The 144179-nt window shown below is 39.5% G+C and overlaps 3 protein-coding genes across 3 annotated transcripts; 2 read left to right on the forward strand and 1 right to left on the reverse strand.

Moving 5' to 3' along the window:
- The first annotated feature begins 4675 nt into the window (after positions 1 to 4675).
- Positions 4676 to 17948, forward strand: LOC124281191 (retina and anterior neural fold homeobox protein 2-like). The gene is made up of 5 exons (XM_046717217.1): positions 4676 to 4783; positions 13792 to 13912; positions 14822 to 14945; positions 16218 to 16290; positions 17186 to 17948. The coding sequence occupies exons 1-5, from the start codon at positions 4732 to 4734 to the stop codon at positions 17464 to 17466; spliced, it is 651 nt and encodes a 216-aa protein (XP_046573173.1). The 5' UTR covers positions 4676 to 4731; the 3' UTR covers positions 17467 to 17948.
- A 3298-nt stretch (positions 17949 to 21246) lies between these two features.
- LOC124281127 lies at positions 21247 to 32167 on the reverse strand. The gene is made up of 4 exons (XM_046717144.1): positions 31946 to 32167; positions 28619 to 29533; positions 24676 to 24783; positions 21247 to 23728 (listed from the first exon to the last, which is right to left on the reverse strand). Exons 1-4 carry the CDS (start codon positions 32024 to 32026, stop codon positions 23192 to 23194), a joined length of 1641 nt encoding a protein of 546 aa, XP_046573100.1. The 5' UTR covers positions 32027 to 32167; the 3' UTR covers positions 21247 to 23191.
- Positions 32168 to 33006: 839 nt separating this feature from the next.
- Positions 33007 to 77868, forward strand: LOC124281128 (dynein assembly factor with WDR repeat domains 1-like). The gene is made up of 13 exons (XM_046717145.1): positions 33007 to 33079; positions 34953 to 35025; positions 36906 to 36997; positions 38034 to 38086; positions 39414 to 39472; positions 44445 to 44567; positions 46760 to 46859; positions 48265 to 48372; positions 58268 to 58374; positions 61928 to 62049; positions 70151 to 70323; positions 71660 to 71822; positions 74103 to 77868. Exons 1-13 carry the CDS (start codon positions 33040 to 33042, stop codon positions 74135 to 74137), a joined length of 1248 nt encoding a protein of 415 aa, XP_046573101.1. The 5' UTR covers positions 33007 to 33039; the 3' UTR covers positions 74138 to 77868.
- Positions 77869 to 144179: the final 66311 nt, after the last annotated feature.

Consider the following 144179-nt stretch of genomic DNA (forward strand, 5'->3'; position numbering starts at 1 on the left):
ATATATTTTAAAGTATACATCAAATACAACTATTCTCTAAGTAGTCATAATTAGAGAGTTACAGTTGTGTGTGTCTAACAAGCTATTGTAGGAATATAAATCAATCATGAGAAGGTTGTTGAGTTAATTTAAGTATTTTCCTGAGAAAATTTGAAGCGTTGTTTACACAAGGTTTACACAAGAAGTAAATTTTTTCGTTTCCGTTCAAAATGGTATCCAGGTTATAACGGGTAGTGCCGGGTAAAAAGGATTTGGCATAAGAGGCAGTTCGACTGTAAACATGTATTTCAGAGTTATTTCTTAAACAATATCTTGTAGTTTCAGAGACGGATGTAAATCTGAGTAGGTAAATTAATTTCTCTTTCAATGATCACGAAGTTACCTACACAAAGTGTATGTGAATCAATTTATCTTATAAAGTTTCATTAAGACTTCCACAAGATTCAGTTACATAGCAAATCAGTAATTAGCTAGGGTTAATCCATCCTATCAGACAGGGGAGTGTGGTGTGTTTTCTTTGTTAATTACCTACTCCACTGTCTCATAACTGGGAGTCTCACAATTGGGAGTTCTCACAAATGGGAGTAGACCTTTTCTTACCTTCCTTGATTATCGTATGCAGATGTCACGATGTATGCTATTTCGCCACAGCCGTAGTCGTGGCTCAGTATCTCTCGTGTTTGACGATTTTGTCGCCAGGAGATTTGTTTGTCTACTTTAAAACCTTTGCCTTTGACGAGTAGGGAGGCTGTAATCTTTCATGGAGTTAACAGCGATAAGTACTGCATGACTCGTGGCAGTACGTTCTGTTTGTTTGTTTGTTGTTTAACGCCGCTATCAGCAACATTCAAGCTATATGGCGGCAGTATGTAACAAATCGAGTCTGGACCAGACAATCAGGTGATCAACATCATGAGCATCGATCTACGCGATCTAACTCAGATCTTCTCGGGTAGCGGTTAAAGTGGTTAAAACGTTCGATAGTCAAGTCCAAGCCCCGGGTTCAATTCCCTACATTGGTGCAAAGCAATTGGGATACGATGACGTGTGCCAGCCAGGTCAGCGAGCCTGACCACCCGATCCATTTAGTCGCCTCTTACGACAACCATGTGTTGCTAAAGACCAATTAAAATATTCTAACCCGGATCTTCACGGGTAGTTGATTGTTGTTTTTCTTTAATCTTTGCTTTCATTGGGGTGGGATGGAGTGTCTTACAAAACATAATATTTGTCACAAATTCCCACGAATATGAAGTTGCAATAAAAATAACCACCGAACGCGTCGTGTACATACACTATGGGAACTTCACCATGCTTCGGTTTGGAAGTGTATCTGCAAAATACCAACATGTTAGAGGCCAGTTGCTTTATCCCACGTTGATGACTCATTGAAAATTACCCCCAGCTTATGGCAGACAAGTGTGGGTCAATACCACGGCAGGTTGGTCAACTACACAGACAACGACAGCCTGCCCGGGGGTGGGGCTAATTCGAAAACATAAAAATGCTGTATTATGGATACTTACGGAAGCCTATTCGTGCCACAGTCAAAGACACGTTTATCATCTGCGTAGGTACTAATCTACGTTAGGGCATCATTTTTATGTGTTTTACGTAGCCACCAAATTTTGAACATGGGTCGGGCGATCGGGAAAAACAAAATCAAACAAAAAAGTAATAAAGACAGAATTATCTGAATAATGTTCTTGATTCTCGTTTATTGCAATTCTTATTACAAATTTCTCGCGTTCTTTGGGGTCAGCGACTGATTATAAGATAAACATTTTATATGACAAGGCGGTACGTTTTAGGTTCGAGTCGGCGGTGTTGGAATGAGAAAAAAACGTTTTCGGGGGGCCGGCAATAAAGTTAGAAGGGTCGGTCGGGCGCTGCGAAACACAGTAAAAAAATACTGCCCTTATTGATACTTTCGTCTGCATGGAAGACACTTTTATCTCGGTAGAAAATCCTTTCATTTTTGGGTTTATATTGTTTTGTTTATTTTACGCCGCAATCAGCAATATTCTGAAACTATTCTCATCAGTCACGTTTGTGTCGTAATTCAAACCACATGGTCCATAAAAAGTTGAAAGAGTACATTTAGGTCACATATCCAGAGTGTTACATCTCTGTCGATCTCATTTTGAATAACTTGCATCAATACAAAGCTAATGGGCGTAGTACATTAATATCACAGGAGTTAAATACATTTTCGAAAATAATTGTACCATTATATATCTAATATACACTGACTGACTGACTGAGTTTGGTTTTACGCCGCTTTTAGCAATATTCCAGCAACATCACGGCGGGGGACACCAGAAATGGGCTTCACACATTGTGCCCATGTGGGGATTCGAACCCGGGTCTTGGGTGTGACGAGCCAACGCTTTAACCATTAGGCTACCCCACCGCCCCTCTAATATACACAAAACTGGTATTAAATAACATTTGTATTAGATACAATGCCCATTTGACTTTATTCTAGCTATATGGCGGCGGTCTGTAAATAATCGAGTCTGGACCAGGCAATCCAGTGATCAACATCAAGAGCATTGGTCACGAAATGGATACAATGGTACGAGTTAACTAAGTCAGTGTGCCTGGCCAACGGTTAGTCGCCTCTCACAATCATGGGTTCCTGAAGACCAGTTCTAACCCGGATCTTCAAGGGTACCATATATAATATTTTATCATGCGTATCGTTACCCACACCGCGATATTGTCTTGTGAAGTTGCGAACATCGTTGCATAGAGTTCGTAAAAATAGATGAATATAGTTTATACAAACACCTGAATAATTTATTTAAATTCAGGCAGCACGCTGGTATTCTATTTTGGGGCGTTTTACGTATTTTCACAACTTCATGAAATCATTTGAAATTTTAAAACTATCAGCAATAAAACAAAAGTACTAAGATATCCCCAAAAAATTCCGACATGTTTACATGAAGGGTTATAATTACTTTATGTATTAGTCAGATAATCAAAAAATATAACCAATGGGTCATTATGAAGCCGGCTTTTATATAAAAGTGACCCAAAACTATTGTCAGTTACTCGAAAATATTGTGACAACAGTCACGAATTCGATAGGCGATTAATCTTTCTTCTAGATAGATTATAATCTTACATTTGTAGATGGAAGTCTCATATAGGAAGACGATATAAAATTTTAAACTCTGGCACGAAAATGTTTCCGTAGAAACTTAAAAAATCACCAAACAATGTGACATGCGCGGAAAAGTGACAAGAATAGCATCACCTGATTCATTCGAGAGAGAAATCGAAATAGAGTGTAACCACATTAACTCGAACTTCAGTAGCCCTTTATATCGTTGCAGCCCGATTCGTTATTCTGGAATCACGATAGGGAAAGTTCGTTAAAAGTTACTGATCATTAGTTTGTCCCTAAAGCCTCATTCTTTCGGGAGAGTGATTTGGGCAATCTTAACCAAAAAAATCCTTAAGTCGAAGTTAACGCAAATGTCATGAATTCGAGATAAATGATTCAACTGGGGTCACTTATGACTAGAACAAACATTCCGTTTGTCCCGAACTGCATATGACTCATATAGCTTCGATTGATCCCAGGAATTCGAGTTAAAGAGGGTTTAATAAGTGCCAAATGAACAGTAATTGTTCATGGGGATCCGAGGAGTATTTTTAAAATGAAAAAAAAAGAAATTAAAAGATTCCTATATTAATTATTTTTAGGACGCATCCACTATGGTAATAAGTCCAGTAATGAACAAGAGACGGAGCACAAGTTTTACCCCCAACAGGGTTTGATTTCATGAATAAATTTCACAACAAAAATAGACTGAGAAATTGTTTAATCCAACAATTGCGAATTCAAATGTGCCTTATCCGAGGTGTTTTATGAGGCTAAGGGCTTGTAAATGAACATTCAAATCAAAATTAATGTGCTCTCATTAAGTCGGTCCTCACTGTGCTATGCGGGTAACTTAAATGACAGCACAAACAAGGCGGCAAATCGTTAGAACTTGACTTCTGTGATCAGCTGTAGTTTGGTGTTATCACACAAATTATCATTGTCCAGTTGAAGTGGTTAATTTCAATAGGATGTGCCACACACTTGAGCCAGCCGTCAATCATCGAGTTACAAGGTCGTGGAGCATGTCAAAGGTTGTTCGTTTCTATCATTAGTCATTTGCAGATGGGAAATTTGTTGAGGGACATTTTGACCGGTTAAATGACTCCGATCTTTAAATACCCAGAGACGAGTCAAAAACATGGCTCGCGTGCCCCTTGCTCGACCCAGTGACGTCAGGGCGCGATCTGCGCGTGCAGCCCCTGTGTGCCAACTACCACCTGACCAGCATGACGCAAACCACTCTCGCTAGGACAATCAGGGTTCTATTTTAATCTTTATTTGTAGAATTCAAATAGTTATGACGTCGGTATTTATTTAAGCCAGCACGTCAAACACCGAGAGAGCCTCGCTCTGATATTGCAGACCCCACTTCCGTCGTGACGAAATTGTAATTGAGCACTTTAGACCAATTAATATCTATTGTCATTCTTCGTGCGACTGGCTTCAATTGCGCTAATAGACGTTTATTACAGCCAATGATTTCTCCCCTGCTATTACAGTGATGTATAAATGGTAAGGTGGACAGTTGATGAAACTTCCTAGTTGTTGTCTATTGCAGGGAGGCTCCGGAGTTTACAGTGCTGGTAGCAGCACAGTAGCTTGTTAATTTCAATATGGACATGACATCCACTGACACTCAAACGTTTAAAGACGACTCCCACGCAGGTAAGTCATTTTTTTAATAGTTTTATCAAAGTTCTAAAAAATTGAAATATAATTGCAGACCACTTTATTTAATTTTTATCAGTTACAAGATATGTGAATCTAATTAGCTCATTCCACTTTATGTCAATTAATTATCATCAATCGTTACTTTCGTAATTAATGAAATAATTCAGTTATTATTCTTGCATTTCTCAAAATCATTCTGACAATTAGCCGAATATTTGTACGCAATAATGATTTTTCGGTATTTCTTAAGATATATTTGTGTAATTGTTTAATAATTAAATATCAATTTATTTAGTGTTTACACACATATATCAATAGAATCAATTTTGATATCAATGTCAAGAAACGAATCTGCCATTTATGTCAGAAATTCAATTATTTGAATATAAATAGTTTGTTATCGGAGTAATAAGTAAGAATTATATTGTTTACGTATAAATTACGTGTTTGTTTCCTTGTTTATTGTCCATCAACACAACATATGTACGTCAATGCTACAGTTGACCCCCCTTAATCCGGATATATGTTCCTTTGTGAACTACGTGAGTATTTAAAGAGACACAAGTGTGTTTCAATGTATAGGTGTTAGTTACGTACAGCAGGGTTGACAATAATTGCGTTTCCTTTAACACCGTCATCAATATTATTCTGTGTCTATAATTTTACAACAATGCAAAGACAATATTAATTTTAGCACCAAACACGTGTTCTACCATCGTATCGTGATATATTAGATAGGTAATTAAATTGTGGAAACTGTGAAATGAAGACACCTCTCTCACCTTACACCTACCTCGAGGACCACGGTAAATTGAATGTGTCTGCATGCACGGGTCGCCCCATTCCAGAAACAAACCTGCTACATCCAAGCACTGAAAGAGGTTTTCAGTAAAGAAAAGGATACAACTTTATGACCAAGCAAAATTAGTTGGGCATCTTTCAATGTTTTGGTAGAAAATAATGACATTGCACTTCCGTTAGATTTATTTAAAATTAAAAAATATGTTCTCTCTCTCTCTCTCTCTCTCTCTCTCTCTCTCTCTCTCTCTCTCTCTCTCTCTCTCTCTCTCTCTCTCTCTCTCTCTCTCTCTCTCTCTCTCTCTCTCTCTCTCTCTCTCTCTCTCTCTCTCTCTCTCTGTTATACCGATCTTTCATTTCGTTGAAGTCTGAATTTGGTCAATGTGTGTTCCTTCGTTGTTTTATAAAGTTACATTTAAACCAATTTACACAATCCCCTTAAATAATTCGTTGTATTGTGTTAATTGCCCATCCAACAGCATGTCAATTAGGACCACATACATTATTATATATTAATCACTTTTCGTTTAGGTTCTGCCCGAATAACATAATATTAATGCAATGAACGAAGGACCGCAAAGATCGTGGATATTTACAAGACATTTTTTAAAATAAAATTCACATAAAATTCCCCGAAAATGTTCCTGGTCCTCAACTTTTATTGTTCAGAATATTGCCATCGACAATAACCCCTATATTAAAATTTAAAATACAATCTACGCCGATCGTTACGTTGAATAAACAGGCATTAATAGGAGTGTAAATATCATATTTCATTTACGATTATTAATTATGACGTAATTACTGTTTATATGCGGGAGCAAATATCAAGTGAACCAATTGTTGACTTTTTGTCGCACAAAATTTACATGTATTGTATTGCATTTAATATTAACAATTATCCACACGCATTCCCGCAAATGAAGATGTCAGCTATATTTGCATGGCCACACAATACAAATAATCAGAAGTAATTGAAACCCAGGAAGGGCGCATTCCATACGCTAGCTGATATCTGATTGTGATATTGTGATATACAAAAGAGTTCGTTTTTATTGTTCACCAAAAATCTATATTAAACACTAACACGTTTTTTTTATATTTCTCACAGGCACCTGTTGTTGTACAACGCATGCACTAATGTTGTAGAAACATATCTATCTTTACATATCTATAGCAGGCCTTCAGGAACCCATGCTTGTCGTGAGAGGCGACTCATGCACACTGACTTAGTTAACACGTCATCGTATCCACACTGCGTATATATCGATGCTCATATTATTGATCACTGGATTGTCTAGTCAAGGCTCGTTAATTTACAGACTGCCGCCATATGACTGGAATACATGTATATGCGGAAGGTTACGCAGGTCTAATAAAACCATTTAATCAGCTAAAGCGTTGAACGTAAAAAGACAGCTTTTAAGCGCTAAACCTACCTGTATACCACGTGCATGTAAGGGATAAATTGAGGATCAGGTGCCCAGTGGACACACAATACGCTGACAGATAATAATTCAAACAATAAGAATGGGGATCATTAATACCTTGGGCACAAAACTACCACAAAAGTATTGTCGATCCTTAAAGTTTTGTTCAGTATAGTTTATTCTACTCAAAAGATTATCGGAAATGTTCATATTGCTAAAGTTATTCTGTATGGTTTGACAGATATACTAACGTAATATATAAGAATCGAATCCACTCTTACATATTTTGAGTAGTATAAACTATTCAGTAATGTATCTACATTCTCACGTCGTTACCACTGTCGCCACATTAACGTTTAAAGCAGTTTAGCAGATGGTCAAAACGAAGCCCTAAACTTCTACATCATAATTTACATACCTGCATAAGAGCTTGACTAAACACTTATTTGAAGATTCCAGCTGAGTGTTGGTAATTACGATATTTTATTGCTCTGATTTGTCGGACATAAAAGCTGTCAAAAGGACCAAGATAGTGGCCACATTCGGTTGACATTTAGACCTTCAGTCACGCCCCTTTTCAGCCCCTGTCCCGCCCCTATCACCTGCCCTGCGGACAAAGCCGGACAGCTGTCTGTTCAACTGGCTGTGTAAACACGCACGGCAATCACGTGCGCCGCGTGTGGCAAGCGCTCGACTAATGATGTTCACTTGACAAGTGACAAGGCTGTGCAATCGACAAGGGTTGTTAATATCATGCGGGTACTCCGGTCCTGTTCTCGTAATTATGTTGTAATAAAAGCACAATGCGATAGGAAGGACATTCGCCCCTGTTGTATGTATAAAAACGTATGCTTTTGTTTATTAGATGACTTCATCCTTTAAAAATGTGTCATGTTAAGTTAAGGCGTTGACTACCAAATGCACTAAACTCGCGTCGGAAGAAGGTCTGAGGTCGTACAGTTCAAAATCGTTATTTTCTAAGTTTGCGGGTCGAGGAATTCACGTCTGAAAACTTGCTTTTAGACCAAATCAAGCTCAAGTCAATATACAACAGCTCGTATCATCATATGTTGCCTGGAATGAACGGCGTTATTCATTGTCAAACTGAGTTTTTTTCGGAGTTGATAGTCTGCTAAAGCCATAAATAAAACAAGTCTAGATTTCCTCAGGGTCTGAATATCTGGTCTCCCCGGGGCTCCTTTTCAATTTAAATGGTCTTGTTTGTTACTATCAAAATTATATATATTCAGAGACTAGCGTTAGTCTACCCTAAATGAGGCAAGTCTAGATTTAATCTCCCATCTAACTGGGGCTACTGTTCAATTTAAGGGGAATTATTTGTTTCTATGAAAATAACGTTATAGACCAAGAGACAAATTAAGCGGTAGTCAACGGAGCGGAGTGTGTCTCTTATTTTAGGAATTCAGTTTTAACAATAACATGACAACATGCGTATGGTGCATAAGAATACATTGTATTTTGCAAACAAGAAATATCTGTAAACAAAAACTATCACCGGAGTATACAATGTTGTTTCGTTTTTTCAAACGCTATGTACACTGTTAACATCTGTACTTGAGAACTGTAACACGAATTAAACCTGAAAAGTAAACACTGTATCATCCGTCTTTGCAACTGTGCCGCCTTTACCAATGGAGTCGGTTTAATCGTCACTTTTTGACACTTTACTGCATTTACCCTTTTTTCAAGGACGTTTTTGCAAATGCAGTAAATGCATCTGGAATTAACTTATCGCGAATAATGATTATTGCCTTTTGGTGAAAGGTGTCTGTAAACATCATGCGTGAATGTTACGTGCCACGTGGTCTTGGCTAATCTGTTTCAGACTAAAACAAAGAATGGTTATTGCCCTTTAGGGACCGTTCATAATTTATGGCTAGCGGGGTGATGGTGATTTTATGGAGAAGCATATACAATGTGAATGATGCCCCTCCCTCCCTTAAAAATGTACAGAGCAAGTCTCTCCCCCCCCCCCCTTCCTACGTGTTATGTACAAAATCAATGGCCCACCTACCCCCCTACCAGTATATATGGAAGCGTGGCTCACATTAATATTAAAGAAATTGTATCTATACAACTCTCCTCGTTGTTCATCACACCAACTTCTAAATGCCACTCAAACAAGTTGTGAGTATATGTGTTCAAAATTGATGACCCCACCCTACCTCCCCAGAACAAAATGGGTGACCTTTACTTAGAATCATCATCACCCCCCTAGCCACAAATTATGAACTGTCCGTAGATGATTATACGAGATAGATCGAGTACAGGGCAGATAGTATGCTTTACACTTTATGTGTACTTATGATACATAGGTGGATAATTTTGTTCCTTTATTAATCATAGTTGGGAGTCTATATACAGATTCTCAGAACAGACTCTGTTATTTTAATACCCGTGAAGATCAGGATTAGAATTGATCTTCAATAACCCATGCATGTCGTAAGAGCAGACTAAAGGGATCGGGTGGTCAGGCTCACTGATTTGGTTGACACATGTTATCATATCCCAGTTGCGTAGATCGATGCTCATACTGTTGATCACTGGATTGTGTGGTCAAGACTCGATTACTTACAGACCGCCGCCATGTAGCTGGAATATTGCTTGAGTGCGGCGTAAAACCAAACTCACTCACTACAACTACTACTACTACTACTACTACTACTACTACTACTATTACTACTACTACTACTGATAATAATACCCACGTCACAACATTCCAAGGTTTTCCATGTCACATCCTAAGAGTGGTGTACAAGATTGACATAAGCAGTCAACGAAATTAAAAAGCTCTCGACATAATGGCAATACTACTAAGTGCGGCAACTTCTGTAGTTTCAAAAACATCAGATCAAATTTTCTCTTAGAACACGTACGATGTTTTACTAAGTTACTACTCAGTTTTTAAATTGTCATAAAGTTATTTGGCGCTTCCAATAATGTTACTGTAATATATCATGATATATTTCTATTTATGGGACGCTTTGTAACTGTAACAAACACAGATGACTTAACTTGTTTTAAACGTTTAAATCAATAAACTGGTATAAATATAGTATAAATAGATAATTTTAGAAGCTTGTGAAGATGATTCATGCGATTATTTTACGAGGAGGTTGTATCAGAAATAATAGTAATATGAAAATGCTTATTAATACTAATACCATGTTATGTTTGGACTGACTGACTGACTGAATTTGGTTTTACGCCGCTTTTAGCAATATTCCAGCAATATCACGGCGGGGGGACACCAGAAATGGGCATCACACATTGTACCCATGATGGGATTCGAACCCGGGTCTTCGGCGTGACGAGCCAACGCTTTAATCACTAGGCTACCCCACCGCCCTGTTATGTTTGGAAAGGAGAGAGGAAATAATTATCAATAACGATGAATTGCCTGTAATTACCATTGTCTGTATTACATCATACTAGATGTACACATTTAAGTGTATTTAAATTACAAAGAATGAGCATCCGTATGGAGGGGCGATGGGGGTAATCTAGTGGTTAAAGCGTTCGCTCGTCACGCCAAAGACCCGGGTTCGATTCCCCTCATGGGTGCAATATATGAAGCCTATTTCTGGTGTCCCCCCGCCGCGATAGTGCTGGAATGTTGCTAGAAATGGCGTAAAACTAAATTCACTCGCCCAAGCATCCGTATGTAACCTTCCTTCAGTTAATAAAACATATAGTGCGTTTCTGCTTAATTCTTTATAAATTAACCGAAACGCTATAAGAAGTTACGGTTCTGTGATTACACATTACCATTTAGATAGCTGTCATGTAAGCATGAAATCTCGTTTATTTCGTGTGCAGCTATGTGAGTCGATTTCACTCATTACCAGGCGTACGCCGTCCAACAAAACATGTTGAGAAATTTAGCTTAGTAACAATGTTGCAATTTGCTTTTCTTGAAAGTTTTTTTTTTTTATAACGTACTCAGCAATATTCCAGCTATATGGCGGTGATCTGTAAATAACCATGCATGGACCAGACCATCCAGTGGTTGACAGAATGAGTATCGATCTACGCAATTGGGATACGGTGACGCACATCAACCAAATCAACCGCATATCGCCTCTTACAGCAAGCATGGGATGCTGAAGATCAATTCTAACTCGGATCTTCGTGGGTCTTCTTGAAAGTAAACCTCGGGAAACTTCTGTTCCGATTTAAGGGACCCATGAAGATCCGGGTTAGCATTGCTCTTCACTAACCCATGCTTGTCGTAAGAGGCGACTAACGGGATCGGGTGGTCAGGCTCGCTGACTTGGCTGACACATGTCATCGTATCCCAATTGCGAAGAACGATGTTTATGACGTTGATCACTTGATTGTCTGGTCCAGACTTGATTGTTTACAGACCGCCGCCATACAGCTGAAATATTGCCAAAGTGCCAACTAAACTCACTCACTCACTCTGATTTAAGGCCAGTTCCATACCTAGCTGTGGATATGTCTCTCTTTTAAATTCATATGCCGTCCAGTCACGAATGCCTTTCAGTAATTTGCAATTATCACCCCATTCATCATTCTATAATGACACTGTTTATGCACTATACTTTCGCTGACATTTCAATTTCAACTTCACCAAGATAATTTCAGCTCATCGCTCCGTCTGCGGAATGATATAATGAAAATGTTAATCATAGCCCCCGAAGCTCTTTGAATGTCAAGGGATAATCTTTTCAAACTTATGAAAAAAATGCAAACATTGAACAATTAACCCTGAAAATGGCAGTGATTTGCTGCATTAAAAACGTGTGAATGTCCCGTGTGCTTGGTGCTTCGTTCTTGTCAATTTCAAACCCTTCAATCATGAAATGAAATTGGCATTTATTATCCAATAGACAATAAGCATTGCTCGGTGACTCATCGGCAAATACAATGAGATCTAAATACGAATCGTGAAATTATTTATGATTGGGTTATTTGAATAATAAATATATCTCTGTTTGTTGAAAATGAATTTTAATGATCCTAACTTGAGCAATTTTCTCTAAAATTAGCTGTGCACATACCACGGGTTATGCGAATTAGCTGTATCATTTGGGAAGAGTACTGTCATAAAGACAGACGTTTATGACCGCTAATATCAATACGTAGGCAGTATATAATTGTTGGAAGTCATTTAGGAATAGTTCGTACAGCTAGTTATTTATCCATTATTTTTTTTTATTTATGTCCTGTAATGATGCACCCCAGTGAGGACTGATATATATTATCATTCTCAGCATTCGTAACTTTCACTGCGTTTATCAGTTTATCTCTTTATAAGTATTTCGTATATACATGGTTATCCTGGTTTATGTTATCGTTGTTTAAGTTTTGTTGGATATTAATAATGACAATATAAGTAGTAATATTTTCCCATGAGTTAAAGTTTACCACTTTTTTTTACATGTCATTATTTTTCTTTTATGATCTATCGAAACGTACACTGCGTTGGGTCGAGGATTTAATAATCACAATCATAATCATTATTATCGATTTGTTAAGCTTATATCCAAATTATTTGTTGGAGCAACTATTATTGCGTTCACTACTAGAGTTGGTGATCCGGCAATGTCTTTCTACCAGACCCGAGGAGTGAGTGAGTGAGTTTAGTTTTACGCCGTTTTTAGCAATATTCCAGCAATATCACGACAGGGAACACCAGGTCCCTGTTCCTCAAAGCGATCGTAGCGCTACGATAGTCGTAAGTCTATGTTAAAGTATGGGAGTTGACTTCACACATTGTTCCCATGCGGGGAATCGAACCCCGGACTTCGGCGTGACGAGTGACCCACCACCCAAGACCCAAGGAAATAAAATGAATAAGGAGTTCAAGTCAAGAATGATTTAGCATGTCTAGATGGCATCAGCTTTAGGCCTGAAATTGAAAATTGTTCTGGTCTCCCTATGGGGTTATATTTTATTTTCTTATTGATATATAGTTTTAAATAAGTCAAAATTATTTCTTGGATTAAAATAATATACAATGTGTGAAAATAGACAGTTTGAACTATTCCTAACCGGTGACATGTCTTTGATGGAGTTATTTTCATGGGATCTGGATATTGTGTAGGTTTAAACTGACGATTAACATTTTTTCAGTAAAAGTGGCTATAGTCTGTTTGTAGCGAAAACGTACCGATGAATTTCACTTTAATTAAAACAGTAAATCAAATAAAGTGAAAATTTAGATTGCGAATCCTCATAATTTTACCTTGCCAATTGAACATTTAAATCTCAAAATTGTATTCAAATTAGGATAAAAGTTGTTTAACAAACGATCATAGATTCAAATCGCTTTTACTGGTTTGTATTACAAGGGGGTAAGCGCAGTAGTTGGAACAGTGAAACAAATGCACGTGCGGTACGTGAAGAGCGTTAACTTATAACAACCCTTGTCGTTTTCAGTGTTTCATTTGATGTGCATATCCCCTCGTAATACAAACCAATAATAGCCATGTGAAACTATGATCGTTTGTTAAACATTTTTTATCCTAAGTCGAATACAATTCTGAGATTTAAATGTTCAATTGGCAAGGTAAAATCATGAGGATTCGCAGTCTTAATTTTACTTTATTTGTTTTACTTTTTGGTTTAAAGTGACATTCATCGGTACGTTTTCACTGCAGACAGACTATAGTGATAGATGTAAAAGTACAATAATCTGTGTCCCACGTGTCTTCCTCGAGTGTTCAGAAATGTGTCCAGTTGTTGAGATATGTGTGTAAAATGTTCTGATCTTGGTTGCTGTTTCAGGCGGAAAGAGTTTTCTTGTCATGCGCACATGGGAGGATTCGAATGATGACGTCAGACAAGACACAGAGGAAAATAGTAACGATAAAAATCACAACCAAACACCCAAAAAGCCTCGTCACAGGTATCATCATCATCATCATCTCTAGAAATGAAAAGAAACAGTAACATATTTGCAAATATTGGTCATTCTCATGAAATTCAGTCCGTATTTTGATTAAATGTTTTACGGCCCCGCAACTCATTGTGCAGATTTGCGTCCCCTTGTTACGCCAGGATACACATCATGGTTTGGGATCCAGCTTCTCCCCACTTAGGATCGTAACTGTTTCGTCATAATTAACCTGCTGTGTGTATCTTTACCTATACGATCGGCTGTGACTCTCTTGTCTCACAGTACCCGAACCAAATCATTTAGCTTCTTCCCAGCCCCTTCTGCAATACTCAAACCCTAAAAAAAGCAAGTCTAGATTTCGTTATGTTCTGAATGAATTTTTATCAAAAGTATAATATTTTTATTATAAATTCAAAGACTTAGTCTGGATGATGACCAGCACCACTTTGATTCTTTTGTTTTCATATTAGATGGCGACCGCCTCCGTGGTGTAGTGGTTAGAGCGTCCGCCCGGAGAGCGGAAGGTCGCGGGTTCGATCCCCGACCGCGTCATACCAAAAAAGACGTTAAAATATGGTACTTGTTGGTCCCTGTCTGGCGCTCGGCATTGATGGGTACAACAAGGACTGGTCGGCTCGGAGTCAGTATAATGTGTCTGAGTGGGGTATTCATGCTTCACTGCGGCATGGTATCTCAGTGGGCTAGCACTATAAAACCAGCTTAAGTCTGGGCTAGTACAAGCAGCCGCACATACACATACACACGCATGCACGTCGTCATATGAGCGAAATATTCTCAAGCACGACGTAAAACCCAATTTCACCTCACCTCACCTCATATTAGATGGCACGCCCTCATCAAAATTATGTTTCTAAGTGGCTTCAAACTCTTTCTCATCAACACTGTCTTGTTCTCCAGGACAACCTTCACACCGTATCAACTGGAGGAGATGGAGAAGGCGTTCCGCCGAGCTCCTTACCCGGATGTTGTGACACGAGAAGAACTCGCTCAGAGACTGGGGCTTCACGAGACACGCGTGCAGGTAAGTCTGTTCAGAGAGTCCTCATGAACCGACCTCGCACCTGATTGGCTGATTAGAGAGTCCCCATGACTTCTTTGATTGTCATTTTAGAAGTTGGAAAGTACAATATAGAACAAACTTTATGGATAACAACTTCTTATATTTGTGAGTGGGACGTTTCGATACAGATGTCATGCTTGACAACGGTACAGGAATCTGTATCGAAACGTCGCACTGACAAATATACGAAATTGTTATCCATAAAGTTTGTTCTATATTGAGTCCTCATGAAACGACCTCGTACCTGATTGGTTGATCAGAGAGTCATTGAGTGGTAATATATTCCCTGTAAACGTTGTCAAGTGTGTATGTCTTGTGAACATAATCGATAAGTCCAATTTCGCAAGATATGTTAAAACATTCTATAATTGTACCTTACGCACTACCCACCATAAGGCCAAACTTTGCCAACGATAGCGTATCTAAAAAGTATAATTTAAACCTGAAGTAGTGTTGGAAATTGGTTGAAATCTCACAATTGATGATTGGTTCAATACCAACGACCAATCATTGAAACAAATTGGTTAGCGTCATTTTTCAGATTTTCCTATTCAGGTTGTAGTTGCAGATAAGTATAAAGAAAAAAAACATTTGATTCTCTGTTGTTTATTGAAACTGCACAAATTACATTTGCAGATTTCACATCCAGTGTAAAATGATTCAGTTCCAGTGTAACATAAACTTCCCAGATTCTTCAAGAAATATTCAGTCGTGACTTTTCAGAAAGTGAAGTGAGTGTTCTTAGAAATAAACACGTTTAAAACCGCCCTGACAACGTCCTAGATATGTTCCATCAAAGTATTTCAAACTCTATTACAGCGGTTCCAAAATCGTTTTTGTTCGATTATGAGAAAATGTGATCGATTGCTTGGTCGTTTGGCCACTGCGACCAATCTTCGATTATTTCAATTAATCGGACCACCACTAACCTGAAGGTTTATCTTTATAAAGTTTCATTATAAAGAATTGTAAAATACGTTTCTGCTGATTTACAACCACAGGGGTTCAAATCACTGTTCAAATTTGAAACATTTGTTAATCATAACATATAGAAACAATATATGATTGCAAAAGTCTAGATTTTGATTTTTAAAAATTATTGTCCAAACAGTGATTCGATCCCCTGTGCCTAAAACCAAAGCTATCCAAAATTCAGCACATGTGTTGGCAACTACATATATATTTATGGTAAACTGCAACAATTGAGAATGCTATATTTTTGGTGCTTTGCAGGTGTGGTTCCAGAACAGAAGAGCAAAATGGAGGAAAGGGGTTGCTCCTAAAGTCAGTGTGTCTCAATCGGAAGGTAAATGATTTTTTTGAAAATGTAGTTTACGGAAAGTCGTTGAAGTGACCACACGCCCTTAAGAGCAGATTAGGGGCGGTGGGGTAGCCCAGTGGTTAAAGCGTTCGCTCGTCACGCCGAAGACCAGTGTTCGATTCCCCACATGGGTACAATGTGTGAAGCCCATTTCTGGTGTCTCCCGCCGTGATATTGCTGGAATATTGCTTAAGGCGGCGAAAACCCCAACTCACTCACTCACTAGGAGCAGATTATGATCCCAGGATCCCATGCTTGAAGTGAGAGTTGACCGAAATGAGGATCTTGTGGTCACAACGTCTGGTTCACCCTCCGATCTGTATGGCCCAGTGGTTGGTTGTTGTTTAACGCCGCACTCAGAAATATTTCCGCCATATGGTCTGTAAACATCGAGTGTGAACTAGACAATCCAGTGATCATCATCATGGGCATCGATCTACGCAAATAGGATATGATGACAAGTCAGCGAGCCTGTCCACCCGATCCCGTTAGTCGCCTCTCACGACAAGTATGGGTTACTGAAGACCAATTCTAACAGACCGCCTCCCATGTAGCTGTAATATTGCTGAGTGCGGTGTTAAACAACAACCCAAACCAACCAATTATTCATACTGGTGTCCCTGGGGAGCATGCAACTGAAGTTTTCTGCCTCGGATAACAGTCCTTACGTCTCATCCTACCGGGTACCCTCTCATTGGTGGGTGAACAGAGGCATGTTTCGAACAGTCACGTTCTTGAGGTGCCGCCACTTCTCACAGTCGTTGCTTAACTTAATCTTACCATTGACCTAGGCTCCATGAAAAGGACCACGAGCCATCAGGTTTCTCCATAAGTTATTCGTATCAAATGGAATCATAATATTCAGGCGTTGCCATTTCAGTGAATGAAGAAAGAAAATCAATGCCAGTCCCAGTGTCCGACATCCCACCCCTGAGGGACCAGCCCCCATCGTCCTCCCCCTGGAGTCCCTGGACACTGCCCGGGGGGTACATCTGGTATGCAGGCTGGATGCCGGGGTCCCCGTCCTGCTCATGGTCTCCGCCACCAGGATGTGCTTTACCGGAGTCACGTGGTCCCTGTCACATGACCGACCTTCGCGGGGGTCTCAAACTGCCCAGAACGAGGCCAGAAGGTCGGAATCCTCTCGCTTACGTCACGTAGACATTTTTATTTTGTTTTGTATATAATAACTTATTAAGCTATGGGACAGTGGAATATGATATAAAGTGCCTTGGTCGTCGATCTTCGGAACTTCGTACGAATTTTGTAAATTTGTATATATAATGATTTAAATAGATATGCTAGTGTTGAATGGTGTCTCACAGCAGTTACATCGTGACACTTGTGCATCACCGTCTGTGCCTTCAACGTGCCTTACTTGTATTTGTCTGTGCATACATTGTATATACATTGTACACTAATTGTATAGTTGCAATATGGATCCACACCAGCAATATGATTCATATATTATGCCACACTCACAGCTCAAATGCAGATGTTCAGTGAAGTTTTACACACACAGTTACATAGATTTAAATCATAACTGAAACGACTGTCAGTTTCCTTTGTTAGCTAGGGGCGGTGGGGTAGTCTAATGATTAAAGCGTTTGTTCGTCACGCCGAATATCCGGGTTCGATTCCCCACTGGGTACAATGTGTGAAGCCAATTTCTGGTGTCCCCCGCCGTGATACTGCTGGAATATTGCTAAAAACGGCGTAAAACTAAACTCACTCACATTGTTAGCTTCTTACAAGACAAGTTACGAGAGTGAATGAGTTGATTTTAATCCGCTTTGAAAAGTATTCACGTTAAATCACAGCATCTGAGCCTAATTAATGTTAAACGAATGCCCAAACTGACGTAGGTCTCAGACATGGGCCGTTTTTTTTTAAATTTACGAGCACGGGTATTTTGTTGACAAGCCTAAAAACAAAACTCTGTCGAACAGGGATTCGAATCTGTTGTCATAGTTTTCCGCACGGGCCCCTTTTACGATTGGCCCCTTTTACGATTTTAATTTTGGAAAACAGATTTGTCCAGAATCTCTCCGCGCTGTCTCTACCCTCAGACAAAGATATTTACAAAGATACCGTCAAGGTCCCTGTTCATCGTACCAAGTTTGCGAAACAGTTTCTAAATTTTGCTAGCCAGTGGGGCTTGCTATGCCTGAAAGTTACTAACCCACTACACAATTCACTAGTCCGAAATATGAATGCAGACACGGGTTTCATCATTAAGCTGCTAATATGATGAACATTTTTATCAGACCATAACCTTGCATGATTTGAAAGTGTGTTATAGCTTAAGTCGGAGAGAGTGATATATTTACAAAAACACCCCATGAATATTCACTAGCTAGTCGGGCCATTGACAGTGGAGATTTACTGGTCCGCCTGAATTTTTACTAGCCACGGGCTAGCGGGACGGTGACTATTTCGCACACTGATCGTACCGACTTAAGCACTCAGGGGATCGTAAAGCCCACACTTTATCACAGGCCTGCGGTCGCCGTAGCACTAACATGGCTCTGGGGAACGGCCTGGGCCCCGTTTCAAAAAGCTCTCGTAAGCCTAAGATCTTGTAACTTTTCTCGTAGCATTCGTACTTCCTATGTTAGTTTATAGGAGGTGTGAATGCTACGAGAAAGGTTACGAGATCTTAGGCTTACGAGAGCTTTGTGAATCGGGGCCCTGGTCCCTGTTCCACATCTTAGTCATTGGATGAGCCTATGTATGGGAGTTCACCTTAGAGCTAAGCTCGTTTTGTGGAACGATGATCGTAAATTCTCATTGTTATTGGGAATTATGATGTTCGGATTGCCAGAAATCTAAGCTCGTGGTTTCTAACCTCGTTTTATATTCCCACGTTTTTCAGGAGTATATCTGTGCTCATAGGTTCTCGTAATTTTTTATTATACCTGGTAGCTCGTTCCCCCCTTCACTCACTCACTTACTCACTCCTTCACTCACTCACCCATTCATCGCCTCATCCACACAACTGCCAGAAACCTGTGATCGTTGGTCACGGTGGGTGCTTGATTCCATATATGTGTTCCATACCATTACCTGCTGCTTAAGTAGTAAACATTTTAGATCTGAACCACTTCAGAATTCCCCATCAGACTGACACAACAATCATGTTCAGGTATGATGCACAACTATTATTCAGTCACCCGTCGCGATGACATAATGTGTCTCAACACAACCCACAACCACACACATCACACCCAACTTATTCTCTTTCCCAGATAACGGGATCGGGTGGTCAGGCTCGCTGGCTTGGTTGACACATGCCATCGGTTCCCAATTGCGCAGATCGATGCACATGTTGTTGATCACTGGATTGTCTTGTACAGACTCGATTATTTACACACCGCCGCCATAAGGCTGGAATATTGCTGAGTGCGGCGTAAAACTAAACTCACTCACTCACTCACTCACTCTCTCCCAGAAGGGATAACTAGAAAGTAGTAAAAATTGAAGTCTAGAATAAAGTCAAGAACTGCTCTGGGCTCCTTTATTTCTATTGTATTTTTTGTGGATATATATTTTTGATTAGGATAATATATATAATCTACTCCCGACCCACCCTGGAAAATACACAATATGTTATCAGTGTCTTATGTGTTTAGTATTCAATGTGTGTTTTTGTAATGGAAATGAACTCCCGCTTTATCGTTAGAAAGTGAGATCAGTGGATTCAATCGTGCCAAACCCGCAGTGTGGCGGACAGTGAAGTGTCTTAATGATTTGTAATAAAGATTTTATATACAACCCACCCCGTGTTGTTAGTGGTTGTTGGCTTGTGATAGATGTAGTGGTATTGTGTTCTAAGGGCGACAATTTCATGGAACATAAAAAGATTTGACCAATGTCCGACCCAGTCCTTGTAACAACATCACTGAAGTGTTGAACACATTTAGGAATCATAAATATATTGCAGGATATTTATTGTGCCAGTGGTCTAAACATTCTCTCCTGGCTACATTATCACTCTTTTGTCTCCGAAACTATTGCACTGAGAAATGTACTGTTTAGCACTATTATATTTTGATCTTTATGGTGTGTGTGTGTCTGTGTGTGTCTGTGTGTGTCGATGACCAATGTTAGAAAAGGTTCCATTTCATTATGAAGTAATCATTAGCAAAGCCATATCCAATATTGCACATATGTGGGTAATATGGTTAACGAGATATTAGTCATCACAACACATTGGGGTAAAATATTTCTTTAAACATTGCAGAAAGTGAAAAACGATTTGTCATTTTGTACCTCTTGGATAATGGTATGCCCTCAGATAATATCATATAAAATATGTTAGGTATAGTATTGGATGACTGCCCGTCATAATCAACATTCAAACATTTGGATTGCTCGATTTATATTTAGATGGGGGCTGTTTTTAAAGGACACCCCCATTTTAACTGTGTGTGTCCATGCGTGCACGCGTGCTCGATCGTACATGCATGATATGAGTGCATGTGTGTTCCAATTACAAACAATAAAAGCCTAAGATTGAATACAGGTTCAGTTTGATAAGAATCCACCCTTGTTATTCTTATGTTCGTTTTGTGACATTGTCGTCATTATATACTCATGGAAACAAATTAGGGAACATATGATAGCAAAAGTGTTCCTACATTCAGATTTCTTCGCATGCTTTGTATTGCACTGTGGGTGAAAAGCCGGAAAAGTATAAAGGAACACGTGTCATTTCATGTGTTCCTTTATTTGTTTATATGATTATATGAAAGGAATGAATGTCTCACGGAAAAAAAATGTTTTCAGCAATATCACTTGAAAGGCAGAGTTTCCTGACATTGGAAGTATAGATTTGTATTAGGCGGGTCTCCCACTATAGTAGCGGACAGTATTCGTTCTCATTGTTCAAGGCGTTGACAATGTCAACGATGAGATAGTCACAAGTTGTGAACGACAACGTCTACACAAATAGTTTATTTCATTATTTACCTTTTCCATAATAGTGTACAGAGACATGAATTCAACAAAAAAGCACGTCATTCATATCCACTAGGCATAACACAGTTTATATCTTCATCTATGTACAAGGAGATATTAATGTTGATATCGATCAATTATTGCTCACGAAATCATGCATGGAATTTAGTTAAATGCATACAAGTCATCCTCGTCACAATCCAACATAATGTTGAAGGTATCCGTCAACAGTTTTGGCGGTATAAAGGTATACATGGAAAACATACTGACACACAAAAGAAAGTATACATCTGGTTCTTTGGAATCCCGCCGTGATGTTGCTGGAATATTGCTTAAAGCGGCGTAAAACCAAACTCAGTCAGTCAGTCAGTCTTCGGAATCGCATTTAAAAAATCAACGTAAATATTTTGTAAATAATGTTTTGATTGCGACTTACGAGTCCTAAACACATAGTTCTTGCAACTTGTATATAATGTCTGTGTCATGCAAGTCACAATCAAAATACTTTTCAAAATGTTTACGTTGTCTTTTTATTAAGAAATTACCAAAACTCTGGGTATGTATGTTCTTTTGTATATACGTCATCGATACCTCCACTCATTGATTATCCAATCATCAACACACAATAAACAACAATATGAACCATTGACATCGCTTAGCACAATAATGAAAAAAAACAAACAAGTCCCTGGTGTTGTGCGCAAGGAAGGGATTTGTGACGCATTTAGGTCACATGATACTTGAGATCATCCGGTCTTTGGGCCTCACTCGATAACTTCCTTTAACTCAACATGAGCGGGTTTTACCGTATTTATCTATGTTGTCGTCATATATTTTATATTATAATCCAAAAGATGGGCATGTGAGCACGGACTGTTGCTGACAAAACAAGAATCCTAACCAGTGAGTCTGACTAACGAGAATCCCAATATGGTAAGGGACGCAACTCTCTATGAAAACTGCAATATGACCACAAAGCCAAGCTACAATACGAAAACACATTCGTTTCAAACGAATCTCCAAAAAAAATCTGTCCTAAAGGATATTATTGCGTCGTCAAATATCTAAGGTTACGCATATGGCAGACAAGCATGTTTATCCTAACTATGTAAGATTTTGTTTAGATTTCCAGAATCAAAATGACACTTGAAAATTGGATCAACACAAAACTTCCGAACATGATCAAAACACTGCCAGCGTAAGGTTCAGCGGACAACCATGGAAGCCTTATCAAATATATCACCATCGAATAAACGTTGGTTTTTTTTGTTACGTGTTTAGCTATCTATAATATGGGTGCATTCTTTCTTTGTCCGGTAGTTAAGTGGTTAAGTGTTATGTTTAAAGCTATGGACAGGTTCTTGATGGGGTATGACTTAAAGATGTTTCTGATTTGTCCATTTGGCATGTCTTTGTGCTAGATATTTACATAACGTATTTCGACCAATACATTGATAAATAACTCTAAATACATTGATACATTACAATATATACATCTTCAATATCGAATATTTTGCTGAAACATCGACACTTACGTATGGATACTTTTTTTATTAATAATTTATCATATTTAATGTACAAATACCTGACTCGATGTTGCTGAAACACTTCAAATACATCGATATCTCTTATTCGGCTACAATTTTGTGCAGATGTCACGTAGATAAAATAAGTTTCAGTTATGAAACACTTCCTTAAGTGAAGCAGCAACTTAAGACGAGACACCTTCGTGTTGCTGTGGTCGATTTAAATCGACAAAATGGCCAGACCCAACGATGACGTTATAACGAGGTTCAACTGCATGTACGTGTAACAAACTATGACACATGTAACATGGGACAGGGATATCTTGGAAGCTGGTTTTCCATCTCTGTCGGTTTTGGGAGAGATCCGAAGATCATAGATAGGGAACCAATTTTGAACGTTTTTATAATTCTTTTGGTAACAAATTACAGACTTTAAGGAACCGTCTAACATCACGGCCGTCAAAATATGATGTCACAATGTCATGTGCGGCGTAATGATCAATATCATAATTGTGCCACGAAGCCAGGAGGAGGTTGATGGCCGACTCGTCGTATCTGTGACAGTCGGCGTACTTTTTGGACTTGGGATAGAGGTTGAGGTTGCACTTCCTCTTTGACCCTGGAGGTGCCATGCAGTATTCTTCCAGGGCACACTGCACCAGCCATCTGGTGAAAAAATGTTTCAGATGATTCGAGTTGTGCATGATCATCATATTGATCTCCACGTGTTGCAATCGGAGCAACTTACGGACGTCTACTGCAAGGTAGTAATACATCTCGGGGTTCGTCACAACGGCACTAGAGTAGCTCTTCAGGGTTCCGAACATGGCTGCACCGCCCTTACGTGACAATGCATAGTGACCTCGAAGGTCAACGCCGTTCTTAATGAACCTCATTGGCTCCACGAAGACAAAATGGCCGAATCTGTTCAGTGCAATCTGAAATATTAAACGAAATTATTTAATTAGTAAACTATATTTGCGGTGCATTCTTATGTAGATTATTGTGACTATAGTCGATCAGATAAGCCCCTGTTTCATAAAGAGATCCTAAATTATGTACTACCACACCGCCCCTATGGTAAACGCGAGATTTTCTATCGAGCTAAAGGGACAAAACATGTGACGAATAATCCCCGTATCGATGAGTTAGTGTTTAACGTTTAAGTGAAGATCTAGGAGCATTACGAGCACAGTTCTAACCCGTTAGCCTTCAAAGCCAGCTTCCGAACGATGTTGTCTAAAACCGTTAGCCCTGAAAATTTTATGCCATCTCAGCTCAGTTTTGCTCAGGGAGGAAAACCCGAAATAACAATTACCAATTTGGTGAAACCCACAAGACGAGTACGATGCTGACAATCCTGAAAGATAGCCAGGAAAAAACAGGATTCGAACCCACGACCAAAGGTCGTTTAGAAATAAGAGAAACATATTTGCCTTATTTTTTCTATAACCAACCGTCGAGACAAACATTCTGTATGCTACTTCGCACAGAAAATATTGACTTGTTGTTTAAGGTAGCCCTTGTGTTGTACCACATACTTATGTTGAGAGAAAAAATGTAAATTGTGAATGGGTGTTTATGGATTTATTGATGTTCCTATAACTCGCGTATTTACAGGTTGCGCATAAATGTACTGTTATTATTGTACACTTGTACTATTGGCCTCAGGGCCACATATACAAATAAATATGTCTATATCTAACAAAGGTTTCTGGGTCCCAATCCACAAAGCGTTCGTAACGTTACGACCCATCGTAACTCTATACCTTATCATAGGCTTACGAATGGCATAGTGCTACGAACGTTTTGTGGATCAACCTTGGAGTTCCCGAGTTGTGAGGTTCATGTATCAATATTGTACTTATATAAATAACCAACTTACATCCAAGATGACAGGCCTCCAGAACTTTTCATCCTGTTTCTCTTGCACATGATCTGGATATAGCGGCAACATGTTTGGCAGCAGCTCCACGCTGCAGAGCTCTCTAATCTGGAGAACAAAAAAAGCAAATATGTCCCATAAAAGTTGAGTCAACAAAGAAGGTACCCACAATGTCCGGGTGCTTAAATGTCTGTCCTACTATCACTTACGTCATATCTTAGCCCGTCGCTGTGAAGACTTGATTCTCCACATAAGTACAATAGCGTGTGTCATTGTTGTGTCCCCTGCCGTGAAATCGTAGGTGAGGTGAAATTGGGTTTAACGTCGTTCTTGAGAATATTTCGCTCATATGACGACGTGCATGCGTGTGTATGTGTAGGTGCGGCTGTTTGTACTAGCCCAGACTGAAGCTTTTTTTTTTTTATAATGCTAGCCCACTGAGATGCCATGCCTCAGTGAAGCATGAATACCCCACTCAGACACATTATACTGACTCCGAGCCGACCAGTCCTTGATGTACCCATTAATGCCGAGCGCCAGGCAGGGACCAACAAGTACCATATTTTAACGTCTTTTGGTATGACGCGGTCGGGGATCGAACCCGCGACCTTCCGCTCTCCGGGCAGATGCTCTAACCATGGATGCGGTCATATCGTAGGTACATAAAATAGGTATCATATTGCAGATGTGTAACCTGTCCGAAACTTAAGACACCTGATGTCTACCTGTCCGGATGTTAACACAGGTGTTCTACCTGTCCGGATGTTAACACATTGTGCGAATAGGTGTGTATGTTAAAACAGGTGTTCTACCTGCCCGGATGTTAACACTGGTTATCTAACGGTTCGGATGTTAACACAGGGTGATTGTCTTCTTCGGATGTCAACACAGGTACTCTACCTGTCCGAATGTTAACACAGGTGTTCTACCTGCCCGGATATTAACACAGGTTATCTACCTGTTCGGATGTTAACACAGGGTGAGCGTCTTCTTCGGATGTCAACACAGGTACTCTACCTGTCCGGATGTTAACACAGGTGTTCTACCTGCCCGGATGTTAACACAGGTTATCTACCTGTTCGGATGTTAACACAGGGTGAGTGTCTTCTTTGGATGTCAACACAGGTACTCTACCTGTCCGGATGTTAACACATGTGTTCTACCTGCCTGGATGTTAACACAGGTTATCTACCTGTTCGGATGTTAACACAGGGCGAGTGTTTTCTTCGGATGTCAACACAGGTACTCTACCTCTCCGGATGTTAACACAGGTGTTCTACCTGCCCGGATGTTAAGACAGGTTTTCTACCTGTTCGGATGTTAACACAGGGTGAGCGTCTTCTTCGGATGTCAACACAGGTACTCTACCTGTCCGAATGTTAACACAGGCCTTCTACCTGCCCGGATGTTGAAACAGGTTATCTACCTGTTCGGATGTTAACACTGGTTATCTACCTGTTCGGATGTTAACACAGGGTGAGCGTCTTCTTCGGATGTCAACACAGGTACTCTACCTCTCCAAGTGTTAACACAGGTGTTCTACCTGCCCGGATGTTAACACTGGTTCTCTAACGGTTCGGATGTTAACACAGGGTGAGTGTCTTCTTCGGATGTCAACACAGGTACTCTACCTGTCCGGATGTTAACACAGGTCTTCTACCTGCCCGGATGTTAACACTGGTTATCTACCTGTTCGGATGTTAACACTGGTTATCTACCTGTTCGGATGTTAACACAGGGTGAGCGTCTTCTTCGGATGTCAACACAGGTACTCTACCTCTCCAAGTGTTAACACAGGTGTTCTACCTGCCCGGATGTTAACACTGGTTATCTACCTGTTCGGATGTTAACACAGGGTGAGTGTCTTATTCGGATGTCAACACAGGTACTCTACCTGTCCGGATGTTAACACAGGTGTTCTACCTGCCCGGATGTTAACACTGGTTATCTACCTGTTCGGATGTTAACACTGGTTATCTACCTGTTCGTATGTTAACACAGGGTGAGTGTCTTCTTCGGATGTCAACACAGGTACTCTACCTGTCCGGATGTTAACACAGGTCTTCGGATGTCAACACAGGTACTCTACCTGCCCGGATGTTAACACTGGTTATCTACCGGTTCGGATGTTAACACTGGTTATCTACCTGTTCGGATGTTAACACAGGGTGAGTGTCTTCTTTGGATATCAACACAGGTACTCTACCTGTCCGGATGTTAAAACAGGTGTTCTACCTGCCCGGATGTTAACACTGGTTATCTACCTGTTCGGATGTTAACACAGGGTGGGTGTCTTCTTCGGATGTCAACACAGGTACTCTACCTGTCCGGATGTAAAAACAGGTGTTCTACCTGCCCGGATGTAAACACTGGTTATCTACCTGTTCGGATGTTAACCCAGGGTGGGTGTCTTCTTCGGATGTCAACACAGGTACTCTACCTGTCCGGATGTTAACACAGGTGTTCTACCTACCTGTAAGCTAGACGATATTTGTTTGTTTGTTGTTTCATGCAGCAGTCAAAAATATTCCCGCCATGTGACGGTCTGTAAATAATCGATCAATTCAGTAAGTGGCATACTAAACATCGATCTACCGCATTGGGAACGATGTCATGTGTCAACCAGGTCAGCGAGCCCCACCATTGCTGAAGCTTGTCAGACGTTGTCATGTGATGTCTATCTGTCTGACCGCCTCCGTGGTGTAGTGGTTCATGTGATGTCTATCTGTCTGACCGCCTCCGTGGTGTAGTGGTTAGAGCGTCCGACCGGAGAGCGGAAGGTCGCGGGTTCGATCCCCGACCGCGTCATACCAAAAGACGTTTAAATATGGTACTTGTTGGTCCCTGCCTGGCGCTCGGCATTAATGGGTACATCAAGGACTGGTCGCCTCGGAGTCAGTATAATGTGTCTGAGTGGGGTATTCATGCTTCACTGCGGCATGATATCTTAGTGGGCTAGCACTATAAAACCAGCTTCAGTCTGGGCTAGTACAAGCAGCCATGCATACACATACACACGCATGCACATCGTCATATGAGCGAAATATTCTCAAGTACGACGTTCAACCCAATTTCACCTCACCTCACCTCGATCTGTCTACCAGCAGGTGTTTAAAGTAGACGTCTACCTGTCTGTTCGTCCATTAGCCAGACGTATATAAGGAGTGGCTAGCTATCCACTAGTCCAGACGCAAGTCGCCTTTTACTAAATTATTTAAATTACGTGTATTGAAATGCCTTAAACCCTAAATAGGTAGTACTTGGAGTACGACCAAGAGTGAGTGAATGAGTGAATAAGTGAGTGGGTGGGTGGGAGGGTTTGAGTGAGTGAGTGAATTGGGTTTTAACAGTTTTCCAGCAATATCATGGGAAGGGAATGTATAGATATGCTTCACACATTGCACCCAAGTTTCAGCTTGACAAGCGAGAACTTTAACCACCAGTGTGCCCTACTGCCCAGTGTGCGAAATAGTTTCCAAAAAGTGCTAGCATGTTGGCCATAATTTACTAGCCCGAAATCTGAATGCAAAAACTAAGTAAAGGATTTAAAAAAATAGATGGGAATAAGATATTGTCGGCATGACCCAGGTTTCATCAATAAGCTGCTAATGTGATGAACATTTTTATCAGGCCATAACCTTGCATGATTTAAATGTGCATACTAACTTAACAAGTCGGAAAGAGTGATATATTTACAAAATGACCCCATGAAAATTCACTAGCCAATCGGTCCAGTGATTGTGGAGATTTACTGGCCCAACTGAATTTTTACTAGCCACGGGCTAGTGGGCCTGTGGCTATTTCGCAAATTGCTACTGCCCCGAGTAATACCAAGAGCCAATGAACGATACTGATTTTGGACGTACTCTCATCACATTCTTTTTTTACATTAACAAGATTTTATAAAACAGGGAAGTATGCAAGGTAGTACCCGTATACTTACAAAGGATGCTTCTTGTTGTGAGAGACCAATATTAAAGATTCCTATCTCCGCGTTAGGGAAGTTGTGCTGGACGCTGTAGATAAACCTGAGCGCTCCTTGATAGGTGTCGCTGTTCGCTGCCGTGACAAATGCAAAATCGTCCTCAGTTTCGTGAATATGCTTGTCCTCCGACATTTGAACTTTTGACTCGTATTTGCTGACCTTTTGAAAGAACTCCTTCCTTCGTTGTACCTTCTCAGCCGCTGTGTCAAGGTCGTCGTGCTCATCTCCGAACCCCTTTTGCAGTTTTGGAATTTTGACGTTTTTGTGATCACTGAGTTTGTCCATCTGTTTGTGAACATCCGGGTCACCCTTCAAAGCAGCATTGTTGAGTTCTTTCAAAAGATCTTCTCCGTCTTCCTCCATTCCCTTCCACTTCATCTTCTGCACTTCTTCATTCTTTTTACCCGCTTTAGCCGGCCCGTCATCAAATCTATCGTCCATGATTATTTCCTTGACCTTTTTCGGTTCAACTTTCGGGCCTAAGTCTTTGACCAATTTTGGCTCTATATCCGGAATCAGATCATCTTTTTGTTGTTTTATATCATCCTGCTTTCTTTTGTCTCGTTCTCTATTTTCTAGCGGCTTTTTTTTGTCTTCCATTATATATTTTTCGTTTCGTTTCATTTTGTCTTCCTGTTCTCTTTGGGCGTCATTCCTATCAAGTTCCTGTTCTCGTTGCTGTCGTTCCTGCTGTCTATGTTGGTCTATAACGTCGTTGTAATCTTTGGCTCTTTTTACATTTTCTTGTGAATCATCCTTGACATGGCGTGCCCCATCAGCATACTTGTGACCTTGACCTTTCACCCCCGTGTCGCTGTCCTTGAACTTATCTTTGTTGCGAGGATGACGATCGTAGTCACTTTTGTCTTTATCCTAAAACATATGGACATTTACCTTAATTTATTATATTTTCAGTACAGAGTTAGTATTTCTCCACAGCGTTAAGGATATGGACACATATAAATCACATTTGAAATATCAAAAGCATTTACCGTTAGTATAATGAGCATGACATAAAAACATCTATAAAAACGACAAACTACATATAGCATCTGAACACGTTAATTGATATCAAGAAGAGTCCGTTACACTGCATAAGTAAACTGACGGACAAAAGAAATAGTACATCTGAAAATTTGATTTGACCAAAAAATCATAACACGTTACAAATTAAACCTTTTACGTTACTAGGTTGAAAGCAGTCGATGAAACGCAAACTTTGGATTCAAAATACAAAAATTGTACACGTATTAAGTTTATCGTCATCGAAAAATCATTTAATATTTATCCACCATCAACAGTGGGTGTGTGATTTCTTTTTGATCGACATTTAGACAAACCAGGGATAATCTACAGCACGTCTTCTATTCTCCCTGGACAAACGTACATCCAAATAAACTAAACGAATAGTCAATTTGATAATTCAACTGCTTTAAATGAATAGTCAGTTTAAAACTACATACGGTTTGAAGCAGACCAGCTTCGTTTCCCCACATATGTAAAATAGTGTCTATTCACGGGATTCCTTTCCTTGATATTCATAGCATATATAAATTGTCACATGTGGTGAAAATGACAAGTTTTACTGCGACTTTTCTCCATGTCAGTGTTACTACTGATTGAAGCGCCATATAAATATTCAAAGATAAGCCAGTCAATGACTGATCGATTTCAGCAACACGTGCACGAGAAACCCTGAACTTCATCGGAACATGGCGAACGGATAAGGAAGGCAGAGTGAAACCATTTGCCAGGTAAAGATAACGAAATTCGAACAGGTGTTTATTTTTAAACAGTAATAGATGAGGTCACGTTACGTCCCCAGATGAACATTGATGCATGTGCTAATACTAATAATATATGTTCCTTGTGCTTCGAAGTTCAGGTACCCAAAACTACTTTTGATGAGATAGTCAGTGTTTGTTGATTACGTCGTAGACTGACGGTGTTAAATGTTGTTTATTATATCAATCACTAGTTCAGACTCGATTATGTTCAGCCCAACGTCAAGTAACTGGGATATTGCTAAAGTGTGGTATAATCCCAAACCGACATGACGAATATTTGTCATCCATGTGATTGTGCATTTACCGTTACGATAATGAGCATGATATAAAAACATCTATAAAAATGACAAACTACATATGGCATCAGAACCTGTCATTGATATCAAGAAGAGTCCGCTGCACTACATAAGTAAACTGACGGACAAAAGAAAGTATACATCTGAAAATTTAAATAGATGTTAATGATTGTTTATCGACCCTCTATATATAGCATCAAATTCATTGGAATATTGTTGAGAGCCGCGTTGTACACAACAAACAACAAACAACGTCTGCACTGGAAGAGATGTTGTTGTTTCTAATGCAGCGGCTACCCGGTACTTGGAGTTGTGAAGTAATGAAAGTGTGTATACAGAGAGGGTACTTGGACGTAATCTCCTGAAGAAAAACGGTTCACTTGAGAGAGAGAGAGAGAGAGAGAGAGAGAGAGAGAGAGAGAGAGAGAGAGAGAGAGAGAGAGAGAGAGAGAGAGAGAGAGAGAGAGAGAGAGAGAGAGAGAGACAGAGAGAGAGAGAGAGAGAGAGAGAGAGAGAGAGAGAGAGAGAGAGAGAGAGAGAGTCATAATTAATAATCGTAAATGAAATATGATATTTACACTCCTATTAATGCCTGTTTATTCAACGTAACGATCGGCGTAGATTGTATTTTAAATTTTAATATAGGGGTTATTGTCGATTGTAATATTCCGAACAATAAAAGTTGAGGACCAGGAACATTTTCGGGGAATTTTATGTGAATTTTATTTAAAAAAATGTCTTGTAAATATCTACGATATTTGTGGTTCTTCGTTCATTACATTAATATTATGTTATTCAACGAATTATTTAAGGGGATTGTGTAAATTTGGTTTAAATGCAACCTTATAAAAACAACGAAGGAACACACATTGACCAAATTCAGACTTCAACGAAATGAAAGATCGGTATAACAGAATCATGAGAATACCAGAGAGAGAGAGAGAGAGAGAGAGAGAGAGAGAGAGAGAGAGAGAGAGAGAGAGAGAGAGGTCAAAAGGAAAACACATACGTCATCACCTGATAAATCATCAAATAAGACATTCATAAAACACTACACAGGAATATTTATTTGAGATATAATAAAAACATTCAATTCGTTAGACTTTTTGTAGTTTTAATTCAGTACACGTGATATCCACTCCTTAATATCTGTTCCATGATATCAGTGAAATGAAGTAATAGTAATAATTATCATTACGTACCTGCACGAGCCATGTGTAAACAATATATGCTGCCATCAACAACAAGCCATAGTGTAACACTTTAGTCAATGTCAATTTCATTGTTGTATATATCACTTCCTGAGCGAAATTGACAACACTTGTAATATTGTAGAGACAACAAACAACACTTGGCTGAAGACACTGCGTATCTTTTCCATGAAATCAACAGACTTCTGTGACGTAGTATAGGAACTTGATGGCAGAAACTAGCATGCGTGGACACAATTGATTTTGTGGCAACACGTGGTGTTGAAATGAATGGTTCGTGTACATTTCGCTATTGACATGTACAAGACCAACATCAATGTCTATGTCGCAAAGCTGCCACGTTCACCTACACACCATCTAGGAAGGCACATCACCAAACTCACATAAGCAGTAAATACGTTGTCTGGTATGGTGGATTATCAGCTATACATCGTGCAGCTTACAACGTCATATGCGATGGTTTTGGCAGATAACAGTTTTATTCATATGTCTATCAGAACATATACATTACGTGACACCCGTATAGTGTGTCGGTCTACTATCGTTGTTGTAGAATTCACCACAACATCCACACAGTCACTTACATTTAGAGTTATGTTAACTGTGTCTTTTGTATTCACATAGAGTCGGACGTAAAAGGTGAAGTTATCCTCAGAAAATTATCTTTCGTACAATTATAGAAAACTCCTATTTTCTTGTATTTTCTGTAAATTTCACATTTTTAAAAAATATTCATATATTTGTTTTAAAAACATTTATGTGAAGATGAAGCATGTTTTCATTATTTTATGATGATATAAACATTATAGGCTCCAATGTGCCACGTGAATAAATTTCAGCCTAACGAAATGTTCATCGATACAATCTAATACTGAAATGTAACACCTGTTATTATCTTCATATTTACGATGAAATGGATACGTAACACGCGCAGACTAAATCATTTGTTAGACATGCAATTAATTTCGCAATTCGTTTTTTTTCTTATGGTCAGCAAAACCGTTAGTTATTTCCCTTGGCTACCCACAATTCCTCACATACGCCATATTGGATGCTTGTGGAAACAGTACACAAACTCGCCAAGCATGAAGTTGAAGCGGTTTCTTCTGCGCTATTATCCTCCAGGTACAAAAGTTATGAATTGGGTCGTGACGAGTAGGTTGTGTATGTTGACGATGCATCATAAAGTCAGTTATTCATGCACGATCGTTTTAATAATGATTATTTTCATAGAGCGTCGCGCACATGCCGGCTGGTTGATTGCTAACGTAAGGCGTCTGGCAAGATGTTTGTTACATTTTACTCACGGTGGCTAATGATGAAACGTGGGTAATTTCATTTCACAAGTCAGTATAAAGACTGTGTCAATTAGATCAGATATTTCATTCATTTGATTCGTACTTCTGTCGCCATGGTAAACAGAACATTGTGCTAAATCCGTTGCTATGGTAACGGGTCGCTTTTGGTGGTATTGTTGTTTTAGCGTTGGCAGTAACCAAAGGCGTACATAGATTTACGTATTTGATGTAACTATGACATTCGGGCTATGAAACTCTTAAGTAGTTTACCAAGTGAGAAGAAAATGACAATTAAAAAATTAAATTTTAATTTCACATTGTGACATGTCATTTTATCAGATGTCACATAAGCAATCATATATATGCTTGCAATAAAAAAAAAAAAAAAAAACGTAAGAAAAAACAGACAAACTTTTGCTTTTTGTGTAAGAAGGGGAACACTTATTTCTAAATATGATGTTCAAAGTTCACTGACATTTTTGGTTTAATTTAAGAAAACATGGTTAATGGCTAAGCACATTCCAAAAATACAATGAATGTCATCAAAATGATTTACTAGATGCAAGACTTCATATGTAAAAATATGTACATTCACTGAAAATATATTTATACAATCCTAAAAGAGCCCAGAATAATTCATAAATTCAACCCAGAGCTGGGCAGTTTACATGATCTAGACGTGAACAATCAGTGTATTCTTGAATTGGATTGAATTATTAATATTTTCAAGTAGGTCAGGGAGACTGACTTATGACATGACCTATATGATACGCGACACCTATATGTATCTTGGTACAGAACGGTGCAAAAAAATATTTTATAGATGTTAAGTGAATTTGAATAACTGTCAGCTTGAATAACTATCAACTTCCCACAGATCTGTTGTACATGAGATCATGTGCCTTCCTGTTCCCTTTTGTGATGGAGTAAGAACAGTCAATGAGGAAAACAAGTCTGTCCCCAGTTTCACATTTAAAATACCAAAGTAGTTCAGTTCATGTTCTCATTTGTGTTGTTATATTGGGCGTATTGATACTAGGGGTGGTCGATAATACCAGTTAACCGGTATATTGCAATTCGATCTTCACAATACGATATATTGCGATACATTTTTCGCGAACCGTTTCACCCAACACGATCGGCAATATCCATGACAATGATCGGTAACTTTTGTGATGATGTATTTCCTTTTTATTATTATATACATTAATAGATTTGAGCTTGTTTATTGGTCATATAATTGCATTTGCGTGACTTTTAAACCATATAGGTTGGTACCGGCACTCGTTGATAAACAAACCAAAATGGGGGACGCCGCTGCAGACGCAATTCCAAACTTTAGAGTGCTGCTTCAATTTGGAAACATTTTCAATTGATCTCTTGTACAATCACATAACAGTGACCAGTGCCATTGTTTCAAAAGAAAGGAAACAGTAATTTCGTTACCTTAACCATGTGTTACACTTTCACAATATGTTGTAATGCATATTGCAATACGCCAACACATATCACAATATATCGCAGTACAAAAATTTTGGCAATACCCAACCCTAATTGATACATATCGTTAGGAGGCTCAAGATATGTATTCTATTGTGGTGTTTGTATTGTAGCACGTTGGTTGATTAACATGGATAGTTTGACCCAAATGTCATCAGTTTATTGCAGATGTTATGTTCAACGTGGTTATTCTTCTTCAGGTATAATACTGGAGTATGAACAGGGTGGGAGTCTGAAGACGAAGTCCATCGATCTCCTGGACCTGAAGCAACAGTGAGTTCCACTTTGTAGACATACAGTCAACTCTCGTTAATCCGACACTTGTGGTTGCAGAGAAATATGTCGGATTAATGAAAATGTCGGATTAATGTATTTGTGTGAAAATATCAATGTTTACTAAATGTCATGATCGTGATACTGTTGCATGCACTCATGTCGGTTGTAAACATTTTATACAGCTCGCTTTACTGTTATTTCTTGATTAAATCGTCTCAGTTAATTATCCTGTGTTCCTAATTAATAAGTGTGATGTTCACCGACGTCAGTGTCAAGTAGCCAGTAAGGCATACGCTAATTACCACTCACGTGTTATTGTTTGTATATGGTCGGATTATCCGACCGGCTGTGTTGATTGTCGGATTAACGAATGTTTTTACAATGTATTTACAATAATCAGTTGCTAGATTGGTGTGTCGGAGTCGGAATGCGAGAATGTCGGATTAACGAGAGTAATTATCACTGTTTTAAATTGTTCCCTATTTTTTTGTCGGATTAACGTGATTGTCGGATTAATGAGTGTCGGATTAACGAGAGCTGACTGTATGAGGATGTAATACACATGGCCATATTAAGATGTATACAGGGTGTGAATTCATGGATTTTTCAGTACCTGCACCAATTGCCACCTGGCTTGTAGGTTTGGCTGTACCATCAAAATTTTGGTTGCACCAGAAAATAATGTTACTGGTTCTATAAAATAACACAAATATTTGTTTAGCAATTTCAAAACGAGTACTCGGTACCAGATACATTCAACAAAACCAGACCACATGATGATGATGAATGATTCTGTGGAAACGTATCACTTACAGTCATTAACTTCCTAATTAAAACACATGATGGCAGCTATAAGATGCAGGAAGATATATTGTTACCTGCACCGAGTGCAACCTGTTACTGATGGTAACCTGCACCAGCCATATTTAACATGCACCGGTGCTGGTTGTAAATAGCGAGATTGCAAAATGGCCCATGGCCCCTGCCTTTCCCAATCTCTGCATGGTTTGAACCACAAAGTTACAAATAAGATCACAACAAATGGCAGGTTATGAATACCTAATGCCATTTAGAAAGTGGTCAGATGTAACACATGTTATATTTGGGATTACACTTTCTCAGTAAAGGGTGTGGGTTCGCTTCCCGGATGGGACTCAACCCAACAAAAGTGCAAGAATCAACTTTACTGAGAAAGTATAATCCCAAATGTAACATGTTACATTTGACCACTTTCTAAATGGCATTGTGTATTCATAATAAGCTTCCACCGTGGGGGCTGTGCCAATTTACAGTTGTCAGAGGGGCACACAAGGTATATGACCTAGACTACCAGTTGTCTGACTTCCATTTTTGTCGAACAAATGGCGGCTGAGTGGGTTAGACTGCTGAAATTGTGTGCTGGCAATTATGTGCCTGAATCTGAGATCATGGGTTCAAATCCTGGTTGGGATTCAACCCAACAAAAGTTATAGAATCTTTACTGAGAAAGTGTAATCCTAAATATAACATGTTACAAGTGACAGGTTAAAGAATGTATACAATGTACAGTGGTACATTTCACAGTACCTGAATCATTACTACAGAACTTGCGCACATAGATCAATGCTCATGATGTTGATCACTGAATGGTCTGGTCCAGCCGTGATTATTTACAAACCGCCGCCAAAAGTCTGACCAATACCTGGTGTGTGAGTGTATCAATTCCCAAAATGTTCTCTACAGATTATTTGTTTCTCCACGCTGGGTCATCATCTGTCATCACAGTACAATACAAGCATTATATCCAAAAAGGGCATGTTAATCAGTGTTATAAGAAAATATTTTGTCGTCTTTACAAGATCTCAAAATGAGTACCTTGCCATCTACTTTCTTTGCAGGACGGACATTGATGCGGTTGTGGATGAAATATCTCGCAAGGAGCCTCTCATCACCTCCTCCAAAACAGAACAAGTCAGAAAGCTCATTATACGTATTTGTCGTATCCTTTTACAACATACTTTACAAGAGGACTGTTTGGGAGGCACGGAAAGTTTATCGTCAAATTAAGAAAAACTATCATTTTTCCTTATCCTGACTCATGCTTATTGCTTGTCTCCCTTTCCTTCCGAATGCTAGTGGAACACTTGAATCCCCTTTTGAAGCTCCCTTCAAAAAAGCGGACGTAAAATCACTTACCAGGAGTCACCTCCCTTGCTAGGTTTTGACGGGAAACGGCGCCACCCGTCTCCCATGCTCTTCACTCTCTCCTGATTCGCCCGAGTGGGCGGTTGTGAGAGCACCTGGTCCCCTATACGGCTTTATATCCTTTTATTATTTAGGGCATCAAAGAAATTTATGATTATGGGTCAAACTCCAGTTCACCCAGATTATATACTGAGGAAAAAAATAAGCGATAACATGAAAGCACAACTGTTCCTTTATTTTTGCCCAGGTTTCTTCACAAGCTTTGTATCGCACAACTTGTGAAGAAACCTTGAAAAAAATAATGGAACACTTGTGCTTTCATGTGATCCCTTATTTTTTTTCCCCAGTATATATCTAGGTTTGTTAGCACTAAACCTGTACTTGTTGGTTCCACCAAAATGGTAAATGTCTGACACCTGCATTACTTTTCAGGCTTACCTTCCACATTCAGGTGACGTGTCATGCTATCTCTGCTAGAGAACTGTTCAAGCCCATGTTAAACCCATCTCGCTCACAGTCTACTTACAGATCTTAGGAATGGTTGGAAATTTGTAGTCCACGATGCAGTATCATGTATTGATGATGATCATGATGATACATCATCACCTGCTGGTTGTGCTGTGAGTTGCCTCTTCGATATCCATCATAGGAATAGAATATCCGTCTTCCCGTTTACTGCTTAGAAATAGAAAGTTGAATCTTTTGTGAAGATTCTGAACTTTGCTGAAACAGTCGAGACATGTTGTATCTTACGGTTAACCAGTTCCATATTTTGCAAAACGGGTATAATTGATTGTTATGAAGCCTTAACCAAGTACCAGGTTTGCAGGAGAAGTTGTCACATCCCGATGATCATCATTATTACTTGTTCAAGGTGAGATGCCAACTGCTATCCTCTGTGATTCAGATGCTTGAAGTATTACCCAAGATCATCGTACATTTATCTAACAACTTGTACAACCTAAGTTTTTACCAGGTACCCTGGTGGTGGTGTATTTTACAATGTTTCACCAAGTTATTCCTACAGTCTGTATCATATCCTGTATTACCATTGATAAAATGATTGCAATATAAAGTTTTTTTGAAACTGAATGAAATTACTGTTTTTAGCATATTGCATGGAGTTGTTTCCCTTTATGCCTTTCTAACAGTTTTCGTGTAAGCCAGTCAGGTATGGTTATCCAAGACCAAAATATTTCTTTCACTCTGTAAATACATGTATATTAATAAAATCAAATAGGCCTTGGAGTGTTTCACACGATGAGCTATCCTTAAAGGCACAATTTCACATATTTTCGACAATATTTTGGCCTATATAATATATATTAGGGCATATGCAATCACTTTAGCTTCCTATTGATGCAATAAAAGACTTATTTTCCCTTATGACTTGCATCAAATCGATAATTGAAACTTCGAGGTGAACAGCTTCCAAACAGAGAACACTTGCCATACAGGGGATGTAAACAATTGCTTCGTCTATCGAAAAATGTCGCACGCAGTGTTGTCGGTGTTTGCGGAAGAGATTATATGGCAGCTTCCCCTGAGGGATGATTGTTAGCTTTATTGAAAAAAATGCATTATTTATTTTTAGAGAAATGTGGTGTGAAATAGTGTCTTTAAACATGTTGCTGAGGGGCCGTAATGGAGATTTGTTGTGCCCCCAAATGGAATCATAACTTCTCCATCCAAGACATTTACTTGAAGCATAATGATTTTGTAACTTACATGATACTTGGTAGTTTTACCCTGTAAAACGGGTGTATTCTAAACTGAAGTGTTGAACTCATGTAAACTAATGTAGCTTTATAATACCCTTTATCACAGATTTTCTAGACCTGGTCAGAGGCTGATATTCAGCCACAAGTCAATTAAAAGTTGGAAAGTACAAGTTCCAATTTTCTCAGAATTTAGATAAATAAATAAATAAATATCAGCAATTTTGTACACGACATGCAGGGGGGATCACTTACTTTGGACATAAATTCTAGTGGGGAGTGGGGGTGCATTCACATAGTACGTGCTTCTCCCAAAAAAATCATCATCCCTCCCCTAGCCAACTTATAACTATTAGGACTCAAAAAATCAGGAAAGCCATGACAATCCCTGGTATTATATGGAAGGTAATTCAGCGAAAGTAAAAATTCACTATGTTCAGAAAATTCAAGAAGGTGCTGATGAAACCAGTTCTTTGTTTGCAGGTGCTACGAGCTCACATCCTTCCTCTCACAAATGTTGCCTTCAATAAGTCGGGATCAAGGTAAGACAGCTGGGGTAGACACAGAATTACACATAAATTCTTTGAGTGGCATTAAGAAGCTGGCATGATGAACAGGAACAAGTTTTATGGATAGACAACTTCTTGATTGCAATGGATGCGACAGTTCGGTGTAGATGCTAGCATTGTTATCAAGCAAGTGTTAGTATCTACACCTATATAAATATCGTTTTACAGATTAAACTTTGCATCCGCTGCAATACCTGCAGAAGTTCTCCCAGGAAACACTGGAAAACTTTCTGGAGAATATGAAGGGCACTCTCCTGATCTGCACTAAGAGATCAGGAGGTACCAAACCAAGGGCACCGAGAACAATGGGGAGCCTGACGACAGTGTACTTGGGATGCATGCAAGCGAGACATTTCAAAGGCGAGGTTAAGCATATTTATCATGCTTTTCCTGAATCTTGCCAATCACATTGCTGTCAAAGGGACAGAAAATTCAATGATATAAATAAAATCATTGGCTTTATCCAAAAGGACAAGATTAGGTTTGTTGGCTGGAATTCTTCTGAGGCTGTATATGGGCCTATTCCACAGAAGTTTGAAAGCATCATTTTCCATGGCGCCCTGGACATGTTTCAGGGTCGCATTACCATGGATGGACCTCGAGTCAAAGCCACAAGTATGGCGGAGACAGTAATAAAAGCAACGAGCCATGCCATCATGTCGCTTTAAGATATGCTGTTTGTGCCAAAGAAGGGCATCCACTGACAAGGTGTTGGACAGTCTCTGTAAATTCATTACATCGTCAACATTTCATATTGATATTTTCTTTAAGAATCACATTTTGGCGATTCACAGTGGGAAGTGACTGGTCCTGGGCAGCAAAAGGAAGCCCTCAATTTCATATTTAAGACCAGCCGACTTCATCCAGGCTGAAGGAGTCGGTGGGATTGCTATTCTCGCCCACACACTGCATGTACTGCATGCAATGGTTTCTCAGAAAGCTTCTCCACAAAGACCGACTCTGGGCAGACTTGGTGAAGGACTTCACCTGGTATACTCCCCATCGCGGTACCGTCCAGCAGTACATCGCCATCAACAAAATCAACATCAAATTTCAGATTTGGTCCAACAACCTTGGCACGCTTTAAAATAGCTGTGGAATTCCTTGCTTTCATCATGAGTCTTCACATGCATACATATGTGCAAAAGTACACAATAAAATTCTATCATGAAGAGCCTCCACATTAATCAAACCCCGACCTCCAGAATTGACTGGCATATATAAATGGTTAAGAGAGGAGCGAGGGTGGTGGACTCTGTTATCAAACATGATCCTTCTGGTCAGGCGGTCAAGACTCTGGATGTCTTGTTTTGTCCAATCAACTACTCCAAAGGAATCTGAAAAGACTGGCACAGCAAAAGTATTGGTGGCTTTGACCTTGTTTCGAGCATTTAGCTCTGAGCTCCAGATTTTCTTTAAGCAAGATTTGTACTTTCGGCCCGAAGTTTGTCTTGAATTTGGGCACTCTGAACTTGCATTCCAAGATAGGTGTAGGCCTGATCTTCCTCAAGATGCTCAATAACTCCTCCCCGGTAACTTGACCGATCCACCATTAACTACCTTGCCACGTTTGAAATGAAGAGTATTACATTTGTCGAGACCCAAGTGTTATGCCAATATCATTAGAAAGGACTCGACAAGGAGAACCTGTTCTTTCAAATTGGCATCTCCTTTGGCAAGGAGCTCAATGTCATCCATGTAAAGGAGATGAGTAAAGCGGTGTTGGGGATCTGTGCTGAGGAGGTCGGGATGGTAACCCTCCTCTCTGTTGAGCAGAAAGCTCAAAGGATTTAGAGACAAACAAAAAGCAAAGGACTAAAGGAGTCCCCTGGAAAATTCCCTTCTGATTGGAATAGATTCTGAAATCTGCACCTGCCCTTGCGAGTACATCTCAAGTTGAGTCGACCAGGAACTCATTAAAGACTTGAGTAAATCAAGTAGTCGTTCCGGGAGGTCAATAGAACAAAGAGACTTAAGAATCCATTCATGAGGGACAGAGAGTTGTATGCTTTTGTAGTCAATCCAGCACATGGAGAGGTTTGCGGTGATATGTTTTAGCCTGTTCCAAAATCATTTTTGTACAAGAAGTTGATCCTTGCACCCCCAAAATCACTTTCTCGCCCCTTTCTGCTCTCTGTAAATTATATCATTGGAAGAGCAGTAAGATGACACCGAGACTTGTTAAACACCCTGTGAAGGTTTTATACTGAGTATTCAAACATGTGATAGGGCGGAAGTTTTGGGATCAGTCAAGTCTCCTTTTGGGAAGGAGTATTGTCGCGACCTTTGCAGAACCATGAAGGAACATCACCTGTGTCCACGAGTATTGAAACAGTGAAGTAATGGAGTTTGGACACAGGGAAACAGTTTCCAATACCGGTTTCGAATGCCATCAGGCCCTGGAGCTGTGTTATCATTATTATACAGTGAAAGCCATTAAAAATGCAATTTGACATTCATACTTTCTTTACTCACACTAATTTCAACATATATAAACCTAACTGACAGATATGTTTTATGTGAACATCTGTGAATAGTTTCATCTGAAAAATGTCCAGTCAACAACATTAGTGGCCTTAACAACGACATCAAACAAAGGAGGGGTCACTTGCAGTCAATATCGCGTGTGTGTCCACCGTGGCGCTGCAAGACATGCTTTCGCAGTCTTTGGGGCATTGAAAGACACACATTTCTTAGGAACAGCTGTTGGATGATCTGCAGCCTCTGATGGTCTGTGGTCTGATCATGACACCACGCCCTCCAAATCGATCATGTTTAAGGACACAGTTTGGCGCAAGTCTTTCTCCTTTAGGTCGATAAATTTGTTGGCGATCCATCTGCAAAGGATAAGCTAAACCTGGGTTCATCTGAAAATATGACCCTGGCCATGTCCTGTTGCCAAGATTGGCCCCATTTGCTGCCCATCGCTGTCTGGCAAGTCTGGCGATGCAATAAGGTTGGACCACGGATACGGGTGGCGACACGGATGTTGAAGGCAGCAAAGCGTCCTTGCACCTTTTGGGCTGAAACAATGTTGACTTGTCCCAATTGTCCTCCTTGCCTAATCATCAGCTGTTTGGAACCGATTTACGCAAGTGTGAAACTTCGGATATTGTGGTTTTGTCGAGCTGTTATCACAGGTGGTGCACCAGGTCGCTGACGATCAGCAACACTTCGGTAGCCCGAAAAACGTTGTCTGAGTCGACTTACAGTGGATGGATGTACATTAAAGTGCCTGGCAATCATCACATCTGAAGCACCTTGGCTGACCATACCGATAACCTGATTCCTTTCGTCTTGTGTCAAGTGTGGCATTTTCTCAAAGTGATTGAGTTCCACAATTCCTTGTGCTTTTACAGGGCCTGGGTGCATGTAATGCATGTGCACAACGTGTTTCATGAATGGGGTTGTGTTCACGAGAAATGTCAAAGATTCAGTTTTAAGTATCAAAGTTCATGTGAGACGAATGCTCCGGGACTCGAAACTTCGAAATGGGCCAAATAACAGCCTTTTATCCCTACATCCTCTGTATCGCAGGAAAAAATCTTCAATAGAACTTTTGTAAGTTTCAGGACAACAAATACCAATTGCATTTTTAATGGCTTTCAGTATATTTTACAGATTAAAGATGAAAATGCAACAGAAAGGGTTCGAGTGATCCTGGCACAGGCTGGTAAGGCTCATCATCAGCTCAGGGCCCTCGCCCCTCTACCCGCCCAGCCCAGACAGCGAATGGGACTTCTCCCAGGAAACACTGCCTAGTCGAACCCACCAAGAACTTTCTGGAGAATATGAAGGCTCCCCAACACTGCAGCCTTCTGCATTACCCAGAGTGTCAGAAGGGCTGTACTCCCGGTTGAGAACCGGGCACTCTCCTGATCTAAGCTAAGAGATCAGGAGGTACCAAACCAAGGGCACGAAAACAATGAGGAGCCTGGCGACAGTGTACTTGGGATGCAATCAAGACATTTCAAAGGCGAGGGTTAAGCATATTTATCATGCTTTTCCTGAATCTTGCCAATCACATTGCTGTCAAAGGGACAGAAAATTCAATGATATAAATAAAATCATTGGCTTTATCAAAAGGACAAGATCAGGTTTGTTGGCTGGAATTCTTCTGAGGCTGAATATGGGCCTATTCCACAGAAGTTTGAAAGCATCATTTTCTATGACCCTGGACATGATCAGGGTCATTAGCATGGATGGACCACCGAGTCAAAGCCACAGACACGGCGGAGGCGGTAGTAAAAGCAACGAGCCATGCCATCATGTCGTTTAAGATATGCTGTTTGTGCCAAAGAAGGGCATCCACTGACAAGGTGTTGGACAGTCTCTGTAAATTCATTACATAGTCGACATTTCATATTGATATTTTGTTTTGTTATTATTATTATTATGTATGTCTTATTATCCCCTGCCATGATGTGAGGGGGATATAAGTTTAGGCTCTGTCCGTCCAAGATGATGGGGACAGATTTTCGGAGAAACCGCCATAGGGAAACCAAATTTGATATGTTTCAGGACATGAATGCCTTGATGGAGTTTGAAAACTGAAACCGTGTTACAATTTATTTACAGAGTTATGGCCCTTGTCATGCGTTTTGAACTTAGTGCACTGTTTCCCAATTAGGGACAGATTTTCTCAGAAACCGTTATAGATAGAGAAACCAAATGTGGTATGTATTTTCAGGAGACAAATGCCTTGATTGAGTTCAAAAGCTGAAACTGTTACGATTCTTTAGTTTCAGAGTTATGGCCCTTGTCATGCATTTCTTGACTTTGTGCACGTTATCCCCAATGGGAACAGATTTTCTCAGTAACCGTTATAGATAGGGAAACCAAATGTGTAGTGCGTGTTTTCAGGACATAAATGTTGTGATGGAGTTAAAAACAAGAACCGTGTGGCGGGGATATTGATGATCATGTCTTCTTGTTTTTTTTCCAGCTTTATCACTGGTAGTTACGACCGTACTTGTAAAGTGTGGGACACAGCGTCAGGGGAGGAACTGTTCACACTCGAGGGACATCGGAATGTCGTCTACGCCATTGCCTTTAATAACCCTTTTGGGTGAGTTGATCACAAAAGGTCTGGGTTGGTGGGATAGCCTAATGGTTAAAGCGTCATGCTGAAGACCCAGGTCAGACTCCCCACATGGGTACAACTGACTGACTGACTGAAGATGGCTTTCATCCGCTTCTAGCAATACTCCAGCAACATCACGGCGGGGGACACCAGAAATGGGCTTCACACATTGTACCCATGTGGGAAATCAAACACGGGCCTTTGGCGTGACAAGCGAACGCTTTATCCACTAGGCTAACCCACCGCCGCACATGGGTGCAATGTGTGAAGCCCATCTCTTGTGATATTACCTAATACAGTGGAAACTGCCTAAGTAAAGACCGGCTTAACTAAACAGACCCGGATAAGTAAACACTATTCTTTGGTCCCGGCAAATTTCTTCATTAATTATCAGTATTAGAGTTTGGTTAACTCAAATCGGATAAGTAAACAATACCGCTTAACTAAACATCTTCGCACGTCCCTGGAAGAAAATTATTTAACAAAAGAGACCAGATAACTAAATTAGCGATCACCACATAATCTGACATGAGGGGCACGTCTCAGTCTCCGGCTAAACAAACATCCTACTTACAGCTCGCTGGCGTCAAGCAGTTGACAATACACTGACAACTGGAGGCCAGCCCTGATAAGTTGTTCATTGTTACATATGCATACATATACATGCATATGGTTGTCATTTGCCAGTTTTATAAGTTTGGATAAGTAAAATACCTGATAAGTAAACAATTTTGGCGAGTCCCTTGAAATTTTACTTATCAGGTTTCCACTATATTATTGCTAAAAGGGGCGTAAAACCATACTCATTCACTCACTCACTCAGAAGATGTCTATATGCTCACATTATAGGTACTTTTAAGGTGGCTTCACATGACAAACTTTAATTTGCTGATATGTGTTTACAAACATAAGTTTGTGTTTGTGAACATGTAAAAACTGGTTTGTAAAGTGTTACCCTTTGTGAGAAAATGTTTTGGTCTTTATTCTTACCAATATTTGAGGGAACATGTTTTAAAATGTATTTTGACATGTTGTCAAGCATATGTTTGTCATGTCATGTTACGATTTCCCATGTGAAGTCGCCTTAAGTCCATTAACCTTGTATGGAATCCTTAACACTTACTCATTCCCAGTTTATTATTACAAGTTCGACCTTGCAGTCATATCATATATGGGGGGCATGGTGGACGAGCTGGCTAAGGTGCCAGGCTAGTGATCCAGCGAGCTTGAGGTGCTGGGATCGAGCCCACCTGTGACCTGGTGTAAAAACCTTGGAGTCAACTTTGTGTGCAGACTCTTTCAGTATTGTCACAATCCCTAGTGTACAGTACACAACCCTGTGCACTTCAAAGAACCCACGAATCCGTTGGTATATGACCAGATGGTGGCCACATGAATATATGCAAACACCTAGTTGCGGGGGTACGGCAACGTGCAGTAAAGTACTGTGAATATGTGTCCCAGTCCACCCAGCTGTGAATTGGGTACCTCGTAAGGATGGGAAAGCTGCAATAACTTGGCACACCTTGTGGCAGCAAGAGTTGTATGATCCCCAGGGAGTTGAGATTGATAACACGATGTGCCGTTGAGATTGACATCCAATGATCGAGGGAAAAAAACACAGCACCTTGAGCATGCACTAGTGCGTGGATATGTGCGCTATATAAATATCCAGTAATAATAATATCCAATTGAATCCAGTGTAGCAATGGTGATAAAGTTTTTCTTATGTAAGTTTTGCAAATTGTAATTACTGCTATACAATTACTGATGATTATGTTAATTAACATGTCTAAGCTTGAATAGTTTAAATCAGGTTAAACAGGTTCAGGTCAAATCCTTTCAGGACCCCGTTCCTCAAAGCGATCGTAGCACTACGACTGTCGTAGGTCTATGTTAAACTATGGGGGTTACGATCAACTTAGCGCTACGATCGCTTTCAGGAACGGGGCCCAGGTCTATAGTCATTGTATCATTTGTAAGTTGTAAGTGAAGTAATCATTTGTTTTCTGTTAAAATTATTAATTCAATCATCACTCTGCCCTTCAGTATGAACTCTCCGTAGAGTCATGTTTTTGAAAAGAGGAAAGTTGAATATGATAATCCAATTATCGTATCGAGATGAGTGGTCTCCTCATGAGACATCAAATCAGATTTTAGTTGTGCTTTTCTTCCAGTGACAAGATTGCAACAGGTTCTTTTGACAAGACATGTAAGCTTTGGAGCGCTGACTCGGGAAAGTGCTACCACACATTCAGAGGACATACAGCAGAAATTGTAAGTGAATGAACTATAAATTTGTATTTTTTATTTATGCCTTGTGGGATGTTTATAAGTCGGGATGTTTATATGTCGCAGGAGGTCGCCTTGACCTCAGGGTTGAGGTATGAGCAAGGAACCGTTGTCATGGTGATGGGAGAAAATACAATGTAGTACTTTACAATGGGGAAAGCAACACATATATGTGAGGCCTGTTTTTGGAATTGTTAAGATTTTCAAAGTATATAATTTGTTTAAAAGTTCAGTTGATTGTCAGTTTAGTTTTTTTGTCTTGTATACAAAACAGTATAATTGTTAAATCCAATTGTTTGTATAGTGCTTCACGAACAGGAGACATTGCCACAGCAACAGACCTTATAACTGTGATTCATTTATTGCCACTGTTGCACTTTTATTTGTACAGTCCTGGGACTTGGGTTAGATGATGATGATGACGATTTTGATGATTTTGAGATTTAACAGTTGCTTTCACATGGAGTTGGGTTATGGTTGGATATTAAGGTCTGAAGGTTACATTTTCTAAATGAAAGTACAGTGCGTGTCAATTTTTTGTTTGAATGTTTGACGAACTATATTCAACTTGGCATAGTTGCCTCCCTTACTCTTGCCAGAAATTTATGACCATTTCTTTACATAAAAAAATGGAGAGCGGAAGGTCACGGGTTCGATCCCCGACCGCGTCATACCAAAAAGACGTTAAAATATAGTACTTGTTGGTCCCTGCCTGGCGCTCGACATTAATGGGTACAACAAGGACTGGTCGGCTCGGAGTCAGTATAATGTGTCTGAGTGGGGTATTCATGCTTCACTGCGGCATGGTATCTCAGTGGGCTAGCACTATAAAACCAGCTTCAGTCTGGGCTAGTATAAGCAGCCACACATACACATACACACGCATGCACGTCGTCATATGAGCGAAATATTCTCCAGCGCGACGTTAAACCCAATTTCACCTCACCTCTCCTCAATAAAAAATCAACCTGATTTGGGTTCTGTTTGTCTGTACCATGGCCTAGATCATGACTGTCTTCAAAGTGACTTCATCAAGTTCATGTGGTAGTGACCCGTGAAGATCTGGGTTAGAATTGGTCTTCCGCAACCAATGCTTGTCATAAGAGGCGACTGACGGGATCGGGTTGTCAGACTCACTGACTGGGTTGTCATCGTATCCCAGTTGTGTAGATCGATGCTCATGTTGTTGATCACTGGATTGTCTGGTCCAGACTTGATAATTTACAGACCGCCGTCATATAGCTGTAATATTGTTGAGTGCGACGTTAAACAACAAATCAACCCACCAACCATCATGTGGTAGGACCTGTTAGCTGATGGTGTTCCTGTGTGAGCTGTATAGTGATTCTAGTGTTACCATTTAATCTGTCAACTGATATTTTTTTTCCAGGTGTGTTTAAGTTTCAACCCAGCCAGTTCAGTTCTAGCAACAGGGAGTATGGACACGACGGCCAAACTGTGGGATGTGGAAACAGGCACCGAGCTCAATACTCTCAATGTAAGTCATGGGCAGTGGGGTAGGAAAGTGGTTAAAGCAATAGCTCACCATGCTGTAGATCTGGGTTCGATTCCCCACATGGGTTCAAATTTCAATGTGTGAGACCCATTTCTGGTGTGCTATGTTGTGATATTACTGAAATATTGTAAATGTGGTGTAAAAATTTGGACTCAATGTAAGTCATGGAGTAAATTTATCAAAAGCATGTGATGTTAAACCTGATATACCTCTCCAACACTGAACAGATGGTAAAGCAGAGTGTGTTAGCAAGCCTTGACCAAAAGCCATAGTGTCTGTAATGTAGTGTTGGGAATTGGTTGAAATCTCACAATTGGCGCCGCCTCCGTGGTGTAGTGGTTAGAGCGTCCGCCCGGAGAGCGGAAGGTCGCAGGTTCGATCCCCGACCGCGTCATACCAAAAAGACGTTAAAATATGGTACTTGTTGGACCGTGCCGGCATTAATGGGTACAACAAGGACTGGTCGCTCGGAGTCAATATAATGTGTCTGAGTTTGGTATTCATGCTTCACTGCGGCATGGTATCTCAGTGGGCTAGCACTATAAAACCAGCTTCAGTCTGGGCTAGTACAAGCAGCCGCACATACACATACACGCCCATGCGCGTCGTCATATGAGCGAAATATTCTCAAGCACGACGTTAAACCCAATTTCACCTCACCTCACAGTTGGTGATTGGTTCATTACCAACAAGCAGTCATCGAAAAAAATTGGTTGGCATCATTTTACAGAGTTTCCTATTTAGGTTGTTATTGCAGATAAGTATAATGTGGTTCTCTGTTGTTTTTTGTTTTATTTAGAAACATCCAATGTAAAATGATGCAGCTTGCTACTTTAAAGTGATGACTAATATATCATGAACATAAACTTTTTGGAGTCTTCAAGAAATATGAACCGCCTCCGTGGTGTAGTGGTTAGGGCGTCCGTGCAGAGAACGGAAGGTTGCGGGTTCGACCCCCGACCGCATCATACCAAAAGACATTAAAATATGGTACTTGTTGGTCCCTGCCTGGGGCTCGGCATTAATGGGTACAACAAGGACTGGTCGGCTCGGAATCAGTATAATGTGTCTGAGTGGGGTATTCATGCTTCCCTGCGGCATGGTATCTCAGTGGGTTAGCAATATAAAACCAGCTTAAATCTGGGTTAGTACAAGCAGCCGCACATACACATGCATGCACGTTGTCATATGAGCAAAATATTTTTAAGTACTACGTTAAACCCCATTTCACCTCACCTCACCTCAAGAAATAATATTATGCAGTCATGACTTTTCTGTAAGTGAAGTGAGTTTTCTAAGAATAAAACATGTTTTCAGGCCCTAACAACTTCTAAGATATGTTCCATCGTCAAGTGTTTCAAACACTGAAACAGTAGTGACAAAATCATTTGTGTTCAATTATGAGAAAATGTGATCGATTCCTTGGTCGTTTGGTCACTAATTAATTATACGACCAATGTAATGGAATCGATTATTTGAATTAATTGGAATACCACCACTGTAAGGCAATGCTGGTTCAGTTGGGGAACTGTCTTCAGGAATCATGCTTGTTGTGCACACCTATTGCTGTGGATTTACGAGGCCCGACTAATGGGATCGGGTGGTCAGGCTCGCAGTTACATAGATCAGTGTTCATGATGTTGATCACGGTATTATGTGAATAATTTTGTCCTTCAAAGATATTCAGATTTTCAATCTTTTTAAGCAGCCCTTACATTTTCTGAACTACACAATTTAATCCTGTTAGTACACTATCCTGCTTTGAAAAGTGTATGGTATATCTGGACTTGCGTTGGTAATTTATCAGATTAGTTTTATTCAATATTTTAAGCAACGCTGTCAACATACATTCAGGAAAATTTGTGTCTGAAGTGATAGGCAGGAAAGCAACTCACAATTATTTACAGCAACAGTGGTCAAATTACTGCTATTGATGCCATGTAACAAACTTTGGTTGACAGAGAAAGGATAAATATGTCACAAATATCATGCTTTGACACATTAATAATCATCATAACAGCTCCATATGTAATCGTCTGGGCTTGTCTGGTCTGGTTGCTTGGGTAGCCCAATGGTTAAAGAACACATAAACTTTGTTTTTAAAATTAACCATTACATATGAAAGATTTGTGGTTAGTCTTATGCGGAACACCAAATTCATTCTTAAAAAACTTGTGGTTAAATAATACCGAGCGATTAAAAGTTGCCAAAAAGTCGCCTGCTTCACTCTCGCCCGCCAATGAAACCACAGACAGGTTACGTAAACCTGTCGCCAGAACACTGCAGTGACGTCATGTGAGGAAGGATTTTCAGTTAGTTGAATATAAAGTGTGTAGCAAACTCGTCATATTGATGCTTTCTCGCCATCAACGAAGACATGCTAAAACCTTGCGTTGTCGTCAATTGCTCCTAGGGGTCGGGCGATGGTGTCACCATGCACAGATTTCCACAGGACCCCCCTGTTCGTGCTAATTGGGTTATGTTTGTGAGTGCGAAGCAAGTGTTTTGGAAGCCCGAAACGATATCTTACTTGTGTTCAGATCGCTTCACGGAAGTTAAAGAATCAAAACAACTTACTAGTTGTAGTAAAATATGTATATGATTGATAGCCATAAAGATTATCCATGACACAACTTGTAACATAACGATTTTTTCCTTGGAAGCGAGGTTGTGGTCGAAGTAACAATAATATTGTAAGTAGTATTATATTGACACCCACCTCGCTTCCAAGAGAGAAATTGTTATGTTACAAGCTATGTCATGCAAAATCCTATTGGCCATCAATCAAATACATATTATACTACCAGTAGAAAGTAGTTTTGATTTTGTAACTCGGTGAAAACAAACCTAAATAGCATTTATCCTCAGACTGGCGGATGTTCGCGACAGGGCGCTGCCATTTTTGAAAATCGTAAAGTCACGGGCTAAAGTCTGTTAGAATTAATGAGATTATGGTTTGTTTTCATCAAGTTAGAAAATCAAAACTACTTTCTACTCGTAGTTAAATATGTATTTGAATCATGACCAAAAGGTTTTGCATGACACAACTTGTAACATAACGATTTCTTCCACGGAAGCGAGGTGGGGGTCGAAGTGACAGTATTGCACGATCAATTTCTTGCTACATTCACGTGGTTAACATCCACTCACCTGAGATACTAGTCAATGTACGTCTTCACACTTGCCTATCCTTACGATTTTGGCGTAAGGCTTACTATTTTTTGTGCTAAATTACGACCTTACGATCATACTGAAATTCCTTACGACTTCTAAAAATAAGTGGTAGAATACTAGATATAGACATGCCCATGCTATTTACAGAGACATTTACAGTACATAAAGTATTGAAAACAGAAGTCGCATCAAAAACATTATATATAAATAATCTTTGCATCTTACAGTGCTGGTAAAGTTTATTTCAAACTGAAAGACTTTAAAAAATGTCAATTAGATCGGCGCCACATTTAACTATTAAACACTATATTAAGATTATAACCAGTTATGTTTCTCCTTTATTTCTTGACATTAACATGCTTTACTATCAAATGCACCTGCCTTACTATTTTTGTTTTAGTTGATCTTACTATTTTCTTTAAAAGGGGGTAGGCAAGTCTGCATCTTTATATTTGGTCTTATAATCCTAATTAGTTTATTATCATACTTGTATGCATTTTGAAACTAAATAAAAAGCAGACAATCTACTGATACTTACAGTGAATTTATAACATGACTGTAAAATCTAGACATTTTATAGTTTGCCAATGTGAATCATAATTCGCACATACGCCCTAGTGTGTGTTGTCTGTCTCATTACACTTCATAGCGAAAACCATGATTCTGTTGAATGCTACGACAAATGAATAAAAACAAAATGCAAATATTAAAATTAAAACAGATTAAAGTTATAGCAACAATGTCAGGCTATTACCTTGTTCGAGGAATGTATCCATCAATATCCACAAAAACGAGTGATATGCCATTCATCTGCAGCTGTTCCAAGTGATGTGTCTTTCTTATATATGAAAAACTGATTTATCGTTTCAGGTATTTCACATTGGTGTATAGTCTCATCACCCAAGATTGCACACCTGGCAACTAATTGCATAATGTCCGCCATTCTTGTAAAAAAAAAGTAGTTTAGTTAGCCAATAATGAACAACCAATCAATGTATTGGTGGTTAATCCTTTGAAAGAAGGACGTTTTTACACAGACACAACAGAGTGTATTCAGTATTGATTAGCAAATCTACATACATAAACACTACCTTTTGACAAATCCGCTGTGTAAGATAAAAGTAATTAATCAATCAGCATGTTATCGGTTAATCCTTTGATTGATGTTTATGATGTTGAGTATTTACTCCAGACACAAGAAATGTCAAATGGGAACCTTTGTCCACTACTTGTTACCACTAATTATACCTGTTATAAATTCATTAACTGACCATCGTGAATGATGACAAATAACGTGTAGGTTTTTACCACCAAACACGGGTTACAACAAGGGAGTATTAATTGCTGTATTGCATGCAATTTTAATTGCATGTGAGAACTTACGGGCCGACACTGTTTTGAGAATACGAACAGAACTTCATTGTTGCATAAGAAATACATATAAGCATTTGCTGTGTGCTTAAACTGTATGTACCTATTTACCTATTTAAGTAAATTTTCAGATTCTTCTAGCAATGGCAAAGTAGGGTTGTTTAGTTTATGGATTCAAATAAATCAAATGTCAATTTTTGACATGATTAAATATCGAGGTAAAAAAACCCACAGAAATGGGATCAATTTGGATCAGTCATTATACCATCCAGGCATAAGAAAACCTGAAAAAGCCCACACTGCTTTGATACTTTATTACAATCAGACAAGAACTACTGGTGATATTTTCGGTCCTCATATCTACGCGCCGCTCTGATTGGTTGAAATTTCATTCGCGGCTGAGAATTGTACACTGTTGTCAAAAAGGTCGATTTAAGTTAATTAATGAACGAAATGAGTAGTTTTAATGACGGGGTTTCATTTATAACGATGCCAATTAGTGATTTATGTATTTGTACCCCCTAGAGTATATGTGATCTTTAAGAGTGTGAAACCCTTGACATTGGTGGAACATTGCTGAAAACAACTAAAAGACCAAACTCACCCTCTGTTTCACGAGGAATGTCAAACAGTGATTTGGTGTGGGTTTAGAATGGGTTCAATTATTAAGGTATGTTTTAACCAAAGCACCTGTTTGCCAATCACACCAAAAATCAAGATTGAATTCTACAAATAGTTACAAGCTATTGTAAGTGTCAAGCCCATTTCCGGTGTACTATGCCAATTTTTATCCCCCTTAGCATGTAATGCAGGGGGGATAATATTAGTCGACGGCTCATCCGTCCGTCCATCCATAATCATTTTGTTTCTGAAGCATAACTCAAAAACCGTTTAATATTTTTCAACAATAATTGGTAGATATATCAAACAGAACCTAAAGTGGTGCCTTTTGCTATTTACAGATTTTTGTCATTTTTGTTTTTCTTGGTTTCCATGGAAACGATTTGAACTTAGTCTCAAAATGAGGGTGACCTTTGTTTCCGGAGCACAACTCGAAAACCGTTCAATATCTTTCTTCAAGACTTGGTAGATATATCAAACATAAGCTAAAGTGGTGCCTTTTGCTATTTGCAGATTTTTGGCATTTTTATGCCCCCGCCATATATGGGCATATAGGGTTACCCTCGGTGTCCGTCCGTCCGTACGAAACAGGGAATGTATTCTATCCACTTCTCCACCATAACCGCTCTGTGGAATTCAATGAACTTATACATAGGCTTTCTTGGGACTCTAATGGTGTGCATCTCATATTTTTTTTTTTTCATATTTTATTGTTGTTTTTTTGTAAGTTTAGAGACATTTGAACTTAGGTACATTTTGCAGAATTTCTCTATGATGATAGTGTAATAGGGGATGAAGTCTATCCACTTCTGCACAAAAACTGCTCAACAGAATTGAGTGAACGTCTACATGTCTTTTGTAGGGACTCTAAAGGTGTGCATTTCATAATTTTTTATGCAATTTCTTAATTTTGTCACTTTTACAGATGTTTGAACTTAGTTGAATTTTGTTCTATTCAGCCAGTGTTCGTTCCATCCAACAGGGGGTGTACGTTATCCACTTCTCCTCAAAAACTACTTTATGGAATTCATTTAGATAACACATGTGCTTTATAGGGACTCTAAAGGTGTGCATCTCATATTTTGATTTTGTATTTTATTTATTTTTCCAATTTTAATGCCGTTTGAACTTGGATAAATTTTGTTGAATTTCTCTCTGAATATAGTGTTGTAGGGGGTGAAGTCTATCCACTTCTCCACAAAAGCTGCTCAACAGAATTGATTGAGCTTCTACGTGTGTTTCACTGGAACTCTAAAGGTGTGCATCTCATACCTTGTTCATCCAATTTCTTAATTTTGTCACTTTTACAGATGTTTGAACTTAGTTGAATTTGGTTCTATTCAGTCTGTTCGTTCCATCCAACAGGGGGGTGTACGTTATCCACTTCTCCTCAAAAACTACTTTATGGAATTCATTTAGATTACACATGTGCTTTATAGGGACTCTAAAGGTGTGCATCTCATATTTTGATTTTGTATTTTATTTATTTTTCCAATTTTAATGCCGTTTGAACTTGGATAAATTTTGTTGAATTTCTCTCTGAATATAGTGTTGTAGGGGGTGAAGTCTATCCACTTCTCCACAAAAGCTGCTCAACAGAATTGATTGAGCTTCTACGTGTGTTTCACTGGAACTCTAAAGGTGTGCATCTCATACCTTGTTCATCCAATTTCTTAATTTTGTCACTTTTACAGATGTTTGAACTTAGTTGAATTTGGTTCTATTCAGTCTGTTCGTTCCATCCAACAGGGGGGTGTACGTTATCCACTTCTCCTCAAAAACTACTTTATGGAATTCATTTAGATTACACATGTGCTTTATAGGGACTCTAAAGGTGTGCATCTCATATTTTGATTTTGTATTTTATTTATTTTTCCAATTTTAATGCCGTTTGAACTTTGATAAATTTTGTTGAATTTCTCTCTGAATATAGTGTTGTAGGGGGTGAAGTCTATCCACTTCTCCACAAAAGCTGCTCAACAGAATTGGCTTTCTATGTGTGTTTCATTGGGACTCTAAAGGTGTGCATCTCATACCTTGTTCATTCAGTTTCTTAATTTTGTCACTTCTACAGATGTTTGAACTTGAATTGGTTCGCTTTCTCTTGCCTCCACAGTGATATTGCTATTGCTAGTTTATTTACCCTTGTACCACGAACCTTCATGATATAGGTTTAATTGTACTGTGGTAAGTTCATTGTGACATACATTTACAAATAAGTATTTACCTTTGACACTTTGGATATATTTATTTTATTATCAATCATGATATTTATTTAGTAGAAATTAATCACCAGAGCACACTCAGTGTAGGGAACTCTTCCTACAGCAGCGGAGGCATCTGTGTCCCTGGACACAAGTTTTTCTTGTTATTTTTCTTGGTTTCCATGGAAACAATTTGCTCTAAATGTGTTCAGGTGATAACTTCAAATTCACACTTTTAATATCTTATTTCATTGTTTGTGTTTCCACTAGAGTTTGGCTTTTTGACCAAAGTATTCATTAAAACAGAAACTAAAATGGTCTGACCACACATCAAATAAGCCGTGGAGGCTGAGTGGGTTAGATGGCTGACTTTGTGTGCTGGCAATTGGGTCCCTGACTCTGAGAGTGTGGGTTGATCCCAGATACTACAAAAGTACTAGAATCAATACTTTACTAAAAAAGTCTAATCCCAAATATAACATATGTTACATTTGACCACTTTCTAAATGGCATTTTGTAATAATGGCTTCGTGTATTCATCAAATAATCACAGATAATATGAATAATGGCAATAAGGACACAGAGCTAGCACAGCAATGTGGTCAGTCAGCCGTTGATACATACTGACCCCAAGCACTAACCCTCATGTCCTTCATATTTCCATTTCCATAATGGTGGCGCCGACAAATTGTCAAATGATTTGGACTGAGTGTCTTCGAATAAAACTAATGAAAAACCGACAAACTCCTACCATCAATGGAAGGGCATTTCTAAACATGCAATTTCTGTAATGAAAAAGTAATTTCTGCCAGCCACTAGACCATCACAAGGAAAACGCTGTGTGATCTATTCCCTTGTTGACAAACAATCTATCAGCGGTGCATGGCTGGTTATTTGATTTCAGGATGTAATGGAGGATGAGCTGAAGCGTGCTGTAATGTCAAATATTAATTGCGAGTATCATCTGTCATCTTAGTGATTGGAATGTGTTGCAATCTTTCTGTGTATTTTCATTTGATTGTATTTGATCCAGGAAGTTTGTTTAGAAGTGGAAATTATTGGTCAATAAGCTGTATCAATGTTATTTGTACTCTCTCGCCTTTTACCAACTAAAAACAGAGAGAGAGTTCAGTGTCGCAACATTCTTCAGTCTTTTTAGCAGAAGTAATGTTGTTGATGGGAAAATATCATAGTGATGCTAGATATCGGTCGATTTAACTCAGACCTGGTACATGCTGATGTGAAGACCTAGTTGCACCTGAAATAGACAGGTTTGACCCTGGTTACATAAATCCATCAAACCTGAAACAAGGATTCATAGATGAGTCTGAAAAATAAAATATCAAATCACTGACTGTCGTGATTCTTGACATTTACTGGGAATCATAATAGAAACATCATAATCTTTAAGTACTGACAGTTTTAAGGGCATCAAGACCAGGACAACATGACAAATTACACAACTCAGGGATTAACCGGCTTGTCGTGAATCATGGTACATAAAGCTTAATGATAACCAGTGTGTTATAGGTCATTGTTGTGTGGACAAGAAAGAGTTAATCACAGATAAGAATATTTTTGCATGCATGCACTTGGTGCATGAAGATATAAATCTTAATGTTTATGTGATATGTACCCCCGGGTTTGTGTTTTTCAAAGCTAAATGGGGGCAGTGGGGTAGCCTAGTGGTTAAAGCGTTCGCTCGTCACGCCGAAGACCCGGGTTCGAATCCCCACATGGGTACAAGGTGTGAAGCTCATTTCTGGTGTCCCCCGCCGTGATATTGCTTGAATATTGCTAAAAGCGGCGTAAAACCAAACTCACTCACTCACTCACTCAAAGCTAAATGGAGTCTTTGAATCACTTGAATATATTTGTGCAGACAATACCTTGGAATTTACTTTCAAAGAAATAATTCCTTTCAGTGGCCAGAAAGACATTTGTAGGTAGGTTTTGGGAAGATGTGTGTTTCACATGCTGTATTCAAGGTCAACTGCTCTCAGATAATCTGTCTACTAAATGTCAACCCGTGGAGATCCGGGTTATAATTGATCTTCAGTAAGTCTTCTTAGTTTGTTGTAAGAGGCGATTAACGGGATCAGGTGGTCAGGCTCGCTGACTTGGTTGACACATGTCATCGGTTCCCAATTGTGTAGATCGATGCTCATGCTGCTGATCACTTGATTGTGTGGTGCAGACTCGATTATTAACAGACCGCCGCCATATAGCTAGAATATTGCTGAGTGTAGTATATAGGGTTCAACAACAAACCAATCACCCAACCAAATAAAAATAGCCCGGTTTTATTTTTTATGTGTGGTCAGTGTTTGATTATTGGTTACCAGAAGTAACCTTCTTGAAATGATTATCAGAACTGACTGCAGGAAGGTAAAAATGCTGCAGGATGGATGTGTTTTAAATGATTTGTTCGGTTACTCATCAATAAAATTGGTTTGTTTTGTCGGCTGTACTGCTTGAACCTGTCACTCAGGATGTCTTTCTTTCAGGGCCACTCAGCTGAGATCATCTCATTGTCCTTCAACTCCACCGGCTCCCAACTCATCACCGGCTCGTTTGACCACACAGTTTCTGTCTGGGATGTACGCTCGGGGCAGTGAGTAGAATCTTCATCTGTTTATCAGTACTTACACTATATTTACCAATGAAGTTTTTCCTTAGCCTGTTTCATACTTATTGCTTATCTCTTCTCTTCCCGAGAAATGGAAACTTTCTGTGTTATGTTCCCCAAAGAACAAAAAAGCATCTCACCCAAACACATCCTTTCCTTTCTCATTTCTTTGATTCGGTATTTCAGATTGATCAAAAGATTTTGATTATTTGTTTATAATGTTGGGTCTGACCTGGTTTGAAACCTGTGAAGATCCGGGTTAGAATTGATCTTCAGCAACCCGTGCTTGTCTTAAGATGCGACTAACAGGATCGGATGGTCAGGATTACTGCCTTGGTTGACACATGTCATCATATCCCAGTTGCGTAGATCCATGGTCATGATGTAAATCCTGGGATTATTCATCCGGACTTGATACTGCTGTTACAAAGTTAAAATATTGCCTAGAGCGGCATTCACCTAAAGACAAAACAAAAGAAACAAGAAGCCGAACAAAATGAATTGCTTTGAGAGTACATGTATGTTTCTGAATGAAGACAACATTTTTCTTTCTTGATATGCAAAAGCACAGAAAGATCTCTTGAATATGTGGTGATATTTTCTTTTGCAATTGTTATTTTGAATGTTGGACTGATTTAGTGAAATGCCCCTGAATTATGACAGGAAAAGAGATAATGTTTATTCTTACCAACCCATGGCAAGTTTTGCTCATTTTCTAAAAATTAGAGTGAGTGAGTGAGTATACGCCGCTTTTAGCAATATTCCACCAACATCACCTCGGGGGACACAAAAAAATGGCAGGGGTGGAAATAACTTTAAGATTGCTAGTGTACTCTGGTACAGATGCACATGTAAAATCACTTGCCCTGATAATATTTCCACTGTACCGGCTGTTTTCTTGTTGATTTTTTAAATAAACAACATAATTAACATTGGAAAGTCAACTGGACACCGGTACAGTGTGATATACAAATTTGCTTGCCCGACAGAAAAAACACTGGACTCGGACGTCGGGCAATGGGTTATTTCCACCCTTGAATGAGCTTCACACATTGTAAGAATGTGGGGAATCGAACCCGGGTTTTCGATGTGACAAGCCAACGCTTTAACCACTAGGCTATCCCACCGCCCCTAAAAATTAGAACACATTGCTAAAATATTATTTGTTTCTTCTTGTGCAATGGGTATTTTTGTCCCTGGCCAGAAATGTAGGAACTGCCTGCTGGACATTTTAACCATCCCAACACATTTGATATTCAAGAATAAGTAAGTTTATTCGCAGTGTGATAAAATACTCCCAAAAAATTACCATTTTCAGATGTCAGTAATTTCATTCTATATTATTCTTCACATCATGAGTTGATTTAGTCCCATTTCTGGCAGTGAGTGCTCATGCTGTTGATCACTGGATTGTCTGGTCCAGACTCGATTATTTACAGACCGCCGCCATATAGCTGAAATATTGCTGAGTGTGATGTAAAACTAAACTCACTCACCTACTCTGGCGCTGAGATTATCACACCTTTTAATTGGTCAAGCGCGTTGTCCCATTTCTTGCAGTGCGATTTCCGTCAGTCCCATTTCTGGCAGTATGCTGTTCACACCGCTTAATTGATAGCTAATATATTGCTAATTGGACTTGAGTAGGCTAATTAAATGGGTTAACTGAATCAGTCAATGATACCTTACCAGGAAAGACACAAGCAAATAAAAGAAACATGGTTGGCAAGTATGTTTGATTTATCAAAAAAACTGCTTACCAACACCAGCGGATTTCAAAACCTCATTTGTGTTTTACATTTGACAGTTTTTTACATGCTGTATAAACCCAGATCATACTTCCCACACTATAACTGACTCGTACACAATGTGTAGAGCTGGGATTGCTTTGTTGAACTTGGTCCAGGTTCATATAGAAAGTTTAAGAGATTATCAGCTGAGTGGGTGGTTTGGTCTCCCACAACAGTTTGTACTTACTGGCAGAGGGTCCTGCACTGTAGGAGCGGCTGCAGGAGTGTCCATTTGTGTTGAACACATTAACACAATAAGTGCAGGACAAAAGGCATTCTTTGTTCTACAGCTAGGTACATAGACAGTACACACTGTGTGGGTTTGGCTAGTCTCTGTAAACAGCATGGTGTCATGGTAGGTGCATATTAGTTAATGCGTACAGCAAAACGCAGATGTACATGTTAGGTGTCTTTACGCCCAGTGTTTCCGTTATCCTGTATATACTGGACTTTGACTGGTACAAAGTTAGAATGTCCGGTAATTTCGAAGGCTGTTGGTCATCGTGTCCGACAAGTTTCAAAATAAATTTTCTAATTACCTCTATCAATTTTAATTCCTGTCGAAAAAGAATATGATTTCACAATGACATTGAGGTGTTGTCAAATAAAAAATAGCAGTTTTGGAAAACCCCAAGCTAAAAAATAGCGGCACAGACACATTGCGATACCCTCTACATTTCTGATTGATTTTTAGGGTGCAAGGTCGCTCACAATGAAAAGTATGATCACTTGACCGGTAAAAGTTACAGATGACTGGTTTTTGAAATGCTAGCCGGTCACAATGTCCAGCTGTAAAAAATGCCAGCGGAAACACTGATGTCAACACTGGCTGAAAAGCAATTTCTTTCAGGCATGTCGTTTCAAAATTAAGGGGGGTCTTCAGGGAATATTATATGCCCGTAGTACTTATCATTACTTTCGTTACAAGGAATTAACATATATACTTAAAGGCTACAAGGTGCATTTTGGTAATATTTTTGGTGTAAATAACAAAATCGGCCAATCAGTGATCTGGAAGGTTCTGGAATATTTACATCACACAATAATCATCATGCTTTTCAGGATTCTACACATTCAAGCATATTTACTGTGGTTGCATTAGAGATTGAATTAACGATTGAATTAAATGTCAGTTGATTCCCTAAGTATAAGTGGACTGCACTCGTCTTGCATAATGAGATGGGAAGCTGTCTTGTATAAAAGAGAGGATAGGCTGTCTCATGTACACGTTAGGTCTCCGACTGACCGACTGACCTAGTGATCATGATGACCATTGCTTCTTTCTTAGGGTTATGACAAGCACCACTTTACCTTAATGCAAGCTTCAACCACTGCCCACATGACAGTTTGAGTTGCTTTATATTCTCAGAGATTATTTCTTGAAAGTTATGCCTCTTAAGAATTTCTAGAAATATTTATTTTCTAACACTCTAGAAGCAGCTTGATAACATTTGCTGAAGTCTGGTAGGCTGACTAATGCAAGAATCAGATTAACAACAAGCCATGTATCAACATCAAAAGTTCATCCAAATGATGCAAGACGACAGGTTTGGGTTCGATGCATAATAATTTTTTGAACTGTAAGATTCAGATGGATGCTTCTATAAGTGGGTACCAAAAATTTGTCAGAATGCAGCAATCAAATAAATTCAGTTGTATTCATTCCCCTCTTAACTTTTGCTGACAATGAATGACTACAATATTGAATTAAACTCATTCAATCTTTAAATCATTGTATCTTGTTCCAGACGGATCCACACGTTGATCGGCCATAAAGCCGAAATCAGCAGTGCTCAGTTCAACTGGGATTGTTCCCTCATAGCTACGGGCTCCATGGACAAGACCTGCAAGATCTGGGACACTCAGACAGGTGGGAGTTAACAGGCAATATCAGGGAGGGTTGTTCTCTCTAGGACACACCGGGGTATCTGACAGTCAGACAGTGGTGGTGTGTGCTCTTGGCATAGAACCCAGGTCACAAGTCAGTTATAGTTCAGTAACGTTGACTCCTGAGAGTTTCTAGGACCCACCCCCCCAAAAAGTGACACATTTGGTCTCACCTTAGGGACCATTCATAATTTATGGCTAGGGGGGTGATGATGATTTTTATGGAGAAGCATGTACAGTGTGAATGACACACCCCCCTCCCCTAAAATTTATGTACAAAATAAGTGAACCCCTGCATGTCATTTACAAAATCAATGACCCCCCATCTCATTCCCATAATTTCTAAGCATAATTTTAAACATACTTTTATGTACAAAATTGCTGACCCCCCTAGTGCGTGTGTAAAAAATTGATGATCCCGCTAGCTTCCCAGAACAAAATGGGTGCCCCCTCTTAAAATCATCATCATCACCCTAATCCCACCCCCACCCCCCCAGCCATAAATTATGAACAGGGGCGGTGGGGTAGTCTAGTGGTTAAAGCGTTGGCTCGTCACACCGAAGACCCGGGTTCGAATCCCCCCATGGGTACAATGAGTGAAGCCCTTTCTGATGTCCCCCGCCGTGATATTGCTGGAATATTGCTAAAAGCGGCGTAAAACCAAACTCAGTCAGTCAGTAAATTATGAACGGTCCCTTAGGCAAGTGAGTTTGTTAAAAATTGCCTCTGTTCACTCAGCTGTTAATGGATACCAAGTGGGAAAAGATGGCAGGGTTGGAAATAACTTTAAAATTGCTAGTGTACACCGGTACAGTGGCACATGTAAAATCACTTGCCCTGATAATTTTTCCTCTATACTGGCCTATTTTCTTGTTGATATTTTAAATAAACAACATAATTAACATTGGAAAGTCAACTGGACATTAGTACAGCGTGATATACAAATTTGCTTGCCCGACTGGAAAAAACACTGGACTCAGACGTCGGGCAATGGGTTATTTCCATCCCTGATCATATGACTGTTAACCTGGCAGCTTCTCACAGGGAGTTTCGGTTAACTGGGTTTAAAATGTCTGCGCTTAGTGCATAATTTGTCCTTCAGGCTACTGAGCATCTTTAAGGCGGACAGTAGGCATTCTACAAATATAGTATACTGTAAATCATGAAATGTTTGTAAGTATCATATTTTTGCAAAAATTGCGAATGACTTGAGCTCGCAAAAATATCATCACACAATTTGTTAGTCAAACACAGTACTCACATGTCACATGTCAAACAAGGGATACTTGAACGAGGTGAGGTAAAATTTGGTTTAACCTCGTACTTGAGAATATTTTCGCTCATATGACGACGTGCATGCGTGTGTATGTGTATGTGGGGCTGCTTGTACTAGCCCAGACTGAAGCTGGTTTTATAGTGCTAACCCACTGAGATACCATGCCGCAGTGAAGCATGAATACCCCACTCACACACATTATACTGACTCCGAGCCGACCAGTTCTTGCTGTACCCATTAATGCCAAGCTCCAGGCAGGGACCAACAAGTACTATATTTTAACGTTTTTGGGTATGACACGGTCGGGGATCAAACCTGCGACCTCCTGCTCTCCAGGCGGACGCTCTAACCAATACACCACGGAGGCGGTTGGATACTTGAACGAAAGTCGCTCAATCAGTACGTATGATAGTCCAGACAGGCGCCAACCACGCAACACACACTCTTTGTCTTTAGAGACCATTTGATAGGACGACACCTTCCAGTGGGTGTTGATGGCCTCTGCAGCAGCGTGTGTTGTTTTCAGAAAAACATCACTGACTGCATACACATGGAAGTACTCTACTGTGTTCAGTTCAAGATTAGCGGCAACCTTTAATATGTGATTGGATTTAGTTTAGGTAGAACTTTCAGTTGCAATCTATTTTGGAAAAGTGGGCAAGTCGCAAAAATGTCATGACGCAAAAATGTCTTTTGGTCGCCACTAACAAAAATATCAAGAGTAAAAATTTCTTGCTTTACAGTATATTTGATATTCTGGGAGGGTAGATATCTCTCAGACACAGATGGGCGGAAGTTTATGCTCACATTTTCAGTCAGTCTTGTTCCAGCAACAACACAATAGTGGTTTTCCGATTAGATGAAATAATCGAAGATTGCTCGCAGTGACCAAATGACCAAGCAATCGATCACATTTTCTCATAATCGAACAAAAACAATTTCGCAACTACTGTAAAAGTGTTTGAAACACTTGACGATGGAACATATCCTAGAAGTTGTCAGGGCTTGAAAACTTGTTTAATTGTTAGAAAACTCACTTCACTAAGTGAAAAGTCATGACTGAATATTTCTTGAAGATTCGAGAAAGTTTATGTGCATGATATATTAGTCATCACTGTAAAGTAGCAAGTTGCATCATGTTATACAGATCTGCAATAACAGCCTGGCTAGCTAATCTCGAAACGTTTGTAGTCCTAAGAACTTCTTAATCCCATTCTTAACACATTGGCTACGATCAGAGTTAAGAGTTCTTGGGGCTACGAACGTTTCGAGAATAAGGGCCCTGGAAAGGAAAATCTGAAAAATGACACTAACCAATTTTTTTTCGATGATTGTTTGTTGGTAATGAAGCAATCATCAATTGTGAGATTTCAACCAATTCCCGACACTACAACACAAGTCTTAAAATTTTAATCTTGACCATACAAACCCGTGGACAGTCAATTTCTACTCTGTGTGTGATGGAGTACTGTAATGTTTCCAGGTTATATTTTCTCAGGAACCTTTTGTCGTTATGCTTTTGTTGTTATGTTCTCAAAATGTTGGGACACCCAAGTAGGAAGAAATAAACTTCATGAAGTGAAGTCAACAACTGGTTATACCTACTTTGGTTGTCAGTCAAAACATGACATGGTAGTTTTACGACGATGCCGTATTGGCCACAGTCAGTTTACACATGACTATCTGCTGAAAACGGATGTAGATGGACCTCCTAGGTGTGTCTCATGCGATGAAGTGTTTCACTGCGTGGACTTTTCGACTGCAAGGGACTCACATTATGAAGCGATAAATCTGAAAGATCTGTTTTCCCACGTCAGCGGGCATCTGATTGTTAGCTTCCTGAGGGAAGTTGACCTGTACAATAAATTGTATATATGTAATGTGAACAAATTGCCTGCTTTTGAATTTGGTGCTACGACATTTTCTGTTTTCAAGTAATAATGTAATGAATATATGTTTTCAAAATAAAACTAATTTATACTTTGTACTTAAAATGTGTATGAATTCAGACTTGATCTCGTCACTATATGGCTGGAATAATGCTGATGTGGCATAAAACCCAACTCAACTCATTATGTTGTCAGTCGTTCTGCAGAAGTTCTGCCACATTCAATATTCATTTGGAGATAAAAAATGTTTGGCATTGAAATGTTTTAAAAATGTGCCTCGTGAAATAGAATGCTGAGTGACCCCTTTCATTCATGGACAGTTTGATTACATCCTTTGCAGTTATTTAATCTGTATTTAATAAACCCTAAATGACTTTGAATAGACTTTGACAGTTTAACTAAAATTTGATCTGTTGGTAATGTAATACAAGTCAGAGTATTTCTTAACAAGGATATGAAGTAAGCTTTGTACATCTTGTTGTTGCAATATAATGCATGAAAAAACGTAACATTGGTGGCCATTGAAATGCACCTGTAAAGGGGAGGTAACTCTTGTGATGCTGTTATCAAATGCTGCTTGTGAATGGATAAAAAGAAACGATGATAAGTGTCTAGGTATTATATCATTGTGAAGTTCCCACTCACAATTAGCCCAATCAGCAACTTAAATTGCTTGTCCAAAGTCTTATGTCAATTCAATTTCTTTTTATCTAATGTCATTGGTGTCAAATGTAATTTGGCCGTATGCTAACAGTAAAATCCGAAAATGCTGATACACAAGTTTGGTTCAGTAGATTCAAGTATACATGAACAGACTAATGATCTAGCTCTCTAAGTTGGTTTGATTAAAAGCCTATGGGTTTGTTAGACATAAACATGATGAAGTCACTGATCAATGTGGGTGCTGATAATGATAGCTTGATTCTCATAGAGTACCATTATATCACAGAGATATTGATATTAATGAATATTGTGATACATTGATATTCATAGCCGAGTTCAGATTTTTCTGAAATCCTACTGAATACTGTAAATTTTGAAATATGACAAATATAACCCCCAGATACAATGCCAATTGTGCAAACAGTTTTGGGGACGAGGAAACTGTTTGTCAGTCTGATTTTTCTCATAAGTGAGGGAAGTAGAACTGGTCGTTTCCTCCTGGAATACTAACAAACACCACCCGTCAAGATCCAGGTTAGAATTGATATTCAGCAACCCATGCTTGTTGTAAGAGGCGACCAACGGGATCGGGTGGTCAGACGAGTGGGTGACAACATGTCATCGTACTCCAACCCAATTGCGTAGATCGATTTTAATGGTGGCAGTCACCGGGTTGTATGGTCCAGACCTGATTATTTGCAGACCCCCGCCATATAGCTAATATAAATGATAGGTGATGTAAATGGATATATAATTTGGTGGTATATTATGGATATATAATTTGGTGGTATATTATGGATATATAATTTGGTGGTATATTATGGATGTATAAGTGGTGATATAACGGACATATAAGTGGTGATATAAATGATATTCAGGTGGTGATATTAATGGATATATAAGTGGTGATATAAATGGATATATAAGTGGTGATATGAATAGATATGTAATTTGGTGGTAAAATGGATGTATAAGTGGTGATATAAATGATATTCAGGTGGTGATATTAATGGATGTATAAGTGGTGATATAAATGGATATATAAGTGGTGATATGAATAGATATATAATTGGGTGGTAAAATGGATGTATAAGTGGTGATATAATGGATATATAAGTGGTGATATAAATGGATATATAATTGGGTGGTAAAATGGATATATAAGTAGTGATATAATGGATATGCAAGTGGTAATTGTCCACCTCCGCAACGCGGAACGGGGGGACTATGTATTCAGCGGCGTCCGTACGTACGTCCCGATTCTTGTTAACGCGATATCTCATGAACTGTTATACCCAATGCCTTCAAATTTGGTGACAGCCTACATTGGGAGATTACACAGACACCAGTCGATTTAAGTGACGTTGACCTTATTTTCAAGGTCACCATGACACTTTGACCACTTTTCAAACTCTGGTTAAAGCGATATCTCATGGACTGTTGTACCCAATGTTTTCAAATTTGGTGACAGCCTACATAGGGGGATTACGCAGACACCAATTGATTTGGGTGACCTTGACCTTATCTTCAAGGTCACCACAACACTTTGCACACTTTTATCTCTTGTTGACGCGATATGTTATGGACTGTTTGCACCCAATGTCTTTAAATGTGGTGATAGTCTCTACTGGAAGATTACGCAGACACCAGTCAATTTGTGTGACCTTATCTTCAAGGTCACCACGACACTCTGACCACATTTTAAACTTATTTAAACGCGATATCTCATAAAATATTGCACCCAATGTTTTCAATTATGTTGACAGCCTACATTGGGTGATTATGCAGACACCAGTCATTTCAGGCATCTTTTATGTGACCAAAAAATAAAAAGTAGTAAATATAGATATTCCATTCTTTAGCGGTGGGGACAACGCCATATCAGTGGCAAACACTTGTTGAAATGATATTTAAGTGGTGATATTAATGGATATACATGTGATATAAATGGGCATATAAGTGGTGATATAAATGGATATATAAGTGCTGATATAATGGATATATAAGTGGTGGTAAAGTGGATATATAAGTGGTGATATAAATGGATATATAAGTGGTGATATAAATGGATATATCAGTGGTGATATAAATACACATATACATGGTGATATTAATGGTTATATAAATGGTGATATAAATGATATATAAATCATGATATATATAATATGTAAGTGGTGACACAAATGGATTACTGCGTTAAACCCAACAAACTCACTCACAAACTCTGTATGTTACATAATGATCCGCAGTTAGCTTCAGTTTTACTGGGCAGGAATAATTGGTCAGTGATTTCCTGGCAACTACACCATTAGCTCCATGACATCATGAAACTGTTACATTGTTGGTATTTTGCTGCAGCAGGCGAAGACTGTTTGCCTATTGACGCAGGGATGAGTGCTATCGAGTGGACAGGATTGACAGAAAACAGCCTTTGAAGTTTCTTTGCACAGAAAGTGAAATTAAATGACATTCACATGTTGACCTCTTGATCATTGCAAACCATTAATCAAATAAGTGGATGAATAATTCATTGATGCGACTTAGCTCTTTGAAAAGGAATGTTTTTTATGTGTTTACTTTGATAATCTGTCAAGTACTCTTCTGTGTGGAAGGGGGGTGGTGTTGTGGTTAAACAGGATCTTGTCACACTTTCGTTTCTCGGTATCAATACAATTCTTGAAGCCGAATCATGAAGACAGTTTACTCTGAAGGTTTCTGCAAAGTTCTTTCGGTTTTTGCATAGTTCTTTTGGTTTTTTTTAAAAATAACATGGGTGAAAAATATTATGGCAGTAAACAATGTTGAAAAAAGTATTGAATGTGGAATTTGGGGTTATTAGTATCGAACAGACACTTGGAATGGGTAAAGGAAAGACTTCTGACCTTGGACGGTGGATTTCAACTATGGCTGACTGTATATTAAATCAACTTCATGACAGCAAGAGTCATCCTTTGTGATCTGGCCATATCTTGCTGTATGAAGACGGGGAGCAGTAACATGCCTTCATTGTAACATATGCAAGAAGTTCTTGAAAGGCATTTAGTTGGACCAACATGAAGACATGACACATTTTTATGGATAACAACTTCTTTTTATTCTTCATAGGACGTTTCTGAGGTAATTGTTGCTTCTTCATCAGGTGAATGCTGAGTCAGTGCACAGAGTGAATATATATATAGATAGAACATTTTTACACAATGCAAGGTGGGAGAATGTACCAAGATAACTATATAAACAAGGTCGACTCACACACTGATAAAAAAGACCACTGACAATCGAATATGCTAGGAGAGTATTGGCTTTGGGATGATTGTTTGGGAGCTTCTGGTGTGAAAAGTCTGAACAAGTCTGAAATTGGGGTATTTCTTCATGAAAATACTGGCATGTTGCTAGTCGCAGCAAATACCCTCTCATAGATTCACACTGAGCACAGCTGATGATGTTAACTGAAGAGATAATGCCTTTTCATGAAGGAGCACCCAGTGTAGTAGGTATTCATTCCTGTGGCTTGTGAGGTGGAGGGATACCAGAAATGCCAAATCTTAAAGTTTTGGAAAACCTGCAGTTGAACTAAATCTGTTTGAAATCTCTAATTCTAACATTGGTGTTACAAAATAAATATTTCCCTCCTAATGAACTGTACACAATGCAGGAAAACTTACACTCCAGAGTGGTTTGAATTTTAGAAACACCTTTTTGTCAGCTCAGATGATACCGCTAATTGTTCGATCGGCATTGTAGAAATTAGTTAGTCAATAATAAATCATACCACTTTGTGGATAACTTCTTCTTTAAGTCCTGACCGCCTCCGTGGTGTAGTGGTTAGAGCATCCGCCTGGAGAGCGGAAGGTCGCGGGTTCGATCCCGGATCGCGTCATACCAAAAGACGTTAAAAATTGTACTTGTTGGTCCCTGCCTGGCGCTGGGATAATTAATGGGTACAACAAGGACTGGTCGGCTCAGAGTCAGTATAATGTGTCTGAGTGGGGTATTCATGCTTCACTGTGGCATGGTATCTCCGTGGGCTAGCACTATAAAACCAGCTTCAGTCTGGGCTAGTACAAACAGCTGCACATACACATACACACGCATGCACGTTGTCATATGAGCGAAATATTCTCAAGTATGACGTTAAACCCAATTTCACCTCACCTCACCTCTTTAATGCCTAGAGTGATGTTTTAGTGTCGATTCTTACACTGTTTTCAGGCTTTGTTATTGATGTGTCAGTGTTGACCAAAACTTACTCTTTACAGGTCGTTGCATTGGGACACTCCGTGGTCATGACGACGAGGTCTTGGATGTGGCATTTGACTACACTGGACAGAGCTTGTTGACGGCATCGGCAGACGGAACTGCCCGGGTCTACAACTCTGTCACTCACAACCTTATGTGCAAGCTTGAGGGGCATGAAGGGGAGATCTCCAAGGTGAGCAGCTCACGGGTGAAGCAATCCCACAATCACACCCCTCTAATCAGCAGTGGGATAGCCTTCTTGTTAAAGCATTCACTCAAAATGCCGTGTTAACAGGGGTGAAAATAACCCATTGCCCGAGGTCCGAGTCCAGTGCTTTTTTTGTCAGGCAAGCAAATTTGTATATCACGCTGTACAGGTGTCCAGTTGACTTTCCAATGTTAATAATGTTGTTTATTTAAAAAATCAACAAGAAAATGGCCGGTATAGTGGAAAAATGATCAGGGCAAGTGATTTTACATGTGCCACTGTACAAGAGTACACTAGCAATTTTAAAGTTATTTCCACCCCTGGTTTAGCGCAGTAGAGGGAACAGTGAAACAAATGCGCAGGGGGTACGTTAACTTAGACCAACCCTACTTGTTCTTGGTGTTTTATTTAAAGTGCATTCCCCCTTGTAATACAAACCAATAATAGCGATTTGAAACTATGATCGTTTGTTAAACAACTTTTATCCTAAGTTGAATAAAATTCTGAGATTTGAATGTTCAATTGGCAAGGTAAAATTATGAGGATTCGCAATCTTAATTTCACTTTTTTCGATTTACTTTCTTGTTTAGAGTGAAATTCATAGGTACGTTTTCACTGCAGACAGACTATAGTGTAACACTGACGGCATAGACGATTGTTCACAGTATCAATCATTGGATTGTCGGGCTCAAATTTCATTATAACGTTTTCATAGAAGTGGAATACACACATGAAGATCTGGGTTCAAATTCCTATTCAGCAACTCATGCTTGTTGTAAGAATAGGGGCGGTGGGGTAGCCTAATGGTTAAAGCTTTGGCTCGTCACTCCGAAGACCCGGGTTCAAATGCCCACATGGGTACAATGTGTGAAGCCCATTTCTGGTGTCCCCCGCCGTGATGTTGCTGGAATATTGCTAAAAGCGGCGTAAAACCAAACTCAGTCAGTCAGTGTTGTAAGAATCAACTAAAGGGATCAGGTGGTCAGGGTCTCTGACTTAGTTGACACATGTCATTGTATCCCAGTTGTGTAGAGCGATGGCTCATGCTGTTGATCTCTGGCTTGACTCGATTAGTTACAGATCGCTGTCATATAGCTGGAAAGTTGCTGAGTGCAGTTTATAACAATAGACAAACGAACAAAAAGAGGTGGAATATTTTTCAGTATAGTATTCAGCAACCAACACACACTTGTACAGATACCCAACAGGTCACGAGTCAAAACTGGATGCCTTAGTGGCCAATTATGAATTGCATTCTATTGCTGTTCCCTCCAACATGTAACACTTGAATTGTATCCAGTGGTTTTGTTTCCTATCTCAGGCTTCCTTCAACCCTCAAGGCACCTCAGTACTGACGGCCAGTTCGGACAAGACAGCGAGGCTGTGGGACTCCGAGTCTGGAGTGTGTAAACAGGTCCTGGAGGGCCACACAGACGAGATATTCAGCTGCGCATTTAATTATGAAGGAAATACAATAATAACAGGTAGCTCACCATTTCATAGGTCTCATTCCAGACAAAAGTTCATTCAGGGCTCCAGATTCAGTTCTGATAATTGTTTGCCAGTTTGTTTAGATTGTTATCAAATACATATATGTAATATGTTTTTCAGCCGAATTTCTTCAAAAATTGATACTGAAAAATATTTTTCTTCAGTCAATAACAGCAATAGGATTTACGAACTGCATTCTAATGTTTGAGGTGAGGTGAAATTTGGTTTAACGTCGTGCTTGAGAATATTTCGCTCATATGACAACGTGCATGCGTGTGTATGTTTATGTGCGGCTGCTTGTACTAGCCCAGACTAAAGCTGGTTTTATAGTGCTAGCCCAGCTGAGATACCATGTCGCAGTGAAGCACGAATACCCCACTCAGACACATTATACTGACTCCGAGCCGACCAGTCCTTGATGTACCCATTAATGCCGAACGCCAGGCAGGGACCAACAAGTACCATATTTTAACGTCTTTTGGTATGACGCGGTCGGGAATCGAACCCGCGACCTTCCGCTCTCCGGGCAGACGCTCTAACCACTACACCATGGAGGCGGTCTAATGTTTGAAGATTAGCAAGAGTTCGACCAACAAATTTTCTGTGCAAATTTTTTATAATTGTCTTTGGTCACCAACTTGCATATAGTTAAGTTAAAAACCAACAACCCTTCTTTCAGACATTTAAAAATTAAAAAAATCTTTAGGACAAAGAAAGAAACAAAGATACAGCCATTATTGTTTGCTTGTTTGTTGTTTAACACCGCCCTCAGCAATATGTCAGCTACATGGCGGAGGTCTTTAGATAATCGAGTCATACCAGACAATCCAGTAATCAGCCACTGATTAGTTTCATACAAACTATTGACATATTTGTGTAATTCAAAGCTTCAAAGGTCCGAATAAATTTCTTTGTGTTCAGTTGAAATATGCACGTTTACCTTTTGATTTACAAATATTGGAATGACAAGTGGTAATCAACCCAGGGCTGAAGGATAATATCAATTTCAAGTATGGATACTTTTGATGCTAATATTTGGAAGTCAAGAAGTTAGAGTGCAAATTCATGTATATTTTACTTGACTCCCTCCTGTGAGAGGCATTTAGAAGTGATAACAGTGTTAGAAACGTCATCGAAACGTCACTCTCAGAGCTCCAGATAAGATTTAGCTCATGTGGGTACTGTACCCACCGTATATTTTTGGAGTGGGTATTATGAATGTTGAATGGGTATTTCATTTTCCCTTACCCACTGCTTTCAAATATGTGCGTATTTCAGTCACTTTACTCACCTAAGTATTACGTCATTGAGTAAGTTTACTAAGCAGGTATGTTCTGCCTTATGTCATACCTAATCACATTCTCTTCCCACAGAGGTTACTCCTGTCATATCTTCCTACGTAACCTCTGTTCTAATACGGCCCTTTCATGGTGTGAGTGTTCAAGACTCGTGATTGGAGGCAATCAGATTTAGTTGTGCAATCAGCGACGTTGTTTCAAAAGTGATCATTCGCAAGGCCTCGGTAATTTCTGTATGCTTAGAGAAAACTAAACCTCTTCCCCTGCGTGATGCGCAAACGTTTCTTCTAGACAGAACTCAGTCATGTTATGGCGGATCAGTGGCGTCTCCATCGCCCTCGTTGACAACGGACAAGCTAGCCATTAAACGTCTTGTGTGTAACATCAACACAAGTCCCCGGCAGATGGGGGGATATTTGTGGCCCCACATTTGCTTGTGTTAGTCAAGTTGAATGTAAGTCGATGTAACACGTGTTCTGATTGGATAGAAAGAAGGGAGATAATTCGTGTTGCGATCTTTTGCCGCTAGGGGATTTTACGAGAACCGGGAAATATGGCCGTATTAGAACAGAGGTTCGTAGGAAGATATGACAAGTAACCTCTGTGGGAAGAGAATGACCTAATAAAAAAAACCTTAAATATAATGGAAATTATTTCATAAAAAATCACTCATCCTTTACTGACAGTACAACACTTGTCCTATACTAACAGTACAACTTGATAGCAATCGATGCCGTTTTCATTACGCAAGTGATTTTTATAAATATATTCCGTACACATTTGTTTTAAACTTTTTGCGTATCTAACATTTTAAATGCATAATTGGTATGCAACAATTACTTTTTAATGCATAATTCTATGCGTATTTTACCCGGATACGCAGCTTATCTGGGCCTCTGACTCTCACAGCAATAAAGAAGTTGTTCATCCATATATTGTTATCCTTCCTACTTGATTCCGTATGTTTATTTGCAGGTAGCAAAGACAATACTTGTCGTATTTGGAGATGAAGTCATCATCATCGTGCAATCTGTGATCAGTATTACATATGGGTGACATCGCCACACCCTCACTTCCAGACATCCCCGGTCCAGATGGATCTGCTACAAGGAAAACATCAACCCTCAAGATGGGGCTTGGCAGAAACTTCTCTTGCATCAGAATCTGTTATTAAGAATATGAGGACACTCTACCTTCATTCTCAGTTTCTTACAGTAACATTTCTTGAAATGCCTTCAGGTCATTTTGACTGAAAATGCATTTTAGTATGTTAATGGTACATATGTTCAATTTTTCTGTGAAAGCTTTGACATTTTTCGTCGTTAATTGTTAATGTGGGGAAAGGATGAAATTGAAATTAAGATGATTATATGCATCATGAAATAAAAGCTCAAAATTGTAATTATTGCTGAACTAGAAAAAGTTTATTTTACTTGTCTGTGCTTTTGGGGTGTTAAAATCTAGTGTGAGATAGAAATCTGAATGTACCGGTAATATACAATGGAAGTAGATGAGGTTATTAATTATGAATTTTACCACCCATTTTCAAACATAATCAGCTTGCCAATGAAACATCTTTCATGACAGCATCCAAGTATACTGATTTTTGCCCTCAATAGTTGGTACTGTTGGTACTATTTGGTGACTGATGGTACAAAGATGTACTGATTTCAGAAATTTATTGAAGTATTATGTTCTAATGAATTTCTAGACTGTGTGTGCAATGGTTTACAATTTGTCTGCATTCCAATATTTTCATTTCGAATATTCAGTCATTCATTTATACAAGATTGTATAATCGTATTATTATCCAACACCATTTGATTTAGTTAGAGATCTTGAAGTATCAAAATGCAGTCCTAGTCTCCACCCTTTGATGTCAGATTTGAACTTTCATATGTGTCATGTTATGTAGAAACCACAAAGTTTGGTGTCATTAACTAAGATTTCACATGTTTGCACTTGAAGAATATCAATTCAAGTCTGTTCAAGAGGTCATGTTTAGAATAATATTATCAATTGATATTGACGTTTGTTCAGGATGTTATTATTTATAAATGTTCGAGAGACATGTCTTGATGGATTTAATGCCTTATCAATGATGAAGCTGCTGTCAGTCACTTCCTTGGATATGTTGGAAGAGAAAGAGTAAATTCCTCTGAAGTTCTATTCTTTGGCCCATCCATTATTGTGTATGTGTTTCTCACCTCTACCTCAAGCACCAAGAGAGCATGCAGGCAAGAATAAAACTGGGATACAAAAGGATCTTTTTTTCCCAAACTGTGTAACCTATCTTATATGATTTTTAGAATTTAGATTTCTTTTCAATAGGCTTTAAGTTTATCTCCATTTATAATGGAGATCAAGTCCCTATGTATCATAAACAGCTTTTAATAAATGCTGACCTGGTTTGTGCAGAGGAATAGTATTTTTTATCACATCACAGCATAAAATTCCACAGTTACAGGTAAAATTGAGATAATTATATTTTATATTTTTTACATGGGAATGTAAAATTCAGGGTGAGATGAGAAACACAGAAAATACTGTTGGCAGTGTTGATATTGAAAAATGCTAGAAAAAAATATTATTTTGTTTGAGGAAAAAATGTATGTCACTAAGTAAAATGACTAGAAAAGATCATTTTAACTCGGGCATAAATTCCAGAGACCACCTCATCAAAGTTTCATCAGTTCATGAATGTATGATTGTTTTTATCTTGTGTTTTGTACAACCTGAAATACCGTCCAGACTTAGATGTATTTACTGTTTACTTGTGTGCTTTTGAGGGGCGGTGGGGTAGCCTAGTGGTTAAAGCGTTGGCTCGTCACGCCGAAGACCGGGTTCGATTCCCCACATGGGCACAATGTGTTAAGCCCATTTCTAGTGTCCCCCGCCGTGATATTGCTGGAATATTGCTAAAAGCGGCGTAAAACTAAACTGTCAGTGTGTGCTTTTGAAAGAAATGACTTAGTTTTACATTACCGTCCAAAGTGTTAATTAGTGCCAACAATGTTTTTATATGTTAGACAAACAAAGAAATAAAAAAATTATGTGTTCACCTTTTTCTTTACAACTAAGTACCGTCCATTTTTATCTCATACTGAAAAAGAGAGTACACTTCACTATGTATTTTATTGCTTTCACGAAAAGAATGCTCTCGGTATATTTGACTGCTTTTATTAAAGGGAGGCAGTATTGGTTTCTTACTTTCAAAAAAGAGAATATCCCAATTATATGTTTCCTTGATTTAAAAATCAATATGGACCAAATACATTGTTTATTTGTTTTCATGAAAAGTATGCACCAAATATGTTTCCTTCCCCCACACTTTCATGTATTTACTGTTTAATTGTATATTTTTGAAAGAAATGACTAGGTTTTGCCTAAGTTTAACACAACCGTCCAAAGTGTTATTCAGTGCCAATAATGTTTTATTTTTATGTTAGACAACCGAACAAAACGTGTTAAGTGTTCACCTTTTTCTTTACAACTAAGTACCGTCCATTTTTATCTCAAACTGAAAAAGAGCATACACTTTGCTATGTATTTTATTGCTTTCATGAAAAGAATGCTCTCGGTATATTGGATTGCTTTTGTCAAAGAAGGCAGTATTCGTTTCTTATTTTTATAAAAGAGAATGTCCTAATTATGTTTTCTTGATTTAAAAATCAATATGGACCAAATGTACTGTTTATTCACTTTCATGAAAAGTATGCACCAAATATGTTTCCTTTGTTTTATGAAAGATTATTCACCAAATATGTTGTTATGTTTTCATGAAAAAGTATGCACCATATATATTTTTCCTTGCATTTATTGCAAGAGTATGCACCAAATATGTGTTTTCTTGCATTCATGAAAGAGGATGCACCAAATGTGTGTTTTCTTGTTTTCATGAAAGGAGGTGCCCAGAATATGTGATTCCTTGCTTTGTTGAAGGTATTTCCACAACCATGTTTCTTTGCTTTCGTAAGGAGGAATACACAAAATTTGTTACCTTGCTGTCATGCAAAATGTAGTGAATTTATTGCTTTAATAAAATTAATTGTAGAAAATAGTGGTTACATGGCTTTCAGTGAAAGAAATGCACTTAATGGGTTTATTCTTGCTTCCATGAAAAGTTAATTGATAAGATCGGTGTTTCAAGCATATTTTTTCACATATTGTCCTATCCATTTATTGACTGTTGCTTTGTTTCCTGCGCAGTTGTGTCTGCTTGACTGGTTGTACTGAGAGTAAATTTCTGTGTGTTTTATCAAGGTATTTATCATTTGGTATTCATAGCTTTTAAGTTGACTTAAGCATTGTTTCATTCCAAACCCTTAATTTGCTTTGGGTCTTATTAAACCCATTCCAAACTAGCTAGCGCTCAAATATTTTTAACCATAGTGTGCTTCAGTGTCATTCAAACTGAATGCATAATGGCATGCCTTGTGGTACTTCTAGGGGATTCAGCCAGTCAGAAAGGTGATAGATTGTCATATGTGGAAGTCCACTGATGGATAAGAATCATCAATTTTGTTTCAGTCTCCAAAACATCAGCTGATACTAAGCTAGGGGTTATTGCATGTCCAGGCTTTGTCAGTACAATCATGTTAAATTTTGGACTTTTCAGGTAAATTTGTGTCATGATCAAGGAGTGGAAATGTCATAAAATCAACCAAAATTCATGTTTCATGTATACAAATGTTACTTTATCACCTTTATTTTGACATGCATTAAAGAAAATATTTGTTCATACATCTAAGTATTGTTATATTCTAATGTCATGTATTGTGTTTGAAGGTTTTCATTAAGTATGTAAGTCTTGTTAAACCAAGACATCATTCATTATTACTTTGTGTTCAGCAGAAAAATGTGTGATAAATGTGAACATTGCAGTTTCATTCACATCAGATCTGTCACTGCAGAAAGATACCTCTCTTTGAAGTCTGAGAACTGAAGATCTGAGGACTGCTGCAAAGGTTTTCAAACCAGGTGACCTTTCTGATCAGCCAGTCAGTGTCATGGTGTGTAGCACTCAGACAAGTACATCTAAATTCTGTATCTCTAAAATGAACTTAATCAAGGGTTTCTGATTGCTAAAAGCCGCGTAAAACTAAATTCTCTCACTCACTCTGAATGCGAAAATAAAAGCTGGGCCATGGTTGTAGGTATATTTTTTCACCATGACATGTTTATGCTCCATGGTGAGCATTTTAGAAAGGGGACACATCAGGACCTCAAGAACTCTAAGGAATTTTGAAAGCTGAGATTTCTTTCATTTAGTGTCATGTAAGCTCTTATAGAGCTGTCCTTAGATCTTCATTCAAAGTGATATTATATAAAATACTTTATTTTTTAAGAAGATCTGAAAATTATACATACAAAATAGAAAGTAGGTTTGAACCAAATTCCCTGACTCATTCCATAAAATAACATTCCACGTTTTAATTTAATGTAGGATGAGAGAAAGTTAGGATACAAGCCTTTTTGGACATCCATGATTTGAATATTCTTTTGTATGATATTTCTAAGAATGGGCTGTTTAGCAACATGTAAATTAGTATTTTGTCATAATTAACCGAACATACAGGCACCAATTTGACCCCCTAGATAACATGTTCGTCACATTATATTTATTGAATTTAAAAAAAAATGTTTTGCATAACATGATTTAAAACAAATCATGTAATGAATCATAATTGCACATTTTCTGTTGAAGTTTCCTTTATAGAATGAAGTATATTTTGTCCTTGAATAAGGGTGTATTTTTACATTACAATTTTTGATCATATGAATGTTCAGTGATATGTTTACTGTGGTATTGTGTTGAAGACAGGAGCATGTCCAGTATTTGCTGTCAAAGTCTTTGAGAGTCAAGGTTAAAAATCAAGGCCAAATATTTTCACCTGTAAATGGTTTTAAAAGTTGGCATTGTCTTGCTCTTGAACACAGACGCTCCCTCTGAGGTGACTATTCAGAATTCTGTTTGTGGGAAGTCTGTCAACTGGATGGTCATTATTTGGTCATTTATAGGACTCATTAATCTGGAGATTAATAAATGTGAATGATTTCCTTGAGAGATACTCTGTGATACCCAATGATATACTCATTGGGAGATAATCTTGGATTAACAAGGTTTTGTGCACAGGTTACGTTTAAAATGCCAGTATGAAGTCAACTGTTACTGGGTTATATACCAAGGGAAATTGTTGTCAGTTATGTTGGGTTTGTATACACGTAATTGTTCTAAAGTTGGACTGAACTAAGGTAAATGACTGTCCAAACGTATTTGCCTCAAATAATTTCAGTCTCATTTTTTTCAAATCTCATGATATGTTTGTCAGTCTTGCAGTAAAAGATTTCTCTAATTGTACCAAAATTATGTTTCATGCTGAGATTTTACAATACAACATTGTACCCAAAACTCAGGCCCAAAACCGGAGTGCATCGTACCTCTTTAGTCATCTGTTTCATAGCATTTAGGAGTTGGTGATTGACAAAGAAAGACACCTTACAAACGACAATTGTTTGTTTTATAATGATGCAATGTCCATCTATTCCAGACATTGCATCTTTAATGACATACAGATGTTATCAATGAAGTATCTTGCCTTTACACCTGTGAAGATCCGGGTTTGAATTTATCTTCAGTAACCCATGGTTGCAGTAGACTTACGAGATGGGGTGGTCAAGCTTGCTGATTTGGTTAACACATGTCATCGTATCTCAAGTGCGTAAGGTGAGGTGGGCAAGTCTAGTGGTTAAAGCATCCGCTCACCACGCTGAAGACCCAGGTTTGATTCCCACATGGGGACATTGTATGAAGCCCATTTGTGGTGTCCCCTGCTGTGATATTACTGGAATATTGCTAAAAACAGCGTAAAACCATACTTACTCATCAAGTGCGTAGATCGATGTTCATGCTATTGATCACTGGATTGTCTGGTCCAGACTCGATTATTTACAGACCAGCGCCATATAACTGGAATATTGCTGAGTGCGGCGTAAACTAACTAAACTCACTCACTCACTCACTCTTGTCTTTACTGTTACCTTTAATTGTTGGGACAAAGCTCAGCCGCATTGCATTTCACAAAACTTAACTGCATCAGCTGTAAGGTTTTCAAATCTGTGATTAACCATTATTATGATCATAGAATCTCAGCACCATTGGAGGAGGCAAACAATGTAATTTGGCAGAATCATTACGATTTTGGTCGATCATATTGATACACCGATATCACAAATCAAAATCATCTGTCCGTCTCTGAGTTCCGCCCAACATGAAAATGTCAACTTTCTCTTCATTGGATTGTCTCCCACATTAGGCCAGGAGGTCGAAATACATCTGAAATGCCATTTTTTCCAGCTTTGAACTTAACACTTAATATTGAGGTGGATTTCACATTCAGAGAAATAATTGATAAACACCAGATAATTAAACTTGATACTGTTTCTTCATCAGGATGTATTCCTGAGATGTCTCATCCTCCTCATCAGCCAGACTAATATATTATAGTCAGACTAATATTAAGTTCACCAAGATCCCAAACTCTTCTCATACACAAATAAATGTCACTTCCTTGTGGGAGCGTTTACTGGTGAACCTTTATCAAACAGTGGTTAGACATCTTGCAGGATAAAGTTAACAGATGTTTGCCAGCCCCAAACACAATCACCTCATAACCATTATGTATGTTCCAGTGGGACTGTATGAACGATTTGGGAAGCTTTACATACAAATGACAGGTTACTTATGACAACTGTTTTATTCCAGATTTGAAATTTCAGAGGTTTGTGTGTAACAGATAAATGTCAGTGAAAATCGCAGTCTGCTCCTCAAAGTATTTTTTAAAACTGTGTTTGTCTTGGGATAGCCATGCATACACACGCCACCTTCCGATCTGCAAATTGAAAAAAAAAAGTTTGCTTGATGAAATATTTACAATTGACCTGAGAAAATAATTCGCAAAAAAGTCCAACGCACTGTAAAAAGAAACATTGGAGAATGTACGTTTTGGTAGATATTATGTGTTGACATCAGAGATAGAATGTTGTTCGTGTAATGAGAACTGGGGGCATTATGTGGAGGAAGTGGGCCCACTCACAGAATAGTTTCCATCTTTCCATTGTGGTACAGTAGCTGAAAATATCAGGATTGCAATTTAGTTGAATGGTTTACAATTCTCGTTTCAGTTTTTTGTTTGAAGCGAAAAAGAGTCGGAAAAACAAATTCTGACATTTTAAGGATGTTTTTCAAATCTCAAGTTCATCCAGAAACGATTACGATGAGTTTTTTTGCGTGACAAGTTGAAGTATTAACATCTCGTAAAATCCTGAAAGGAAATATTTTGTGGACTTTCTATCTTATTAAATTTTTGAAACCAGATACCAAAGTACTCATGAAGATGTCTTGTTCTTTCGTTTAACCAGATATGCCACAGTACTCATGAAGATGTCTTGTTTTGTCAACTCGTTAAGCCCGTTAGTTGCTTCAACTCGTCTACCCCGGATCACTGAAGGCCCAGGTTCGATTCCACACATGGGTACAGTGTGTGAAGCCCATTTCTGATGTCGCCTGCCGTGATATTGCTTGAGTATTGCTAAAACTGCATAAAACCATACTCATTCACTAATTGTTCTATCGTTGACTATTTGTGAGTTTGTAATTGCATTTATGTATAATTACAGGTGTCACCTGAATATTGTATTTCTTGCAGCCACAATGCTGGCAATCAGACCAATATATTGTTTCAGTTGATATCAAGTTAGGATGTTTGAAGTGAGTCTTATAAACAGTTGTCTGCAGATGTTCAAATATAATTCTTTTTTCTATTAATGACATCAACATTTCACTAAATAGCATTTCATTTGATATTCAGACAAATCATCTTCCCACAAAGTTTTTAGGGTTCTCTATGTGGCCAGACATGGCCATTATGATGGACGGATCCGATGTTGAAGAAACATAGAATCCTTACACTGATTTACTGAAAGATAAACATTATCCCACTTCTATCTTTAATCAGCATCCGTCTGGAACGTTTCTGTGAATTATTTTCCAAATTGCGTTTCCTTAGATTAGGTCTACAGGTAACACTGAATATTCAAATTACATTTTCCACTGATTATTGAGGTCCAGCCAGTTCTCATTCCGTTGTTATTGTTGTCTGAAATCGTTTCTAGGAGTTCTTGACATATTGCAGCATCAAAGTCACGTCTTCGAGTGGAAGTCTTGCCCAGGATTAGATTCATGTTGTATAGGGCGCCATTTTGCTGTACAGTGTTGTGGATCTCAGGTATCCCAGGAACTTATGATCGTGGGTTTGAATCCCCAAACTGTCAAGACTTTCGACTTTTGTAAGCACTTTACCAGTGTTGGCGTGCAAAGGACGTGTTCTCCTAAAGTACCGGCTGGCTTCTTTTTAGCCACATTGTATTTGTGGCTGAAGTTTGAGAGTATTTAAATTATTTGAATCACAGAAGCATTTGTTGAAGTTCTTGGAAGTAACTTATTATGTTTGGGTTTTGCGAGTCTTGAGATAGAAGACTTACATTTTAACAAGCCCAAAAGTTCTGTCGTTGAAGGAGCGCTCATGATCATGTTCTCTGTTCCCTGGACTTGGCTGAACCATATGTTTCCCTGATATCTTAACACATCATGATGCTCAGTGTGGATATTGCTCAAACTGCATGATACGGTTGTCTACAGCACTGCAATGTCAAGGTCATTTGCCAGATGACTCTTATATATTGACCGTATTGTATGTGACATTTCCTTGCCCTCTGCTTTAGTCAATGATGTTGTGTTGATCCTGACTTGATTATCTTCGTCCCAGAGCCAACCGTTTATGGCAGACCATGAGAATGGCTGTCTCTGGAAGACACAACATTAAGATGTCATAATGCTGAGGTTTTGTTTGGTAGTTTTTTTTCACTCTCGTCAACCTCAAAGGAAAGTTTCAAAGCCGGATTTTAGCCTAGGCATCTTTTCATTCACCTCAGTATTGTTTGTTGTGTCGTGTTGCAGTGGACGGTATCATCTTTTTTTCAAATAACACGTCCCCGTAGTCTAGAAACTTGAGTTAAGGTTAATGTTTGTGTCATTTGAGTCCAGTGAACTGAATTAAGGTAGATTTAGTCATGAGTGAATATGACAAAGGGAGACTATTCTTGTAGGCCTATTTTTTGATGACCTTGTGAAAAGACATTTTAGCCAATCAAAGTCGGAACAGACTCGTCCGATGTCCATGAATGATGATTAATTGATTCAAAGATTTATTGTCAACACTGTAACAGTGAACTGAATGGTCCTCAATCATTTCAAGTCCGGGCATTTCTGTAGTCTGTTGTAGTGGAAAAACCGTTCTGATGTTGCTCTTCTATTCCAGTGACAGGGCACGATTGTAAAATTGATTGACAGTAACACCACCTAAAATGTGTAACCTCAGAGAAACTAGCTCATGTCTATTTGAAATCATATGCGGGGTCCGATACTGGGTCAGTCAATAGTCATTCACCTACGAAAGAGGTATTCTCGTCTCCTCACCTGGAACAATCAGTAGCTTGGACTCAATTGACGTCACTTCCGGAATGACACAGTGGCGGAGATTGGTTCCCTGAGTTTTACACAGGATCATCGAGAATGGCTTGTCCAAAGCCTGTGGTTACTGGTCACAGAGTCAGAGTTTAACTTTAAAGTGTTTAAAGAGTTCAGGGCTAGTCAGTCAACCAATTTGGAAAAGTATGACCTCGTTCAGGATAAGAGTATTGATTATTTTGAATATAAACTTATTTTTCATTCTGCTTGATATTTCCCATTTGAAATGCAATTATTTCGAACAATAAATTGATTTGTGTTTGTACTGAGGGTCATATTGTTAGTCATCATGTATGGTACGAATTGTGGAGCCGTTGCTAGGAATGGAGGTTATTGTCGAGCATTATCAAATTGTTTAAGGTTGATGGTATTCAAAGAACTTCGGCCTCTGAAACGTTAAAAAAATAGTCAAGAAATTTGTGACGTTTCCTGGCATGACGGGCGGTGGGGTAGTGTAGTGGTTAAATCGTTAACACGTCGAGCTGTAGACCATGTTCGATTCCCAACAATGTACATGAATCCCATTTCTGTACCCCGTCGCGATGATGCGTGTCGTAGTGGCGTAAAACTGTACTCACCCCCTTGCGTGATGTTCGCGTCATGTTACGTTGAGACGCCCAGTTACTGTCAGTATGTGGGATACCACAGAGTGTAAATGAAGCGTCTATATATTAATTTATGAGACGAAAAACTGTAAGTCAAATTCTACCTAGTCTGATATGACGAAATCCATTCATTATTGTTTTTGTTTTGGCCTTCGAGGATTTACATACCGCTGGTAACACTCGTTCTTCATCACACTGGCCCGTGAAGATCCGGGTTGGAATTAGTCTTCAGCAGTACATGCTTGTACGATACGACCAACGGGATAGGGTGGTCACCCCTGCTGACTCGGTTGATGCATATCATTGTGTTCCAATTACGTACATCTATGCTAATAACATGAATCGCTCCATTGTCTGGTCCAGACTCGATTATTTACAGACCGCTATGTAACAACGAGCAGTGGTGCTTACCTTCACCTGACATCTGACCTGTGCGCTTCTAAAAGTAAATCTAACTCAATTTGACCTAGCTGGAATGTTGATGCGCTGCGTAAACAACAAACAAACAAACACATCGTTATCTTATGAGTTGCTCTGTCAAATTTAAAAACAAAACAAAACACTTAAAATCCAGGCGACTCCGTGAGCCAAAGTTAACGATTAAGAACAATTTGATTGTTTATAACCGACTCAATGTCTTTCATTACTCCCAAATTGTGACTATATACCTTTTGACAAGCCAGAACCCTTTGGTCCAGGGTTCGAATCCCTGTCCACTAGAATGCATTTCCAGGTCTGTCAGCACCATGCACGTCCTCTTAGGTTTCTGCAAACGTGGTAAGCGTCTGAGAACTGCACCATTTTGGACTTTGTCCCCACATTGACCTGGCAATCTAAAATATTGTCCAGAGCGACGTTCAACTCAACTTAGCCACTCACTCTCATTTTTGCAACACATTGCTTACAGTCGGTAAACCTAGTAGATAAAGTGTTTCTTCGTGATGCCCGGTTTTGATTCCCTTGATGGGTAAATTGTGTGTTCCCTGGTGTTCACCGGCGTGATGGAATATGGTTTAAAGCAGCATAAAACCCAATTCACATACTTCTATGAGCCCGCAGGCCTAAATAAGTCGTATTATAGTCCGTGTGCCTCAAAATCGGACCGATGAATTGCAATCTAACTCGAAAACTACTAAACATATAATACTCTGTGAAACACTGATCATGATCAAAACATCAGACCAACTCTGTGATTTTTTTGCAGAATTTATGTCCTAAAAATAAAAAAGTTCTTTAACAAACTATGATTAAAGTTTTGGGAAAGTTGACTATTTGTTATGAGGGATGCCTGCAAAGAGAGGAACAGCCAGGTGTACGCGGAGCATGTGCACAAGTTAGTCATGAGTGAATATGACAAGTTATTGAATCATTTACGTGTGCTGTGCTGTCTCCATCTTTTCTCGCACACCTGGCTGTTTCCTCTCTTTGCTCAGCAGCAATTGTTCTTCACAAAACTTAACTGCATCAACTGTAAGGTGTTCAAATCTGTGATTAACCATTATTATGATCATAGAATCTCAGCACCATTGGAGGAGGCAAACAATGTAATTTGGCAGAATCATTACGATTTTGGTCGATCATACTGATACACCGATATCACAAATGAAAATCATCTATCCGTCTCTGAGTTTCGCCCAACTTGGAAATGTCAACTTCCTCCTCATTGGATTGTCTCCCACATTAGGCCAGGGGGTCGAAATACATCTGAAATGCCAATTTTTCAAGCTTTGAACTGAACACTTAATATTGAGGTGGATTTCACATTCCGAGAAATAATGGATAAACACCAGATAATTAAACTTGATACTGCTTTTTCATCAGGATGTATTCCTGAGATGTCTCATCCTCCTCATCAGCCAGACTAATATATTATAGTCAGACTAATATTAACTTCACCAAGATCCCAAACTCTTCTCAAATACAGCGTTTACTGGTGAACCTTTATCAAACAGTGGTTAGACATCTTGCAGGATAAAGTTAACAGATGTTTGTCAGCCCCAAACACAATCACCTCATAACCATTATGTATGTTCCAGTGGGACTGTATGAACCATTTGGGAAGCTTTACATACAAATGACAGGTTACTTATGACGACTGTTTCATTCCTGATTTGAAATTTCAGAGGTTTTGTGTGTAACAGATAAATGTCAGTGAAAATCGCAGTCTGCTCTTAAAAGTATTTTTTTAAAACTGTTTTTGTCTTGGGATAGCCACGCATACACGTGCCACGTTCCGCGCTGCAAATTGAAAAAAAACGTTTTCTTGATGAAATATTAAGACTTGACCTGAGAAAATAATTCGCAAAAAAGTCCAACGCACTGTGAAAAGAAACATTGGAGAATGTACGTTTTGGTAGATATTATGTATTGCCATCAGAAAAAGAATGTTGTTCGTGTAATGAGAACTGGGGGCATTGTAGAGGAAGAGGGCCCACTCACAGAATATTTCCCATCTTTACATTGTGATGCAGTAACTGAAAATATCAGGATTGCAATTGAGTTGAATGGTTTAAAATACTCGTTTCAGTTTTTGGTTTGAAGAAAAAAAAGAGTCGGAAAACAAATTCTGACATTTTAATGATGTCTTTCAAATGTCAAGTTCATCTAGAAACGATTACCTTAAAGTTGTGTCATTTGAATGATATGTAATGACATGAGATGAGTTTTTCGCGTGACAAGCTAAAGAGTTAACATCTTGTAAAATCCTGAAAGGAAATATTTGTTGACTTTCTATTTTATCATGTTTTTGAAACCAGATATGCCACAGTACTCATGAAGATGTCTTGTTTTCTCGTTAAGCGTCAACTCGTCACACTGAAGGCCCAGGTTCGATTCCACACATGGGTACAATGTGTGAAGCCAATTTCTGATGTCACCTGTCGTGATAATGCTTGAGTATTGTGGAATGTGGAAGACACAACATTGAGATGTCATTATGCTGAGGTTTTGTTTGGTAGGTTTTTCTTTCTCTCAACAACTTCAAAGGAAAGTTTGAAAATCGGATTTTAGCCTAGGCTTCATTTCATTCAACTCATTATTATTTGTTTTATTGTGAAGCAGTGGATGGCTTCATCTTTTTTTGTCAAATAGAACGTAGTCTAGAGTGCTTTGAGTCTTACGGTGAATAAATTGACCTGATAAAAGGTGTAAGAGTATACACAGACAAGTATACACAGACAAGTCTAAAATATTCCATAATATATTGAACAAACAATGAGCAAGCTACAATGAATGACAATACAGATATCAAGTAACATGCAAATGAGACATAAATCTATAATATTGGGTCACAAAGATAAAATATTATCTCACCAGAGTCTTGATATTTACAGTGAGAGCAGATATACTGATTGAAGGTTGTATACAATAAGAGTAGACGAATAGGCAGGGACGGCAAGTCTTGACGATGTTGATCAACGATGGCAGACAGCTGTACACAACTCCACTGATATGAAAAGTCTGTGTGTGATTCCGTGTGTGTCAACACAACAACCAGCCTTTATATAGCTCTTACACAGTTCTAGAGCATTCTAGCAAAGTTAGGCTGTATCATTATTCTGTCAGAACGTTATCGAAATTCGTCGAACATGCGACATGACTAAACAAAATAGACAGCCAAGGGAGGCAAATACTATTGCCATTGAACAAATATGATACGAAATGTGACCCACAACCCACACTCATTGTGATCCAATAACAACTATCACTTAATCAATGATAATACAAATTACAAAAAACACACTTTCGTAACATGAGTTAAGGTTTATGTTTGTGTCATTTGAGTTCAGTGAACTGAATTACAGTAGATTTAGTCAAACACGTATTTAACTTCCTGAGTGAATATGACAAAGGGAGACTATTCTTGTATGCCTACTTTTTGCAGAGCAAGTGAAAAGACTGTTTAGCCAATCAAATTCCGAAGAGACTCGTTCGATACCCATGGTTGATGATTCATTGATTCATTGATTCACAGATTCACTGTCAACACTGTAGCAGTGAACTGAGTTGTCCTGAGCCATGTCAAGTCCGGGAATGTCAGAAGTCTGTCTATTGTAGTGCAAATAGCTAAGCCGTTTCGATGTTGCATTCCTGTTTGTGTGACAGGCATGGTTGTTACATGATTCATAGTAACAGCACCTAAAATGTGTAACAACAGAGAAACTAGCTCATGGCTATTTGTTGGAAATCATATGCGAGGTCCGATACTGGGTCAGTCGATAGTCATTCACCACCGCAACAGGTATTTTCGTCCCCATCCTGGAACCAAAAGGAACCCGGACTCACCTGACGCCACTTCCGGAACGAAACCGTGATGGCGATTGGTTCCTGGGGTTTTACACAGGATCACCGAGGATGGCTTGGCCACAGTTTGTGCTTACTGGTCGCAATGTCAGAGTTTAAAATAGGTGCTCAAATTAACGTAAAAAGTGTTGGAGTTCGAGGCTAGTCAACTATGTCGGGTAACCGTGGAATGGAGAGTATTGTCCTAGAATTGTAACCTTTGTTTAAGATTGATGGTAGTGAAAGAAACTTGGCTTCTGAAACGTTGGCTAAATACTCAGGAACCGCACATCCTGGCTTGAGGGTGAAGATGAAGACCCGGAAGTCTGCAGTAACCCATGCTTGTCGTAAGAGGAGACTAAAGGAATGGTCAGGCTTACTGACTTGTTTGACACATGTCATCGTATCCCAATTGTGTAGGACGATGCTCACGTTGTTGGTCACTGGATTGTCTGGTCCAGACTCAAAGATATACAGACCGCCGCCATTTAGCTGGAATTTTGCTGATTGCGTTGTTAAACAACAAAAAGTTTGTGAAGCCTATTTCTGGCGTTCTTTGTCATACTTGCCCGTGAAGATCTGGGTTGGATTTGGTCTTCAGCAGCCCATGCTTGTATGATTCGACTAACGGGATGGGGTTGTCAGACGATCCTCCTGACCAACATCCACCGGTATGTCTGATTTAGACTCGGCTGGTTCTTTTGGCATGAAGGGGGCGTTGGTGGCTCAGTCGGCATACGCGGTTCACTTCAGTTTTCATGCGATACATGGTCGTTCGAATCCCGTTTCTCCCCAATTATGGTTCTTGGCTTGTCATCTCCATGTCCATGCTCGCTAGTTTCACCAATGTGATGAAAGTCAGAGACCGGCATTACTCCGGGCTTCACTCCCACATAAAGCAGATACACCATGATATAACTAGAGTACTCTTTAATCTTACAAAATTAAACTCACACATACAGTGGTTCACCATTGCATAATAATTCATTCGATCTCCTATTAGATATAAACCAACTTGCGCCGATAACAACGCTTTTCCCAATAAACACCCATCACCCATTGCCACGTCTTACAACACAACATCGACAAAGCTGTACTCAGCCCCAAGACCGTCATCAGCGCATGCGTTAGGTAACAGGTAATTTTGGCGACATTTCCATACAAGTCTCAAGTTCCCCAGACGAAGAGGCAGTTCCTGCTCCATTCTTAGCTTGGCGATAATTATTGTGTTGGACTTCTTATTCCTTCTATTTACGTTGCAGATAATACTTTCCTAAATACACACATTGAGTCCAACGTACATCACCGGTAACCACAGGGACATTCCTTTCATGGATGAAAATATTTTCTTCTTCAAACACCAGAAACAGTCATTATGGTAATCACGATCTCGATAATGGAATAAAAGCAAAAACGTGGTCGTTAAGATTTCAAAGTTCCAACACCGAGCTGTCGTATCCGTGTCAAGTGGCTGTTCTGTAAAGTAGGCATTGATTTGATATAAAAGAACTGAAGTTCAGTTTGAAACAGTATTTTGAAAGCACTTAATTTGTTAAAGATTGCAAACGTTTTATCTGCATGATTACATTACTTTAGCTTCAGTAACACGAACAGGACATAGTTATCAATGTTATTTCCTCGTCATCTACTATCAACAGTTTCCGGTAAGCCATACGTATCAGGTTGTCAATAGCATCATCAACCCTTAGCGTTGCTGTCAAACAGCTATGCCAGCTCCCAAAAGAAATGCATCATATTTTGAAAGGCAATAAATCATAAATACATCCCTTGAAGGTAACAGGATCCGGTGAGTCTATAACCCTGACCGACTGTTCCACAGTGTTCGTTATATCCATGGCATGTACTTCTTTATCTTGTTGCTTTAGACGTCGTGAATAGGCCACGGATATTGATCAAAATTGTGTTGACACAATGTACTAAACAATAGACGTCTTACAGGGTTACCAAATTATTGTGGCTGGGATATTTCAATCCATATTTCTTTACATGATTTTTATAATATCAACACAACTTGACCCTTTGCAAACATTGACCAGTATAAAAAAGATGTGTATTCTAATGCAGTAGACTCTAAGCATGTCTGTATCTGACTCCGATGTTGAAGACGCCCTGCAAACTATACACTGTATTGATTATAACGTTCTGTGTATTAATATTTCATAAAGTGCATGTTCCTCATTGTGTGAAAATGCCAAATGACAATATTGTGGAAAAAAGTTTACAAAATATTCGTTAAAGCTTGTTACCCAATTGGCGTATTCAAGGTTGTTGTTTTTGTGTTCTGCATAAGTGAGTTGGCAACGGAGAGTGGAAACATCAGATCACCCAAGAGAAATTACAAAAATGTTCAAATAGATAGCGCACCGAATTCGTAAGTATGGACATATTTATATACCAGCGCCATATAGCTGGAATATTGCTGGATGCGGGGTAAGAGTAAAGTCACTCACTCACTCACTCTTGCCTTTACTGTAACCTTTAATTGTTGGATCAAAGCTCAACAGCATCTGCACTTCACAAAACGTTACAGCATCAACTGTAAGATGTTCAAATCTGCGATTAACAATTATTATAGTCATAGAGTAAACCATTTCAATAAGTTTCTGTAAACCCTCATATATTCAAACGACATATTTGTTTCAAATATGTCCAAAGTACACCGACATTTTATCTTCTTTGTCTGTTAATGTGTTCAGCAAACATTCGATGTATCCCCTCTTATCATAAACCCCCCTCTGGGCAGGACCCTTAATTCTCAATGCTATCAGGAAATGTCAATTAACACCTCACTACGTCGGCGGATCTTACGTATGTACATGTGCACAGGTCAGTGACCTTGCACAACGTGGCGTAATGCCACTATGCATAACACTGGACTGACATGGTCAGTCAAGGAGACCAGCCAGAGACGAGGCGAAGAGACGGGCCAAGATCATCGACAGACAGATTGTGCGGATAGTCGGGGCATTGGCCAAGGCCGTCGCCTGAACAACAACTACGTCGATGATGAAGAATCGCCGACCGTCTTCTAAATGTGTGTAAGTGACTGAGCGGGTCTCCACATCGGGAACATTGGCCACTCGGTCCCGATGTGCGTTCTGTCACGCGATTTCCATCTAATGTACCATTTCTACCACTATTATCCAACCACAATAAACATGGCTGCTGCTGTCTTTAACTCTACCGCTGACTTTGTCCTCCGTCTCTTGTCCACCATCCTGAACTACCATCCGTGAGCATCCCCAACAAACGCTCTTGGACATTATGATCATAGAATGTCAGCACCCATTGAAGGAGGCAAACAATGTAATTTGGTAGAATCATTACGATTTTGGCCGATCATGTTGAGACACCGATATCACAAATCAAAATCATCTGTCTCCCTCTGAGTTTCGCCCAACTTGAAAATGTCAACTTCCTCCTCATTGGATTGTCTCCCACATTAGACCAGGAGGTCGAAATACATCTGAAATGCCAACTTTTCCAGCTTTGAACTTAACACTTAATATTGAGGTTGATTTCACATTCCGAGAAATAATGGATAAACACCAGATAATTAAACTTGATACTGCTTTTTCATCAGGATGTATTCCTGAGATGTCTCATCCTCCTCATCAGCCAGACTAATATATTATAGTCAGACTAATATTAACTTCACCATGATCCCAAACTCTTCTCAAATACAGCGTTTACTGGTGAACCTTTATCAAACAGTGGTTAGACATCTTGCAGGATAAAGTTAACAGATGTTTGCCAGCCCCAAACACAATCACCTCATAACCATTATGTATGTTCCAGTGGGACTGTATGAACCATTTGGGAAGCTTTACATACAAATGACAGGTTACTTATGACGACTGTTTCATTCCTGATTTGAAATTTCAGAGGTTTTGTGTGTAACACATAAATGTCATGCTCCTAAACGTATTTTTTAGAACCTTTTTATGCCTTGGGAGAGCCATGCATACACATGCCACCTTCCGAACTGCAGATTGCAAAAAAATAAAGTTTGCTTGATGAAATATTTAGAATTGAGCTGAAAAAAGTCCTTTAACACACTGTAAAAACCAATATTGGAGAATGTACGGTTTGGCAGATATTATGTGTTGCCATTAGAGATCGAATGCTGTTTGTGTAATGAGAACTGGGGGCATTATGTGAAGGAAGAGGGCCAACTCAAGTTTTTTTCTTTGAAGCAAAAAAGGGTCGGAAAAACAAAATCTGACAATTTAATGATGTATTTCAAATGTCAAGTTGATCCTGAAACGATTACATTAAAGGTGTATCGTTTCGATAATATGAAATGACGAGAAATGAGTTTTTTGCGTGACAAGTTGAAGTGTTAACAACTCGTTAAATTCTGACAGCAAATATTTGTTGACTTTCTATTCTATTATATTTTTGAAACCAGATATAGCAAAGTAATCATGAAGATGTATTGTTCTTTCGTTTAGTGAGTGAGTGAGTTTAGTTTTACGCCACACTCAGCAATATTCCAGCTATATGGCGGCGGTCTGTTAATAATCGAGTCTGGACTAGACAATCGATCTGCGCAATTGGGAACTGATATTGCTTGAATATTGCTTGAATATTGCTAAAAGCGGCGTAAAACCATACTGATTCACCAATTCATCTATCGTTGACTATTTCTGAGTTTGTAATTGCATTTATGTATAATTACAAGTGTACCCTTGGAATATTGTATTTCTTGCAGCCACAATGCTGGCAATCAGACCAATACATTGTTTTAGTTGATATCAAGTTAGGATGTTTGAAGTGAGTCTTATAAACAGTTGTCTGCAGATGTTCAAATATAATTCTTTTCTTCTATTAATGACATCAACATTTCACAAAATAGCATTTCACTTGATATTCAGACATATCACATTCTTCCAAAGTTTTTAAGGTCTCTCTAAGTGGCCAGACATGGCCATTATGATGGATGGATCCGATGTTGAAGAAACATAGAATCCTCTTAATGATTTACTGAAAGATGAACATTATCCCACTTCTATCTTTAATCAGCATCTGTCTGGAACGTTTCTGTGAATTATTTTCCAAATTGCTTTTCCTTAGATTAGGTCTACAGGTAACACTGAATATTCAAATTACATTTTCCACTGATTATTGAGGTCCAGCCAGTTCTCATTCCGTTGTTATTGTTGTCTGAAATCATTTCTAGGAGTTCTTGACATATTCCAGCATCAAAGTCACATGTTCGAGTTGAAGGCATGCCCAGGACTAGATGCATGTTGTATAGGGCGCCATTTTGCTGTACAGAGTTGTGGATCTGAGGTGTACCAGGAACCTATGATCGTGGGTTTGAATACCCAACTTGTCAAGACTTTCGACTTTCGAATTTAGTAAGACTTTCACCAGTGTTGGCGTGCAAAGGACGTGTTGCTAAATTACCAGTTTGCTTCTTTTAGCCATGCTGTATTTAGAACTAAAGTGGTGTGAGAGTATTTTAAGTATTAGAATCACAAAGGCATTTTTCGAAGTCCTTTGAAGTAAAAGATTATGTTAGGGTCTTGGCTTAGAAGACTTACATTTGACAAGCCCGAAAATTCTGTCTTTGAAGGAGCGTATAAACTCAATTTCACCGTTTCCTGGACTTGGTTAACCTTCTGTTTTCCTTTTGTCTTAACACATCCTGATTCTCAGTGTGGATCTTGCTCAAACTATATGATACTGTTGTCTACCATACTGTAATGTCGAGTAGAAACCAAACCTCGTTTAATACTGTACATTTGATCTCGAAGTACATTTTTGGGAACACAAATGTCAAGGTCATTTGTCAGATGACACGTATATATTGACTTATCTTATGTGAGATTTCATAGCCCTCTGCCTCGGTCAGTGATGTTTTGTTGATCCTGACTTGACTATCTTCGTCCCAGATTCAACCGTTTATGACAAACCATGAGAATGGCTGTCTCTGGAAGACATTACATTGAGATGTCATAATGCTGAGGAAGAGTATACACAGACAAGTATACACAGGCAAGTCTAAAATATTCCATAATATATTGAACAAACAACGAGCAAGCTACAATGAATGACAATACAGATATCTAGTACAATGCAATTGAGACATAAATCTATAATATTGGGTCACAAAGATAAAATATTATCTCACCAGGGTCTTGACATTTACAGTGAGAGCAGATATACTGATTGAAGGTTGTATACAATAAGAGTAGACGAATGGGCAGGGACGGCAAGTCTTGACGATGTTGATCAACGATGGCAGACAGCTGTACACAACTCCACTGATATGAAAAGTCTGTGTGTGATTCCGTGTGTGTCAACACAACAACCAGCCTTTATATAGCTTTTACACAGTTCTAGAGCATTCTAGCAAAGTTAGGCTGTATCATTATTCTCTCAGAACGTTATCGAAATTCGTCGAAACATGCGACATCACTAATCATAATAGACAGCCAAGGGAGGCAACTCTGGAACTCTATCAAAAAGGCGTGCCTCTGAAATACTATTGCCATTGAACAAATATGATGCGAAATGTGACCCACAACCCACACTCCAAACTTTAAACATTGTGACCCAATAACAACTATCATTTAATCAATCATAATACAAATTAGAAATAACACACGTTCGTAACATGAGTTAAGGTTTATGTTTGTGTCATTTGAGTTTAGTGAACTGAATTACAGTAGAATTAGTCAAACACGTATTTAACTTCCTGAGTGAATATGACAAAGGGAGACTATTCTTGTAGGCCTACCTTTTGCAGAACAAGTGAAAAGACATTTTAGCCAATCAAATTCCAAACAGACTCGTTCGATACCCATGGTTGATGATTCATTGATTCATTGATTCACAGATTCACTGTCAACACTGTAGCAGTGAACTGAGTAGTCCTGGGCCATGTCAAGTCCGGGAATGTCAGTAGTCTGTCTGTTGTAGCAAAGCCGTTTTGATGCTGCTTTCCTGTTTGAGTGACAGGCATGGTTGTTAAATGATTCATAGCAACAGCACCTAAAGTGTGTAACAACAGAGAAACTAGCTCATGTCTATTTGTTGGAAATCATATGCGGGATCCGATACTGGGTCAGTCGATAGTCATTCACCATTGCAACAGGTATTTTCGTCCCCCATCCTGGAACAATAAGGAACCCGGACTCACCTGACGTCACTTCCGGAACGAACCCGTGATGGCGATTGGTTCTGGGGTTTTACACAGGATTACCGAGGATGGCTTGGCCACAGTTTGTGCTTACTGGTCGCAATGTCAGAGTTTACAATAGGTGCTCAAATTAACGTAAAAGTGTTGGAGTTCGAGGCTAGTCAGTTAAATATGTCGAGTAAGCGTGGAATGGAGGATATTGTCCGAGAACTGTAACCTTAGTTTAAGGTTGATGGTAGTGAAAGAAACTTGCCTTCTGAAACGTTGGCTAAATACTCAGGAACCGCACATCCTGGCATGAAGGTGAGGATGAAGACCCGGAAGTCTGTAGTAACCCATGCTTGTCATAAGAGGAGACTAAAATGATGGTCAGGTTCGCTGACTTGTTTGACACATGTCATCGTATCCCAATTGTGTAGGACGATGCTCACGTTGTTGGTCACTGGATTGTCTGGTCCAGACTCAAAGATATACAGACCTCCGCCATTTAGCTGGAATTGTGCTGATTGCGTTGTTAAACAACAAAAAGTTTGTGAAGCCTATTTCTGGCATTCTTGGCCATACGTGCCCGTGAAGATCTGGGTTGGATTTGGTCTTCAGCAGCCCATGCTTGTATGATTCGACTAACGGGATGGGGTTGTCAGACGATCCTCCTGACCAACATCCACCGGTATGTCTGATTTAGACTCGGCTGGTTCTTGTGGCATGAAGGGGGCGTTGGTGGCTCAGTCGGCATACGCGGCTTACTTCAGTTTTCATGCGATACATGGTCGTTCGAATCCCGTTTCTCCCCAATTATGGTTCTTGGCTTGTCATCTCCATGTCCATACTCGCTGGTTTCACCAATGTGATGAAAGTCAGAGACCGGCATTACTCCGGGCTTCCCTCCCACATAAAGCAGATACACCATGATATAACTAGAGTACTCTTTAATCTTACAAAATTAAACTCACACATACAGTGGTTCACCATTACATAATAATTCATTCGATCTCCTATTAGATATAAACCAACTTGCGCTTTTCCCAATAAACACCAATCCCACATTGCCACATCTTACAACACAACATCGACGAAGCTGTACTCAGCCCCCAGACCGACATCGGCGCATGCGTAAGGTAACAGGTAATTTTGGCGACATTTCCATACCAGTCTCATGTTCCCCAGACGAAGAGGCAGTTCCTGCTCCATTCTTAGCTTGGCGATAATTATTGTGTTGGACTTCTTATTCCTTCTATTTACGTTGCAGATAATACTTTCCTAAATACACACATTGAGTCCAACGTACATCACCGGTAACCACAGGGACATTCCTTTCATGGATGAAAATATTTTCTTCTTCAAACACCAGAAACAGTCATTATGGTAATCACGATCTCGATAATGGAATAAAAGCAAAAACGTGGTCGTTAAGATTTCAAAGTTCCAACACCGAGCTGTCGTATCCGTGTCAAGTGGCTGTTCTGTAAAGTAGGCATTGATTTGATATAAAAGAACTGAAGTTCAGTTTGAAACAGTATTTTGAAAGCACTTAATTTGTTAAAGATTGCAAACGTTTTATCTGCATGATTACATTACTTTAGCTTCAGTAACACGAACAGGACATAGTTATCAATGTTATTTCCTCGTCATCTACTATCAACAGTTTCCGGTAAGCCATACGTATCAGGTTGTCAATAGCATCATCAACCCTTAGCGTTGCTGTCAAACAGCTATGCCAGCTCCCAAAAGAAACGCATCATATTTTGAAAGGAAATGAAACAGAAATACGTCCCTTGGTTGTAACATGATCCGGTGATAGTGAGTCTATAACCCTGATCGACTGTTCCACAGTGTTCGTTATATCCATGGCATGTACTTCTTTATCTTGTTGCTTTAGTAGTGAATAGGTCACGGGTATTGATCAAAACAGTGTTGACACAATGTACTAAATAATCGACGTCCTACAGGGTTACCAATCCATTGTTGCTGGGATATTTCAATCCATATTTCTAACATGATTTTTATTATACCAACAAAACCTAACCCTTTGCAAACATTGACCAGTATAAAAAAGATGTGTATTCTAATGCAGTAGACTCTAAGCGTGTCTGTATCTGACTCCGATGTTGAGAACCCCCTGCAAACTATACACTGTATTGATTATAACGTTCTGTGTATTAATATTTCATATAGGGCATGTTCCTCATTGTGTGAAAATGCCAAATGACAATATTGTGGAAAAAAGTTTACAAAATATTCGTTAAAGCTTGTTACCCAATTGGCGTATACAAGATTGTTGTTTTCGTGTTCTGAATAAGTGAGTTGGCAACGGAGAGTAGAAATGAGATCACCAAAGAGAATATACAAAAAACGTTCAAATGGAGAGCGCACCGAATTCGTAAGTATGGACATATATATATATATATATATATATATATCAATCTGGATTATTCATGGTTGATTTCTGAACCGAAACAGTACCAACCAAATCAAAGCGGTTTTATTCAAGTTGCAGATATAATAATTGATTTGATTGTTAAGAGTGCCACAGTTGCCATAGCGGAACCATACGTCCTATCAATGCCACCAGTGAATGTCCGGGTTAGAATTGACTTTCAGTATGCCATGCGTGTTGTGAGAGGCGACACTAACTGAATCGGGTGGTCAGGCTCGCTAACTTGGTTGACACATGTCATCGTATCCCAATTACGTAGATCGATGCTCCTGCTGTTGATCACTGGATTGTCTTGTGCAGACTGGATTATTTACAGACCAGCGCCATATAGCTGGAATACTGCTGGATGCGGGGTTAAAGTAAACTCACTCACTCACTCTTGCCTTTACTGTAACCTTTAATTGTTGGGTCAAAGCTTAACAGCATCTGCACTTCACAAAACTTAACAGCATCAACTGTAAGGTGTTCAAATCTGCGATTAATAATTAATATTGTCATAGAGTAAACCATTTCAATAAGTTTCTGTAAACCCTCATATATTCAAAGTACACCGAAATTTTATCTTCTTTGTCTGTTAATGTGTTCAGCAAACATTCGGTGTATCCCCTCTTATCATAAACCCCTTTCTGGGCAGGACCCTTAATTCTCAATGCTATCAGTAAATGTCAATTAACGCCTCCCTACCTCGGCGGATCTTACATATGTACATGTGCAGAGGACAGTGACCTTGGATAACGTGGCGTAATGTCCCTATCCATAAAACCTGACTGACATGGTCAGTCAGGGAGACCAAGCAGAGAGACTAGTCAGAGACTGGCCCAGATCATCGACAGAAGCAGACGGATTGTGCGGATAGTCGGGGCATTGGCCAAGGCCGTCGCCTCACCAACTACGTCGATGATGAAGAATCGCCGACCGACTTCTGAATGTGTGTAAGTGACAGAGCGGGTCTCCACATCGGGAACATTGGCCACTCGGTCCCGATGTGCGTTCTGTCACGCGATTTCCATCTAATGTACCATTTCTACCATTATTATCCAACCACAATAAACATGGCTGCTGCTGTCTTCAACTCTACCGCTGACTTTGTCCTCCGTCTCTTGTCCACCATCCTGAACTACCATCCGTGAGCATCCCCAACAAACGCTCTTGGACATTATGGTCATAGAATGTCAGCACCCATTGAAGGGGGCAAGCAATGTAATTTGGTAAAATCATTACGATTTTGGCCGATCATGTTGAGACACCGATATCACAAATGAAAATCATCTGTCTGCCTCTGAGTTTCGCCCAACTTGAAAATGTCAACTTCCTCCTCATGGATTAGACCAGGAGGTCGAAATACATCTGAAATGCCAATGTTTCCAGCTTTGAACTGAACACTTAATATTGAGGTTGATTTCACATTCCGAGAAATAATTGATAAACACCAGATAATTAAACTTGATACTGCTTTTTCATCAGGATGTATTCCTCAGATGTCTCATCCTCCTCATCAGCCAGACTAATATATTATAGTCAGACTAATATTAACTTCACCAAGATCCCAAACTCTTCTCAAATACAGCGTTTACTGTTGAACCTTTATCAAACAGTGGTTAGACATCTTGCAGGATAAAGTTAACAGATGTTTGCCAGCCCCAAACACAATCACCTCATAACCATTATGTATGTTCCAGTGGGACTGTATGAACCATTTGGGAAGCTTTACATACAAATGACAGGTTACTTATGACGACTGTTTCATTCCAGATTTGAAATTTCAGAGGTTTTGTGTGTAACACATAAATGTCAGTGAAAATCGCAGTCTGCTCTTAAAAGTATTTTTTAAAACCTTTTCTTGTCTTGGGATAGCTATGCATACACATGCCACCTTCGAGCTGCAAATTGAAAAAACCCGTTTGCTTGATGAAATATTTAGAATTGAGCTGAGAAAATAATTCGCAAAAAGTCCTTTAACACACTGTAAAAACCAATACTGGAGAATGTACGTTTTGGCAGATATTATGTGTTGACATCAGAGATCGAATGCTGTTCGTGTAATGAGAACTGGGTCATTATGTGAAGGAAGAGGGCCAACTCACAGAATAGTTTCTATCTTTTTTTTTTGTGGTGCAGTAACTGAAAATATCAGGATTGCGATTAAGCTGAATGATTTAAAGTACTATTTTATGTTTTTTTCTTTGAAGCAAAAAAGGATCGGAAAAACAAATCTGACAATTTAATGATGTATTTGAAATCTCAAGTTCATCCTGAAACGATTACTTTAAAGGTGTATCTTTTGGATAATATAAAATGACATGAAATGAGTTTTTTGCATGACAAGTTGAAGTGTTAACATCTCGTTAAATCTTGACAGCAAATATTTGTTGACTTTCTATTATAGTATATTTTTGAAACCAGATATACCAAAGTACTCATGAAGATGTCTTGATCTTTCGTTTAGTGAGTGAGTGAGTTTAGTTTTACGCCACATTCAGCAATATATCGAGTCTGGACCAGACAATCCAGTGATCAACAGCATGAGCATCGATCTGCGCAATTGGGAACTGTTGACATGTGTCAACCAAGTCAGAGAGCATGACCACCCGATCCCGTTAGTTGCCTCTTACGACAAGCATTATCGCCTCTTGTGGCAAGCATGGGTTGCTGAAGACCTATTCTACCCCGGATCTTCACGGGTGTCTTTCGTTAAGCGTCCACTCGTCACGCTGAAGGCCCAGGTTCGATTCCACACATGGGTACAGTGTGTGAAACCCATTTCTGGTGTCCCGTGTGGTGATATTGCTGGAATATTGGTAAAAGCGGCGTAAAACCATTCTCATTCTCTAATTGATCTATTGTTGACTATTTGTGAGTTTGTAATTGCATTTATGTATAATTACAAGTGTACCCTTGGAATATTGTATTTCTTGCAACCACAACGCTGGCAGTCATACCAATACATTGTTTTAGTTGATATCAAGTTGATATGAAGTGAGTCTTATAAACAGTTTTCTGCAGATGTTCAAATAGAATTCTTTTCTTATATTAATGACATCAACATTTCACTAAATAGCATTTCATTTGATATTCAGACAAATCATCTTCCTCAAAAGTATTTAAGGTCTCTCTAAGTGGCCAGACATGGCCATTATGATGGATGGATCCGATGTTGAAGAAACATAGAATCCTTACAATGATTTACTGAAAGATTAACATTATCCCACTTCTGTCTTTAATGGGCATCTGTCTGGAACGTTTCTGTGAATTATTTTCCAAATTGCTTTTACTTAGATTAGGTCTACAGGTAACACTGAATATTCAAATTATATTTCCAATGATTATTGAGGTCCAGCCAGTTCTCATTCCGTTGTTATTGTTGTCTGAAATTGTTTCTAGGAGTTCTTGACATATTCCAGCATCAAAGTCACGTCTTTGAGTTGAAGGCATGCCCAGGACTAGATACATGTTGTCTAGGGCGCCATTTTGCTGTACAGAGTTGTGGATCTCAGGTATCCCAGAAACTTATGATCGTGGGTTTGAATCCCCAAACTGTCAAGACTTTCGACTTTTGTAAGCACTTTACCAGTGTTGACGTGCAAAGGACGTATTCTCCTAAAGTACCGGCTGGCTTCTTTTAGCCACATTGTATTTGTGGCTGAAGTTTGAGAGTATTTCAATTATTTGAATCACAGAAGCATTTGTTGAAGTTCTTTGAAGTAAATTATTATGTTTGGGTTTTGCGAGTCTTGAGATAGAAGACTTACATTTTAACAAGCCCAAAACTTAATTTAATTCTGTACATTTGATCTCTTAGCCGCGAAATACTTTTTGAGGCGCACAAATGTCAAGGTCATTTGTCAGATGACTCTTATATATTGACCGTATTGTATCTGACATTTCCTTGCCCTCTGCTTCAGTCAATGATGTTGTTTTGATCCTGACTTAATTGACCAACCGTTTATGGCAGACCATGAGAATGGCTGTCCCTGGAAGACACAACATTGAGATGTCATAATGCTGAGGTTTTGTTTGGTAGGTTTTTCTCTCTCTCTCAACAACTTGAAAAGAAATTTTGAAAATCGGATTTTAGCCTAGGCTTCTTTTCATTCAACTCAGTATTGTTTGTTGACAATAATGTCATAATGCTGAGGTTTTGTTTGGGGAGTTTTTTCACTCTCGTCAACACCAAAGGAAAGTTTCAAAGCCGGATTTTAGCTTAGGCATCTTTATATTCACCTCAGTATTGTTTGTTGTGTCATGTTGCAGTGGACGGTATCATCTTTTTTTCAAATATAACGTCCCTGTAGTCTAGATACTTTGAGTTAAGGTTAATGTTTGTGTCATTTGAGTCCAGTGAACTGAATTACAGTAGACTTAGTCATGAGTGAATATGACAACGGGAGACTATTCTTGTAGGCCTATTTTTTATGACCTTGTGAAAAGACATTTTAGCCAATCAAAGTCCGAACAGACTCGTCCGATGCCCATGAATGATGATTCATTGATTCATAATTTTATTGTCAACACTGTAACAGTGAACTGAATGGTCCTCAATCATTTCAAGTCCGGGAATGTCTGTAGTCTGTTGTAGTGTAGACACCGTTCTGATGTTGCTCTTCTATTCCTGTGACAGGGCACGATTGTAAAATTGATTGACAGTAACACCACCTAAAATGTGTAACCTCAGAGAAACTAGCTCATGTCTATTTGAAATCATATGCGGGGTCCGATACTGGGTCAGTCAATAGTCATTCACCTACGCAACAGGTATTCTCGTCTCCCATCCTGGAACAATCAGTAGCTTGGACTCAACTGACGTCACTTCCGGAATGACACAGTGGCGGAGATTGGTTCCCTGAGTTTTACACAGGATCATCGAGAATGGCTTGTCCAAAGCCTGTGGTTACTGGTCACAATGTCAGAGTTTAAAATAGTTGCACAAAGTAACTTTAAAGTGTTTAAAAAGTTCAGGGCTAGTCAGTCAACCAATTTGGAAAAGTATGACCTCGTTCAGGATAATAGTATTGATTATTTTGAATATAAACTTATTTGTCATTCTGCTTGATACTTCCCATTTGAAATGCAATTATTTCCAACAATAAATTGATTTGTGTTTGTACTGAGGGTCATATTGTTAGTCATCATGTATGGTACGAGTTGTGGAGCCGTTGCTAGGAATGGAGGTTATTGTCGAGCATTATCAAATTGTTTAAGGTTGGTGGTATTCAAAGAACTTCGGCCTCTGAAAAGTTCAAGAAATATTCAAGAAATTTGTGACGTTTCCTGGCATGACGGGCGGTGGGGTAGTGTAGTGGTTAAATTGTTAACACGTCACACCATAGACCATGTTCGACTCCCAACAATGTTCATGAATCCCATTTCTGTACCCCGTCGCGATGATGCGTGTCGTAGTGGCGTAAAACTGTACTCACCCCCCTTGCGTGATGTTCGTGTCATGTTACGTTGAGACGCCCAGTTACTGTCAGTATGTGGGATACCACAGAGTGTAAATGAAGCGTCTATATATTAATTTATGAGACGAATAACTGTAAGTCAAATTCTACCTAGTCTGATATGACGAAATCCATTCATTATTGTTTGTTATGGCCTTCGAGGATTTACATACACTCGTAACACTCGTTCTTCATCACACTGGCCCGTGAAGATCCGGGTTGGAATTGGTCTTCAGCAGTACATGCTTGTACGATACGACCAACGGGATAGGGTGGTCACCCTTGCTGACTCGGTTGATGCATATCATTGTGTTCCAATTACGTACATCTATGCTAATAACATGAATCACTCGATTGTCTGGCCCAGACTCGATTATTTACAGACCGCTATGTAACAACGAGCAGTGGTGCTTACCTTCACCTGACATCTGACCTTTGCGCTTCTAAAAGTAAATCTAACTCAATTTGACCTAGCTGGAATATTGATGCGCTGCGTAAACAACAAACAAACAAACAAATCGTTATCTTATGAGTTGCTCTGTCAAATTTAAAAACAAAACAAAACACTTAAAATCCAGGCGACTCCGTGAGCCAAAGTTAACGATTAAGAACAATTTGATTGTTTATAACCGACTCAATGTCTTTCATTACTCCCAAATTGTGACTATATACCTTTTGACAAGCCAGAACCCTTTGGTCCAGGGTTCGAATCCCTGTCCACTAGAATGCATTTCCAGGTCTGTCAGCACCATGCACGTCCTCTTAGGTTTCTGCAAACGTGGTAAGCGTCTGAGAACTGCACCATTTTGGACTTTGTCCCCACATTGACCTGGCAATCTAAAATATTGTCCAGAGCGACGTTCAACTCAACTCAGCCACTCACTCTCATTTTTGCAACACATTGCTTACATTCGGTAAACCTAGTAGATAAAGTGTTTCTTCGTGATGCCCGGTTTTGATTCCCTTCATGGGTAAATTGTGTGTTCCCTGGTGTTCACCGGCGTGATGGAATATGGTTTAAAGCGGCATAAAACCCAATTCACATACTTCTATGAGCCCGCAGGCCTAAATAAGTCGTATTATAGTCCGTGTGCCTCAAAATCGGACCGATGAATTGCAATCTAACTCGAAAACTACTAAACATATAATACTCTGTGAAACACTGATCATGATCAAAACATCAGACCAACTCTGTGATTTTTTTGCAGAATTTATGTCCTAAAAATAAAAAAGTTCTTTAACAAACTATGATTAAAGTTTTGGCAAACTTCACTATTTGTTATGAGGGATGCCTGCAAAGAGAGGAACAGCCAGGTGTACGCGGAGCATGTGCACAAGTTAGTCATGAGTGAATATGACAAGTTATTGAATCATTTACGTGTGCTGTGCTGTCTCCATCTTTTCTCGCACACCTGGCTGTTCCTCTCTTTGCTCAGCAGCAATTGCACTTCACAAAACTTAACTGCATCAACTGTAAGGTGTTCAAATCTGTGATCAACCATTATTATTATCATAGAATCTCAGCACCATTGGAGGAGGCAAACAATGTAATTTGGCAGAATCATTACGATTTTGGTCGATCATATTGATACACCGATATCACAAATGAAAATCATCTATCCGTCTCTGAGTTTCGCCCAACTTGGAAATGTCAACTTCCTCCTCATTGGATTGTCTCCCACATTAGGCCAGGGGGTCGAAATACATCTGAAATGCCAATTTTTCAAGCTTTGAACTGAACACTTAATATTGAGGTGGATTTCACATTCCGAGAAATAATGGATAAACACCAGATAATTAAACTTGATACTGCTTTTTCATCAGGATGTATTCCTCAGATGTCTCATCCTCCTCATCGGCCAGACTAATATATTATAGTCAGACTAATATTAACTTCACCAAGATCCCAAACTCTTCTCAAATACAGCGTTTACTGTTGAACCTTTATCAAACAGTGGTTAGACATCTTGCAGGATAAAGTTAACAGATGTTTGCCAGCCCCAAACACAATCACCTCATAACCATTATGTATGTTCCAGTGGGACTGTATGAACCATTTGGGAAGCTTTACATACAAATGACAGGTTACTTATGACGACTGTTTCATTCCAGATTTGAAATTTCAGAGGTTTTGTGTGTAACAGATAAATGTCAGTGAAAATCGCAGTCTGCTCTTAAAAGTATTTTTTTAAAACTGTTTTTGTCTTGGGATAGCCACGCATACACGTGCCACGTTCCGCGCTGCAAATTGAAAAAAACCCTTTTCTTGATGAAATATTAAGACTTGACCTGAGAAAATAATTCGCAAAAAAGTCCAACGCACTGTAAAAAGAAACATTGGAGAATGTACGTTTTGGTAGATATTATGTATTGCCATCAGAAAAAGAGAGTAATGAGAACTGGGGGCATTGTGGAGGAAGAGGGCCCACTCACAGAATATTTCCCATCTTTACATTGTGATGCAGTAACTGAAAATATCAGGATTGCAATTGAGTTGAATGGTTTAAAATACTCGTTTCAGTTTTTGGTTTGAAGAAAAAAAGAGTCGGAAAACAAATTCTGACATTTTAATGATGTCTTTCAAATGTCAAGTTCATCTAGAAACGATTACCTTAAAGTTGTGTCATTTGAATGATATGTAATGACATGAGATGAGTTTTTCGCGTGACAAGCTGAAGAGTTAACATCTTGTAAAATCCTGAAACTGAGATGTCATTATGCTGAGGTTTTGTTTGATAGGTTTTTCTCTCTCTCAACAACTTCAAAGGAAAGTTTGAAAATCGGATTTGAGCCTAGGGTTCTTTTCATTCAACTCAGTATTATTTGTTTTATTGTGAAGCAGTGGATGGCTTCATCTTTTTTGTCAAATAGAACGTAGTCTAGAGTGCTTTGAGTCTTACGGTTAATAAATTGCCATGACAAAAAGTGTAAGAGTATACACAGACAAGTATACACAGACAAGTCTAAAATACTCAATAATATATTGAACAAACAATGAGCAAGCTACAATGAATGACAATACAGATATCTAGTACAATGCAATTGAGACATAAATCTATAATATTGGGTCAGAAATATAAAATATTATCTCACCAGAGTCTTGATATTTACAGTGAGAGCAGATATACTGATTGGAGGTTGTATACAATAAGAGTAGACGAATAGGCAGGGACGGCACGTCTTGACAATGTTGATCAACGATGGCAGACAGCTGTACACAACTCCACTGATATGAAAAGTCTGTGTGTGATTCCGTGTGTGTCAACACAACAACCAGCCTTTATATAGCTCTTACACAGTTCTTCAGCATTCTAGCAAAGTTAGGCTGTATCATTATTCTCTCAGAGCGTTATCGAAATTCGTCGAACATGCGACATGACTAAGCAAAATAGACAGCCAAGGGAGGCAACTCTGGATCTGTATCAAAAAGGCGTGCCGCTGAAATACTATTGCCATTGAACAAATATGATACGAAATGTGACCCACAACACACACTCAAAACTTTAGACATTGTGACCCAATAACAACTATCACTTAATCAATGATTATACAAATTACAAAAAACACACTTTCGTAACATGAGTTATGTTTGTGTCATTTGAGTTTAGTGAACTGAATTTTTTACAGTAGATTTAGTCAAACACGTATTTAACTTCCTGAGTGAATATGACAAAGGGAGACTATTCTTGTAGGCCTACTTTTTGCAGAGCAAGTGAAAAGACCTTTTAGCCAATCAAATTCCGAAGAGACTCGTTCGATACCCATGGTTGATGATCATTGATTCATTGATTCACAGATTCACTGTCAACACTGTAGCAGTGAACTGAGTAGTCCTGAGCCATGTCAACTCCGGGAATGTCAGTGGTCTGTCTGTTAGATCAAATAGCAAAGCCGTTTTGATGTTGCTTTCCTGTTTGAGTGACAGGCATGGTTGTTAAATTGATTGATAGTAACATCACCTAAAATGTGTAACAACAGAGAAACTAGCTCATGGCTATTTGTTGGAAATCATATGCGGGGTCCGATACTGGGTCAGTCGATAGTCATTCACCGCCGCAACAGGTATTTTCGTCCCCTGTCCTGTAACAATAACGAGCCCGAACTCACCTGACGTCACTTCCGGAACGAAACCGTGAGTGTAAAATAGGTGCTCAAATTAACTTAAAGGTCACATAAACCCTACGGGGTACAAATACATAAATCACTAACTGGCATCTTTATAAATGAAACCCCGTCATTAAAACTACTCATTTCGACCTTTAATTGACTTAAATCGACCTTTTTGACAACAGTGCACAATTCTCACCCGCGAACGAAATTTCAACCAATCAGAGCGGCGCGCCTCTGTGACGTCATATGAGGAATAGCTTTGAAAGCCGATGCAGAATTCATCTACATTTTAGGGGGTAAATTATCGTGTTTACAGGCTTGTATAAACCTGAAATCGTGACAATTGTTGTGTTCTCACAATCTACTGTCATTTAATTTTGTCTCCTGCTTTGCCTAGTTTCCGAGTTACAACTTGTTTTCATAGACGATTCTGTCAAAATCGATTGGTGTCGTTAGGCCCTATTTGTATAATGACTGATCCAAATTGATCCCATTTCTGTGTTGTTTTACCTCGATATTTAATCATGTCATGTAAAAATCTGTTTGTATTCTCAAAACAGTGTCGGCCCATAAGTTTTCACATGCAATACAGCAATTAATACTCCCTCGTTGTAACCCGTGTTAGGTGGTATAAACCTACACATGTTATTTGTCATCATTCACTTGATGGTCAGTTAATGAATTTATAACAGGTATAATTAGTGGTAACACACTTAGATTACCCGACAAAGGTTCCCATTTGGCATTTCTTGTGTCTGGAGTAAATATTCAACATTATAAACATCGATCAAAGGATTAACCGATAACACGCTGATTGATTAATTACTTTTATCTTACACAGCGGAATTGTCAATAGGTAGTGTTTATGTATGTAGATTTACTAATCTATACTGAATACACTCTGTCGTGTCGGTGTCTGCGTAAACACAACGTCCTTCTTTCAAAGGATTAACCGGCAATACATTGATTGATTGCCCATTATTGGCTAACTAAATTACTGTTTTTAAAGAAAGGCGGACATTATGCAATTAGTTGCCAGGTGTGCTCTCTTGGGTGACCAATGAGACTATACACCAATACCTGAAAAGATTTATTACTTTTTCGTATATTAAACTGTTAAAAGACACATCATTTGGAACAGTTTTGTGGATATTGATGGATACATTCCTCGAACAAGGTAATGGCCTGATATTGTTCCTATAACTTTAATCTGTTTTAATTTTAATATTTGCATTTTGTTTTATTCATTTGTCGTAGCATTCAACAGAATCATTGTTTTCGCCGTGAAGTGTAATGAGACAGACAACATGCACTAGGGTGTGTGTGCGAATTATGATTCACATTGGCAAACTATAAAATGTCTAGATATTACAGTTCTGTTATAAATTCACTATAAGTATCAGCAGATCGTCTGCTTTTTATTTAGTTTCAAAATGCATACAAGTGTGATAATAAACTAATTAGGATTATAAGACCAAATATAAAGACGTACATTGACTAGTATCTACATACTGGTGAGTGGACATTAACCATGGGAATGTAGCAAGAAATTTATCGCGCAGTATTGTGACTTCGACCCCCACCTCGCTTCCGTGGAAGAAATCGTTATGTTATAAGTTGTGTCATGCAAAATCCGTTTGGTTATGATTCCAATACATATTTAACAACGAGTAGAAAGTAGTCTTGATTTTCTAACTTGATGAAAACAAACTATAATCTCATTAATTCTAACAGATTTTTTTAGTTTTAAATATGGCGGCGCCCTGTCGGGAACATCCGCCAGTCTGAGGATAAATGGTATTTAGGTTTGTTTTCACCGAGTTACAAAATCAAAACTACTTTCTACTGGTAGTAAAATATGTATTTTATTGATGGCCAATAGGATTTTGCATGACATAGCGTATATCATAACAATTTCTCTCGTGGCAGCGAGGTGGGTGTCAATATAATACTACTTACAATATTATTGTTACTTCGACCACAACCTCACTTCCGAGGAAGAAATCGTTATGTTACAAGTTGTGTCATAGAAAATCTTTATGGTCATCAATCATATGCATATTTTACTACAACTAGTAAGTAGTTTTGATTCTTTAACTTCCGTGAAGCGATCTGAACACAAGTAAGATATCGTTTCAGGCTTCCACAACGCTCGCTTCGCACTCACAAACATAACCCATTTAGCACGAACTGCGGGGTCCTGTGGAAATCTGTGCATGGGGACACCTTCGCCCGACCCCTAGGAGCAACTGACGACAAAGCAACGATTCGGCATGTCGTCGTTGATGTCGAGAAATCATCAAAATGATGAGCGTGCTACACATTTTCTATACAACTAACTGAAAATCGTTCCTCATATGACGTCACTGCAGTGCTCTGGCGACAGAGTTACGTAACCTGTCTGTGGTTTCGTTGGCGGGTGAGAGGGAAGCAGGCGACTTTTTGGCCACTTTTAATCGCTCGGTATTAATTAACCACAAGTTTTTGAAGAATAAATTTGGTGTTTCGCATAAGACTAACCACAAATCTTTCATATGTAATGGTTAAAAGAGTAACAAAAAAACAAAGTTTAGTGGTTCTTTAAAAGTGTTGGAGTTCGAGGCTAGTCAGTCAACTTTGTCGGGTAAGCGTGGAATGAGGATATTGTCCGAGAACTGTAACCTTTGTTTAAGGTTGACGGTAGTGAAAGAAACTTAGCTTCTGAAACGTTGACTAAATACTCAGGAACCGCACATCCTGGCTTGAGGGTGAGGATGAAGACCCGGAAGTCTCCAGTAACCCATGCTTGTCATAATAGGCGACTAAAGGGATGGTCAGGCTCGCTAACTTGTTTGACACATGTCATCGTATCCCAATTGTGTAGGACGATGCTCACGTTGTTGGTCACTGGATTGTTTGGTCCAGACTCAAAGATATACACACCGCCGCCATTTAGCTGGAAATTTGCTGATTGCGTTGTTAAACAACAAAAAGTTTGTGAAGCCTATTTCTGGCATTCTTCGTCATACTTGCCCGTGAAGATCTGGGTTGGATTTGGTCTTCAGCAGCCCATGCTTGTATGATTCGACTAACGGGATGGGGTTGTCAGACGATCCTCCTGACCAACATCCACCGGTATGTCTGATTTAGACTCGGCTGGTTCTTGTGGCATGAAGGGGGGCGTTGGTGGCTCAATCGGCATAGACGGCTCACTTCAGTTTTCATACGATACAAGGTCGTTCGAATCCCGTTTCTCCCCAATTATGGTTCTTGGCTTGTCATCTCCATACTCGCTGGTTTCACCAATGTGATGAAAGTCAGAGACCTGTATTACTCCGGGCTTCCCTCCCACATAAAGCAGATACACCATGATATAACTAGAGTACTCTTTAAACTTACAAAATTAAACTCACACATACAGTGGTTCACCATTGCATAATAATTCATTCGATCTCCGATTAGATATAAACCAACTTGCGCCGAGAACAACGCTTTTCCCAATACACACCCATCACCCATTGCCACGTCTTACAACACAACAACGACAAAACTGTACTCAGCCCCCAGACCGTCATCAGCGCATGCGTTAGGTAACAGGTAATTTTGGCGACATTTCCATACAAGTCTCAAGTTCCCCAGACGAAGAGGCAGTTCCTGCTCCATTCTTATCTTGGCAATAATTATTGTGTTGGACTTCTTATTCCTTCTATTTACGTTGCAGATAATACTTACCTAAACACACACATTCAGTCCAACGTACATCACCGGTAACCACAGGGACATTCCTTTCATGGATGAAAATATTTTCTTCTTCAAACACCAGAAACAGTCATTATGGTAATCACGATCTCGAATAATGGAATCATAGCAAAAACGTGGTCGTTAAGATTTCAAAGTTCCAACAGCGAGCTGTCGTATCCGTGTCAAGTGGCTGTTCTGTAAAGTAGGCATTGATTTGATATAATAGAACTGAAGTTCAGTTTGAAAACAGTATTTTGAAAGCGCTTAATTTGTTAAAGATTGCAAACGTTTTATCTGCATGATTATATTACTTTAGCTTCAGTAACACGAACAGGACATAGTTACCAATGCTATTTCCTCGTCATCTACTATCAACAGTTTCCTGTAAGCCATAAGTATCAGGTTGTCAATAGCATCATCAACCCTTAGCGTTGCTGTCAAATCAGAAATACATCCCTTGGAGGTAACAGGATCCGGTGAGTCCATAACCCTGATCGACTGTTCCATGGTGTTCGTTATATCCATGGCATGTACTTAATTATCTTGTTGCTTTAGTAGTGACTAGGTCACGGATATCAAAATAGTGTTGACACAATGTACTAAATAACCGACGTCCTACAGGGTTACCAATTCATTGTTTCTGGGATATTTCAATCCATATTTCTAACATGATTTTTATTATACCAACAAAACCTAACCCTTTACAAACATTGACCAGTATAAAAAAGATGTGTATTCTAATGCGATAGACTCTAAGCATGTCTGTATCTGACTCCGATGTTGAAGACGCCCTGCCAACTATACACTGTATTGATTGTAACGTTCTGTGTGTTAATATTTCATAAAGTGCATGTTCCTCATTGTGTGAAAATGCCAAATGACAATATTGTGGAAAAAAGTTTACAAAATACTCGTTAAAGCTTGTTACCCAATTGCCGAATACAAGGTTTTTTTTCCCGTGTTCTGAATAAGTGAGTTGGCAACGGAGAGTGGAAACATGAGATCACCAAAGAGAATATACAAAAAAGTTCAAATGGACAGCTCACCGAAAGTATGGACATATATATATATCAATCTGGATTATTGATGGTTGATTTCTGAACCGAAACAGTACCAACCAAATCAAAGCGGTTTCATTCATGTTGCAGATATAATAATTGATTTTGATTGTTAAGAGGGCCACACTTGCCATAGCGGAACCATACGTCCTATCAATGCCACCCGTGAATGTCCAGGTTAGAATTGATATTCAGTATCCCATGCTTGTCGTAAGAGGCGACACTAACTGAATCGGGTGGTCAGGCTCGCTAACTTGTTTGACACATGTCATCGTATCCCAATTGTGTAGGACGATGCTCACGTTGTTGGTCACTGGATTGTTTGGTCCAGACTCAAAGATATACACACCGCCGCCATTTAGCTGGAAATTTGCTGATTGCGTTGTTAAACAACAAAAAGTTTGTGAAGCCTATTTCTGGCATTCTTCGTCATACTTGCCCGTGAAGATCTGGGTTGGATTTGGTCTTCAGCAGCCCATGCTTGTATGATTCGACTAACGGGATGGGGTTGTCAGACGATCCTCCTGACCAACATCCACCGGTATGTCTGATTTAGACTCGGCTGGTTCTTGTGGCATGAAGGGGGCGTTGGTGGCTCAATCGGCATAGACGGCTCACTTCAGTTTTCATACGATACAAGGTCGTTCGAATCCCGTTTCTCCCCAATTATGGTTCTTGGCTTGTCATCTCCATACTCGCTGGTTTCACCAATGTGATGAAAGTCAGAGACCTGTATTACTCCGGGCTTCCCTCCCACATAAAGCAGATACACCATGATATAACTAGAGTACTCTTTAAACTTACAAAATTAAACTCACACATACAGTGGTTCACCATTGCATAATAATTCATTCGATCTCCGATTAGATATAAACCAACTTGCGCCGAGAACAACGCTTTTCCCAATACACACCCATCACACATTGCCACGTCTTACAACACAACAACGACAAAACTGTACTCAGCCCCCAGACCGTCATCAGCGCATGCGTTAGGTAACAGGTAATTTTGGCGACATTTCCATACAAGTCTCAAGTTCCCCAGACGAAGAGGCAGTTCCTGCTCCATTCTTATCTTGGCAATAATTATTGTGTTGGACTTCTTATTCCTTCTATTTACGTTGCAGATAATACTTACCTAAACACACACATTCAGTCCAACGTACATCACCGGTAACCACAGGGACATTCCTTTCATGGATGAAAATATTTTCTTCTTCAAACACCAGAAACAGTCATTATGGTAATCACGATCTCGAATAATGGAATCATAGCAAAAACGTGGTCGTTAAGATTTCAAAGTTCCAACAGCGAGCTGTCGTATCCGTGTCAAGTGGCTGTTCTGTAAAGTAGGCATTGATTTGATATAATAGAACTGAAATTCAGTTTGAAAACAGTATTTTGAAAGCGCTTAATTTGTTAAAGATTGCAAACGTTTTATCTGCATGATTATATTACTTTAGCTTCAGTAACACGAACAGGACATAGTTACCAATGCTATTTCCTCGTCATCTACTATCAACAGTTTCCTGTAAGCCATAAGTATCAGGTTGTCAATAGCATCATCAACAGTTAGCGTTGCTGTCAAATCAGAAATACATCCCTTGGAGGTAACAGGATCCGGTGAGTCCATAACCCTGATCGACTGTTCCATGGTGTTCGTTATATCCATGGCATGTACTTAATTATCTTGTTGCTTTAGTAGTGACTAGGTCACGGATATCAAAATAGTGTTGACACAATGTACTAAATAACCGACGTCCTACAGGGTTACCAATTCATTGTTTCTGGGATATTTCAATCCATATTTCTAACATGATTTTTATTATACCAACAAAACCTAACCCTTTACAAACATTGACCAGTATAAAAAAGATGTGTATTCTAATGCGATAGACTCTAAGCATGTCTGTATCTGACTCCGATGTTGAAGACGCCCTGCCAACTATACACTGTATTGATTGTAACGTTCTGTGTGTTAATATTTCATAAAGTGCATGTTCCTCATTGTGTGAAAATGCCAAATGACAATATTGTGGAAAAAGGTTTACAAAATACTCGTTAAAGCTTGTTACCCAATTGCCGAATACAAGGTTTTTTTTCCCGTGTTCTGAATAAGTGAGTTGGCAACGGAGAGTGGAAACATGAGATCACCAAAGAGAATATACAAAAAAAGTTCAAATGGACAGCTCACCGAAAGTATGGACATATATATATATCAATCTGGATTATTGATGGTTGATTTCTGAACCGAAACAGTACCAACCAAATCAAAGCGGTTTCATTCATGTTGCAGATATAATAATTGATTTTGATTGTTAAGAGGGCCACACTTGCCATAGCGGAACCATACGTCCTATCAATGCCACCCGTGAATGTCCAGGTTAGAATTGATATTCAGTATCCCATGCTTGTCGTAAGAGGCGACACTAACTGAATCGGGTGGTCAGGCTCGCTAACTTGTTTGACACATGTCATCGTATCCCAATTGTGTAGGACGATGCTCACGTTGTTGGTCACTGGATTGTTTGGTCCAGACTCAAAGATATACACACCGCCGCCATTTAGCTGGAAATTTGCTGATTGCGTTGTTAAACAACAAAAAGTTTGTGAAGCCTATTTCTGGCATTCTTCGTCATACTTGCCCGTGAAGATCTGGGTTGGATTTGGTCTTCAGCAGCCCATGCTTGTATGATTCGACTAACGGGATGGGGTTGTCAGACGATCCTCCTGACCAACATCCACCGGTATGTCTGATTTAGACTCGGCTGGTTCTTGTGGCATGAAGGGGGCGTTGGTGGCTCAATCGGCATAGACGGCTCACTTCAGTTTTCATACGATACAAGGTCGTTCGAATCCCGTTTCTCCCCAATTATGGTTCTTGGCTTGTCATCTCCATACTCGCTGGTTTCACCAATGTGATGAAAGTCAGAGACCTGTATTACTCCGGGCTTCCCTCCCACATAAAGCAGATACACCATGATATAACTAGAGTACTCTTTAAACTTACAAAATTAAACTCACACATACAGTGGTTCACCATTGCATAATAATTCATTCGATCTCCGATTAGATATAAACCAACTTGCGCCGAGAACAACGCTTTTCCCAATACACACCCATCACCCATTGCCACGTCTTACAACACAACAACGACAAAACTGTACTCAGCCCCCAGACCGTCATCAGCGCATGCGTTAGGTAACAGGTAATTTTGGCGACATTTCCATACAAGTCTCAAGTTCCCCAGACGAAGAGGCAGTTCCTGCTCCATTCTTATCTTGGCAATAATTATTGTGTTGGACTTCTTATTCCTTCTATTTACGTTGCAGATAATACTTACCTAAACACACACATTCAGTCCAACGTACATCACCGGTAACCACAGGGACATTCCTTTCATGGATGAAAATATTTTCTTCTTCAAACACCAGAAACAGTCATTATGGTAATCACGATCTCGAATAATGGAATCATAGCAAAAACGTGGTCGTTAAGATTTCAAAGTTCCAACAGCGAGCTGTCGTATCCGTGTCAAGTGGCTGTTCTGTAAAGTAGGCATTGATTTGATATAATAGAACTGAAGTTCAGTTTGAAAACAGTATTTTGAAAGCGCTTAATTTGTTAAAGATTGCAAACGTTTTATCTGCATGATTATATTACTTTAGCTTCAGTAACACGAACAGGACATAGTTACCAATGCTATTTCCTCGTCATCTACTATCAACAGTTTCCTGTAAGCCATAAGTATCAGGTTGTCAATAGCATCATCAACAGTTAGCGTTGCTGTCAAATCAGAAATACATCCCTTGGAGGTAACAGGATCCGGTGAGTCCATAACCCTGATCGACTGTTCCATGGTGTTCGTTATATCCATGGCATGTACTTAATTATCTTGTTGCTTTAGTAGTGACTAGGTCACGGATATCAAAATAGTGTTGACACAATGTACTAAATAACCGACGTCCTACAGGGTTACCAATTCATTGTTTCTGGGATATTTCAATCCATATTTCTAACATGATTTTTCTTATACCAACAAAACCTAACCCTTTACAAACATTGACCAGTATAAAAAAGATGTGTATTCTAATGCGATAGACTCTAAGCATGTCTGTATCTGACTCCGATGTTGAAGACGCCCTGCCAACTATACACTGTATTGATTGTAACGTTCTGTGTGTTAATATTTCATAAAGTGCATGTTCCTCATTGTGTGAAAATGCCAAATGACAATATTGTGGAAAAAATACTCGTTAAAGCTTGTTACCCAATTGCCGAATACAAGGTTTTTTTTCCCGTGTTCTGAATAAGTGAGTTGGCAACGGAGAGTGGAAACATGAGATCACCAAAGAGAATATACAAAAAAAGTTCAAATGGACAGCTCACCGAAAGTATGGACATATATATATATCAATCTGGATTATTGATGGTTGATTTCTGAACCGAAACAGTACCAACCAAATCAAAGCGGTTTCATTCATGTTGCAGATATAATAATTGATTTTGATTGTTAAGAGGGCCACACTTGCCATAGCGGAACCATACGTCCTATCAATGCCACCCGTGAATGTCCAGGTTAGAATTGATATTCAGTATCCCATGCTTGTCGTAAGAGGCGACACTAACTGAATCGGGTGGTCAGGCTCGCTAACTTGGTTGACACATGTCATTGTATCCCAATTACGTAGATCGATGCTCCTGCTGTGATCACTGGATTGTCTGGTGCAGACTGGATAATTTACAGACCAGCGCCATATAGCTGGAATATTGCTGGATGCGGGATAAAAGTAAACGCATTCACTCACTCACTCACTCTTGCCTTTACTGTTACCTTTAATTGTTGGGTCAAAGCTCAACAGCATCTGTACTTCACAAAACTGAACAGCATCAACTGTAAGGTGTTCAAATCTGCGATTAACAATTATTATAGTCATAGAGTAAACCATTTCAATAAGTTTCTGTAAACCCTCATATATTCAAACGACATATTTGTTTCAAATATGTCGAAAGTACACCGAAATTTTATCTTTTTAGTCTGTTAATGTGTTCAGCAAACATTCGATGTATCCCCTCTTCTCTTAAAGCCCCCTCTGGGCAGGACCCTTAATTCTCAATGCTATCCGTAAATGTCAATTAACACCTCACTACGTCGGCGGATCTTACGTATGTACATGTGCAGAGGACAGTGACCTTGGATAACGTGGCGTAATGTCCCTATGTATAAAACCTGACTGACATGGTCATTCAGGGAGACCAAGCAAAGAGACTAGTCAGAGACGAGGCGAGGAGACGGACCCAGATCATCGACAGAAGCAGACGGATTGTGCGGATAGTCGGGGCATTGGCCAAGGCCGTTGCCTGAACAACAACTACGTCGATGATGAAGAATCGCCGACCGACTTCTGAATGTGTGTAAGTGACAGAGCGGGTCTCCACATCGGGAACATTGGCCACTCGGTCCCGATGTGCGTTCTGTCACGCGATTTCATCTAATGTACCATTTCTACTATTATTATCCAACCACAATAAACATGGCTGCTGCTGTCTTCAACTCTACCGCTGACTTTGTCCTCCGTCTCTTGTCCACCATCCTGAACTACCATCCGTGAGCATCCCCAACAAACGCTCTTGGACATTATGATCATAGAATGTCAGCACCCATTGAAGGAGGCAAACAATGTAATTTGGTAGAATCATTACGATTTTGGCCGATCATGTTGAGACACCGATATCACAAATCAAAATCATCTGTCTCCCTCTGAGTTTCGCCCAACTTGAAAATGTCAACTTCCTCCTCATGGATTGTCTCCCACATTAGACCAGGAGGTCGAAATACATCTGAAATGCCAATTTTTCCAGCTTTGAACTTAACACTTAATATTGAGGTTGATTTCACATTCCGAGAAATAAAGGATAAACACCAGATAAATAAACTTGATACTGCTTCTTCATCAGGATGTATTCCTGAGATGTCTCATCCTCCTCATCAGCCAGACTAATATATTATAGTCAGACTAATATTAACTTCACCAAGATCCCAAACTCTTCTCAAATACAGCGTTTACTGTTGAACCCTTATCAAACAGTGGTTAGACATCTTGCAGGATAAAGTTAACAGATGTTTGCCAGCCCCAAACACAATCACCTCATAACCATTATGTATGTTCCAGTGGGACTGTATGAACCATTTGGGAAGCTTTACATACAAATGACAGGTTACTTATGACGACTGTTTCATTCCAGATTTGAAATTTCAGAGATTTTGTGTGTAACAGATAAATGTCAATGAAAATCGCAGTCTGCTCTTAAAAGTATTTTTTTATACTTTTTTTTGTCTTGGGATAGCCATGCATACACATGCCACCTTCCGAACTGCAGATTGAAAAAAACACGTTTGCTTGATGAAATATTTAGAATTGAGCTGAGAAAATAATTCGCAAAAAGTCCTTCAACACACTGTAAAAACAAATATTGGAGAATGTATGCTTTGGCAGATATTATGTGTTGCCATCAGAGATCGAATGCTGTTCGTGTAATGAGAACTGGGGGCATTATGTGAAGGAAGAGGGCCAACTCACAGAATAGTTTCTATCTTTTTTATTGTGATGCACTAACTGAAAATATCAGGATTGCGATTAAGCTGAATGATTTAAAGTACTATTTTAAGTTTTTTTCTTTGAAGCAAAAAAAGGTCGGAAAAACAAAATCTGACAATTTAATGATGTATTTCAAATCTCAAATTCACCCTGAAACGATTACCTTAAAGGTGTATTATTTGGATAATATAAAATGACATGAAATGCGTTTTTTTGCATGACAAGTTGAAGTGTTATCATCTCGTTAAATCCTGACAGCAAATATTTGTTGACTTTCTATTTTATTATATTTTTGAAACCAGATATACCAAAGTACTCATGAAGATGTCTTGTTCTTTCGTTTAATGAGTGAGTGAGTTTAGTTTTACTCCACACTCAGCAATATTCCAGCTATATGCCGGCGGTCTGTTAATAATCGAGTCTGGACCAGACAATCCAGTGATCAACAGCATCAGCATCGATCTGCGCAATTGGGGACTGATGACATGTGTCAACCAAGTCAGAGAGCCTGACCACCCGATTCCGTTAGTTGCCTCTTACGACAAGCATAATCGCCTTTTGTGGCAAGCATGGGTTGCTGAAGACCTATTCTACCCCGGATCTTCACGGGTGTCTTTCGTTAAGCGTCCACTCGATTCCACACATGGGTACAGTGTGTGAAACCCATTTCTGGTGTCCCGTGTGGTGATATTGCTTGAATATTGCTAAAAGCGGCGTAAAACCATACTCATTCACCAATTGATCTATCGTTGACTATTTCTGAGTTTGTAATTGCATTTATGTATAATTACAAGTGTACCCTTGGAATATTGTATTTCTTGCAGCCACAATGCTAGCAATCAGACCAATGCATTGTTTTAGTTGATATCAAGTTCGGATGTTTGAAGTGAGTCTTATAAACAGTTGTCTGCAAATGTTCAAATCTAATTCTTTTCTTCTATTAATGACATCAACATTTCACTAAATATCATTTCATTTGATATTCAGACAAATCATCTTCCTCTAAAGTATTTAAGGTCTCTCTAAGTGGCCAGACATGGCCATTATGATGGATGGATCAGATGTTGAAGAAACATAGAATCCTTACAATGATTTACTGAAAGATTAACATTAGCCCACTTCTGTCTTTAATGAGCATCTGTCTGGAACGTTTCTGTGAATTATTCTCCAAATTGCTTTTCCTTAGATTAGGTCTACAGGTAACACTGAATATTCAAATTACATTTTCCACAGATTATTGAGGTCCAGACAGTTCTCATTCCGTTGTTATTGTTGTAATCATTTCGTAGGAGTTCTTGACATATTCCAGCATCAAAGTCACGTCTTTAAGTTGAAGTCTTGCCCAGGACTAGATACATGTTGTATAGGGCGCCATTTTGCTGTACAGAGTTGTGGATCTCAGGTATCCCAGGAACTTATGATCGTGGGTTTGAATCCCCAAACTGTCAAGACTTTCGACTTTTGTAAGCACTTTACCAGTGTTGGCGTGCAAAGGACGTGTTCTCCTAAAGTACTGGCTGGCTTCTTTTAGCCACATTGTATTTGTGGCTGAAGTTTGAGAGTATTTCAATTATTTGTATTGAGTATTCCAAGTTCTTGGAAGTAAATTATTATGTTTGGTTTTTGCGAGTCTTGAGATAGAAGACTTACATATTAACAAGCCCAAACATTCTGTCGTTGAAGGAGCGTTTATGCTCATGTTCTCTGTTCCCTTGACTTGGCTGAACCATATGTTTCCCTGATATCTTAACACATCATGATGCTCAGTGTGGAAATTGCTCAAACTGCATGATACTGTTGTCTACAGCACTGCAATGTCAAGGTCATTTGTCAGATGACTCTCATATATTGACCGTATTGTATGTGACATTGCATAGCCGTCTGCTTCAGTCAATGATGTTGTGTTGATCCTGACTTGATTATCTTCGTCCCAGAGCCAACCGTTTATGGCAGACCATGAGAATGGCTGTCTGTGGAAGACACAACATTAAGATGTCATAATGCTGAGGTTTTGTTTGGTAGTTTTTTTTCACTCTCATCAACCTCAAAGGAAAGTTTCAAAGCCGGATTTTAGCCTAGGCATCTTTTCATTCACCTCAGTATTGTTTGTTGTGTCGTGTTGCAGTGGACGGTATCATCCTTTTTTCAAATAACACGTCCCCGTAGTCTAGAAACTTTGAGTTAAGGTTAATGTTTGTGTCATTTGAGTCCAGTGAACTGAATTAAGGTAGATTTAGTCATGAGTGAATATGACAAAGGGAGACTATTCTTGTAGGCCTATTTTTTGATGACCTTGTGAAAAGACATTTTAGCCAATCAAAGTCGGAACAGACTCGTCCGATGTCCATTAATGATGATTCATTGATTCATAGATATATTGTAACCACTGTAATAGTGAACTGAATGGTCCTCAATCATTTCAAGTCCGGGAATGTCTGTAGTCTGTTGTAGTGTAGACTCCGTTCTGATGTTGCTCTTCTATTCCAGTGACAGGGCACGATTGTAAAATTGATTGACAGTAACACCACCTAAAATGTGTAACCTCAGAGAAACTAGCTCATGTCTATTTGAAATCATATGCGGGGTCCGATACTGGGTCAGTCAATAGTCATTCACCACCGCAACAGGTATTCTCGTCTCCCATCCTGGAACAATCAGTAGCTTGGACTCTAATGACGTCACTTCCGGAATGACACCGTGGCGGAGATTGGTTCCAAAGGATCATCGAGAATGGCTTGTCCACAGCCTGTGGTTACTGGTCACAATGTCAGAGTTTAAAATAGTTGCACAAAGTAACTTTAAAGTGTTAAAAGAGTTCAGGGCTAGTCAGTCAACCAATTTGGAAAAGTATGACCGCGTTCAGGATAAGAGTATTGATTATTTTGAATATAAACTTATTTGTCATTCTGCTTGATATTTCCCATTTGAAATGCAATTATTTCCAACAATAAATTGATTTGTATTTGCACTGAGTGTCATATTGTATTGTACGAGTTGTGGAGCCGTTGCTAGGAATGGAGGTTATTGTCGAGCATTATAATATTGTTTGGCCTTGGCCTCTGAAACGTTAAAAAGATATTCAAGAAATTTGTGACTTTCTGTCGGTCAAGTTCTACCTAGTCTGATATGACAAAATCCATTCGTTATCGTTTTTGTTTTGGACTTCGATGATTTAAATACCGCTGGTAACAATCGTTCTTCATCACACTGGCCCGTGAAGATCCGGGTTGGAATTGGTCTTCACCGTCGCTGACTCGGTTGATGCATATCATTGTGTCCCAATTACGTACATCTATGCTCATAACATGAATCACTCGATTGTCTGGCCCAGACTCGATTATTTACAGACCGCTATGTAACAACGAGCAGTGATGCTTACCTTCACCTGACATCTGACCTGTGCGCTGCTACAAGTAAATCTAATTCAATTTGACCTAGCTGGAATATTGATGCGCTGCACAAACAACAAGCAAACAAATCGTTATCTTACGAGCTGCTCTGTCAAATTTAAAAACAAAACCAAACACTTAAAATCCAGGCGAGTCCGTGAGTCAAAGTTAACGATTAAGAATAATTTGATGGTTTATAACCGATTCAATGTCTTTCATTACTCCCACATTGTGACTATTCCTTTTGACAAGCCAGAACCCTTTGGTCCAGGGTTCGAATCCCTGTCCACTAGAATGCATTTCCAGGTCTGTCAGCACCATGTACGTCCTCCTAGGTTTCTGCAAAAGTGGTAAGCGTCTGAGAACTGCACCATTTGGACTTTGTCCCCACATTGACCTAACAATCTAAAATATTGTCGAGAGCGACGTTCAACTCAACTCACCCACTCACTCTCATTTTGGCAACACATTGCTTACAGTCGGTAAACCTAGTAGATGTGACGCCGAAGACCCGGGTTCGATTCCCTACATGGGTACAATGTGTAAAGCCCATTTCTGGTTTCCGCCGTGATATTGCTGGAATATTGCTAAAGCGGCGTAAAACTAAACTACATGTAACTCACTCATCCCGCGAGTGATGATCGATCGTCGTAATCAACATCCACTGGTATGTTTAGTGCAGACTCGACTGGTTCATGTGGCATAAAAGGGAGCAAGGATGTCTTAAAAAGATTTGCAGACTTTAACTTTTAACTTACTCCTTTGCAGAGGTGTTCTTGGGGCACACAGATACAGTTTCGAATCCCGGTTCTCCCCAATTATGGTTCTAAGTTTGTCAGCACCAATGTGATAAACGTCTGAGACCTGTATTGCTCCGGGCTTCCCTCCCCCATTAAGCAGACACACCGAGATATAACTACAGTACTCTTTAAACTTACAAAATTAAACTCACACATTCAGTGGTTCACCATTGCATAATAATTCATTCGATCTCCTATTTGATATGAACCAACTTGCACCGATAGCAACGCATTTCACAATAAACACCAACCACACGTCTTACAACACAACAACGACAAAGCTAAACTCAGCCCCCAGACCACCATCAGCGCATGCGTTAGGTAACAGGTAATTTTGGCGACATTTCCATACCAGTCTCAAGTTCCCCAGACGAAGAGGCAGTTCCTGCTCCATTCTTAGCTTGGCAATAATTATTGTGTTGGACTTCGTATTCCTTCTATTTACGTTGCAGATAATACTTTCCTAAATACACACATTGAGCCCAACGTACATCACCGGTAACCACAGGGACATTCCTTTCATGGATGAAAATATTTTCTTCTTCAAACACCAGAAACAGTCATTATGGTAATCACGATCTCGAATAATGGAATCGTAGCAAAAACGTGGTCGTTAAGATTTCAAAGTTCCAACGCCGAGCTGTCGTATCCGTGTCAAGTGGCTGTTCTGTAAAGTAGGCATTGATTTGATATAATAGAAATGAAGTTCAGTTTGAAAACAGTATTTTGAAAACGCTTAATTTGTTAAAGATTGCAAACGTTTTATCTGCATGAGTATATTACTTTAGCTTCAGTAACACGAACAGGACATAGTTATCAATGTTATTTCCTCGTCATCTACTATCAACAGTTTCCGTTAAGCCATAAGTATCAGGTTGTCAATAGCGTCATCAACAGTTAGCGTTTCTGTCAAGCAGCTATGCCAGCTCCCAAAAGAAACGCATCATATTTTGAAAGGCAAGGAATCAGAAATACATCCCTTGGAGGTAACAGGATCCGGCGAGTCTATAACCCTGATCAACTGTTCCACAGTGTTCGTTATATCCATGGCATGTACTTCTTTATCTTGTTGCTTTAGTCGTGAATAGGCCACGGATATTGATCAAAATAGTGTTGACACAATGTACTAAATAATCGACGTCCTACAGGCTTACCAATTCATTGTTTCTGGGATATTTCAATCCATATTTCCAAAATGATTTTTATAATATCAACACAACTTGACCCTTTGCAAACATTGACCAGTATAAAAAAGGAATTATTGAGAATTTAAAGATTGTAATTTTTTAATTTTTTCACTCACGTATTAAATGTGAATATTAGCAGAACATCACTCCAGATTCAAAGACATGTGAACAGTTAGTATTTTGTCAAGTCACCATGGGCAGCAATGCAGGCTTCAATGCGGCGGGGAATACTACTGATCAAACAAGTAAGAAAGTCGTGGTCCATGCTGTCCCAATATCGGACCACCTCTTCTTTCATTTCAGCAATATTTGTCAGATTTTTCTTATTGACACTTTCCTTCAACAGTCCCCAAACATTTTCTATTGGATTTAGGTCAGGGCTATAGCTTGGCCAATCTAATAATGTCATATTTTGGGTCCGAAACCAGGCCTGTGAATGCTTTGAACGATGTTTTGGGTCGTTGTCCTGCTGGAAAGTCCAAAAATTTCCATAGAACACTTGAGCAGATGGAAGTAAATGTCCCTCGAGAATATCTGTGTACCTCTCACTGTTCATATTCCCTTCAAATACACTGAGGGGCGTTGCCCCTAACACAGATATGCCACCCCACACGTTAAATTTCGGACTGTACTTTGGGCGCTGATACAAAGGTTTTTCAGTTTGTTTGGTCCAGAATTTCAGTGTATTAGGAAACAGCCACACATGATCGGTGATGGAATTCCTCGACTTTTCTGCCAACCCATTGCATGCAGTTCAGTTCTAATTGTCTCCTTACAGACAGCCACAGTTCCTCTATCAATCATATCCAGCCTTAAGTTTTCTAAACTCCTTCGTTTGTTTTTAGAAACAAGAATACCAAGCCGCCTCCTGTCACCGACAGTCAATTTTCTGGGCCTACCTGCGCCTCCCTGGTGCTCAATGCCATATCCATTTGCAATATTTTTCAAAACACGATAAACAGTGGACAAAGGGATGCCTGTTCTACTTGGAATCACTTAAGCTGATCTGATGTCCTTGTTATAATACTCTAAAATCAACTTCCTCTTCTCTAAACCATCCATACTGAGGATCACTGAAAATGTCGTCTACTAGCAAGTAAACAGAGGGGGATAACTCTTCACAATCTAATGAAAATGATTAACGGAGTTGTCTCTCTTGAATGAAACCAAGCACTTTTGATAGCTGGTCAAGGTTGTTTATACTAGAAATCCAATTAAACATATTCCTAAAATTCTCAATAATTTCTGGTCATACTATATATTCCTAATGCAATAGACTCCAGGCAAGTCTGTATCTGACTCCGATGTTGAAGATGCCCTGCCAACCATACAGGGTATTGATTGTAACGTTCTGTGTATTAATATTTCATATAGTGCATGTTCCTCACTGTTAAAATGCCAAATGACAATCTTGTGGAAAAAAACCCAAAAATATTCGTATAAGGCTTGTTACCGAATTGGCGTATATAAGATTGTTTTTTTTTGTTTTCTGGATAAGTGCGTTGGCAACGGAGAGTGGAAATATGAGATCACAGAAGAGAAAATACCAATACCAAGTTCAAATAGACTCGCATCGGACTCGTATGGACATGCATCAATTATTATTATTTCAAGTTTGATTTCTGAACTGAAACACTGCCATTCATTCATGTGGCGGATATTATATTGATTCATGTGTGAATTGTCACCTTTTCACCAGTGAAATTACATTAAATAATTGGTCGTCAACTAACGCAATACATTCTTCTACAATGGGCTATGCGTTCCTTTTTAAAATAAAACAGGCTATAGATCACCAGCAGCTGAAGGGACACCACCATAGAAGGGACCATGGGAACTTACGGTACCTTTGCGACCTTCATGGACCCTAGCTGGCTTTACATCATCCCACGAGCAACTGTCAAATCCAGCTGAACTATATGCTTAGTACTGCGATTGTTGTAGAACAAGTTCCATTCCTTTCGCTGTTATGTCATGAGCGTGCACAAAGCTGCTTTTGCCAAGAAGTATTATGAAATTTTATTGCCCATATTGTGAATCATAACCAGTGTCATATATAGGGAATACTACACGAGGTCTCATTACATACGAATTATACGAAACGAGTGTCCTTCCTATGGTATCTGACCGACCGAAAGCGAGGTCAGAAACCATAGGAAGGTCACGAGTTTCGTATAATGCGTATGTAATGAGACCGAGTGTGGTATTTTATTTATTACCCACGTCTTAGAAGCATTAAATTGACAAAATAGTGTACTTTTGTTATTGTTATGGTTTCATACCGAAACCGGTTTCATAAAGAGGTTGCGGAAGAATTTTGTTCTGTAGTCATTTTTGCATGACGTCACACTGTATTGACGTCACTAAGCCATTCTCGTCTGTCCCCTTGGTAACCGACGTCACGATGCATGTCAGTTGTCATCGCCTCGTACAGCTTCCTACATTAAACTACTCCGTAGCACCCCGTTTCTTGGTTTGCAGTTGCTTCACTCGGCTTACATCACTGGTGGAAACTTTGCGTTGATGTTTTTCGACAGATATAATGTCTCAGCTCGACTCACAATTAAACAGCGACACGGCAACGTTCGCAATGTTTACGTTCCCACAATGCATATAATTTGTAGAATGAATGAATTCATGTGTTTGTTATGAATGGACAAGTAGTTCCGTCACAACGTGACCTAATTGAGAGGTCATCGGTTATCCAATCAAATCGTTAGAATCTCAGGTCAAGTCGTTACGACACAGGTCAACGCGATACGACACTCGTGTGACGTACGAGATTAGTATGCAACTACCCATACGTTGACCATATCACTTTAGCCTAGCAACCATTGTTTCTGTATTTCGTAGTCTGTGACGTCATTAAAGAATTGAACGTGACGTCAATTAACAGGGTGGTGAGTGAGTGAGTGAGTGAGTGTAGTTCTACTCAGCTTTTAGGACACCAGAAATGGCAGTGAACAGGGCCGTCATACTTGCTTACAATGTTTTACTACACAAATGGACATGAATAAAATGGATAATAAAGAAATTGTTACACTCGAGCAGGTGTGCCATATGACCTATACGAAACTTGTGCAAAATTATGAATTGCCCTCGTTCTCGCACGGGCAAGACAAAATCTTATCACTCTCGTTTCGTACAAGTCGTATGACACACTTGCTCGTGTAATAATCTCTATATAACGCAATCCTCGGAATGTCGATATTCCGGAAAAAACACCAAGTTAACTGCTACTCTGTGATGGCAGTCTGTCTGTTACAGTCCGGGCTTTTCTTTATGTGTGGTACCGTTTCTCTGAAACGGTTAATTTTCAATCTCAGGTTTTTTCCACATTTCACTTCTCCAAGTTATCGACCGAAGATCTTTATAGTACAACAAAGGTGTTTATAGTACAACTAGGGGGGGGTTTATAGTACAACCTTCAATTTACTACGAATCATGAAATATGCAAACTGTATGCCACTGTCTCATTTCTTCGTTTATTTCTGGGGCGCTGGGGTAACCTTGCGGTTAAAGCGTTCACTCGTCATACCGAAGACCCGGGTTCGATTCCACCATTGGTACAACATGTGAAGCTCATTTCTGGTGTCCCGGCCGTGATATTGCTGGAATATTGCTGAAAGCGGCGTAAACCTAAAGTCACTCACTCACTCGTTTACCTCTAAATACGTGAACCTTATGCCATCGGGTGTGAACTTTCAATAAAGACTATCAGACCGAACCAAAAAACCGCCCAAAACTGGAACGCGGTTTAAAAAGATATGGCGGCTCCCACGAAACCTCTTCCGGTGTTTGTTTTCGAAGGGACATCAACCATTTTCAAAGCTACCGCTCTCGTGTACATTAGCAGTTTTTCTAAGGTCATTCGCAGCTCCAATTCGTGACATATAGAAATACACTGAAAAAAGATTTGATGATATAATGGAGAGTAATCAGTTCGCTAATTGATCACATTTGCATATTCTCGGTGCATCATTTTTGAAAACGTTATTTTAACCTTTCAGATATATACAAATTTCAACTCTTGGTATTTCCAAAACTAGTTCAGAACATTAATACCTATTACAGCTGATGAGTCTACATCTCCAGGGGGTGCTTTGATCGAAACACCGTTGAAAGGCTCTTGAACGAGTTCTCTGTATGGCATGGGATCAACGTTGTATTGAAAGTGTTGCTATTTCAGAATGAGCAACACTATTTAGTACTGTTATATCGGCCAGCGTTCACGACAAAGAGATACCCGGTTTTCAGCAATCCTTGCTTGTCGTAAGAGGATAAGAGGCGACTAACGGGGAAGGAAAGGAGGGGGGGGTGGGGGTGGGCAAGCTCGCTGATTTGGTTGAAACGAAATAGCATCCTATTTTCGTACATCGATGCTCATGATGTTGATCACTGGTTCACTGGATTGTCTGGTCCAAACTCGATTATTTATTTAGGCTCACTGACTTGGTTGACACATGTCATCGTATCTCAATTGCGTACATCGATGCTCATGATGTTGATCACTGGTTCACTGGATTGTCTGGTCCAAACTCGATTGCTTATTTAGGCTCACTGACTTGGTTGACACATGTCATCGTATCTCAATTGCGTACATCGATGTCCAAGATGTTGACCACTGGATCACTGGATTGTCTGGACTAAGCTCGATTATTTATTTAGGCTCGCTGACTTGGTTGACACATGTCATCGTATCCCAATTGCGTACATCGATGCTCATGATGTTGACCACTGGACTGGCTGGTCCAAATTCGATGATTTACAGCTACATATAGAAAGTGGCGTTTAACAACAAACAACTAGGACAAAGAGAAAAGTCTGTCTTTAAAATATTTAATCAATTTGGACGAATTAACCATCAACGACAAACGTTTCACTGCACTTTATACAACCTGCGTTGACATCAACAGGTCACTTTTTCACGGCAGAGCTCTATCGACCTCATATCGACGTATTGAATTGACCTTACATCTAGAAGTTGTTGAATAAATCTTAAATCATTCAACTGGGCCTCGGGTCGCGCCAGAGTGGCCGATGTTTCAATTAGGCCTACGTGACCTTTCAGTGAGGGTCATCAGAGATCGCTGTTGGTCAACACAGATCGTGATCAAAGCACTTAGTTGTTTGAGTAACTGGGCCATAATTTGTTGAAAAGCTTTCCTGGAAATCCCGTTGGCCTTCCTAATAGTAGAGTATTTGCATATATAATCAATGGTTCGCTTGTTTCGGCCAAGACGTGTCTTGTTTAAGAAATTGAGGTTTTCCTTTAAAGATTATAGAATGTGTCTTGGGATTGCTAACTCTAAAATCTAAGTTCCATTACACGGTCTTGGCCAGGTGATCCAGTGGTTGATAGTATGAGCGTAAGCGAGGCGATGACGTCCTCTCAGCCCTTGAAGCCTTTGCCTCGGCGGAAGGGTAGCCTAGTGGTTATAAAACGTTCGCTCGTCACGCCGAAGACCCGGGTTCGATTCCCCACATGGGTACAATGTGTAAAGCCCATTTCTGGTGTCCCCCGCAGTGATATTGCTGGTACATTGCTAAAAGCGACGTCAAACTAAAACTCCCTCACTCCCTCATTGAAGCCCTTGTCACAGATGATCCTCATTGTATCTGGCTATTCGGGGCACGTACAACCCGCCTATCCGAGGCGCAGCAATACTTTGTGTTTCTTCTCGTTGTACGATCAACTGACCGTTATGTCTCTCAAGGGTAACAGGCAGAACTGTCGTCTAAAGTTCCGCATTACGCCTAGGGCTGCAACGATTCACCCAGACTTCGATTCGACTCGATTTTCGATATTCGACCCTCGATTCGATCATTTTCGATTCTTCATAAAAGTAAAAACATCAGATTTCATTTAACTCTCAGAGTCGGCTTTTTAAATGTGAAATCCATCGTCAACTTGGCGATACCTACTAACAACAATTCTCATTGGATAATTAACCCGGCGTCAACCAATCACGTTTTGCCTTATTTCAGCGCTCGAAACTGCTCGAGTTGGAGTCAAAATTACGTTGGCAGGAACCTACGATGATTTGACTAAATTGTGCTTTAGCATGTCATCCCAAACCCGCGCTCGTGGGTTTATCCAGGGTTGCAAAAGTCTTGGGGATATTCCCCCCCCACATGAATATGAATTCATTTCCAATATGCTGACAGTATGCACCGCCTGGGAACCGATCAACAACGCGTTCGTAACGGTACGACCTGTCGTAACTCTATAGTTTATCACATTTTTGGCGTTAGGCGTTCATTCTCGCTGGTGGCGGAGCTTGGTTCATGAGGAATTGTAACCAAGCTGCTTTGATTAATGCTCATGATGTCAATCACTGGATTGTCTAATCAAGACTCATCAATTACAAACTGCTATCATGTGGCTGTAATGTTGATAAGTTAAAGAACAAATCAACAAACAAACAAACAAACAATCGCGAAAATGATAAAATATGTCAACGATTGTCCCAACTTACATAATGATTCACAGTCTCAATCATTCTACAATATAATTATACGAGTATAACAGTTTGACTGATGATTTTAAATTCCCGATGACGCATGGGATTTTATTGAAAAATGATTAAAACGACAATTTAATCAGAAAAATCGAAGTCGGTGTAAAAATTACATCGACACAAATTATTTAAAAATTAAAATTATTGATGTTCGTGGTTTTAATTAACAAATATCGGGTTGTGCAGCTGTAAGTGAAACAAATATTATCCAGTCTCCATTCACGATCCCAGTCCATCTTCAGAATATGAAATGGTCGTTTCAAAATGTCTGGATGTAACCAAGCTCAACTCAAACATTTCCATCCAAATATGCTCAGACGCTTCAAATTTAACATGAAATCATTTTCCTAACACCTCACCGCGTTTCAAGTAAGGACTTTTTGGAAAGTTCAAAGGCCACATTCATCCATCCAAAATGAGATTTTAACAACATTTCATAATCTGACAAGCCGTGGACTGACAAGATGAATCTGTGCTCTAAATTTAGCCCCTACCTTGTTCGCCAATCACTGACCTTAATGCATGGTTTCCCCCGCAAGAACGTTGATTATTATCCTGTCATCTCTTTTGTATACTTTCCAAAATAACAATCAAAATCAGCGCGCTTCGTTTCTTCTACAAATGAACTCTATAGATAATTAATACATGTTCAAACTTTGAAAAGACTTGTACGTGTCAGAGATTGATTCTGATGGGGGCCACATGTTCGTTAGCTATCTGGCGGGATGAAGATGGGCTGAGTTCATGGGCCGATGCAGGTTGGAGTGCGCCCATCACTGAAACATATTGAATAGCCGCGTTGAAGGAGGTTTGTTTTACGCTGTGACTTTGGAGCTGATTGCCAGCTTAATCCATAGACGGGGTCCGTCTGAAGTTGAATGTCATATTAAAGTGCGGCTATTATATGTCAACTTCATATTTGTTTCATCAAAACTTTGATATTAAGTTCAGAGTGTTGTAATCGCTGGGTTTTGGCGAATCGGGGCTATAGTGTGTGTGTTAGCGACAGTTATCTCTCAACCAAATTAAATGTTTTGAAAGCAGTGTGCGAAATAGTTTCTAAATTTTGCTAGCCAGTCGGGCATGCCTGACAGTTAGCAGCCCACAAAATAATTCACAAGCCCGAAATTTGAATGTAGAAAATACGCAAAAGCTTACAAAAATAGTTGAGCATAAGATCTTGTCGGCATGATACGGGTTCCATCATTAAGCTGCTAATATGATGAACATCTTTATAAGGCCATAATCTTGCATTATTTAGAAATGCATTGCAACTTAACAAGTCGGAGAAAGTGATATATTTACAAAATGACGCCATGAAATTCACTGGCCAGTCGGGCTAGTGACAGTGGAGATTTACTGGCCCGACTGGATTTTTACTAGCCACGGGCTAGCGGGTCAGTGATTATTTGGCACACTGTTTGAAAGGCCTGCTGTGAGCCTGACAGACTGAGGGCTACTCTTTGGACAGTTTAAGAGGACATTTGCTGTCAGGAACTTGAAGGTTTTATTATTTTAACTGTATCGCATCTGAATGTAGATTATCATTCTGCATTTTATTTAACAATGCGTTGATTCAATGACGTTCACGTTGATGAGCCGGGGGGTGGAGTAGTCTTGTGGTTAAAGCGCTCTCTTGTCACGCCGAAGAACCGGGTTCGATTCTCCACATGGGTACAGTATGTGGATCCAGTTCTGGATTTCAGCGTGGTTATTGCTGGAATATTGCTAACAGTGGCGTTAAACTAAACTCACTTACAATCGCTCACAAGTAAACCTTGTCCATCGTCGATGTGGTTGTCTGCCTTTAGAACTGAGGTTAGTTTAGATGTTCACGAGGTTGAGTGAGTGAGTGGATACTGATATCATACAGCGATATCACACAATGTCAGTTTAACGTGGGACAAAATGTTCAATAAAAGCATGTCTGAGACGATGAGGACTTTAGTAAAAGTCACCGACAGGTGATCCCTTGAAATATATTACATTCATCGTCATGACAAAGTAAGGGACGAAATCGATAATATCATAATCATTTTCGGCGAGTTTGGAAAGATCAGGCGCTATCAAAAACAAACTCCTAATCCGGTGTTATGTGACCTCCAGGCTAGGCTACTGTAACTCCCTGATTTCCGGAACAACCTCCATCAACAGACGGGTCCAACGGGTACAAAACAGAGCTGCACGAGTGGTAACAAGAACGAAGCCGCACCAGCACATCACACCAGTACTAGAGTCCCTCCACTGGCTCCCTATCTATAAACGGATCTAGTCCTATCCATCATCTACTCCACCCAGTACTACACTCCTTCCACTGGCTCCCTATCTATAAACGGTTCTAGTCCTATCCATCACCTACTCCACCCAGTACTACACTCCTTCCACTGGCTCCCTATCTATAAACGGTTCTAGTCCTATCCATCACCTACTCCACCCAGTACTACACTCCTTCCACTGGCTCCCTATCTATAAACGGTTCTAGTCCTATCCATCACCTACTCCACCCTGTACTACACTCCCTCCACTGGTTCCCTATCTATAAACGGTTCTAGTCCTATCCATCACCTACTCCACCCTGTACTACACTCCCTCCACTGGCTCCCTATCTATAACGGTTCTAGTCCTATCCATCACCTACTCCACCCAGTACTACACTCCCTCCACTGGCTCCCTATCTATAAACGGTTCTAGTCCTATCCACCACCTACTCAACCCTGTACTACTCTCCCTCCACTGGCTCCCTATCTATAAACGGTTCTAGTCCTATCCACCACCTACTCCACCAAGTACTACAGTACTACACTCCCTCCACTGGCTCCCTATGCATAGACGGATCTAGTCCTATCCATCATCTACTCCACCCTGAACCATCCTCAATCACCACAATATCTCATAGACCTCATCCATCACTACCAACCAAACAGAACTCTCAGCTCACAGAGCAAATGCCAACTATCAGTGCCAGACTCCAAGACAGCCATGGGCACCAGAACCTTCTCAGCCAACGCTCCTATTCTCTGGAACTCTCTTCCTATCAACCTTAGATTCTGCACTTCACTGGACTCTCTCAAGAAACAACTGAAAACCTATCTATTTCCACTGACCCTGTAAACGAGCCACTGAACAACATCGGTTGGGTATTAGGCGCTCAACAAGTGCATTACTATTATTATGTTTACAGACTCAAATAATGGAAGTCCAAAGAAAATGTGCTGATCCTGGTATACTCAGGCTGGTTAACCTCATCTCAGGCCATCAGCACAAGGCCCTTGTCCCCAGAGCGACTTCTCCTGGGAAGCGCTGCCGCCAAGAACCTTTCCGAGACTGTGTAGACTCCCCAACACTGCAGCCTTCTGAATTACCCAGAGTGTCAAAACAGGTTGTGTTCCTGGCAGCATATCCGGGTACTCTCTCAATGTCAATCATTTGGAAGGTACCAAAACTAAGGTACCACAAACAATGGGGAGTCAGACAACTTGGTACTTGGGATGTCATTTCGTGACAGAGGTTCTCATAGTTGCCACGTTCCTCCTGAATGTTGCCAACCACATTTGTGCCGAAAGAAGCAGACAATTCAATAATGTAAATATTCTCATTAGTTTAATCAGACTGAAGAAGGCCGGGTACATTAGCTTGTATTCATCTGAGGTTGTACACAGACGTACACAGGAGAATTTTATCATTTTCCATTACGCTGCATACATATTTTGTTTGGGTCGTACCATGGATGGACCTATGAGTCAAAACAACAGGCCCAAGCGGTTAAAAAGGGATCTAGCCACGCCATCATCTATTAAGATGTCATGTTTGTGCCAACGCTTGGCACCCACTCACAAGGTGTTGTACAGTCACGTTAAATTTATTGCATAATCTACTTTTCATATTTACATTTTAAGTCAAAATCACACATTGGCAGTTACGTGGGAAGTGACTGTTTCTGAGCAGCAACAGAAATCCTTTCTTGTCACTGTTCAGTCCAGCTGACTTCATCTTAGCCAAGTACTCTGCGGGTTCCTCATTCCCTCAACACATTGCAAATATGGGGCGCGGTGGGCGAGCTGGCTAAGGTGCCAGGCTAGTGATACAGAGAGCTTGAGGTGTCGGGATCGAGCCCACCTGTGACAGTGTGTAAAAACCTTGGAGTCAACTTTGTGTGCAGACTCTTTCAGTGTTGTCACAACCCCTAGTGTACAGTACACAACCCTGTGCACTTAAAAGAACCCACGAATCCGTTGGTATATGACCAGATGGTGGCCACATGAATATGTGCAAACACCTAGTTGCGGGTACAGCAACGTGCAGTAAACTTGGACAAAGTACTGTGACTATGTGTCCCAGTCCACCCAGTTGTGAATGGGTACCTCGTTAGGATGAGAAAGCCACAATAACTCGGTGCGCCTAGTGGCTGCAAGAGTTAACGTTGTATACTCCCCAGGCACTTGAAATTGATAATACGATGTGCCGTTGAGATTGATCATCCAATGATCGAGGGGAAAATACCAGCGCCTTGAGCATGCACTAGATGCCTTGATATGTGCGCTATATAAATATCCTATAATAATAAAATAATAATAATAACATAAACTCTGCGCAGTGGTCGTTCAGATACCCTTCCCTTGAAAAGCTGTGCCGACCTCATATGGTCTTTCGCTTGACTGACAAAAGGCAAATAACGGGATCGGGTGGTCGGGCTCGCTGACTTGGCTGACACATGCCATCGTATCCCACTAACTGAAAAGCCTCTTGATCACTGGTTCAGACGTGTTTATTTACAGACCGCTGCAGTATAGCTGGAATATTGCTGAGCGCGGCGTGAAACAGGCAAGCAAAAGCTTGCTTTCATTATGAGTTTTGACATGTTCCACAGGAGGATCATGAGACAAATAAATGTATGTAAAAGTGCACAAAAGCCATCATAATTGATAAACATAAACGATTGAGGGAGGAGCGAGGTTGGTGGCGTCTATTGAGAGACATAAGGATCATGTCAGTGGTAGGGGACGCAACTCACAGACCATACAACGGCAGTATATTCTACCAGTAGGCCATCTGCATCACCCAAAAGATAAAAAATAACTTCAAGCGGTTTGAATTCAGGTCCACAAAGAGTAATAAACTTATACCTACCACTATATAAGGACATTATTCTTGGGTTGATTGCTTTTTTGTCTTGGTCACCATTGCTTTGTGGCCATTTACCATCTAAAAATTGTCGCAACGATATCTCCCTTTAAATTAAAATTTCATAACGACAGTATTTAACCTTTTCCATGTCGTTAATTGGGTGGAGGTAGTACAGACACGCCAGCCATACGCAGACAACTCCATTTGCTAACACAACAATGAATGTCACCGGTGTAGAATTGAAATGTAATTGTAAAAATATTAGTCTGCAAGCTATTAATCTTCAGAGACACCTGTAACTTTATAATGCCAGTTTATTAAAGTCAAGACTATACGAGTAAATGTACGCATTGGTCATTGCTGTGTAATTTAGTGGTCCAGTGTGAAGCGTTCAAGTCACATATCAGGCGGAGAGTGGGTGGATGGGTGACCGTTGTTCGGCAGTTTTGTTGCTTGTTGTTTAACGAGGCACTTGGCAATATTCCAGCAATAAGGCAGCAATCTGTAAATACTCGATCGATTCTGGACCAGACAATCCAGTGATCAACAACATGAGGATCAATCTACGTAATTGGGATACGATGACATGTGTCAACCAACTGAGCGGACCAGACCACCCGATCCCGTTAGTCGCCTCATACGACAAGCATAGGCTACTACAGACTAATCCTGGTCGCCACGGGTGTTCGTCTGTTTGAATCCTGAGCGTTTTACTTGGACTTCGGCCTTGACCATTCACTGGAAAATGTTTTACATGTCTCTTCAGGCAAAGGACCTTTTCAAAGTTTGCCTTTGTTCACACGGTCAATGGGTAGTTGATGGGTACCCGTTAGTATAACATAGTAATGTGTCTGAACACAGGCAGAGTTGTATATTGTCCAGAGGTCTGATGTTCACAACAGAGTTTACACTGATCCTTGAGGGTAATAATGGTTACGTGATTTCAGCCAAAGCGAGCGTGGTATTTAGTACTATAAAAGAAGCATTCTTCTTCTTCCACTCCTCTCCCTCGTCTTCTTACCCTTCACCTTCTTCTCCATCATCTCTCTCTCTGCTTCATCATCTTTCTCTGCTTCATCGTCTTCTCCGCCATCATCTTCTCCTTCATCTTCCTCTCTGTCCTCAGCTTCTCCTTTATCTTCTTCTCCATCGTCTTCCATTCCTTCATCTTCTCCTCGTCATCTTCCTCTCCTTCATATTCTTCCCCTTCATCGTCCGCTACGTCATCTTCTTCTCTTTCATCGTCTTTCCTTCACATTCTTCTCCTACACCATCCTTTCTTTACCTACATCTCCGTCATTTTTCTCTCCTTCATTGTCCTCTCTTCATCTTCTTCTCCATCGTCTTCCTTTCCGTCATCTTCTTGTCTTTCATCCTCTTCTCCGCCATCTCTCTCTCCCTCATCTTCTTCTCCTTCATCTTCTACTCTCTTCTTTAGTTGCTTTTGTTTCTATCACTATCTATAACCTACCCTTGGTGAGTCTAAACTGCTTTCAGTTTGTCCCGATCTTGTCTCAATTTAATGAACGGTTTGATTGGAATTGTGTAGTTAAAGTAAGCCTGCAGTAAAATAAGTCTCTGTATATTACATCATGAAAACCTTGAGCAGATACACTCCACCCCATTTATCAAACTGGTATTTGATTCGATGGCTCAATTCGGTTTGGTCAGCGATCTGACAAAATCTTCACACCTAGAAAAGCACTGTAATTAAACACTGAAGGACTTCTGGGACGCAGATATTTTCTCATACTGTAAATCACTGGATCACCGGACGTAATGTAATACTGTAGGTGGACTGGTTGATGAAAAGCACTGCTCATGTACATTGTACACATATGTCTATGTAGATAAACACACTGAATCATTATTAAAAATTATAGTTGCATATACATGTATGTGAAAATATTCTCCTTCATATTCCTTCAGAAAATAACAATGTTGATGTCTAATTGTGACCACTCATTTGTCAGACAATCGTTTTATTGAGTAACAAAGTGATAGATTTAGGCAGTGCTTTGTTGCATGATACACCCCGTTTTGTCGGATTTCACGATGTTTTGAAATTCCTGTGGTTGTGAATATTCCAGACTTATATCTATCATCTTCGCCCAAGCCGTCTATGCCAATGTGGACAGTTATATCTACCAGTTAATTATTTGACCTCTTAGCATTTCAAAGTCTCCACAGACTTTGTTGATGGAATTTTTAACGAAATCCCTTCCTTGATAGGTTCACGACAGGCTGCCAGTGTTACGATGTGCTGTGAAGACGATGGTTCTTGAAGCAGTAGTTTTACTTTCATATCATCGCATGATGTTCTTCGTGATATATATCGATCCTCTGATTCTTACGTGAAGTTCATTATACAGTTTTAACCCCCTGGGGCTTTATCGAAGGCTGTACGAATTTGTTTCTGTGTTTCCCATCTCCCACCCTATATTTACATTCCGACATTAAAAGCATCTTATCTGAATTTACCCAGCCGGGTTTATGCGCCATTTGTGGTAACAGGCTACAGGTCAGCTTGATCTTTCTTCGTCTACTTGTAGTCAAAAAGCTTTCAGGGCGGTGGGTAGCCTAGTGGTTAAAGCGGTACAGTAGACAGACTGAGTGACAGGTTTGTGAGTGAGTTAAGATTTAAATCATATCGGCACTATTTCAGCCATATCGTGACTAAGACAGATCTATGAACAGATATATAGGCATACTGAGAGAAAGGTAGATTGACATGTAGGTAGACAGACATACAGGTATAAAATAGATTAGCATGCTGTCAGGTGGGCATGTAGACAGACAGGTATATTGACTGGTCCACTCAGACACTGGTGGAGTAAGTGACTGGCAGTCATAAAGATATTCCGAGAGATTGGAAGACTAGCAGATTGACATGCCAAAAGAACTGACAGATAAGAAGACTGACAGAACTGTATATTGTCAGATAGATATACTGACAGAGTGGTATCGTGGCAGAATTCCTGTCAGAGTTCTGTACTTACAGAAAGGTGGACTGACTGGCAGATTGGTATATTGTCAAAAGGGTGGACTGACAGATTGGTATATTGTCAAAAAGGTGGACTGACAGACTGGTATATTGTGAAAAGGTTGGATTGATAGATTGGTATATTGTCAAAAAGGTTGACTGACAGATTGGTATATTGTCAAAAGAGTGGACTGACAGATTGGTATATTGTCAAAAGGGTGGACTGCAGATTGGTATACTGTCAAAAAGGTGGACTGACAGATTGGTATATTGTCAAAAAGGTGGACTGACAGACTGGTATATTGTGAAAAGGTTGGAGTGATAGATTGGTATATTGTCAAAAAGGTTGACTGACAGATTGGTATATTGTCAAAAGAGTGGACTGACAGATTGGTATATTGTCAAACGGGTGGATTGACAGATTGGTATATTGTCAAAATGGTGGACTGACAGATTGGTATATTGTCAAAAGGGTGGACAGACAGATTGGTATATTGTCAAAAGGGTGGACTGACAGATTGCTATATTGTCAAAAGGGTGGACTGACAGATTGGTATACTGTCAAACAGGTGGACTGACAGATTGCTATATTGTCAAAAGGGTGGACTAACAAGTTGGTATATTGTGAAAAGGTTGGAGTGATAGATTGGTATATTGTCAAAAAGGTGAACTGACAGATTGCTATATTGTCAAAAAGGTGGACTGACAGATTGGTACATTGTCAAAAGGGTGGACTGCAGATTGGTATATTGTCAAAAAGGTGGACTGACAGATTGCTATATTGTCAAAGGGTGGGGTGACAGATTGGTATATTGTCAAAAGGGTGGACTGACAGATTGCTATATTGTCAAAAGTGTGGAGTGACAGATTAATATATTGTCAAAAGGGTGGATTGACAGATTGGAATATTGTCAGGGTGGACTGACAGATTGCTATATTGTCAAAAAGGTGGACTGACAGATTGCTATATTGTCAAACTGACTGACTGACTGAGTTTGGTTTTACGCCGCTTTTAGCAATATTCCACCAACATCACGGCGGGGGACACCAGAAAATGGGCTTCACACATTGTGCCCATGTGGGGATTCGAACCCGGGTCTTCGGCGTGACGAGCCAACGCTTTAACCATTAGGCTACCCAACCGTCCCGCTATATTGTCAAGAGGGTGGACTGACAGATTGGTATATTGTCAAGAGGGTGGACTGACAGATTGGTATATTGTCAAGAGGGTGGACTGACAGATTGGTATATTGTCAAGAGGGTGGACTGACAGATTGGTATATTGTCAAGAGGGTGGACTGACAGATTGGTATATTGTTAAAAGGGTGGACTGACAGATTGGTATATTGTCAAAAGGGTGGACTGACAGATTGGTATATTGTTAAAAGGGTGGACTGACAGATTGCTATATTGTCAAAAGGGTGGACTGACAGATTGCTATATTGTCAAAAGGGTGGACTGACAGATTGCTATATTGTTAAAGGGGCGGAGTGACAGATTGGAATATTGTTAAAAGGGTGGACTGACAGATTGCTATATTGTCAAAAGGGTGGACTGACAGATTGCTATATTGTTAAAGGGGCGGAGTGACAGATTGCTATATTGTCAAAAGGGTGGACTGACAGATTGCTATATTGTTAAAGGGGCGGAGTGACAGATTGGTATATTGTTAAAAGGGAGGACTGACAGATTGCTATATTGTCAAAAGGGTGGACTGACAGATTGCTATATTGTTAAAGGGGCGGAGTGACAGATTGGAATATTGGAAGAGAGTTAAGTATAATGGAAGATAGCCTAACAGACTAACAGATGGTTGATATATTGCACATGGCTGGTGTAGAAGGGTAGATGTATTGATAGGAACGCTGATTAAGTCTTATTTAATCTCATCAGCGTTTATTCAGTTACACAGAGACATGAGCACGGTTGATAGTACCAGCAACTCATGTGGGTTCATCAGCTCTTTGAACACTATTTCATTAACAGGGCAGTGGAGTAGCCCAGTGGTTAAAGCGTTCGCTCGTCACGCCGAAGACCCGGGTTCGATTCCCCACATGGGCACAATGTGTGAAGCCCATTTCTGGTGTCCCTCGCCGTGATATTGCTGGAATATTGCGTAAAACTAAAGTCAATCACTCACTGTTTCATTAACATCATGGAATGAGGCTTGGGATTAACTTTCGAAATAGCGTTCCATAAAAGATACAGGTATAGTCATAAAGGTACGCAAATCTGCAGACTGTAGACGTGTGAAAAAGACAAAACAAGGGCTTAATAAAATGGAAGATAATATTTTCATAAAATACTGTATTTGTGAACTTCCGCCCCGCACCGACTGAGTTGCTGTACAATCTAGCAAAAGCACAAAGGACTCTGTAAACATTGCTTCACATTTCACAGACTTCATGAACCCGCCACGACTTCCAGAGTTGCTCTTGATTGTTATTCTAGCTTATTGGAACGGGTAATTGAGAGCAAAGTCAAGATAACGACAGCGAGGATGTAGTTTTGACAATCACGTTGCACTGCTGTTTCAGTCCTCGTCTATCGACCGGTCCACACTAAACAGATCCAGTGAGTTATACAAGCATAATTCCGCATGTGTATGTTGTTGTTGCAGATGGTGGACGTGTCGTGACATACGCCGATGTGAAAGTAGGCAGATGATAGAGGTAAACAGAGCCAGCATGAAAGCAGAATATTTGATGAGACAGGGGTAATTAACGTGCATGTCTTTATAGCAAGGTATAGCAAATGATTTGTTTACAACGGTTCAGCAATCAAGGATACACAAACATAATTTCAGCCTTACCAAATATGAAACCATGTTTGGATTCGAAACGGATTTATGGCTATCGAGCAATCACACCATCAAATAGTTTCTCGGGATATCTATTGTTTGTAATTGGTTGCAAGCGTATCGTAAACCCGACAATTGATCACCGTGTCTGTTTTCACAGAGACATCTCGCTGCTACATCAACCTAGATCTACACTTACGTCTGGAATAAGTACACCAACAGGTTTTGTGTCTTTATCCTTTGTAAAGTACTTTGTACTAGTATATCATAGAAAAAGTGATGAATATTTATGAAAAAGTAGAAAAATATTTAAAGTAACAGAGCAAAACTGGCAGCCACGTCTACTGTCGTTGCAGCAATATACGGTTGCAACCATGTTGGCATGACCTGGTTGATGGGCCATTTAAGGCGTAAAGGTCATGTAAAGGAACGTTAATGTTTGGCCATGGTATACGTGTACTCCTGACATGGACTCCAACGAACAACAGAAGGAGCATCTTGACAGGCAAGACTGAAGGCGACCAATATCGCCAATCAACTGTCAGGACTGAGTGATGTCACTTTGAAACATGGCATTGCATTCCTGCTAACGTCATCAAACATTTGACGTCATCGGTACAGCGTTGTTGTTGTCCATGCACAAGGGGGACATACTCACGATTGTACTGGTGGGTTAGGACTTTTGTCCTGTTTACAGTGACCATGTGTATAGTCGTGTTTTGCCCTAGGTCCTCTGTATCTTTATGTCAGTGTCTTGCCCTGTTTTAGATTCTGTTTATTGGAGTAAACTTTCTTTCAGTTCTACAACATCACTCTCACTTTAAACTTCATTCAACTGATGAAGATCCAGGTAAAACTGTTCCTCAGCACCCCATCCTTGTCTCAAGAGGAGACTAAAGGGATCGGGTGGTCAGGCTAGGTGTCTTGGTTGACACAATGTCATCGTATCCCGATCGATGTTCATGATCTCAGTCAATGGAATATATATGCGGCACAGGCTCGATTATTTACAGACTACAGTCTACAGTCCTGTAATCGGTAAATTGCCGAGTACAGCGTTAAATACCTATTTTTGATAGCGTCTTTTTTAATCGAGCTCAAAACGAGGCTGTGTTACTGCATCGGTGCGTTTCATAATTATGGAACAGAGATTACGCTGGGTTATCAGGAATGGGATTTTCTTGACCTAGTCTTAGATAAGCTAGGAAGTTTCTTTTGTCACTTTTCGTTATGTGTTGACATGTCAATAAAGTTTATGAATCAGACTAACCTCCATTGGAGACTATCAAGTATAAGACACTGAACTCCCGTAATCAGTTGAAGCGTGCGATGTCACTGTGACGCCCCTGCCTCCCCCAGCCGAGATGATAATGTGCGACATAAACTCCAATAGGTGTTCATTTATTTCTTAGTTGTAGAAGCAGCGAGTCATAACAGGTATCGTAAATCAATCTCGGGCGTGGGTAGGAGACATGTTTTTCTAAAAAGTGGAGCTAATCGTGGATAAGGACCCATATTACCGTATTCTGATGCGGCTTTGGGACGCCATTTTGTCTTGGACACAGCCCGATGCTTGTGTCCCCGTTGCAATTTGATAATCGAACATCTGTCTAAATATCGCATAGCAATTAATCATGTTTGCATCCGTAAGCCCCCAAAATGCGTAATGCTGATAGCGAAAAAAACCTTTAATATGAAAGTAAATGTCAAACGCGTCTCAGATTAATGAATGTATTCCCGTTTGTGCTAGGTTGTGTGGAGAATATATTATTTTCAAAGCAGCTACAAATTCTGTAGAATTGCAACTTTCTGTATTTCAGTTTATCTTACAAACTTTGTAATGTTTAAGTTTTACCTAAAGCTGACAAAGCAGTGTTACGGAGTAGAAAATTGCCAATTTTCAGAGATAAATGAACGATTCACGTCTGATACTGTATACATACAGTGGACTCTGTATAATCCGACGCTCACTGGGACCGGGAAAAAAGGTCGGATTATACAGCGTGTCGGATAATTCAATGTCTCCCTGCTTGAATACTTTTCAAACAGTACCATACATAGTAACTGGCTTATATCATGAAATTAATGCTTAATAGCTATTTCGTTGGTAGATAAAGGCAACAAAACAAATTCTGTATTTACATGTACATGCATATTATTGGATTTATTATCTTCAGTACAATATACATACATGTACCACTATCACAATCATATTCACACGTTCATGAAAAAGTCCTCCATT

Source organism: Haliotis rubra, unplaced genomic scaffold (assembly GCF_003918875.1).
Source record: "Haliotis rubra isolate DU_JTF1 unplaced genomic scaffold, ASM391887v1 Scf28, whole genome shotgun sequence".
Taxonomy (NCBI): Eukaryota; Metazoa; Mollusca; class Gastropoda; order Lepetellida; family Haliotidae; genus Haliotis; species Haliotis rubra.

Coding starts and splice junctions, on each gene's coding strand:
- LOC124281127 (XM_046717144.1), bottom strand. CDS start 32,026: ATGAAATTGACATTGACTAAAGTGTTACACTATGGCTTGTTGTTGATG. Junction 29,534..31,945: donor TTTACACATGGCTCGTGCAG/GTACGTAATGAT, acceptor CATATGTTTTAG/GATAAAGACAAAAGTGACTA. Junction 24,784..28,618: donor CACAACAAGAAGCATCCTTT/GTAAGTATACGG, acceptor TTTGTTCTCCAG/ATTAGAGAGCTCTGCAGCGT.
- LOC124281191 (XM_046717217.1), top strand. CDS start 4,732: ATGGACATGACATCCACTGACACTCAAACGTTTAAAGACGACTCCCAC. Junction 4,784..13,791: donor TAAAGACGACTCCCACGCAG/GTAAGTCATTTT, acceptor TTGCTGTTTCAG/GCGGAAAGAGTTTTCTTGTC. Junction 16,291..17,185: donor CAGTGTGTCTCAATCGGAAG/GTAAATGATTTT, acceptor TTGCCATTTCAG/TGAATGAAGAAAGAAAATCA.
- LOC124281128 (XM_046717145.1), top strand. CDS start 33,040: ATGAAGTTGAAGCGGTTTCTTCTGCGCTATTATCCTCCAG. Junction 39,473..44,444: donor TTCAATAAGTCGGGATCAAG/GTAAGACAGCTG, acceptor TTTTTTTTCCAG/CTTTATCACTGGTAGTTACG. Junction 58,375..61,927: donor TGGGATGTACGCTCGGGGCA/GTGAGTAGAATC, acceptor ATCTTGTTCCAG/ACGGATCCACACGTTGATCG.